The following is a 114,064-nucleotide window of genomic DNA, read 5'->3' as shown; positions in this document are numbered from 1 at the left end:
TGTTTTTCCCATAGTTTTGATAGTATATGATATTATATGTTGGAATATGTATACCAACACAGCCAACAGCATGTAATTCTTCAATATCTGCATACTGCCCTCTACCCTGGACTTGATGCTTTAACTCTCTTTAATCACAACTTGGAAGACACAGGATCACTGTCCACAGGTTTGACAAATCAGAAGGGATGAAACGTAAAAATAAAGACAAACATGACAAATTACATGAATTGTTTTGTACATAATCATAAGCTCAAATTCAACTCACATTTTAACTTCAAATCAGGGGTGGGCAAATCCGGTCCTGGGGGGCCAGTGTCCTGCCGGTTTTTGTTTTCATCTCTTAGTTACCTGTTGATTTTCACCTTGAAAACAGGTGTGCACGCTCTTCAGCCAATCACAGATTGTGTTTAGTTAGTTGACAAGAAAAACAGCAGGACCATGGCCCTCCAGAACCGGATTTGCCCGCTCCTGCTTCAAATTGTCTACAGTCGATCACATATAACAATTACTGCATTTCAGTAACAAAGTTGCATCTTATTTTTCAGATAAAAGTGAACATATTTAGAAAAGTGAGCTAACATAGCATGCAATAAGTAATTTAACCAATCTGTTTAGTTAGCATTGTTTATAAACCCCACCAAATGGATTAACTCTGTGTGTGTTACCAATGGCCTATGATGTAAGCAGATGGCTGTAGATTGTAACTGAAACAAAATGCTGTCCTTAAGGCAGAACACTAATAACTCACTTTATATCATCACTCAACAGGAAACATCTTAACAAGAAACATCTCTTAACAAGAAATACATCATTGGAAGGCAAAACATCTGGAATAATAATTGGGTGGCACTTAACCTGAGAAATGTGATTAACCTGTTACAACTGTCATAGCATAAGGGGCAAGAGTAAATCACAATGTAAAAAAGGGGGTGGCTGTCTGTATTAAAGTGATTTTATCATAATTTATACTAAGAGTATGTGACTAGTGATGCTCAGGACTACTGTGAAGCCATCATCACTTTCCTATTGCTCACATTTCTTTTTGTTTTCATTTACAGTTACCTTATGGTTGTGCCAGTTTTTGAAGTAACACGATGATGTAAGAATCTTAAACGGGATTATTAAAAAATCAAAATAAAAAATGGAACTCTTCTAAACACATATCTATTTGAATATGTTCTGTCTTCCTTAAATACTGCATATGTATATAATTGCAGCATTAACCCAGACAGCGAATGAATCTTGACCATAGCTGTCTTTGAGACAGCACTCTGCTCTTTCACTAGTTTGTGAGAGGAGTGAGAGGGGTTAGTGTCCCAAATCATGCCATTGTTCTGAGTGCAAGTTCAGTGATCATTGAACAATTCGTAAAATTAGGAGAGTGTGCTGTAAAGCCCTGTGAACTGGACGATTCTTAATTCTAATGGCAGGCACAGACAAAAATCATTTTCCAAATTATTTCATTTTGCATTGAAATACGTGGTATGAGCAGTGAAATTCTTTGGGGGGGAATTTTATGCAATGACTTTGAATGTATGAGTAATCACTTTCATTTTCCTGATGTTCTAAGCCTAGTAAACAATATGATAACAAAATGGCCTTGCTCATTCTTAGCGTTATTTTTCTTTTCACACTCATTTCACAAATGTTACTGTAATCTCTTTAACATCTTATTGACCCTTTGTTTATTGAGATGGGGAAAAAAAACAGGACTGTGTATAGGCTTGGTGAGTAGATTTATTCAGCTGAGAGAGAGCAACGGAGAAAGAAGGAACTTATTACCATGAATGTTGGGTTCACTGAGCAGATGAGATAATGGATTTATGTGCAGTCAACCTTATCAAAGCAAAGACTTGGCCTAACACTCAGATTGTGTAACCTTAGCTCTGTGGTGCTGTTTATACTGGTGGCTCCCTACTGTCCTCCCTTTTTCATTATGCTTTTCACCTGTTTTTTCCTTTGACTTCCTATAGGCACTAATATAAGGCACATTTCTGAAGCTTGAGTCACCTCATGCTATAAGCCCATGGTCTGCCCCAGCTTTTCACTTCTATCTTTTTGCTACATCCTCTGCTTTTTACCCATGCAGACCTCAGGGTCTTTGTTGTTGTTTTAACTTCTCCTGCTCCATCAGTTTTCAAGATAGAACGATGAAACTTGGAGAACAGTTTAAGGCCCAAGTAACCTAAATATGCAGTCATATCTATGCCCCCTCTTGCTTTCTCTACGCTCATCCATTTATTCTCTGTAAACCTGTGTTTGTTTTGTTACACCTAAAATGTTCAAGATTTGGCCTCCAAATTTTGTACTTTGCATTGAGTCAAGCTAAATTGCTCGCTGCTTTTCGTACAAATAGACTCCTGTCCCTCATTTTGCATGCCTCTCCTTATATGTTTTTCTAATTGATTTCCCACAGCAATTTTCTAATAATGCTACAGGTATAATGTTACATTTATCATTCTGAAGGTTGGAAAGAGTACTGTAATTCTTAAAGCTTGAATTTTTCAAGCTAACTGAAAGTTTATCAAACATCGCTGTTTTAATTTATGAGATATGAGGCACTATGGTGTGTCAATTGATTACTTCTCAGCTATCATTCTGTGTATATTAGTAAGTAGAGTACATTGCTGTGTATATAAATACGCTGTAGCACCAGCGCATAAGAAAACAAACAGATAAAAGAATTAAGAAATATTTCAATAGAAACAAGTATAATTTATTAAATTACTGACATTTGTGCTGGTAACTTGTTAGTGCATTGCAAGCACATCGTAGACAGGTGGGTTGAACAGTGGCTATTTCTGCAGCTGTGAAATGAAAAGGATAAACGATATGCTTATATTGTGAGATTTATTCATTCTAAGTAAAAAAAAAAAAAAAAAGTTCAATTTCCTATTCAGTAACAGCTGCACAAATGTTTCCTGTAGTTTTACTGATATAGCTTCTCAGTGTTTTTTTTTGTTTTGTTCTTTTCTATTCTGTTAAACCATGGAAGAGTCTTTGTACAGAGATTAAAGTATACATAGAGCAAAGCTGCAAACTGTAGCTGCTCAAAAGGGAGAATTTGTCAATGGGCAGGTGTATAAAGTAGCACCAATAGGCAAAACAGTTTTGTGAATTAGAAGAATTTACACCTCCCCGCAACACAGCTTCAATGCTTTCTCACCCATCCAGACAGGTGATTCAGCAGGTCAAATCATGATCAGATTTGAAGGTGTGTTTTGTATGTAATCACATGCCCATCAATATTCAGTTTTGTTGAAGATCTCATCAAAGTAGGGCCCTTGTCACATAAACCTGATCATGGCTTTTCTGAAATTCACCAATAACTATAAAAACTATAACCAACTTTTATTCGATTATCTGTCCAATATGTGTCACCATAAAACTTTTATATGTCATACAAAGATGTCAGTTTGTAAACAAAATGGGAAAATCCAAAGAATTAAAGACTTTAGAACAACATCCTGGACTCACTTAATTGTGTAGAGTTACGTCATTTACTTACAGGTTGTCTTGACTGACTTTCGTTATTGAAGGAATAAAGACCAAGAAACATGCAATTTTATAAAATGGGGGTACTTTTTGGATTCAGCTTTTAATAATTTGTTGCATTCAACAGACAACAGAAAAAGAAAAAAAAAATGTCTCACAGCACATCTCAATGAATCCCAGCCTCACACATGTTGGACAGCGTTTTTAACTAAAGATGCTGCTTCTGTTTTAAAAGTATATGACAAACACAGATAAACCTGAAACAAGCAAAAAGACCGAAAAAGAAGTGACAAGCCATGCAGCAGGTTCTGATTAAAATTCATCAGAGGTTGGGTATTGTTAAATGAGACACAGCATGTAGCTAATGCATTAACACATCTGAAATGTTAAATGAGGAGCCGGTTCCAAAAAACATTAATAACTTACAATGGCCATTTTATTATTTTTTTTTCAAACAATTAAGAAGGACCCTCTGACATAGTGCTTTTTATTAGACCATTAGGCCACAATTTCAACCTCTACTTTTATATAGTGGGTGCATTCAGGATAAGTGACGGCTGCTTAGTTTAAATGTCTGAAGCAAAAATGTGTCGTTTAGCTTTGGGAACAAAAATCGTTATCTAAGTTGAACACAAGCAACCATAAAAAACTGGGACTGAAAATGTCTCTGGACACAATAAATTAATCACTTAATGAGATTTGATAAATGAAGAATTTTATCAGCGGAGCAGTACAGTGCAGTGGATTTTGTTGGTGCGGAATGTGGTGGCTGGCTCAGGATCCTCAGTGAAAGACGGTTTGCCTCCAGCGTTTGTCGTGTTGGAAGGGCCACAGGCTGTCCCTCACAGCTGTCTTAAACGGCGTGGGCTCCACGCTCAGGCCCAACAGCTCCAACCTGGAACACTCCAGCTGTGCGTTCTGGGGTCTTAGAGCACCTGTTCCTGCAGGTTGCTCCGTCAGCTACGGACAGAGACATGGCCCAGAGGAGGGAGAGAAAGATTAATCACCACATAACATCACATAACATCAATATCCATAAAAACCAAATAAAAGGACAGTGAATGGTTTCTTAATAGGTCACTGGACCACTAGAAGCTGCCAGAACCTCTTGAGTATGCTGTGGCATAGACGGTATGTGGAGGATGTGGAACTCTGTTTGAGACCTACAATTCAAGTCTTGTACATGTAAAAAAATTCCATTATTTGACCACTTGTTGATGGAAAAACATTACTGCGGGTGCCAAACAAGAATCGCCAGTGAGTGTTTAATGTGGTTGAGTTCTTGCAACTGAGATAGCCAGGGCCACCTGTGGACGGGAGCACTGGCATCCTGGATAACACCATTCCCAACAGGATAGAATTGTCTCCGTGCTAAAGCATGCCAGGAAAAACGCATCCCATAAAGTAACAGCTACCCAAACCATTCACCATGGCAAACAAGCACTCAAGTATGAAGGCCTCTTTTGGTATTTACCACACATATACTCATCTGCTTGTTCAGAACAGGGTGAATATTGAGTTGTCTAATCATACGACTTCTGACCATTGCCTTTATTCCTTACACTGATTTACCTGCCAATGCACATTTATATGTGTAATATGGGATTTATGCAATGAAACCCAGCTGAAATATTCCTCTTAATCTTTTCAGCAGCCTGTTGCTGATGGAACTGTCAGCTCAAACCCTAGACAGACACCAGCAGTCAACCGATTCAGGGTCACCTGTATGTAACAACAGTTGACCCTAGTTGATGTTGTTCCCCTAGATGTCTCTGCCAACATCAAGTTTGCCAGTGGTCATCCTGAGAAATCAGTGAGCTGAGCAGTCCTCACCACTGGGATGTTAATGGCTTAATTATCTCAGGAACCCCGTCATTCTGGAAGCACTCATTTTTTATGTACTTTTCACACCTCATTACATCTGGGGCTTTGTAAGAAAGAAGTGGCAAAGCAACGAGCGGAAATATCTGTCTGTCTCCAGAACGCTGAACAACGGACACACGGGAGGCATGCACAGGAACAGGGCAGTATTAACCAGGCAGTAGTTGCCATGCTAACAGACAACGCTGCTCACAAACACTATCATTCCTAGCATGCCTAGCCATAAATCAGACAATAGCTGATTTACACTGAAATGCATGAGACAGTATCAGCGCTACACACTTGAACACTGAATTTATAAGGAAGAAGACACAATTCAAACCCAGGCAAAAAAAAAAATCTGTTTTTTTTTTTTTGTTTTTATGTTTACATTATTCATTTTAATAAAGAGACACATTTTAAAAAGAAGAAACCTTTAATGGTAAGCATACAAGGTCTCATTACAAATCACACAATTCACATGTGACTGAGAATTCTGACGACGTCTTCAGAGGATTAGAGGTTTTCTGCAGGTAGATTATTCTCATTTTCTTCCTGTATTATCTGGGTTGGGTACACTTTGCTCTCATAAACATGGCCCATGCGCATTATACACAGTTTGTCATTCCGAGCATAAAATAAAAATATGAGTACCATGTGAGTCCCTCAGGGGTGACCTGTCAGGGTCTAATATATCACATGCTGATGTGGTATATGAAAGAGGGTGTTGAGAAGAGAAATACAAAACTTTATTATTAATCTGCTCTGTTCATTTACTGCATCATGTTTCTATTCTGTAATACACTTAAACTTCTGATTACCAAACTTACTTCAAGAATCTTAGCGCTTCACTTTACATCTGCCTTTGCACAATAATTAAACCTTTTTTTTCTAAAGTGTTGATGTGTTACTTTAATGTCCTTGTCTGATCATGTTCAGAAGGGGAACTGTGTTATTGAAAGTGATAGCAGAGCATGTATCAGGTTTGAAAAAGTAGGTTTTAAAAAGAGGAAGTCTGACACAAAAACATCAATATATCTGTAATCATCATAACCGTCTGTAAACTCTAAACCACATAACCTACAAAACATTTCCGTCAGTCAAGTTTTCAGTGGAAAATGTTGTGGTACTGCAGAAACAGATGCTGATAACGTTGTTTTGCATAAACAGTCCTAATACTGCATATTCACTCGCAAGGGTGTGTAACCCCCAATGTTCCCTGATTGGTCAAAGCTCTACAAGAGCCACAAGAGGAAAAAATGATAAAACAACTCTCTCATAATATGTTCTACAAGTAGGTCTGTAAAAAAAAAAAAGAAGCGCGAGTATTTTTGAATTTTTTTACTATGCAGATCATGAACTTTGCTGCTTGCAATGCTGCTTTTGTTTTGCCTCCACCACCTATTTTCCAGGGGAAATAAACTGGTCTTTTCATTAACTGTGTATCATGTAAAAACCCTTGAGTGTTCCTTTATTTTGACTGCTACCCATGGGTGGAAGTTCCAAACAAATTTTTCAGACTCCTAGAAAGGTCCAGTGATTGATCAACATATCCAAGCATCTCTAACTTTTACATATAGCAAATGTTGAAGCCTATTCACTCCATTCACTTACACCTCCCCAAAAAGAAAGTGAAAACAGTTGGGATTCATTGTACTTCAGTGATTTTTTTTTTTGTTACTTTCACCCCTACATTTTGACAGAGAGTCAAAAGACTCACCGGTATTAGATGACTGCTTGGCAGGTTAAACGCATCCGCAATTGCACAGGCAATTTCATATTTGGTCATCTGCTCTTTTCCAGAATAATGAAATATTCCACGCAGAGATGGGTCCTGCAGGCAACACATACACACAACACATTAAGTAGGTCAAGGGGACGGACGTGAAGGCTAAACTGCAGCCAAAACAAAACAGCCCAGCTCACCTGAAGCCTCCTCTCTGCCATGAGCCTGCATACCCGTGCCACGTCACTGGTGTAGGTGGGGAAACGCTGTTGACAGTGGTCTATTGTACAGCTTTCCGCTCCTTCCTGAATACGATCCCACAACACAGTGACTGCACTCTCATCCACCCGTTCCACTTCCCCGTACAGAATGGGCACCCGCAGTATCGCCGCACCTGAGAGTGAGAGGCAACCAATCAGGGACTAGTCAGAGGGGGAAGACACCCTGAGTGACAGTCATCTGACTCGCTCGTCCCGTTATGGTTGCTCTCCAAACAATCCAGCATGTATGACAAGGACAGAGCCAGATCAGTGCAGCAAAAACACAACTGAAGGAGTAACTGTCCAGAGACACCGGTGGGATTCCACGTAAGAACTGCTTGTTATATCACTCCTTAAAATTCAAATGAAGCCACATTTGCGGTGGTCAACCTGTTCATCAGATGTCCAGGTAGTTTCTTGTCTTTTGTGTTACTGATCCAATGTACTCTAATTGTTGTATGTTCAAATACCTTACAAAATTGCATGAATTACAGTAAGAACTGTGTTCCCTACCGCCACTAAACACATTTTACGTCAACTCACCTGTGACCATGCTGCTAATGAAAATAACTTTGACCAAACATAAACATGCAGCCCCCAAGTGGTCTATAACATGATCCCAATAACAGCTCAAATTCTAAGGACGCACATAAACCCTAAATTGGTTTCTGAATCCCATAAGCCCATAAGTGTTCTCATATAAAGTGCTGCCACACACTTGAGAACATTTTTTTGAAAATATAAAATTATATTTAAAATATAGTGTTACTCAGAGGGGGAATATGAGTAGGATTTATGAATATTAACATTCTAAAATTTCGACCGCCATCTCTGGTGCAATTTGTTTTTATTAACTTATTTATATTTCAGTTTAATTTTAAGACATCCAGCTATTGCCTATGGAAAAACAGCCAAATATTATTATAGAGTAACAAACAACTGCTATGCATGCTTCAGTTTATCTGAATACATCCATCCTTTCCAAAACTTCTTTCTCCCTAAAAAGGACCTGTAATCTTGAAAATAGAGCTGATTGCAGCTCAGTAAACATTTCTATGACACAAAGACCATGTGACTATAAAAGACAAGACATATGGACTCAGAAAAATACTGTTTGCTCTGTGTACCACTCAAACCACGACACTTGAGGGCGATACTGACAACAGGTCAACATACTTTGGAGTTTATGTAGGAAATAGGTAGAAATTGGCTCCAGCTGCTGGTGCTATCCGTAATTGCACAGAAAATGTTCAGCAGAAAGCAATTCAAACAGGATACAGAAACAGTTACTGTTCATTCACTTTTTAGATTTGTCGCGGCTCCAATCATCCAGTTAGGGTGGGCTGGCAATAAGTGTACTTCTATTCCAACCAAACGTTACTGTCGCAAATCATACTTCTTTTGTACTGGATCAGTTAAACAGTGTTTAGTTTAGCTACATCTCTTTTCTTTAATATATAGTGATTCACATCAAATAAAGGTCCAGAAACCAAAATACAATACAGACAATCGATGAAAATGCCTGGCAACTAAGTGAAAAATAGTCTAAAATCAATTTTGAACACTTGCCATTATCTCAGTCTTTTGTAACATGCTGGAAAAGACTCATCTGCGATACTAAACTGGGCACTAAAGGTTCTGGCCCCTTCATTAACAAGTAGGTCTCATAGAGCAGGGTGTGACATTTGGCATGTTCAGTTATACTCTAGGGGTCTCACGTACTTGCGCAGTGTCTCAGGACTTCCCTCTCTCCCTCCAGTTTTGATTTGCCATACAAGTTCAGGGGATTGGGGGCATCGTTTTCTCCATAGGGGGGATTGCGTCCGTCGAACACATAATCCGTGCTGATATAGATGAGGAAAATCCCAGCTGTAAGAATGCCAAAGAACACAAAGCATCATGTCGGTCAGATGGGAGAAAAGAAAATCAGGAAAAAAAAAAGAACCCGCCAAAGTTGTTACAGATAATTCGGAAAGCTGAGTCTCGGGCTGGGTACCGTTTGTAATTTGCCGATTTCGATACCGATCACATTCTTTGTAACAGTTCTGATTCCTAAACTATCAGTCTTGGAATCGTTTATCAAAAAGAAAACAGGAAAAAGATAGAGCATTATGAGTTCTAGTATAGGTTTTAAAGTAAAAACTCTTTTTAGAGTCTTTCAGCAACAGGAACAGAAAAAACACACTAATAAAAATCATGAGTATTTGTAAATAACATTTCGCTTCTAAAAATGAGCAATAAACACAATGTTGTCGTCATTATCTCCAGCCACAGCAGCGGATGTTTTTGCTGTTGCACTGGCTGCGGAGGACTCAGCAGCCATCACACAGTATCAGCCTTATACACTGCAGTTCTCTGCCCTCAGGTTTACGCTGTGCACTAACAGGTGTTTTGTCAAGTCAGACGTGTCAAGAGTCGCTGCAAGATATTACTTTAAGGCACGTCACGTTTCATTTTGCCAGGATTTTTTCTCAAGAGAAGTACACCCAAACTTTAAAACGTTTCGCTTTCGACATTGTCAGCTTGGCTACTACTCTCTGCTCAAGTTCTTTCCACAGCATAAGGAAAGAAAGTATGCGTGGGCATGCACAGGACTCTCTGAGAGACACAGGAATAATGGAGCTCACAGGGCTCTCTGAGAGACACAGGAATAATGGAGCTCACAGGGCTCTCTGAGAGACACAGGAATAATGGAGCTCACAGGGCTCTCTGAGAGACACAGGGATAATGGAGCTCACAGGGCTCTCTGAGAGACACAGGAATAATGGAGCTCACAGGGCTCTCTGAGAGACACAGGGATAATGGAGCTCACAGGGCTCTCTGAGAGACACAGGAATAATGGAGCTCACAGGGCTCTCTGAGAGACACAGGAATAATGGAGCTCACAGGACTCTCTTGAGAGACACAGGAATAATGGAGCTCACAGGGCTCTCTGAGAGCCACAGGAATAATGGAGCTCACAGGACTCTCCGAGAGACACGGGAATAATGGAGCTCACAGGACTATCTGAGAGACATGGGAATAATGGAACTCACAGGATTATCTGAGAAACATGGGAATAACGGAGCTCACAGGACTATCTGAGAGACACAGGAATCATGGAGCTCACAGAAGCTATAGTACACACGAGGAAAACCGAAACAAAAAATCGAATCGTGAAAAATAGTTTGGCTCTAGTGGAATCAAACCACTTAAAGAAATCGACAGACAATAGTCAACCTTGGCTGAGAAACATTCAAATCAAACTACCCCAAGGTAATTTCATATAGAGAAGAAACAACATGCCCATATGCAGCCGATTAAGGTACAAGACACTGTACAACACTATGAAATCCTTATACTGTCCTGTCAATTGCTTAACTAACCTGCACTGGCCTCTTTTGCCAGATTCGCACAGGCATGAACATTCAGGTTCATCGCTGCCTCCGTGTGGCGCTCCACCACATCCGGCCTCCTCTCTGCAGCACAGTGAATGATCACATGGGGCTAGGGTTTAAAACACACACATAGCAATCATTTAATCAATCATTCATTAAAACATCAAGTGTATGTCACAGAATGCCAGCGGCAACGGCAAAGAGTACGCGCATCTGTCTGTGGCCCGTCGAAAAGCAACGGCTAAAAATGATTCTACATAAATGTAATCCAACTGCGACGTCTCTGCGGAGACCGCTTATCACCTGGAACTCGTGAATGACGTTACGGACAGCATCCTCATCCATTAGGTTGCATCTGAGGAAGCGAGGCCTGGCCCTGCTGTAGCCACAGCCCAGTGTGTACCAGGCATTTTCCTTGAACTCCTTATAGACCGCACGGCCAAGCAGCCCCGTGGCCCCCGTCACCAACACACGCCTGTACGGGATGTCCACATTCTCCTGTGGAATGGCAGAAAAACAACGGAAGCCAATTCATCTGTCAGATATGGTGTTAAAATGGATGGGTTTAAAAAAAAATGACTTGTTACCCTTTTTATGAGTCATTTGAAAGAGGGTCTTCCCCTAAGATCCCAGATAACACTACCATGAACATTTATCAGTTTGAACAAACTAGATGCTATCTCAATTAAATTACTGACCAAAGCTTCCTCTGGTGGTTCTGCCAGTAGATTTTGCTGTTTGTGATTGTAACATAGACCCAAAGAGATGTGCTCCACTGCGTCCAAGATAGTGCTCAAAATATAATGTGACACACCAAAAACATGGAACCATGTCTGACAAATAAACCCTACTAGGAGTTTGACCTATGACAAACTATACTACGATGTGCACATGGGGTAGACAATTGCCTTCCTAGAGAATAACAGGAAATACAGGTTTTTGCTCCAGCCCTGCACAGAGATGTCTGATTGAGCCAATTACTGTCCAGAAGAGCCTCAAGGTTATTAGATTGGATGGGCTGCATTAGAACTGGAGAGGCATCCTCCAGGAGAATTAACAACCAAGAAGGTGCACAGATAAACCCTCAGCTGCTTTCATGAGGCTTGCTTTGTCAATAGATATTACATCCATGTACAAACAGTGAACCAAACTTTTTTCTCTAAATATTTTGATCATAGAGTTCACTACAGTATATCTGAACACATTATTGACTTAAACTGATTCTACAATTCAAAAGTAACATACTGTAAAATATTACAACACACACCTACTGCACAGCAATATCCATTACAATCAGCTCTGATAAGAGATAAAATATATCTTATCATTTTCCATCAGAGCCAGTTAACTAATCTGAGACCATGTGATTACAGCCCCCTTGATTAACTGAACATTTTGGTCCATACACATAATCCATAAGCATACGACATGTAATACTATTTAATGCAGGGGTCTCAAACTCCGGTCCTGGAGGGCCGGGGTCCTGCTGATTTTTGTTTTCACCTCTTAGTTACCTGTTGATTTTCACCTTGAAAACAGGTGTGGACACTCTTCAGCCAATCAGAGATTCTATTTAGTTGATCTACAAGAAAAACAGCAGGACCCTGGCCCTCCAGGACCGGAGTTTGAGACCCCTGATTTAAAGTGATAACATTATATCATGTTTATCTGTTGTGAATATGCTTTTTGACCTGTCCCGGGACTCATAGGAAGTATGTTCAATGCTGCTCAAAACGAAAGTGTTTGGTGAGAATGGGACCGTATGATGAGGCATAGGAAAATTTCAAAATGTTTTCAACAGTGAAACGCTAGCTCATCTCGCTGTACCTCTACTGTAAAGGAAAACAAATGGTTACATAGCAGACTTGATGGATTGGCCAAACACGTTGTTGGCTAGGTTTAAAATGCACATCAGTTATAAACTTGAGATGAGGCCAGAACAAGATGCATTCCTCCTACACCTCGAAGAGAAAACCATTAGCAAATTGTAAATGCTAAATAATACAAGCAGATTTTGATATGCGTGCAACAACTCGACGTGAAACCCAGGTGAAAATCACTTTGCAATATCGTCAAACGGCGCCAAGGAAGTGCTCTGCAACATCGATTTCAATGTTAAATGATATAACGGTGCACCTCATCTGACTGAACGACCTATTCCAAGGTTCACTATTTTCATTCCAGAAGAAACCCGTGGTATCTAACTCAAAGACCTTGAAATTCACTATTCTTTTAAAATGAGGAAGCCACGACAACAAGCTGAGGAGTCTTACCTGCACTAGCTCAACGAGTCCAGGTGTAAAACAAATCTTCAGTTCTCTTTCCCTAACGCTCATTTCAGTGCAGATTATCGTCGTATATCCTGGAACGGAAACGCCTGTTTCTAGTGCGCAACGTATTTCTGTGACAGCTCTGGGTCAGCTGATTACTGCCGTCATTGGAAAGCAGGCGCGATTCCCAGCTTCACCGAAGTCATGTTCATTGCATAGACAGTTTAGTGTTAGTTCCGAACGCTTTTGAGTTGTCCAAAAATGTCAAAAACGAGTGAATCTGCACTTAAGGTGCGTACTGCTGATCTTTGTCGCTAACAGGTACCTTGTGTGTCTAAAAGTCAGGACCTTCAATCGTAGTTTCATTGCTACACAATGTGTAAGGGAGTAAAAGTTGAAAGTTGAAAAGTCAAATCTGGCAACTGTTTTTAAACAGTTTGGTTAGGACGAAAACGACAGCGAAAAGCGATACTGGCCACATTTGTCATCAAAATCCGACGGCTTCTATACAGACTGTAACTTGTTCTCCGTTTATTCTTGTGAGAAAGACTGCGATTTCAGTAATTTTTAGACATTTCATGAGAGACTGGGGAAAGAAATCGGAACGTGCATTATAAAAAATAACTTAATCACCAGGAAAAGCGTAGATGGGACAGTTGGCAACGCTACGAGCGAATCTTTCTTTTAAGCCTAGAAAGACGTGCTTACGAATCGACTAAAGCCGCTTGTAGGTAGTTCCCTTATTCTGGCCACTGGCCACGATCCTGAGGAAAACAGCTGGAGGTGAAGCCACTGGGCAAGGGCAATCTATGATTTCCCTGAGTAAAGCTTAGCTAATACAATGTTAGCTGCCCTAGCAAATGAACCGTAACCCCAGTTTTATAGCCAAGCCTATTTGCGAGTAATGAAAAAAGTGCATTTCAGCATATATTTTTTCATCAATTTTTAAACATTTAAATATGAATTTACCTCGTAGTCCCCGTAGTCATATCCAGGCATATTTTAAAATTGTATTGCTACTAATTTTCCGACGTTAATCTTTGAATGAACAGACGGTTGATGTGGCTAGTGAAGTGAGAACCAATTACCGTCGTCAAGAGCGTACCCGAGTCACTTTTTCATAATAAGAGTCCTAGGGCATGTTTTCCGGAAATTTCTATTATCTGTAGCTTCTTTATTCATTAATTACTTGTACTACAATCTGTTGATTTTACCAACGTAAAATAATATAAAGGGGATATAACATATGCAGCCGACTGAAATACGGTGTAGACTAACACAAACTAAATGTCATGAAGGAAACCGCTTTTCCAAACGTTTTTACAGCAAACAAGGCACCAGCAAACAGCTGAGGTGATTTATGATGCACATCTAAAAGCTTAAGTAAGATTTCCTTGAGAACTTCTCAAGTATCCAACACCAGATACACTGAGCTAAATATGTTATTAATTTAATTTAAAATGTGTTACTGAGGACTCAATATTCAGTTTGATGGAGTCTTTACTGATAAAAATAGAATTCTGAGATCTAGTAAGTAAAATGAATCCATTGAGTGAAGGTTATAGGAATATGATATGAAATTGAAGATTTGAATTATTTCCCCTAATTCATAAAGAAGAAATTACTCAGTGTTTTGTTTGGTACCTTTGGTGAGAAGACTTTCAGATAAACATAATATTTAACTGAACTTATCGTTTAAATAAACCATACAAAGGAGCAACTGACTGAACCAGTTACCAGCTGCATCCATCATCCAACATTTTTTCCCTTTTAATTTATTGACATCAAAAAGTTGTTGGTTATTCTTAAAATCATTTCTTGTTGTTGTTGTTGTTCTTCTTCTTCTTCTCATTATTACTAGTAGTAGTAGTAGTAGTTTATTTTTTTCTGAACCGTATTTGAGATGAAACCATCAAACTTGATGCCTACTTCTACTCAAATTGATTGCTATTTTTTTTCTAAGCAATACTCCACTTTGTCTGTGTCTGATAACTTTGTGACCAAAAAGTCCCATCGATTTTTATGAGAAAATTTTTCAAAAAATCCTCAGTATCCAAACACTTGCAGCCAGAGATATCACCAAACCCCTACAACTCAGTCCACAGATAATTGGTTCAAGCAATACATGCAGTTCTGTAGATCAATATCCTTACTTTCTACAGCAAACCTTTCCAGTTTCCTCTCCTCTGTATTTCCTTCCCTGCCTCACCCCTCCTGTGATATACTGCATTATATTTTTTAATCTTTAATTTTTCTTTAATCTTTGCGAATAAATACATTATTGCAATTATTGTTGTTGAGCTCACATGTCAAGTAACAGTTCCGCTATTACATATCATGCACACACTAAACACAACAAACTACGCCCATACAACAGAGACTACGCAAGTTTTATTTATGCATTTATTTATTTTATTTCTTCAGTTTGTTCACCATCCATTAATATTATATATTGGTACTACTTTTCATGCAGTATCTACTCCTGTTGTTACTTATTGCACAATTTCATGCAGTATATACCTGCTACAATTGATACTTGTACAAACAGAAGAAATGGAAAGACTGCTGACCTGGCTACTTGTATTTGCCTGTTAACTTTACTGTTTATTCAGTTGCTTCTGTTTGTTTTTACATTTGTGGTGTGGCTATGTATATACACACATATAGCCATAAAAGCAGACTGTCAGGCATATGAATTTTGACCACGAACGCCCTCAATCAACCCAAAGTAGCGAGCGCGTCCCCACTAGATGGCAGTATTCACATTTTTATTTTCATTTACTTCTTAAATAACATTAGGGTAGTAGGACAACTGTAAATTTCTATGCAGAAAAAAGGATCCAATTTAGATAGTAGGGAAAGTGTATTCATGCAGATAACGCACACTTTTTCATTTCTATTGCTTTTACTAACACACGAATTACTTTTGTAACATAAAACCGTTTTGTATGTCATAATGAAGGAGACGGCCTTCTTCATACATGTATCAGTTATTAATGTATATCATTGACATTAGTGATACCACTTCTGAGGTGGGTAAAATGTGTGGGGGTCGCAGCCAGTTGCGTGTCGCTATTTTCGTGGTTGTCATCTCCTCTGCGCTGGTGAAATGTGATCACAGCAGGGGCGGTGAGAGGGCTGGGACTACAGGGTGCTGTGACATTCTCTCATGTGACATACAGGCATACTTATTGCTGTTTTAGGTAGAACCAAGGACAGGATAGAAATAGAGTTAATCTGCTTGTACACTCACAGATATAAACAGGAACGCTACTTTTACAGGTAATGTATTAAAAAGGCTAAAGACCTGCATCTGAACAACGACGTGATACCTTGCATACGGTTTTCGCATGAGTGCACCAATGCGGCTACAATAGCCTATTTCACCTTGCAACGATTTCGACTGAAAAATAAAACACAGTAGGCTATACTGCATGCGGCTGCATACCCTCTGCATATTATAATAACAGAATATCTCATCATTCTTGCATTTTTGGTAAAACTAAATCTGATTATCATAAATGAATTAAGCTTAGGTAGGCGGGGGAAAATATTAGCAGATTTTTTTAAATTACAGAACGAGAAACTTACAGCAAAAGACACCCATATCAACGAACACAAAAGAGTATTTGTTAATAAAAACGTTCAAGGGCTTTGGGCAGGTATTATTTTCTACGCAGAATCATACTGAAATGGAAATTTATAGGAACAACAACAACGTCAAAATAAGTAAACAATTCTTAACGATTCACATCAACAGTGTGACTATATTTCAATGCAAAAATAATCCAAAAATATGTCCAAAACTGTTTAGAATGAAAAAAATTAAAAAAAAAAAAATGTTTTCAACTTTTCCTGACTCTTTTGCACAATGGGAGGGAAAATCAAAAGGTTTTATCTGAATTGGCATGACGCGATGATTGTTTACACAGCCGGAAAGTTTCTTACTCAGAAACGACCAAGGGAGTAACTCAAGGCTGGAGTCGGCCAAGCTTCTGATAAAACAGTGACAAACACAACAGGTGCCCCTCACCAGATGCCTAAACACTATCACGAGGCCTACGCCCCGTGCTCTTTGTCGGTTGATATATGTATCTCCTGCTTTGACATAGTAAGCGACACCACAACTACGGCCAAACAATTCTGGGTCGAGGTAACATGAATACATGCTATACGACCGCTATTTTGATACAACCGTTACCAAACATTCATAAAGAGTTTGTAGTTTAACTTATTGAAGAAAAAATATAAGGGATATTTGTCGCAACAAAGCCACAACTCCGAGATTTTTGTGTACATTTTCATCTCTTCTTCAAATATTCGGGATACAGTTCAGTTTAGACGGTTATCTGGTCAGTAAAGAATTACAGACTTTACACCGGGGTAGGTACAGATCAGGTCCAGACACACCACATTACTCTGAGGCAAATAACCAGAGCAGAAGGTAGGCCAATATTAATGGGGCTTTTGAAACTTAAGTTGAATCCCTCTCTTGGGAATGAAGATTACTGATAACATGCTTTACTGAAATTATAATAGATTTGCTTATTCACTGTTAAGATGAACTAAGTTTATGTCCGATAAAGGCCACAAGATGTGTTCTAAAGCACAGACTGAGATGTGCATTGGAAAATCACAGCATGCCCCGGTGACATTTGGTTTTTCCCAGTATCCCGTGAGCTCTCTTCCTAGAACTGGACTGGATTTTTGTTTGCATGGCCAGTGGTTCCCTCACAACACCACCCTCTCCCTCCCCTCTCCTTTCATTGCATTGAATATGCCTATTTTGTACTCTCCGAGAGGGTCCCAGATAAGGGGGAGGGACTACAGCGAGAATCCTTCACCAATCCAAACGCACCATGTCGTGCAGAGAGGGAAAAACTGAAAAACATGCCTGAATAGAGGAGTGTATTACTGAACATTTGTTTTAGGGTACAAAATGTGCACTTCAACGTGACACATGGTGCCTCCTTTCACATATTACTCTGATGCAGTGCTACGTGCTGTATCAATGCCATATTTGAAATCAGGCTTAACAAATAAGGAAACAAGGCTGTCTGCAGAAACTGCAGAAACAACATGTGACTTCCTCGTGAACTGTACGCATCCAAACACTAGATTACATCATGACAGTGATTAAAGCATTGCTGGACTAGACTGTTGGTTTAACAATGTGTTTATCACAGGCTTCACTGGTATAATGTTACTACTGCAGAACCTAATTACATGAAAGTGCAGTCTGTATTTTAACTCAACCATTTTTATAAACTGTTTCTGTATAGGTTTTCAGGCTCTTGTGGTATGTTGTAAATAGAGAACATTGTTGATATAGCCCAAATTCAGAGTTGTTCCCTGTGGACTCTGAAAGGCATGTTGGTGACAGATCTCTGAATCCAAATAAATTAAAAAACTGAAATTATATGCAAGCTTTAATTTCACTGTTCACGGTATAATTTCAAATACACCATCATTTTGCTGTCAAGGTTATATCCAAAATTTATTTCCATGAGACGTATCATTGAGTTTTGATCACAGACACAGGGAGTTAAAGACAGACAGATAATCTGTTGTCTTTTTATTCAAAATGTCTCGTGCCCTGCGGCTAAACAGTAGAGTGTACAAAATGCAGCTTTTGTATGTAAATTGTTCAGAACAACAACTCGAGAGATTAACATTTGTCCCAACTCGTCCTCTCTAAACGTGAGACCCATACAAAACAAAAAGGTTGTCTTGGAACCAACCATACTCATATAAATGTAAAGAAACATACATTTATCAAAATGATCTAGAAAAGCAATGGTAGAAGGTACAAAATTACTGCAGCTTTCCTGACCTCAGGTTAACCAAGGTTCTGAACTAGCTGGGTTTTTTTGGTGTTGTTTTTCCAAAAATATTCCACAAATCTTATGCCTTCCCCTCACCTCAGATCAGCCATCCATGGACATTTTGTCATTTGTCAAATAATAGTAAAAAAAAGACAAGGAAGGAACCAACGGCAGGTGTTTGTTCCTCTAGTATGAAGAGCCTGGAGAACAGACTTAACACATTCTTTCCACAGGAGTCTCAGAGGTGGTTCAGATGTCCATCTCAAACTGGTTGTCATCAGCTGCTGAAACAGAAAGAGAAAGAGAGAGAGAGAGAGAGAGAGCATAAGTGAGTGAGTGAGTCAGAGAAGGGGGTGAGAGAGTTCAAGGACCAGCGCATGTGAGACTATGTCAATCTTTGCATGTGCGCCTCATACGCAGAATTCCCCTGCATTTCAAAGGATTTGCAATGAAACCAGTATCAGATGCATTTTTGTTTGCTTTTCTCACACATTAACAAACTATGTGGCCTTGAATTGTGGCCTTGCTCCTCATACACAACCAAAACAAAAATACATAGGTGCTGATATTTTTTTTTTTTATAATCTGACAGACCAGTATCACAGCTGACTCACAAAATACATACCACGAGACGGGCGAGCATTCACATGAAGTTTTCAGCCAAATACTGCAACAATGTCAGAGCTGAGACTAAATTCTTATCTGTTAAAGACAGTCTTGTTTATCGATAAAGGCTGGGTAAAAACAGGTTTCATGAGGGAAATGAAGGAAATGTCACCTGTTTGTCTCATTTGCTGAAGTCCCATTCCACTAGATCAATATGTCTAACATATATAAAAGTTGCAAAAACAAACAGCAAGCAAAAACCTGTTCCTCTAGTTTTTGCTCAAGGCTCCCACTTCCTCATGAACCACAAAGGTACACGTGCACGTGGACTTATACATGCACAGCACGTTTGAGAGCCATAAGTTAGGAGAGTCATACAACAAAGAGCAAGAGAGCGAGAGACAGACAGACAGACAGAACGGGGGGGGGGGGGGGGGGGGGGGGGGGGGGGGGCTATGGGTTGGGGTTGTTGGGGAGGTCTGGCTCACCTGCGGGGTCCTTGTTGCTCTCCTCCTGTTCCTCAAGTTTGGTCATGGGTTGTGTAGAGGACACAGTGACACCTGGAATCTGGGGGAGACAGCAAGGAGGGGTGCGTGCGATGGGAGAATTCCGACACTCGAGGAGGAACTTCCTGTCATAGATTATCCGGGTTCCTGTGGGACAAATGCTAAATTACATTAAAAACTCCTAACAAAATACAAATAACCTTTAAGCAGTGCCAGATGTTTCACGAGACAAGTTAGCCAAATAAATTAAACAAACATCCGGGGAAAAGTCAGGATTGTCCAGTAAGAGCGATTCCACTCTTTTTCTCAAACTAGGCAGTACTGATATCTCACAAAATGTTTACACAAGTTTCCCGATTAATTGAGAAATGTCGCTCTTTGAAACTCTTGTATCATTAACCAAGGACAAGGCATGTACTAACACAATCCAGTGAGCATGCTCAATTTTACCCCCCCTCCTTTTTTTTTCTTTTTAACTTAAGTCTTTACATTCCCGGACAGCACATGTATTTTTCAGAGAACTGAAAAACATGTTATGCAACTCAGCTGTAAGACTCTGATGTACTGCGCCAGCGCTGGAGGGGGTAAGGGGGTAAAGGAGGAGGGTAAGATTGGAGTGCTTAAGGACTTTAGGTTGAAACCCCCCAAAAAACCTCCAGTTACAGAGTAATTTACTCTTCCTTATCCATAAACCTTGTGCCACTTTGACCTCACGGTATACTATAAAAGTAGGAATTCCCAGTTAGTTGGACATCATTCAAGACCACATCACAGATAACAGCCAGAAACACTGCTGGAGGGGAGGACAGTCTTGAATTTTGGTTTAATGTTATCCGGTTGACCGGGAAATCCTGCTTTACAGTACACCCTTCAGGAAAACGATGAAATCATTCTGAGAGAAATTTACTGGTAATGGTCCTAACGTATTCTCTGTGCGTATTATGGAAAACTTTGCAGCCAAATGATGTCTCTGTTCTGAGACAGTCCTTTGTTTACATGTTCCAGCAACACCAGTCGGTGTTTATTTCCCCTCGCTATCCTCCAACAACTTGGGTAAATATATGTGTTGCTATTCCAGATATGTGGTTCCATATGACGGTATTCTAATCCGTCTCCCCAGACGCTGGCCCACGTCTCAGCCTAAAGCCATAAAGAGTATTTACCAGTCTTAAATGACCACTCAAACATTCAACTGCACATGGTGCGGAGCGTCAAAGGGTAAAAGCTGGGTTTGCATTATGGGTCGTGTAGCAACGGAGATAAATATTTTGCACCACCAGCAGATAACTTTTCGTCCATTCTACCGATATCCTATTTTAAGCAAAGGATGCTTCTACATACACTGTTTGCAATTTCCTCAACTTCAGTTTTGCACGTATAACTCGACGCGTGTACACTGGCATGGCTCAGGACTGCCCAATAAGGAAAATCTAACACAAAAGGGAATGTTTGAGGACGTATATTGGAAAGGACATAACTTACCTCCAGGGGTAGTGGAGAAAAGAGTGCCTCCAGGAGTCTGACTATAGCAGTCGGGTATCTGAGACCAGTTCTTTGAATGCACTGACCGTCTTGGAATTGGGCAGCTCGCGCTTGCTTCGCAGTTCGTCGACATTTCAGTTTTTGAGGTACTCACGACTTGAAGATCGAATAACCGAACAAGTCAAGTTGACCGAGTCTACCAAAAACTACTTGCAGAGTGCAATACTGCAAAATATTGCTTTTCACTGTGTTACAGTAGCTTTTCACGTGACAGTAAATTGACAGTTACTGGTCAACGGATATTCGTTTATCAGCACGTACCAACACTCCTATCTGAGTTTAGTTGCAGAACAGCATGAACACAGCGACACGTGCGTTGTTATGAAGAACCAGCCAGAAAAAGGCGGAGCTTCGTGACGGTGACGTCACGACCACAGCCGTTCTGTGATTGAGACCAGAGAAAGACGTGTAACCACAAGCGTACTTGCCCACTTCATCTTATTACCAAACAGCGGTACAACAGCGCCATATGTTTTCAGTGATATTTTAGACATGATGTGAACGACTACTTATTTAAAGCCATCTGTTAATATGTACTCATGTCATAAATCACGATAAAATATTACTCTTCAAAATGATTAATTTTAACAAAATGAGCGACAATTAATAGTTTTTCATCTCTTGATTCCTTTTCACATCCAAAACCTAAATACAGTGTCGGTAATTCCTTCACGTCGCACTTTCTGCTTTATTATTTTGAGCATTACATTTCAGGCATTCTGTTCCTAGTCTGAGAGGCGGGTTGCCTGGACAACCCCTGTTCTGTAACAGCAGTACTAAGTTTGCTGCAGGTTTATAAACAACTCATGGGGCGTCCATGACAGCTGGTTAGAACAGTCATGTGTCTACATAAGAGAAGGGAGAAAAGGTAACCTTTCCACCATACACATTTCAGTTACAATAACCTGCAACATGTTGTACAAGCACCTCCATATGTTTTGCTGTATTAACATTTGGTGGAACAACAGCGGGCAAAATGTGTTTTGCTTGTGAACAATGCTCTTAGTTCTCACAAGAACTTCCACACATCCAGAGATACATTTTTAACTTTTTATTGAATATTAAGGTAAATATTTCACATTAATACAGGCTACATAAAGTAGAGCCACTATACGACATGAAATTTACTCTCATTTCAACCCTTTTTCAGTATGTAAACAATTATACATGTATTTACCACTCTAAAAGGTCTGATTTCTCTCTTTAATGTAATCAACTAGTTCTTGGCCGTGTATAAATAGCGCACAGTCCTATAGAGCCCTGCTGACCAAGAACACTTAATGGGGCTTTAATGTCAAAATGGCTATACTACTCAGAATGTATCCTGTTGAACAGGCAATCCATTTGTTCATAGACAGTGGTAAACACGCTTAAGCCCACACTGGATTCTTCTTTTGAGTTAGGCACATCAAAGGTGTCCGACTTTCAAATTTCATAACCTTTTTTTTTTTGAAGTTTCTTTTTAGGGGACACAACTAGGTTAACATCTTTGTAATCAGGTAATTATCTTGTTCTTTTCTTTTTTTTTTAAATGTGTTTCTTGTTACTGGTCCTATGGCTCGATCGCTATGTTTGTGTTTAGTTGACATGATTCAGGTGCACGTTTCCCACATGCGGGGCCCAAGTCCCTGGCCATACCTGAAACGGAAAACAAAACTGCTGAAACCTCACACAAAAACACACATGTATGTTACAAAAACCCCCAGAAAAAGATTTTTTTTAAAAACCAGAACTGTTACCTGCTGTGGGTCTGAGTTCTCGGCCGAGTTGGGGACGACTTTTAGGATGGGGTTCCAGGCAGGGTCTGTTGTGTGAATTCCGTTGTACATGGGAGCTCCAGGACCCTCTGCCATTGGAGGGTGAGGAGGAATCATTGTCCCACCGTACATCGACATGGGCAGACCCTACACAAAACAACAAAAAATACACAAGAGTCAGACAGACCTTTGCTTTTAGGAATAAGTCAGTAGTGGTGTCTAGTGGAGGCCTGAGGACTCAAACCTTTGGGAAATCCATGAAGTTGGTGGGCACGGGCTGGTGGAAGGTGTTGGATGGGGCCACAATGCCAGTATCATCACGCTCCATGGCTTGGTGCTGGGAAAATGCAGACTGTTCCTGAAGCTGCTGGTGCATCATGTGTCCACCCATTAATGGCTGAGACCAGCCTGACATCGCTTCTGTGGACACATACAAACACACACACACACATACACACACACACGAATGCAAACACACAGACACACACACACACTGAATATTTTTCACAGATATGTCTGCATACAGGTTTGCATCATCAATGTCCAAAAACTGTCCCAAATGCGCCAAACTTAAATTTGTAATTATTACACCAAGGACTGTTTTGAATGGTTCATCGACTGTTTTTTTTTTTTTTTTTCCTTTAGTCCACTAACCGGAGGCACTGCCAACACCGAAAGACCAGATACCACCCTGTCCAACAGGTGGGGTGTAGCTGGTAGGTAGCATGGTGTGGTTAACGGAACCTGTCTGGCGGATACGGGCCAGGCGCTCGGTGCCGATGGGTGGCGGAACTTTGCGGTCCTGCTGGCTAGAGCTGCTGGGCTTGGCCTGGATCAGTGCCGGGGTAACAGTGGATGTGCAGAGAGGAGAGGAGGCCCCGGATGACACAGAGGGCACCGGAGACTCGCCTACAGGAGACAGCCACAGGCACAGAGCGCACACACAGAGGGTCACTGATTCGCATCTGCGCTGTTAGTTAACTCGCATCAAAAAATGACATTGCTTCATGGCACTAGTTAATCAAGTAATAAACAGATGGATCAGAAAAGATGAAGTGAAAACAGACTGTAACATGTTGTTGAGATGGAGCAGGAGGTGATTTGCTGTGAAGAAACGGGGTGTTTATTGGCGTATTCTCTTACAGGATGTGGAGGCGCTCCAAGGGTGAGGGGAGAAGTGCTGGCGGCTGAAGGAGGGCGTGCCCACAGGGTTCGGGCCTTGCAGGAACACTGGACTTCCAGAGATACTCGGGGCAAAGCTGGTGAGTGCCGTGGATGAAGAGATGGAATTTCCCGTGGAGTCCATTGGATGCATTCCTGAAGCAAGAATAAGATGGTCACTCACATGTGCACATACATTACAGCTTCTGCTGACACTCCAACTCAAAGAAGGTGCAATGAATCTTATATAACAGAGCCACTGACACTGTGCAAAACCTGCAAAAGCCTTGAAGAAAGTCTAACCACTATTATACATAATCATTATTTGTATACAACAGCATCTCTTCATATTTTGTAGAAAACTGTAAAGCATGCTTACATGGTAGGTGTCTAGGTAGTTACATGTATTATCATGTATGTCCACTCTGCAAGGTTAGCTGTCAGGAAGAGTGGTTATATAGTTTCTGTACTGTGTGTTAGCATGAGGCAGCACAAAGCTATTCATCTCTGCTCACCAATGGGGCTGGACACCATCCTCTGGGAGGGGCAGCGATATCCTGGAGCCTTTGAACCATCTGGAGGGGGCAAGATGCTCTCCACTTGCCCAATTCCCCCCATGTAGGCTGGTGGGGCACTATAGGACTGCTCAGGTGGGGTTCGTGTAGGCAAATGACATGCTCCCCAGACCTGGCTGTTTCCTGACGGGTTGTCAAACATACTGGTAAAGGGGTTAAAGAGACCAGTGGGGCTGTAGCCAGGCTGCAGCTGAGCCTTGCCTCCGTGCAGGTGGACCTGGGAGCCGTTTATGATGCCCATGTTGGAAGACATCTGCAGAGATGATGAGGCCATGCCAGTAGCAGCCAAGCCAGACTGAGGCGGCTGCTGCTGTTGGAGCTGCGGCTGTTTAAGAGGCTCTTGGGAGGACGCTCCACCAGCTGGTGGCACAAAGACAGACTGCTGCAGCTCCTGCAGAGGAGCTCCTGGTGCCACGGGGTAGTAAGGGGCCGGGGGCTGCATGCGAGGGGAGACCCCGGGCCCGGGCATGGCATAGTGAGGTAAGGTGCTGCTGGTGTTGGTGAGGGCAGTGCTGGCGGTGGGCGCTGGGCGGGACACGGGCAGGCTGGAGCAGGTCTGAGTCACAGTGGAGCTGGGCTCCGTGGTGCCGGAGGGGAATGGCAGGGGCAGCTGCTGCCGGCTCTCGGACTGAGCGGGCAGTGACGGCTGAGCGGAAGGAGACGCCGGGAAGTGCAGGGGTGCGGCTGCGGGACTGGGGCCCTCTGACGTGGCGCTCATGGCAGATGTGGCCAAATCAGCAACGGGCTTCTCCTTAGCGGGCGTGACGTTAGCTGAAGACTCCAGTTTGCTGGAGGCGGGTTGTTGAGAGGGTGGAGCGATGGGAGCAGGTGGAGGAGGAGGCGTGGAAGGCGTAGTTGGAGGGTTAGAGCTCATGGGGGTAGGAGCAGCCTGTGCTGTGGGGACACTGCTGCTGGTGGCAGCGGTGGTAACAGCGGGCATGCTGCCTGATTTGGGCTCTGAGGAAAAGAGCTGCTTTCTGACCGATGAGGGTGTGGGCACACCCGTGGGCGCAGTGCTGGAGGGCGAGGCTGTGGAGGAGGGGGCGGTGGTGGTGCTGGTGGTTGGGGTCGGATGCTCTGGGTGGGTGGCTGAAGCATTGGTTGGCCGGGACACAGCAGCACTCCCACTGTGCTTGGGGGAGCTGTTGGCGCTGCTGGGACTCACGGGCCGTACGGGGAAAGGACCCCACGTGTTGGGCGAGGGCGAGAAAGTGCCACCAAACTGAGCCATGGGCAGACGAGGGTGCCTGATCTGGTGCATGGTCTGGGCGGCCAGCAGAGCTAACTGAGGGTGAGCGAAACCCAAGGGCAGTGAGACGAACGGAGGCCGGACACCTGGCGCCATGTTCTTGCCCAGTTTGCCCGCCTGCTGAGCTGTGGAGGAGGAGGAGGCCTGGAAGGAGACGCTGGAGGAGGGAACGACGGAGGGCAGGCCCTTGGAGCCCGCGGCGGTGGTGCTGGTCGCCCCAGTGGAGGTGGTGTAGGTGGAGCCGATTTTGGTGTTGGTGCCGGGTGGGCGGATGTGGTTGCGAGGGATCAGGTCCTCTAGCTCTTTGGCAGGGTCCTGGATCAAAGCATTAATCAACTGTACCGCGTGGCGCGTTGACTCAGTACCCCCTCTGCAAACAGATTGAGAGCGTGTTACAAACCATCCATCATTAATTTGTGTGAAGTAAAATACAAAGAGCTAAGCCAATAAACAGAAGTGTACCTGATTGTGATCATCCTTTCCCCGTTTTTATCCTTCTGTTTGTCAACGTCGATGTGGGCTCCTGTCACGTCTTGAATGGCTGTGATATTGCAGCCACCTCTACCCATAATCCGGGACACCACAGATGCAGGGACTGAAAGTTTCTTGGACCTAAGTCAGCAAATAGTACAAGTCATGACTCATTTTCCACAAGTTTTTTTTTTTTTTTTTTTACCCACCTACAGCATCTCTACCAATAAAAGTACCACACCCCAAAAGACTCATAAGGCTACTTACCTCCGCACCACTTCTTTCCAGCCTTCCTCTCTCTTCTGACCTCTCTTAGGGCTGGTGAGGTTCATCTTACTGTTGGGTGAGGTGACAGGCAGTGAAATGGTCTTGAACGAAGAGGGTAGGGAACTGGGGGTCAAGTCGCCAGAGCTGTCGTGAGCTCTAAAGAGGGAGTGAACATAAAGAGAAGGCTTTTGATGTCACGCCCACAAGGCAATTTCCACTGTGATAAATGAATGCAAGTTCATCAACACATGGCTAAATTGTCAAAAGTGCTAACACGCTTTAAATGAATATGACAACGTAAAAGTCTCACTTCTGCTGAGGTTTGGAAATGGACACTGTGACCTTCTCCTCCCTGGAGCACTGCAGCGTAGGGCCCTGTCTTTTCTCAGTGGCAGGCTGGGTGTGACCCGCGTCTGGCCTGCTGGCCGAAGAGGAGGAGGATGAAGAGGAAGAGGAAGGTAGGTCGACTGGTTCCTGGCTTTTGCTGCCACTGCTGCTCTCGCTGTTGCAGTCAGCGCTGTCCAGATTGTCCGAATCACTGTTTCCACTTGGTGCTCCGCCGCCCCGCGGCTCACCGTGGATCTTGTTTTTATCGGCTTTCTGCTGTGCCAGCGCCACCTGCGGGTCCTGTAGGATGATGGGTTCGCTCGGGGAGTCCTTTGTCTTGTTCTTTTTGTTCTTACGGTTGGTACTGGGCGTGGTGGCCACGTTAGCTCTTTTCTTGCCAGGAAAGGAGAAGGTGGTGGAATTGGCAGAGATGCCGATGGTGGTGGTAGTAGTGGCACTCGGAGGTTCAATGGGGACCTCCACCTCTGAAAGGATAAAGAGAGAAAAGAACATACACAAACTGTGATGAATGGGATAGTATTACCTGTTGATATAGGTTTCTTAAGTCTTAGACTATTATAGCTGATAAAGCATTATTTTGTTAAACATAACCAAATGACTTGGAGCAGATCCAGAGATGGTGTGTGTAGTAACAGAGCGCTCAGCCCTTTATTAAGTACCTTCAGCAGAATCTTTCTCTTGGTCAAGCATCTCAGAAGACACTTCTTTGACTTTTGCCTCTTCCTCCTCCAGCTTCCTCTTCTGCTCCTCTTTCTTCTTCTTGCGTTTCTCCTTGCGTTTCTCACGTTTCGCTGCCAGGGCCTGTTTCTTACTCTCCTCTCGGGACTAAGGACAAAGAGAGATGTATAAAAACTTGTTCATGGATTCAAGTCTACATAGGTAAGAACTGTGGCGTGAGAGGTAAAGAGGAAAGACAGAGGAGGGCGTCAGTTGAAAGAGACGATACATACCTTCTCCAGATCAAGCTCTTTGAGCAGGATACTGGCGTTCTTGTTGGCCTCAGCTGCCTGCTGGTCTTTGGCTTTGACAATGGTCTCCATGCACTGGTGACACTTTTTCAGCAGCTCCTAGGAATGCAGAGATCCCACAACATCAGTGTTATCTCCATCACAATCTATTCTACAGCCCAGTCTAACACACTGACCCCTTTCAACTCAGTAATACTGATGTACATTTTAGAGATTCCATGCTGAGTGCTTTACTTCACTTCATACCTTATCTGCGATCGTGGCGATGTATCTCATGCATTCGATGTCTGAGGGAAACTGGTTCACTTCCTTCACCAAGTATTGCACCACTTTCACATGGCCCTAGAACAGCCAAACAGCTCTCTGAGTGCAAATCCTTCACAAAGTTTCCAAACCATCAGACAATCATGATAATCTTGTTTTACTCTTATGTGCTTTAGTGCAACGATTAACCCAAGATGCAGATGTTTTTATGATTGTCTATGATTCAATCTTTACCTAACTGAGTGAACGAATAAGATTGGCTGGAGGGTAAGGTTCTTTGTACCTTGCGGAATGCAGCCATGAGTGGGGTGATCTTGCGGTTATCAGCTGCGTCCACGTCGGCTCCGGCCTGCACCAGAAGTTGTACGACGTCAAAGTGGCCTCCGTTAGCGGCCAGCCACAGAGGCGTGTTCCCCTTCTTATTACGCACGTCAATGTGAGCCCCTCTGCAGGATCACACACAGGAGAAAACCGCGTGCTTACTGTTAATGCCCTTTTTAAATGTGAAGCCTAAAGAATGATGAGCATTTATTAGAGGCCTGAATGACGGACCTGTTGATGAGCAGCTCACAGAACTTGTAGTGACCCTTGTCTGCAGCAATAGTGAGCGCAGTGTCTCTGGAGGAGGGGACGGGAGGGGCGTTGACATCTGCGCCTTTATCCAGCAGCACACGGCCGACCTCAGCATAACCACCAGATGCAGCCTCCATGAGAGGGGTGAGTCCAGTCTGAGGGGGGGGCGGAGACAGCGAGAGGGGGAGAGAGAGAGAGGGAGGGAGAAAAAGAGACATGTTCCTTGTTATTCAGGAGGCAGGATCTTAGTCTCTCTACCTCAAGGATATAACAGTTATCTCCACAATCTTTCAGAACAATCTCTATGGCCTAGCCTTTCAAAATACCACATCAAAAGGAGTAATAAACAGCAACAAGAAACCACATTTTCCAAACCAATTCTAAAGTTGTACGGAGCGCTTTATGCAACAGCCCAGTCAGCACAGACATAACATAAACAAGTTAATAAGAACAACATCTCACCGAATGCTATGACAGAGTACAGAGAGGATATTTTCCTTTACTTCATTAGTTTATGTGCTTTTTGGAGGTTTGGGTATTTTAATCTTGTTTCGTTTTATTTTTTTTCTTTGTTTGCTTCAAGGCTAGAAGTAGCACGACAAGGGGGGGGGGGGGGTCATTTGTGGACTTTAGGAAGTGACGCCGTCATATGTCAACACAACTAGTAATATGAAGAGGCAAGTGGCTGCAACTCATCCAAGCGAGTTTGACAGTTTCACAGTGTCTCTGGCTGAGACGCATATCTGATCACTGGTCATGACTGATACTGCCGTTGAAGACAGAACAGGATGTATTTACACTGTGTTCCATTTTCAAAAGTTTGTCCAGTGTCGCCGTAAAAGGTCAGGATGCAAAAAATAACAGGGCCTCAATTTGACCACACTGGGACCATATCTGCTCTGTCTGTTCTGTCTGGTGTTGTTTTCCTATAACTGTGTGTGTTATTTAGAGAGACGAGAGATGCTGGTTACAGACCTTGGCACGGTGCTCCACGTTAGCCTTGCGGTCCAGCAGCAGACTGACCACCTCGGCCCGGCCTTGGAAACAGGCAAGCGTCAACGCCGTGTTGCGGTTGGTCTCAATCTGGGCGTTGATGTCTGAGCCCATGTCCAGCAGCAGCTTGACCGCCGGCACATGCCCGTTCATAGCAGCCAGCATCAAAGGAGAGATGCCCAGTTTACTGCCAGTCCTGCAGGTCACAGAAGGAGAGAGACAGAGGTGAGTGAACACAAGATAAAATATAGTGTGTCCATTTGCACAATGTCTTTGTAGACAGCAACAAGACCTGGGCAATGACTGCTGGTTATGTGCGTCGTATTAGACTGGACAAAGGTGACTCCAAAGACTAGAAGGTATAGAAAGCTCTTTTTAGGACAAAAGTGCAGTAGCCCATTTATTATCCTCAAAGCCTAGATTATTTGAGCTGCGCATACTAGTCTGGGATTAGAGTTAAAATTTGGAATGTCTAGTAATTTCTTTGGAAGAAGGTTTGGGAAATAGTGGTCTATAGCTACATGAGCCGGCATAAGTGCAAGAGCTGCTACAGGTATCAGGGTTCATACACATTTTTACAAATATATTTCCATGAATTTTCCATGACTTTTCCATGCCTTTGAGGCAAATTTTCATGACCATACATTTCCTGAAACGTCTGTGTGTACATGAAAAATAAGAATAAAAATGCATGTCAAAATTTACCACAGTATATTTTAACTAAAATTAATGACAAGCTATGCGGTTTGAAGCCAGACATGATTAAATCGCCATTTTCCTGGCACTGTGCAAATTAACATTTTGTTAAAGTACAAGCTGCAACTCAGGTCGGAGTCTGTGATTAGGATGAGTGCTCGGTTGCAGTTTTAAGGATATTGCTACTGTAATACAAGAAATTTAGATGTTAAAGCGGCCTACTTTTATTATCATTTAACATTAACAATTTTGCTAGTAAACATATTTGCACTTTATGATTGTCAGTGACAGAGGCGTCATGTTGCTCTCCATTAAGGCGTCATGAATTCACGCATAAACAAGGAATAACATTCATTCGCAGTCCTCAGTCCTGGACGAAAAAAAAATGTCCAAAAATCCCTGGTTTGGAAGCATTTTAAGCTTTCTGATGATACAAAAAAAAGCAGAGTGCCAGATATGCAGGATAAAACTTGTGTACCGTCACTCAACAACAAACCTGGGAAACCATCTGAAAAGTGTTTTGCCAGGTTTGTTGTTGAATTTATTTCTGAATTCGTAAACTGGCTATCTGGCTAAGTAAGGTCTACAATATCGTTAGGTATGCCTAAGCTTAGTCTACTGCACAGATAATCACTGTATTATTTGTGAATAAAGGTGCATCCTCAGCTATAGCTGAAGGAATGCCAACCGTCGACACCACAAAGACAGCGAACACTGGATCATATTATGTAAATAATGTCTATTTAAGAGTGTAAAACTTAAAAAGAAAAAAGTGTGACTTGCGGTTTCTCATATTCATCATCTCTTCATTCATATTGAATTTAAAGTAGAGTATCCTGAAACAACAGGCCAAAACGATGACCTCATGTCACAGACATTCAAAGCTTCTTTCAAAAAAGCTTGGCTAAAATTCGACTGGCAAAGAGTGGCATCCAATACAGCCCTACTGAACCACATATACTCTATTAAACAGGTATCTGTGAAGCAAATTTCCATGACTTTTCCAAAACTTTCTGGGTTTATTTATTTTTCCAAAACTTATCCAGGCCTGGAAATTGCTATTTTCAAATTCCATGACTTTTCCAGGTTTTTCATGACCGTACGGACCCTGAGGTATGCTGTCTCACCTGGAGTTGATCTCCGCGCCAGCGTTCAGAAGGATTTTGATTATGTTGACATAGCCCCCTGACGCAGCCAAGCTGAGCGGGGTGTAGTCGGACACATTGCGATGCTCTTTGTTGGCCCCACGAAGCAGCAAAAGCTCCACCACCTGTAAGACAGAGGCCATGATTAAGTCTCACATACTACACACATACATACACATGAAAATACCCATAGATAGGTGGTTATTTGTTCACAACTGATCCAGCTCAAAATAGTCTTTCATAGACAGTGTAAAGAATGGCTTTTAAGAGATTATAGCACCTCTTGTCTTCCTCCAGAACAAGCCAGAGAAAGAGGTGTGTCTTTAGTCCTCTCAGACTGGGCTTCAATATCTCCTCCTTTATCCAGAAGGATCTCTACCACACCAACATGACCCGCAGTGGCAGCTAGGATCAGGGGAGTGAAACCTGTTTCACGGAAAGAGACAGAAACACAGTTATGATTGGTGCCCCGTTTGAATACAGTCTGAAGGGCAAAGAGCAAAACCCTAGTTGACAGAGTCTCTCACCTTTCTTATCCCGGTGCTCAATGTTGGCCCCGCGTGCGATGAGCACTGATACAAGCTCCTCATGGCCACCAGCACAGGCTAGTGTCAGAGCCGTGTCATGATTACTCTCCGTCTGAAAGCAAACACAGAGGACACCCTGCTTAACACCAGTAAATGCAAGGTAGGAACCAAGCCAAGCAAGCAGGATTTTCTCCTCTCAACCTCTTTATCCCAATTCAGTCAATGATACTCAGCGATTATGACTTTCCAAACATTATGCCTCTGTGCCCCGAACTCTCTCTCCAAAGTTACTGGAGCTCAGAGAGGGATGCCCAGAGCAGCAACCCCTTGACTGAAAGACTGGCGGTTTGTCTTACGTGTGCATCGATGTCAACGGAAGGGTAGAGCGGGAGCATGGAGGGCGGGGAGACAGTGCTCATGGGCGTCTGTGCGGAGGGCTGAGGCGTAGGTGAGGTTGTTGGGTTTAACATAGGCACTCTGCTGCTCACCGCTGCTGGGAGTGGAGACTTCGTTTTAGTGACACAACACTTTTAAAAACACTTAATATCCACCAAAAAACACTTAATATCCACCAAAGTGTCTCTCAAATACAAGAGTTTGGAATTACAACCCAGTATTAGCAAAACATCAGCAAGACCAAATCTTAACATCTGTTTACGCAGGAGCTGAAATTTCAGGCTTCACAAACACACTTAAAGTTTGCGTCTGTAAAGCTTGGACCGTATGTTGGTACTCTTGCACCTCTTAACAAGCAGAGGGCAAGATGTGTCGTTAAAATGTGATGCTGAGATAATATCAGACAGTTGAATATCTGAGGAGGCAAGGTCTGTTAAATAACCCCACCTGCCATGATGTCGTCCAGTGTGTCGGTGAGCGTCTGTGCGGGCGTGGCCACCATGAGGCCGTCGGGGGCCTGCGTGAGGAGGCCTGACCCTAACCCTGTTAGCGGCTGGCCCAGCATTACCCTCTGCAGGTCTGGACTGCTGCCACCACCACCTCCACCACCACCACCTCCGTATTCACCGCTGCCGAAGTCCGTGGACTGCTGCGTGGCCAGAGGCTGGATGGGAACGAAACTGGCCTGCAGTGTCGAGGGGGGTGGAGGGGGGCCCTGCAGAGACTGGGTTTGGGGAGGCGGGGGCGGAGGGGAAGGCACTGCCTCGCGGTAGAGGATCGTGTCCACCTGAGGCAGTTTGGCGTAGTCGGCATCCGCCTCGTCCTCCTCGTCTTCGTCGTCCTCCTCCTCCTCCGCCGGAGAGGGCTGGTGGTCCTCTTTGTGATGGTTACCCTCACCGTCCATGTCGGAACCCAGCTGCGCAGCCTGGAGGGGCAACAGCATTCTGGGAGCTTCCATTCCCCCTGATGGTGTCTGGCCCGGTTCCTCCTTAAGGCCCTTGGCCTCCATGTACTCTTTGGTGAACTGCTGCTGCGTTTTGAGCTGTAGCTGCCGCTCCACCTTCTGCAGCTCTTTGAGGATCTTCTTCTTTTTCTGCACCTGCTCCTCGCGGCTCTTCTTCAGCTCCTCTATCTTGTCTTTGGTGAGTGGCTCGCCCTGGATGAGCTCCAGCGACTGTAGCTGGGCCTTCTCGATGGCGCTGATCCGCTGACCCAGCTCGTTCAGCTTCCCCTCCGTCTCCTCTACGATGCACTCCAGCGGCTGGTAGGGATGGAAGGGCGGAAGCATTTCGGCCTCCAGCCCGCCTGTAGCTACAGCGTTGCCCTGCAGAGGACTTAGCCTCTGCTTCGACACACCTGGAGTAAGCAGGAGAATCACCAAGTTATAAACAGCCTGAGATCACCAGTGTCTTCTAAGACCCTTTTTATATATACATATCTATATCTATCTATGTGTATATTTATATCTATGTATATATCTATATCTATCTATCTATATACAGTACAATTTCGTTATGTGTGCAGTCATTCACTAAGTAAGAAAGGTCTGTCTGTGTGGATGGGAGAGATGTGCACAGAGCGGACCTTTAGTTGTGACAGGTGGAGGGGTAGTGATGGTGGAGGGCACTCTGTCTGGCTCCTGCGGGGGCACCACCATGGCCAGGGCTTGGAATGGGACACGAGGGGCCTGGGAAAACGCAGTCAGAACAGGTTTGATATGAGCTCTTATACTCAACTCACACTCAGAATTTATACTTTCAGTGGGAAACTACAGACGAGCACAAATTCAGTACAGTTTCATTCGACTGACGAGTGAACAACGTTTAGAAATGTGCATTAGTGAATGATGACCCCGAGTATTGGGACATTTTCCATAAGACACCCGGTTTGGCTGAACTGAGACCACTGTATCCTGAAAGGTGGATGTTCATTGGTGGATGTGAGTCCCCTCACCTGTGAGGTGTCGTGGGAGGGGGGAGTGAGCTGAGATAGGTCAGGTGCGGGGACAGACAGGATGTTGTTTGGGTAGTCGAGCAGGTAGGACACAACATTAGTGTGACCGCCCTTAGCAGCTTCGATCAGCATCGTGGAGCCGTCCTGTGAGAGAGAGAGAGAGAGAGAGAGGAGCAGAGTAACATTTACAGTCTTACAAAAACACATACAGACGATAGACGTTTGAGCAGTAAATGTGAAAGTAAGAGTGTATCCAACCTTCAGTCTGTGAGTAGGGTCTGCCCCGTGAGCCAGCAGCAGCTCCACCACGGCCAAGTGGCCCCCGGCGCAGGCCAGAGACACCACCGTGTGATCGTTGTTGGCCGTGGCTCTGTTCACATTAGCACCTGCACAGAGAACAGACTTGTACCAACTACACTGATAGTTACAAACTTTATTTTTGTCCTGTAACTTACAAATAAGCTCACACATGAACAGGGAAAAAAAAAACCCAAAGTACTCTCTATATGGCGGGATATCAAAGAGAGAGACAGTTGAAAATGGCACCTTTGCTGATGAGGAATTGTACAGTACACAAGTGTCCTGCTCTGGCTGCTTTCATCAGAGGAGTCCTTCCTCCTTCTGACTCGTGTTCCTGAGGAGATCACACCACATAACAGGAAGACATCACTCATCACAAATTCACTCAACACGCAGACTCCAAGAATAAAAAAAAAAAAAAGAGTCATAACAAGGACAAGAGGTGCACTTGAGGAAACCACAGAAAGTTCTAGTCACGTACCAGATCCGCTCCCGTCTGCAGCAGCACGTCCGCCACGTCTGTGTGTCCGTTCTCACAGGCGTACGTCAGTGCCGTGTCTCCCGTTGCCGTGGTAGCGTGGACATTGGCTCCTGCCATAGAAACAGACAGGTTAGATCACAGGTATCATAAAAAGCTTAAAAACACAGCACAGGTAACAGATGTTCTTAGGGACTTACCTGCTGCAAGCAAGTATTTGACCAACTCTAGGTGCCCCTCCTGCGCAGCCTCCATTAGAGGCGTAGAGCAGCCCAGCTCGATGTCCGCCCCAGCTTTAATCAGAAAATCAGCTACCTCTAGGAAGCCTCCGCAACAGGCCAGGGTTAAAGCCGTCTCCTGCGTCTCCTCGGTCTGAGCGTTAATGTTTGCACCTACGAACATCAACAAACCAGGTTAAGGCTGGTAGTGTAGACAACACAACCTAAGTTAGTTTGGTCTGTATGTAGGTGAATTGGATCTGTGGGATGAGATGGCCACTATGACCAGCCTAACATAGGCAAAGAATATGAATGGGAAACATAAATGTCCATTAGAAATATGCAGTGATAAACTGCATTCGTGGATAAAGTATGAAAATAATCCAAACAGGACATGAATACACATACATTAAATCCAGAGTGTGTAATACACATTACGATTATGCTCTATTTGCGATACAGTTAAAGTAATACGTTCCACTACTGACACAGCAGCTACATACACGTTAACACACTAAAGCGTGTTTCACCTTGTGCCAGAAGCAGCGCGACCATCTCCTCATGCCCCTCCCGTGCGGCCTCCATCAGGGGCGTGTACCCCTCGTCATTCACCTCCTCCAGGTTGGCCCCTCTCTCGATCAGGAGAGCCGCCAGTTCCACGTGACCCCCGCATGCTGCCAGGGTCAGTGGAGACTCAAATGAGTCGGCGGGCATGTTTACCTGTGCCCCACTGTCCAACAGCAGCCTAGCAACCTCTACATGCCCATCCTGCACACACAGACACAAAGAGAGACCCAGTGTGTCACCACGGCAATTACCAAGAATGGCAGCATATTTACTGCTAGACAGACATCAATGATGAATGGAGTGTGAGTATGTGTGTGAGTGTGTGTGTGTGCTTCTGTGTACCATGCACGCCTCCATGAGTGCTGTGTGCATCTCATCTGTCTTATGCTCCTGGTCTGCTCCAGCCTCCAGCAGGAAACGCACCATGTCCAAGTGTCCTGTGAAAGAGATATGACACCCACACTGGTTTACATTTCAACAATTCAAGTCTCTCTTGCCACTATATTTACCTGCATGAATTAAACACTAAAAACAGTGACACATGACACTGCATTGAAAATTAAGTCAACTGATGACTCGTTAAGGAAATGTTTTCAAAATCAATTCAATTCATAATTCTGGAAAGAAAAGTCCTAAAACTGATGGATTCATGAAACAGAATGAAGGCTGAAATAAGATGGACCCATAAACAGACATGCTTAAACTGCAGCAGTCAAAACCCTGTGAGCAGGGACGAAAAACAGGAATTTTGACAGATAAACCCCATGAGTGTTTTGCTTCAACAAGAGCAGTCTACAAAGAAAATTACCTTTTTCCTCCATCAAAGACTTTGCTAGAAACACTTATCTTGCTGAACCTGCAGTTTGAGCTAGGCTATGAATATTCACATTCTAAAATGTTCAATAGCACAGAGGAGCACAAATACACAAGCCTCTTTTAAAATCTATACACATATCTATATGTTATATATGTTATCTTGCATGTCTATAAATTTCAATCTAATTACGCTTGAGTCTCACCCTTTTATTCTTTCACAGGATGATAACACTCACAAGCACTTAACATTTATCCGATTGGACTGGTGATAGTTGCTTGATGAAGTAAAAACAGGTTTTGTGCCATTGTCTGCAATAGGAGTTAACTAAACCATGGATTTTGCTATTCTTTTTTTTGTTCTTTTCTGGGCACTGAGTGTGCTGTACCTTTATAACAGGCCAGCGTGAGCGCGCTCTCCTTAAACTCGTTGGAGTGTGTGTTGATGCCAGCGCCGTACTCCAGGAGCACGCGAGCCACCTCCACATGCCCGGCGCTGGCCGCCTCCATCAGCGGCGTGTGACCGTTCTCGTTGTGATCCTCGATGTTGGCACCCTCTTTCAGCAACACTTTCACTACGTCAAGGAAGCCTCCTGCACACGCGTACGTCAGAGCTGTGTTTCCTGCACAACGGGGGAGAGGGGAGGGGGGGAGAGAGAGAGAGAGAGAGAGAGAGAGCGCATTTGAGCGTTGGAGTGTACAGTGTAGGTGTTTGTATGTCTGCGTGGGTGTGTGTGAGAAAAATACATGAATTCTCAGTGTGGCAACAGATTGAAAATTCCACAAAGGGGTGATGAACACTAAAATAGACTACACTGAAAAAAGGTTCAGATGGAACGGGGCAAAGGGAAAGGAATATTCCTCTGCTGTGAGCAGAAATCACGCAGTGGATTTCCTGTGAGTAATCTAGTAAGTGGCAGGGGGTTGCAGTGTGGCTGTGGCTGTACCTGTGGATGACTGTGCGTTGACGTCGGCACCATGTACCAAGAGCAGCTTGACTATGTCTACGTAGCCGCCACTAGCCGCAGCCATCAGGGGCGTGATATCACCTTTGATGCCTCTGTCCTCTACGTTAGCGTGCATGGCAAGCAAGACCTGTGGGAAATGACAGCATGTTAAACTCATGCGTGTATGTATACACACATACACAGTCACATTCACAAACCCTCCAAATCTCACAAAAGAAATATCACACAACTAATTCAACTGTTAAGACAAAGGACGGTTTAATTCCATTTAAAAGAGAAAACACTAAATGGCAAAATATGCATGCCACCGACACACATAACGATATAAGGCTGATCTAAACAAGTATATAATTGTCAAACATAAACCTTAAGCATCACTTGTATGGTCTCTGTGACTTGAGGAGGGGGCGAAAATAACACACACGCACGTGTGTGTGTGTGTTTGTGTGTGTGTATACACAAAGAAGCAGAGCAGACGGGGGGGGGGGGGGGGGGGGGGCTGAGTGTACCTGTGCCAGTTCGTAGTATCCCGCAGAACAGGCCAGACATAGGAGGCTCTCCCCTTCTTCTGTGTGCTCATTGACGCTTCGCCCCTCGTCCAGCAGCTTCCTCACTGCGTTCACGTCGCCGTCTGAGCAGGCCTCCGCCAGGCTACGGCTAAAAATAACCAGACTGCTACAATTACTGCGACTGTGCAGGTGAAACTAACTACGCTGGCTCCAGGCTAATACAAAAAAAAAACCAAAAAAAAAAAAAAAAACACAATTCCTCTTACAGGTCTACACAGGTAGTAGCTGCTAACCTGTGGTCTGTGGGGAGTTCTGTGATACGATTCCAGTGTACTGATAGTTATAGAGCAGTGCAGAGCCAGACTCATTAAGCTGAAACGGCTGTGCCGGTTAAGTAAGGCAACACACTACAGCTGAGAGTAAATATAAAACATGTCTGAGTACCTTTTAAAACAACTCTGTCACATCTTCAATCTTATATAATCATAAATCTTTCCCTTTAAATCAATCCATGTCTTTGCTAATCTTGTTCCAGCTGACATATGCCTGAGCCAGGACAACTACGCTGTTTTAAAAAAAAAAAATCGATAAAATATATATTTTTGCTTTTATAACTTCAAAGAACAGTTTTAAAAATCAATAGTATTTAAGTAAGATCAGGAGAAGCACACATCTGGACACATAATTTATCTTCTTTGGGGTGGCTAGTTAGCTTACCATGTACACCTCATTCTGGAAGTAAGTTACTTATATTGTTACAAGCTCTTAAACTAGCACAACAACTAAACCATTGCTATTTGCTATTGCTATTTTTTGAAAGGTACATGCAATTCTAAATATCTGAAGAGTTAACTTGTCAATGTCAGCTCACGGCATGAAGTTACAATAATCAGGATTATTAAAGCAATGGCATAACACACCTGTACTGATTCCTAGTGATACCCAGGTCTAGTTTTGTGTGTGTGTGTTTGTGTGAGAGAGGCAGAGGAGATCCATACTTGTCTGCCTGGCTGGCGTTGAGTGTGTTTTCGGCCCTCATTCGTGTGAGGGCGGCGGCGGCTTCGTCCAACGCGCAGCTCACCGACGACGTCAGACGTCGCAGCACCTCTGGATCTGCAAAGGCTTTACCATCGGCAGTGGACAGTTTACCAATGCCTGCAGCCAACGGACGCCAATGGCCCCCACATCAGCATTCCCAGCATCCACAAGGCCAAACGCAGCCACGGTTAGTGTCACACGCACACACACACACACAGACACACACGCACACACAGACACAACCAACAAACTCTGGTTAACAAAGTTCAAACCATGCATCGTGATTTTTCGCTTTTCATCTCTAATTTCTCAAACAGTCCACTTGTAAAACAAAAGAGCAAGTTCTGGTTTCTTGAGTAATGTTTTGAGAAACTAGGCCTACTGGTTGCAGCTTGGACTTTGAGCTTTTGAAATGTCATAGCTCACTTCTCGCCCTAGAGTTAGACAGCCTGTGCACAATCAAAACTTTCAGGTTAAAACAAAATCAGTTTCACACAGAATAAGGTGGCACATCACCTTTGGAAACTGGAAAAAAAAAAAAAAAAAAAGTTCAAATTTGGACCATTTGCAACTTCACAGTAAAAAAGAGCGGCCTTTAAAAGCTATATTGCTGCTTAACAAAAGCAGAAAATGGATAAGTGAGAACATCACTGATATTAGACTCGCTGTGACTGAACTTTTGTTCCCACAATAAAAATATTTTGTTTCCTTGTAGAGAAACAGTATCATATTGCGCACGGATAGGTTTAAACACAGGGTCTACTCATGTGATCTCAAACTCCAAATAAAACGTTCTAAGACCCCCTAATCCTTTATATCTATAATAAAAACCCCAGGAGATGTAACAGAGAGTCTTTATCATGAAGTTTTCACCCGTTCGGCCGTCACAGTTTAGTGTAAAGTATAAGAGGAGTCCGGGACAGGGACTGTTTGAGAGAACTGGGATAGTCAATCATTCAGATTTGTCCAATGGGATTTTGCGTCTTGTGTCTTTGCAGAGCATTTCATTGAGCGGAAGAGCGTCTCACGATAACTCAGAACAGTGAGAAATAACTGACAGGCTCCAACCTCACGTTTCATAATGACAGAACTGACATTTAAATGTCAGCTTCATCTGAATGAAAGACAAATTTAAAAAAAAAAATAAAGAAAGAACACATCTGTTAGAAGGGCATACGAAATTATTAAGGGGCAGAACATTATATTCCTGTTATTAGAAAACACAAAGTAAGCTGATCATGTCATAAGAACTTGACTATTTCTGTGGTATTTTCAAAATTTCTGCTAATCCACTTTTAACACTTGTGCCACAAAAGGAAAAGAGACAAAACAAAAATAAAAATACAGTAAATAAGTGTCCACTTAACACTTAACTGTGTACTGTGGAAACAAAAAAGTACAAAATATATGCAAATAGAACAAAGAAAAAGAAAAAAAAAGTGTGAGGTGCTGTTTAACTTGGAGAGCATGTGTCCTGAGCCATTCAATAGACATCACAAACAGGGTGGGTTTGACAAGTAATCTGCCCCCATACATAAACACCAGCTACAAAGACCAAACAAAAGAGTGACAAAAGTGTACATATAAACAGACGCATACAGTAGACACAGACCCACAAACATATTCATTCTCTCTCTCTCTGACACACACACACACACACAAAATGGCACAGCACAGACAGCTTTCACTAACATACTCACAAAGTGCACTTTCATGATATGAGCTATTGCTGCTGTATGGAAATTCATTGTTCCAGTTAATCTCCCTGACGGTTGTTTTCTGAGCTAACTACCAGCTAACAGGGCAGGGCTAGCCTGTACTGGCTCACCAATGCAGGCCTTAACACACTGGGCCTCACCCAGTACAACACATATGATCCACTGCCAATGGACCATGAATGCGCTTTAAAAGCCATTAAACAGATCTGACTTGTTAAAACGCCATTCTTCAGTGAGCCTGCAATAATGTTAGATGTCAAGCTAAAAACTAAAAAAATAAAGCTGCTGTGCTGTCTTTTTGTTTTGTTCTGTTTGTTTTTGCTTGATGGAAAACAAAAGCCACTTGACCCTTTAGTCTAGAGTGATGACTGTGTGCTAGTGTGGATCATTAACACTGCAAATTCACACTTTAACAGGAGAATCAAACAGAGAGCCTGTAAAAATATATACAGCAGTGCACAACACTTGTATACACAAATACAAGCATTAGGGATTTGTGTGTCTATATTGAGACCTCACGCTCATTGTATAAGCATCTGAAACTGTCCCTATGCCAAATTCCAATATAGAAAGGGCCTCACTGACATCAAAGATATTAGTCCATTGATACGCACTCACACACACACAGTTGCCAATTTAACTGAGCAACCTTAACAGGGCCCTTTGTTTCAACTTCACACAGAGAACCCTTGGTTAAAAAAAAAGAGAGAGAGAGAGAGAGAAGTGTACTCACAACATTCAAGTCTCTTCACAGGTACGTGAACCTTTCTTCCCCCTCTACTTCAAGTTACAATAGCAGATGGATTACTGGTATACATATGAGGTGGTAGTGGAAACCCCAACCTGTTCTTATGCTAGTGATCCAAGCCCGATTAGAGGAGAACATGATGATAATGTAAACACATATGTATTTATAGCACCCAGGCTAGTGGCAGTTAACTAGTAGCAACTCGGGAAAACAGAAGCAGCCTGGTGTTAGACACCGGGATTTGGGATCTCTGGATTCCCAGATATCATTTTCTGTCTCGTTTACAAGGAAAAACTGAATGAGATTCCAAGATGTTTTTTGGGGAAACCGTAACATGAATAGTACACTAATAGCACATTTTCAGAGGAAACAAAAGTCCAATGAGGTAAGTGTGTGGAAAATAACAACTTCTTTCAGTTTGTTGGTAAATAACATGAACTATATGATGACTGTCATTTAATTTTCCCACAGTCAAAAGTGGAGGAAATAAATATCTATATAAACAATGTTTCAATGATACTGAAATGAAGAACAAAAACAATTAACTACACCAGAAATATGCGGTCATGACGCAGATGTAAAAGCATAATAATGTTGAAAATCGTAAATATTAGTGCTAACAGTATGTGTATTTGCACTGAACTGTTTGGCAGAAGACTTTTGGTTCAATATTGCACACCAAATAATTCCACTGGACACTACACTGTCCAACATGATTCAGTTAGTACCCAAACCCCTTTAGCTAAAGAAGGGTGTCTAATGTCTAAATCACTATCTAGACCACTCCTACACAGTCCTACAAACAGTCGTTAACTCATTTCCACAAATGGGCTCAACATAATATTTAATATCAGCATAATATCAACATCTGGCAGTTCATCAAATTTGTCTCTTTGATCAAATTTTTTTTTGTATCATCGAATATTCATCGTAATGATCAGGTGGGTATTTCTGTTAAGATCTATATAAAGATATATTAACCATCAGATTACATTACAAGAATGTAATTACAAAAAGGTAATTGTTCAAAGGGGTCCATATGTTGGCAAAGGGCACCTTCCCTTGATGAGGAGTTAAGTTGTTGTGGAAATACTAAAAAGATTAATATCTACTGTGTTTTGATCTCAAGGCACAGCTTATCTCAAAGACTGCCAAATTTGATTCCTTGTAACAGCCTTATCCTCACGTGTCCACTCTTACAAATGTCATAATCATTACCATTATTTATGGCTTTTCTTCCTTGTTTTTTGCGTTTTGGGGTCACAGAATTCAGAGATAATTTAATCATGAGGAGGATACAAACTGAATTGATGGTGGGTTCACACACATTGTCCACTGGCAGCCCCATCTATAAGTAGCTGGCCATTCTAACAGTAAATTGTAAAAACTCTCCAGTCATTGAAAAAAAGTTATGGCTATTTGCCAAGTAGTATGATGGATATGTGATTAATCCCTGAGAGACACTGACAGGTAAAATAGATTCAACATGGCATAGATTTTATGTTGCTGTTTCATAACCACGGCTCTTCCATTATAAACACAATTTATTAGATTATTCAAGCAACTGTTCTCTTCCTCTGAAATGTCTGTCTTGCTAGCTAGCCTTACATCCCAGTTAAACATGAGGCTTTCCGCAGAAACCCACTGGATATCAAGCTGTATATTGGGACACCAAACGAAAACAAACTGGAAGAGTTCCAGGGATGCTAGTTTTGAAAATGTACTGTGATACTGTAACTCACAAAAATGTTCAACATTCATTTTTTAACATCTTTGTCATATTCCCTTGGGCCAAGGCAGAATATCAACATTTATCAAGACATGTTATTTGATTACATTATCACAAAGGAGCCATCTTAAGACGACAACCAAGAGAACACACACTGTACACGTGTAGTGTGTTTAATGCAGTGCTGTGGAGTTAGAGTCAGGGTCTGGGTTGTGGAGTCAGAGTCGGAAGCAATTATTGGGTTACTGGAATCGGTGAAAATGTACTAACTCCTACTAAATGTACCATATATGCCGGCATATAACTCAATCCGGCATATAAGTCGATCCCCAAAAATTAAAGGTGCAACATAGGTTTAGGCCTATATTCGCCGGATAAGCTGACCCCCAAAATAATGTTCAACTTCTGAGCCTAAGCTAGGCCTGAGGCCTCGTACACTTAAGATGTGAACCTAGGCTAGGCAGTAAAAGTCAACAAATAGTCTCGCTTCATATAAAATTATACATGTTGTTTTAAGCACTGTATCCTGTTATATGATAGGATGTTCCTGATTTTCCTTTATAGCATTTTTATAGTTTATTACTTTAACGCCCTTTTACTTTATAACCTATTGATGAAAATATAGCCTCTTTTTTAATTTTGTGAGTTTTATGTTTAATATTACTCAATGTTTGTAACTTCTTTAATAAATAATATTAAAAAGCCACAATGGCATAGCTTCATCCTTTACACCCAAACTTTAACAGGTTAGGGTGATAAAAAGTAGCCTGATGATTCACTTTGGCAGTGATGAAATGCCTTTTATGTTGTGTGCTTTCAGGCAATATAGAAAATATAATCAGTCTAATTACAAACAGAGGAGTCAGAGGGACCATAAATTGAGGTGTCGGAGTGAAAGTTGAAGGTTTTGTGTACCGACTCCACAGCCTTGGTTTAACGTGCATATGCGGTGTGAATAACTGAAGTTCAAAGATGACATCGAGAGAAAGCAAGATGTTAAAGGTAAGGAAACAAGTAATGGTGCTTGCCTTCCCCAACTTGTTACAGGCATGCTAGAAAAACTAGTCTGAATGAGATCACTTTGGACCAAAATGAAAACAACACCACATTCAGAAAGTGCCTGTTCTATGTCATTTTCATAATCAGATGTTAATTGCCAAGGGCTCTTACTGTAAATTACAACAAATTATACACGTGCATCTCCACCCCTGTCCCTAACAATACTCTACATAACATGCATATCTGCATCCGTGCATATCCTATGATACTGTCGTGCCAACCTTTGGCTCGTTCTTTTTCATTTCACTGTGACATAATTTTCATACCAATATTACCATACCACAGCTGGTTTTGGTGTAACCGTCCAAATTTTAGGATCATGACATTCCCAGAACCCTCACAAAAGCCCAATATTTCACATTTTAAGGGAGCAGCAAATCCCCAAGGCTTCATTACAATAGGAATTTAAATTATATCTCAAGCTATATAATTCCTTTTTTCACAACTTCAGTCTGACTCAACTACTTATCCCAGTTTTCTACGTTTTTCTTTCTTCATTTCGCGTTCGTTTGAACAAAAACTTCTGAACTTTTATCACCTTGTCAGATAGGTGATAAAAATTCTGGAACACTCTGTTTTTACTCATTTCATGACATTTTCCAGTGTTACATGCATGCTTTAATCTACAAAAAAAGGAACAAACTCACTTCGACACAACAAAACACAAGTGGTGACCAGAGGCATGCAAAATCCCAAAAACAGTGAGTAGAAGTGGGCGGTGCCGCTTCGCTTTGCTGAACGTACCTGCAGCCTCTAAAAGTGCCTCTAGTCGGGCTTGTGTTTCTGGGTCTACAGTCCTGAGGTCCGCTCCGTCTGCAGCGCTTGACAATAGCAACTCTGACGCTGTCTTTAGCACAGGGTTATCCAGGTCCTCCTGGTCTAGTATGAATGACTCCACCTGAGGAAAAGAAAAAGACAATACTCTCATCTAAGCTTAAAACAAAACTCGCTGGCCAGGTGAAGCTAGAAGGTCAAATAATTAGTCTCAAAATAAATGGCTAAATATTCCACGATGAGTAATGATCTTTCTTATAGATTTTCATAATGCTGCATCAAACACACTTTATTTTAGGTGTACATACTCATAATGTACAAACTTCTGTTGTGGGCTCACAGAAACTTTTTTTTTTTTGGGAGGGCTGGATTTAGTAAATTAACTTTCCTTAACACTCTATACAAGCACTGGAGTGTGAAGTGTGTGAAGACAACAGCTGATCCACTGAACTCCACCACGTGCTCCTAACACTCCAAGCATCCTTTATAGACAGGTAATTAACACATGAGGGCACCAGCGACGAAGTTTGTATGTTCAGAAGGTCCGCCCCTTCGAGCATGTTGCCTGGCGACGGAGCAGCGCAGTATTTAGGCCCTGAGCCTCCATGGAATTACAGTAAGCACTGAGATGAGCTGATCAACGGGTTTTCCCTCCCCTCTCCCTGACCTTGACCTCCATATACACCTGCTTCACTGCATACGGGGCAGGACGTCCTGCGCCGTGTTACTGCCGCCTCCAAATGTCACGCTGCCAGTGAGAACACAGCGCCCGCGGACGTGCGGACGCTGTCCAAAGCCATGACTGCTCCCCATAATCCTCCCCACCAGAGATCAAGAGGTGCCATTTTGAGGGATGACAAAGCTAATCAAAGGAATTACTGAAAACCTTCAGTGACCAGTCAGTAGTGGAAGAAAATGACGTAGAGGAGGCGGGCTTGACTGACATTATGACTGAATTCCACAGGGCCTTTGCAGATCGATCCGTGATGGCGTTCAACACACTTCTTTTGAGCAATGGCTACGTAAATATTCCAGCGTGTGACGTTCATGCTGAAATGTGAATTCAGTGTAAATTATTCCTGAGTTTGTGAGGGAACTTAGGTTCAGCATAGGTTGTAGAGAAGAACTGTCGAAAGGAAGTGGGCAGCTAAGCCTGACCAATAAGCAGAACCCGCAATGGCGTATACTCTACGAATGGTCTTATCTTTACATATTGTTGCCAGGTCATTTCCTACAACAACGAGTCATGTGACTGTGGCTTGCTATGTAAAGCAGGCAGACAGACTTTGTGGGATTCAGTTACTGTTCCACTGCACACCAGAATGGGCAAAATGAATGACGTGAGTAAATTTCAGCAGGGTACAATCACTGCTGCAAGGTGTGTCTGTACTAGTACCTCATAGAGGGCTTCCCTACAGCATCATCACAGCTTGCAGATGACTGACAGTTTCTCGTAATTTACAAAAGACACTTTTATTGATGGTGGATTCAGCTGGAATACATCTTTTGTATCTGTTAACCTTAGTGCTAGAATGTTCTAAGACCAACATTTTCACATCTACCTCATCCAGCTTATCCTTCAGAAATGTGGAAATAAACCATGTCTAAGAACTTTCAAAAGTATTTTAATTAGAAATATAATGAATGTAACATATATCGTGTTTCTTCTTTGTACTTACACCATGTGACCCTTGTATGTTTGTTTCTACTTTAACATCACGGTTATGTTTTTCTGTGAAAATGCAAATGGAGGTTATATCACCAGATGACCAATCCGGGTTCCATTCCTGTCAGATAAAAAACAAGAAGCAACAGCTCTGGTGGGCATGTGACTAACGCTGGAAAACTAAGGCATTGTAAAACATGCCACTATCCAACAAATCCCAGTTTGTGTTGTATCATACAGAGGACAGAGTCAGGATCTAGAGTAGGGAACACAAGTCCATGGATCCATTCTGCCCAGTAACTGCAGCGTAATGGTGTGTGGTATGTTTTCATGGAACACGTTATGTTGCTTTATACCGACGGAGAACTGTCTGAATGCCACAGCATCTGAAAATTCTTGCTGACCCTGGCACATCCCTTTACAGCTACAGTTAACTCCCCAACCTATGGAAACTTCCAGAAGGACAATCTGGATTGTTACAAAGTACACCAGAACTGTCCCACCAACGTGTGAGCAAGTTCACTTTACTTGAGGGGCCCAAACAATCCAAGACCTTAATTCTCTAGGGCAGCTGCAAGTGTAGATACTGTTTGCAGCCTTAATGTACCAAATCCAATCTTGTCGGCATGGACCAATGCATCTCTGGAATGTGTGACACTGAGAAGAATTCCTGTCATGGATGTTCCGGAAACTAAGATCCGACAGTGACCTGGTATCAAATGGGCTGACCTGATAAAACTGGGACCTGAATGTACGTCAACTCAGCAACAAAATTCTCTCCTGAGGATTTGGTTCACATACATTTTTATTCTGAAGCAAGTTTCTCAAGTCAAGCACCAGTGTATTTTCAGCAGTCAAAACCAGCCTGCTACAAATATTTCACTTGGAAATCAATCAAATTAGCATCTCTGCAATGTCAACTGTCATATATCACATTACCAGCATCACCATTCCTAGGGGCTAAAAGTGTTTCTTTAGTCAACTTTCAAACTTCATTAAACTGTACTGAGAGGTGACTGTGCAGCTACAAAGCCCAATAAATGCAAAAGACTTATTTGGTTTTGAATTGTAACTTGCCGAGTCAGAGGGCGAGGCTAAAATACACTCACTGTAGGTCCTTCCTACACACGAGAGACAGACTGTAGACCTGCGTAAGGGTCACAGCACTCCACACTCATTCTGTCAAAAGCAATTTCAGCAAAAGTATTTTTGCGTAATTGTCTTCTCCTGCCACACACCTGCACTGTTTTTAGCCTACAACTTAACAGCTGGAAGATGTCTGCCCTTCTGCACGTACTTGTTTATATTTTTAAGGAAACCTTGGCATAGACATTAATTTGAGTCCACTGCCTGACAAAGCTCTGCAAGACAACTTTATTATGTTTCTTAAAAGTAGAAATGGCTTTGTTTTCCACAAAAACACTGATGTATACTGCAACAGCTCACTGACTGGGAGGGGTCTTCCAAGCAGAACTTACCAGGAGATATATGCATCGACTGGACATAAAAAAAAAAAAAAAAGAAAAAAGAAAAAAAAAAAGAGGAAAATACAAAGGAGCTGCCAGAAGAGCTGACCCAAAAACCAGAGAGGGAGGGGACAGCGGACAGGGTGTGGTAAGCACAAAGCCCATCTGCAGGGAGAGTAATTAAAAGCATACAGGGACGTTTGGATGTGTTGAGGCTCCGCTCATGTCTGCGAGCTGAAGGAGGTGGCCTGTGTCTCTGGGTGTGAGGACTGTGAGCCAAAAGTGAGACAAGAGCCCACGTCCAAACAAGTGACTCTCATTACCTCACCCATGCGTTTGTCTGCATGAACGAGGGGGTGTCTCGCTCCGCTGCTGAACATGGATCTCAGACCTCATGCTCCTGCTTGTGTTCAATACCGCCCCCCCCCCCCTTTTTTTTCTTCGTGTACTAGGCAGTGAGGTGACCAGAGTGAGACTAATCGATTAGTATTCAGAAAAAGCAGACAAATAAATAAGCATTAGGCTGAATGAGGACAGTGGAAACCTACACAGTCCTTACTCTCTTCAGACTATTCAGGAACTTAAAATTCCTCGCGCCGCAGACGACTCCTAGTACAAAACGTCACAGTACACTGTATTTTGGTCGGATTTGGGAATTATGAGGAGAGCGCCAGAGATTGGGGTGAACATGCAGTACTGAAACAGTAAATAAAAGATAACTCAACGAAGCAAAAGAACACATGGGCGAGGGAATAACGCACCTCCTGACTCCAAACAAAAAGCTAGACTCACAATTTACACAAATCACACCCACTTAACTTGAGCTGGCGCTTTTGACAAAAAGTACATTCTTAGAGAGATTCCCTTAGAAACTCCTCTAACACAAGTTTTTTCTCTCTCTCTAAAGTCTATTACACAATCCACTAAGAATTTCAACAAAATCTCACTCCAGACTGAAGACACAGATAACAACTGTAGACATCAGGGTCAACTATTACTACTTTCACTATTTATCTGTTTCTGGTTCCGTTAGCACTGTTTAAATTCAAGAGCACACTCTGATATACATTATTTGTCTTTTTATTGATTGAAAATAGCCATAGATTATGGTTAACTTCCACAATTAATGAAACAGTTGAGTAAATTGAGGATAAAAAGTTCAGTGGAAGCAAATATGCTATTAAAATGCCATCGTGCATTAAGACATTCATAAGGCTGACTGATTATTTTGACTATCATGACCTTAAGGAAAGAGATCTCAGTGACAAGTTGGTGAATAAGGAACAATGACTAAAGAGGTGATGGCAAAGAAGTTTGAAGAAAAAAAAACATGTTCAACTAGGGGTTCACTGAACTCCTGAAAGCTCACTGACAAGGCATGTGCTCCAAGACCATGCTATTCCTGCACTAGTCTGACGTACAAGTGAAAACAATCAAGTGACTATCAATCAGCTGACTGCATAAATCCATCAAGAACTTTGCGAGGGATGCCGTGTTGTGTCATATATCCATTATTACATCTACAAATGTAATAATGGATATGTGGTCCAAAGGAAAGGAAAATGGTCCAAAGGAGCACTGTATGTAGTGTTCTACTGAGCAGTGTAAAAAGTCATATGGTAAGATGAGTCAATCTTCACCCTGTTCCAACCAAGCTGACAAATACACGTGTAGCACATGCTAAACAGAAAAGCCACGAGCCAGAGCATTTGTTTCCCCCCTGTGATGGGTCCTGGCAGCTCTGGTATGGTGCCGGGGTGCATTTTCCTGGTATCGTTAAGGTCCTCTCAAGCCTGCTGAGGGCAAAGTAAACACAAATAAATACAAATCCACTCTGAGTGATCACCTTAATCATGTGACAGGAGTAGACTCTTCCAGAGTGACGACGTCCCCGTCCACAGTGCACGAGCGCTCAATAAAGCTTTTGATGTGCTTGAAAACAACGTCGACCATATATCGTGACCATCGCAGTCACCAGACATCAACTCAGCTAACACTTACGGAAGATTCTGGAGCAGCTGCTGTCTGAGCAGCACTTTGACTGTTTAATCCCGGGCCATGTATGTCAGCTCTCCAGACATGAGCCATAGCTCTGGGGCTTCTCCTATTCATCTGTGTAGGAAAGGCTAATCCAACAAAACCGAGTAACAGTTGAATCCACCGACAAACTCAGATTGCCCTTTAGGTAAAGAGATGCCAAATCTGTAAAGAAGATATCAGCAATTCCTGTCCAAAACACACAATCCTCCCCAGTTCTCCCACACTGGTCAAGATAAGGCTATATTATTATGCAATGTGTTTATGTTTACAGTCATGTATTTTCAGCTGATGCTCCTGACTACAGCAGCTTGTAATTATTATGTTCTGTGACAGGTCACAAGTGTCTGGAGCTGCCTCTCTGCTCAAGGGCATATCGACAATGAAACATCATGTCTGGGATTTGAACTGACAAATTTCTGGTTACTAGTCCACTTCTCTATCCGTTATCACCCTTGCTACAACATTAATCAGAAAAAGAAAGACTAAAACAATACGCTACAAAATAACTGACAGACAGACGGAAAACCCAGTGAGCTGGTGCTATTATGATAAATAAGTGCCTTCACTACTGCATTAAATCAGTGCAGTACATGTATGTACTGGAACGGGGCGGTCTCTTTTATATGTGCTTGAGTGTCAGCTGGATAACAAGACCTATTCAAGGAACACCCATAACGGCTGGACAGCACCGACTCACTGAAGATGCCACCCACTGTTACCGAGCACCAGACAAACAGGTAGTCATGGTATTCACAGGACAACGCTGTCAGCTCCACAGGGAAGACTTTTAACAGATTTAGAATTTTTATTATTACAAATGACATCCAACAGTGGTCCCTTTGCAGACTACAAAGCATGCAATTTTTTTCTTTTTATTTATTTAATATGAACATAACCTCTATGCAGTGGAAGATTCTCCCCTTCAGATGTTATGTTGTTTTCAACACACTGATATTTAAGGTAAAGATTTACTAAAGTCACTTGCCATATGTCTATGCTGCCTTGACCTCAAACTGGAGAGTTACTGTTTTAATCAAACAATTTTAGAGAAAAATTGTTCTTCCTCTGTCCACAAGACATGACTGTAGTCCACTCCCTAATACAACTTTTGTGTTCAAAAGAAAGTAAGAACTTTCATCAGTGAAACACTGGAGGAGGCCTAGAGGCTCAACTGTTCACCTGCTCAGTGCAGGTGGGCACACATCAAGTAGCTTTTTGGGTGGTGGAATCTTGATCAAATTCCAATAGATTTGGATATCGATCTTGAAGTATAGCTAGTGTTATGTTTCATAATGCTTTGAGCATGACCAGCCATGCCACTGTTTTCTTTCTCGAACTGCAGAAAAAACTCAGTGGGCCTGCTTAAATAGAGTAAATGACACCAGGCACTTGAATGAACTTGAGTAAGGTCTTAAATTGACCAAAGTGATCTTATTCAGAATAATGCCCACTTCTCACACATGACTCCACCATCAATAAGATAATATACAGTGTCATATACCACCTCTGAATTTCTCAGTATGAATATAAACTTAAGTTTTATTCTAATGGTCAAGAATGTATCCAACAAAGTGTAAGATTATTTGCGGAGGACTATACAAACTTGGGACTCCAGTAGAGGGTACATGAGGTCGAGGGTGGGGGATTAATGACGTTCTCTACTACCTGAGACTGTGATGGTGGGGCAGTGCTGCTCCACCTTCTGTGCTACCCCCTCCCCTAAATTCCAAACAAAATACCAACAACACAAGGAGAGAAACTGGCACCCATTAGGAGTTATAAAAGGCAACAGACACACCCCTGTACTCCAGACAGAGGGGTTGAATCACATGCAGCACTGGAAAACAACAGTGCATACATTTAGTTGAAAGTGTGTGTTGATGTGTGTGTACATAATTCTGTCCACCTGACCAGAACGTACACCGACATCATTTCCAGTTGTAAGTCATGTGTTTGAAGAATAACCTGCATCTACCTTCAGACACAAACTCATTTTCTTCATAATTTACACTCTGTACACCACCCTAATGTCTGTAGCAAGAGTACATTTATCTTCCAAAATTGAGGAACACTTGTCAATTACTTGCAAGGCTTGTCTTCAACAGAACCAAAAATATAAAAAAGAAGGTACTGCACTTTTTTAACTAACTTTAAGACACAGTATCTTGTTGTATAAATACTGGGACCAAAGAGCATGACAGAATATTGCTGTCAGTTGCCTGAACAGACAGAGTACAAAGCTACATTTATAGAAAAGTAAAGATGGGTCTTGCTATCTGCCCTGAGTGCTCTATTCAAGTGACTTGTGTCCCTTAGAGTAGTAAGAGATTTAAGAGGGTCTATGCAACGCTTTAACAGTCATTTATAGCAGTATATTTTTATAATAAAAGTATTCATGTTTATTTATATATCGCAATGACGAAATCTGCACATAACCCAACCTCAGCAATCAACAGAGGAGACGAAAATCCAGCAGGAGGACAAATAATGTTGCATAACAAACAATTTCAAACGAGGGGGCTAAGTTTAAACGTTACTGTCTTTCGCTTGAACGTACACCAAAAATGTCAATACATTTAAGTTGGATACAACAAAAACGTTGACACCCTACTCGTGTTCTAGTGTGTTGCAACATGGAGGCCAGACTACCAGGCAGACCAAAGCATCTTGGTAACCTGCGTCGGTGTCAGGACACGCTGTGATAATAAGTTTAATAATAAGCGAAAGATGCAAAGGAATTCACGGAACTGCACAGACGCACAACTGAACTGACAGGGAAAGAGATGGTTGTTGCAATCCTAGTGGACAACAAGCTTAACAAGCCTACCTTGTGTTAAAACACAATATTTGAAGTTACGTAGCGAGAACGAGCTAGCTGTTCGGCTAGCCAAATTTTTGTAGCGAGTTGGATCAGAAACGTCACCAAAACATGTGCTGCCCATCACGTTCGAGTAAAATAGACCAAGAATTGACATCACCAGTGGATGGTTACTTCACAGCTGTCTGACAAACTTGCAAAATAACATAAAATAAGCACAATTTCCATGCGAACTTAGTCAACTAGCTAGCTAACTGATGATGGCGCTGCAATGTTAGGCCCAAGTCACAGCCTTCGTCATAGATAACCAGACTAGCGAGCTAGCTATGGTATTATCTAGCTAGAAATGTAACCTGCTAGCAACGTGGGACTGTGTTATCTTCTCTTAATGTTTAGGCAGACCTTATGGTAATACAGACGGGTACAGGTACGAAGTAATTTGAGAGGGCATGGCTGACCTATGGGTTTGCAGTTAATTCGGGGAAGGGACTGGTTTTGGGTGGTTTAGGAATCTTATCCACCCTCGCTTATTAGCTGGCTAGTTAGCTAGCCAATACGAACAGCCAGCGTACCTTGCTAGCTAGCCAGCTTACCTCTGATACCTCATCCTCGTCGCTGCCGGATCCTGGGCCTGAGGAAAGCACTGCTGCGGCAGCAAGTTTGAAATCAAGTCTGTCTGCGGCAGGCCCACCAGCCTCGCCAAACAAGCGTACTTTTTTTCCGCCGACACCAATCCCGAGGCCTCCGAGTCCGGCTCCTGGTGTAGCTCCAACCCCCATCCCTAACGCTTGGGAGCGCGGAGTCACCGAGTCAATCTCGTCCTCGAAGCCGTCCGTCAGCATTGCCGTCCCAGCTACTGCATCCTGCATACTTCCCTAAGATATATATATATTTGTAAAGGTAACGTTTTCTTTTCACGTTCTTTGGGGTTATATTGCTTTAAAATAATTACGTTTTACTTCAGAAAAATTCTCAAACTCTCCCGAAGCGAGAAGAGAATCTCTTTCCCCCAAGCCATTAACTTTCTAACAACCTACCCTACTTTCGTTCCATTTCAGTATTGACCCACCTCTCCTCAAAATATTTGAAGCCTATTGGTCTATAGAATTAGAATCTGAACTCTGATTGGTTTAAATTTCTGCTAGTCTGAGGAAAGCATGCGACGTCAAGGTAGGTTTACAGGGGGGTTTTAAGATTTAACGCCAGGAAACATAGTTTTTAAAAGACGATTGGACGCTGACACGCCTGTCATAAATTCCCACCCTTACGAAACGCCTATTTTTGTCTTTATCCAGAAATTAGAGGTTAATTTGGGTTCAGGAATAAAACAAATATTGTCTTAAAGGAGTTCCACTTTTACCATTATATACCAACAGACCAGGCAACTTTAAAACGCTGCCCCTGTGAAGTAACAAATATTTAACAGAGTTGTCAGAATCTTATTAGAATTTCAATGCCATTTTTAAGGACAGCCAATTTCTAACACAGTTATTCTGCCACCGTAAAGACAAGCTAATGAATAATTACATGTAACACCTACTGTAAAATTGCTCAAATTAATTGCAACGTCGCACTGTATTTTAAGCTTTTACAAAGTTAACAACCATGGAATGACAAACATAAATGCTTTTCCCCTCCTGAGCATACAATCCCACAACTTCCAGGCAAAATAAATAAATAAATAATATATGTACACTTATCTTGATTCAAGTTATCCTTGTAGAGGAACATAGTGGCACAGATGTCACAGAATTATACAAAATATTTTAGCTAGCTCTGTCTTTGTCATATGTTCAGGAAGGAGTTCCACAGTTGTATATAATGACATACTGTACCGATCACTCACTGTGTCTCCCCAAATCAGCTTTCACCCCTTCATATTACCTAAGTTCTTATCCTGACAAAGTCTGGTACCATGGACATTCTAGGACTGCTCACTGTTAGCTATCAAAGTGAGTCTTGATTTGATCATATCCTTCCCTCTGGTTTATGTCTGTGTTGTCATGTTTGCTCTTTTGTCTCCTTTGCTGAATGCTTGACTCTGGCACAAAGGGACAGTACAGAGGCAACTAAATGTCCTCTCGAAGACATTTTAAAATTAACTGAATGTCCTCTTTAAGGCATTTTAAAACCAACTCTGTCCTCCTTCTTAAACATTTTAAAATTATTTTGCACATGTGTCATTGAATGTTATTGGACAATTTGTTACACCTTTTTCACTTCACCCAAAAAGTATGCTATTAACTAAAGCTCAAACTTTCAGAATGTTTCAAGATAAGAATAAAACAGGGGTGTCAAAATCCAGTCCTGGAGGGCCGGGGTCCTGTTGATTTTTGTTTTTACCTCTTAGTTACCTGTTGATTTTCACCTTGAAAACAGGTGTGGACACTCTTCAGCCAATCAGAGATTCTATTTAGTTGGTCTACAAGAAAATCAGCAGGGCCATGGCCCTCCAGGACTGGATTTTGACGCCTGTGGAATAAAACATAGATTTTTTAGCTTGGGATCATATGTTCAAGTCAAAAGATCAAGTCCATCAAAATGCATAAATGCAGGTGCACAGTATTTCTGTTTTTATCTGAGGTGAATTTTCATCATATCACTACATTTTTAGCTACTCTGAAAGAGTGGTACACTATGTTTCATACTGTAAATCTGTTCAATTAAGGCATAAACATTCAAGCATGTACAAGGCATTACAAGTAATAGTAATTAACATAGATTAGACCACTCAAAGACTTAAAGATATGGAGCATTTTTTAATAGGACAGAGAATATCTGACAGAGCCTCTCAGGATGGATAATGAGTGGAGTACTGGCCCTGTAGTGTTTAATGCTTATGAACTCTGGCAGAAGAAAGTAGATTTGGTGTCATCAAAGATAATTTATTATTTGTCATTGTCTGGATAAGCTGAGACCAGAAATTTCTATGTGGTTCAGTTGTATTTGTGTAAGGCTTTGTTCAATGGATGTTATCACAATCAGTGAACAACCTAAGGTAACAGGAAAACATTTGACTACCTTTGGCTTTGATATACAGAAGTGTGGAGAGGAATAATAGACTCACTCGGAAGAATACACAAGGAATGATGGTCTCAAGAGCTGGAGATCATCCTCCTCTAACTGGCATAAGAGTATAATGAGTTTAATTCACAGAGAAATGAGAAAAAAATGTAAGAGAAATATAAGAACATTTTGTGTATGTGCAGAGTGAATGAGGGCTACAGTTCATAAGAGATATTTTGGTAGGAGTTCAGTGGTAATGGGAAGGAGGTAAGGGTGGGGGCAATATGGCTAGTAAGCAGACAATGGAGTGGCTGTGATCAGACATGCACGCTGGCAGACAGGCAGACAGGCAAACAGGCATGAAGGGTTAAAGAGATCATTTCGTGATTCTGATGATCATATCAGTACCTGTTGATCATGTTGATAGAAGGCTGAATGCTCTACATCTGGCAGATGCCTTATACCTTGTCTGTCTGGGGAACAGGACTTAAGCTCCTGACATGGGTCCAGGGCGAGAGAGTGTTATTAGTGCTCATGTGGAAAATATGTAATGTTGGAAGTTCTGGTGCAATAGACAGCTTAGGTGCACAGAGATTAGTACATACATACATACATACATACACACACACACACACACACATATATATATGTGTGTGTGTGTGTGTATGCTACTACTATAGTAGTAGTAGTAGTAGCAGAAGTAGTAGTAGTAGTAGTTGTTGTTGTATTACAAAGCAGATACAGAAGATGAAGAAATTCAGCAAATTAATTACCATGTAAGTGACAAGGATATTTCTGGTATGAGAAAAGTTTGAGAAACAAACTAAGAGGAGTTTGGTTGGTAGTAGTTACAAGCAACCAGCAAAAGTTAGGAGCTCTAGTAAGGCACTAGATTTTGTGCGGGAAAGCTTTAATCTTGATCTTTGTCTGATGTTTTACTAACAGCACAGGTCTTCTATGGTTGAAAACTACACAGTCAAAAATTAATTAATCAATATTTTTGGCTGAGAGAAAATAATTCTTTTATCTGTTTAAAAAGTATAGTTAAATCATTGTCACAGGATTTCAACCACATTTTCCACTGTCTGTCCCTTCAGTTATTTGAACATTTTTGACTAATCAAGCCTGGCTGTATAGTTACAACAGTATCTTTATCATAGCCTCCTCTCCATGGGTTTGTCTGAGTTCATACTCAAAAAATGGAATAGGTAGGATCTGAGCCATTTACATCATCGTGAAGGGGAATTTTATTAACAACAATCAATCCTTGAAAAACGGTTGAATCCGAAAAGAACGGTGCTGTCTGTTGTATCTCTCTTTTCTTTTCTTTTCTTTTGTTTTCCTTTCTTTTCTCTTCTTTTGTAAATGATTTTCCTCTCATTTGAGGTGGACCTTATAGCTATAAGTAGGTATAAGGAAGGGGCATTCATATGCTCTCACTCTGATACAGTTGCCACTATCAAAGACTTAAATACCAAGAAAATCAGTGTTTATCAGTGGATCTCCTCAAGGTTTAGTCTCTGAAATGGAGCCTCACCCGATGTAATGTGAGCTTCCATCAGCCAGTATGATCACACCGCAAATTATTTCAGTTGGCTTGAAAAAGCCAAATTACTTGTGTTCTATATTTTTTCTTTTTCTTCTTGCTCATAAGCTGAAAAAGTCCATTTATTATCTTTCCAACATCATCTTAATTATGGATTAAAAAAAAAAGAAAAGGATTATTAAAAAATATTCAATACCATTTTTGTGAGGTGGCTTTTGTGATGAAGAAATGCCCATAGAGCATTCTAAAAACTCAGTCTTCATCAACATTCCAACACCTGTAGCCAATGATTTCACAATGCCCCCTACCACTCGGTCCACAGCTAGAATGACTCAAGCAACACATGAAGAGCTCTAAGTCAATATACTCCTCTTTCTTTTTTACGAATAAGTTCCCTTGTCTTTTCCTCAGTGCCTTTGCCCACCCTCCATTCCTGTCTATTCCTCTATCTCCTCTACACCTTCTTTCCAGCACACTCTTCTTGGCAACTGCTACAAAATATAGTCCGTTCCCTCTTTCCTTTTCTTTCCACTCATCCATCTATTCCTGTCTATATATTAAACATGTATTATTCATAATAAACACAAGTACTACAACTGTTAGCGTCACTGTTTTGTCAGTATCTCATAACTGCTCAGCAAATGTGTTACCCTTTGTTCTACTGTTTCGTTCATTCCATCCATGCTCACTTTTAGGTTCATTTGGACTGCTTTACACTGTCTGTTCAACATAACTTGTCTCACTTGGAAACTATTCCACACTCCCTATTGAATGTACTCTTCTTTATAATTACTATTAAGTTATCTCTGATCCTCCCTTTTAAATACTTCGACTTGTCTACCCATTCTAATTATCTATCTGCTGAATGAAAATGATTTAATATATTACTACAATTGTTACTATCACTATACCTTTCACAAATGCCTTATAGCTGTATAGTTATTCAGCTGCTCATTCTTTCCCTCTGCTGCATCCATTGTTACCTCTTTCTATCTGTTCATTCCCTGTCACTTAAATTACTCAACCATGTGTGCTCAACATACTCTTTTTACTTGTTACTAAAATCTTCCATTCTTTTCTATCTCCGTCACCTTTCGTTTGTTCATCTATTGTTCACTGCACTATTGCACTTTCAAAACATTTACACTGACTGTTAAACACATGCTATTATATGGCATTCAAGATATCCACTGTATTCACTGTGCAACAAAGGTATCCGCTCCCTTTTTTCTTCTACGTAGACACTACAGATTCTAGATTTCAAAGCCCTCGATACTGAACTTATTGCTTTCAAACCTACTGGAACAAATGAACGGGCTTTAAAGTCTGTTGTAAGAGCTAATTTTAAACTCAGTTTCAGCAAGTGATCAAACCATAGGCACTACTGCTATATGATTATAATGCCATATGTTTACAATGCCATGTTTATAATGCCACTTGCACAGCCCTATTACGTATACTTGACACATACTGCCCCATTCAATGCAAATTTGTACATATATGATACTCTTCTGTTTTTATTGATATTTGTGCTTTCTTTTTTTATCTGTATTTATGCCATGTATGTCCCTATGTGCCATCCCGTTTTGTGCCTGCACATTGTGTTAATGACAATAAAATTGAACTGACTGGAAACCTTATCTCTTAGTTGTATACATTCCACCTTCAGTGTTACTAAAAACAGTACTCCTTCTGTTGCCTTACATCCTCAGTTTAAAGTTTCCAGTAATTTATTTCTTCTAAAAATGTATCACCTAGTAACATAACATCACTGTGAATGTGTCAGGCATCAGCATAGCACCCAGATCTTGCCTTTAACATGCTGTTCCTCCAGACAAACAGATCAGACGCAACCAAGACAACAATGGGAACACTGAGTTACATGAGTAACATTGGTCAAGGTGAGCAAGTTAGTCATTACTCAGGTAAGCCCATACTTAACACTGCAAAGTGTGCAAAAAGGAAATTGTATAGACATGTGGCTCACATTATGAGATCTGACTGGTTACCATTGACTAACAGCTTACTATTGCCAAAGGCACTTTTACTAAATGGTAAATCAACAGACAAAGACGCATTGATGTCTTAAATTCAGCTGTGCATTATTAATTCAGTATCTGTAGGAAGCGGTTCTCAAAATGTACAATATAGATGTATAAACTCAAATGTACACAACTATTTTATGGTTAAAATATTCCCAGAAAACTTCCTGTAACTACGGTCTCTAATTATGTAGGTTAGGTTTGCTTGTCCTCCCAAACTTGAAAACTCCAACTGCATGATCTTAGCCATTGAGGACCTTCTTTTGCACTTCTGATGCAAAGATGCAAGGAACTGCTGACCAGTAATTGTAAAATCAGACAATATGCAAGTTTTAATGACAATATAAATACATATATACAATCAGAATTAACAAGGAAAACTAAATCAAAATTTAAATCTCATTTCTCCTCAAGTAGCAAGACATCCATAGAAAAAAAAAAAGTTTAAAATGTTTAAAAATGTTGAGACAAATGTTTTGTCTCGAACATAATCATTAAATCATAAGAGCCTCCCAGATCATTGAAAATACATAATGCTATGTCAAGGTTCTGTGAGGCTGTAATGAGAGCCATAAAAGTGGTGATTTCAGGGTTCTTCAAGCCCAAGTAACAGAAATGGCGATGGTGACCTGGTGAGAAGATTCAATTGTACAGTCTATTAAAAGTGTGTGCGTGGTTGAACTGTTCAAATGTCCCATGCAGGTTAGAGTGTGCTGAGGAACTCCTTTACCTGTGAGAGAACAAAGGAGGGTGAGAGTTAACATGAGCATACTGCCAAATGAGATCATTCAAATGAGCCACTATAGAAAAACCAGTCAAACCGGGTGTCTATGTACTCACCTTCTCAAGCAATTTCTCCTGCTTAATTCTGTCATTCTTAAAATCGTCATTGACATCCAAGACCAGGATGGGGAGCTCTTTCAAGTTCTCAAAATCAACCCTATAAGAGGACAACAGGATTTCCACAAATTAAGGAAATCATTGTCAACACACAAAACATTATCACTATAGTCCCCACATGTTTAGAATGATTGACAAACATGTCCTTTCCGTATGGGGCTGATTAATACAAACACATCAGAACAAATGGAAATCAAAATGATTACCTAACTTAGATTTCATATTGAGAAACAGCTGTGACTGTGCAATTTGTATGCAGAATGTGTTGCATTTTTAGCATAACAAATAGGCAATGTGCCTCTGATTTAGGAATAACTGTCAGCTGAATGTTGACCATAGTTTTAAGAGTCGAAGTGCATCCAGTCTTTGGTTCCTTGCACATTGATGGCCCATGTGAAAGTAAGCACTGTTTTTTTTCTGTACATATATGATTAGAGGTAGAGGGGTGTGAGGATGCTGAAAATCTGAGCAGTTTGGCTTCTTTTAAAGTTTTGAACTTTTCTTAGTCTTTGGCTTTTCATGACTGTCGCACCACAAACACCTACACTCTTGTTACTGTATGCCCAATCTAAAATATCAGACATGAATACAGTATTTAACCCAACAACCAGCTTGCAATCTAAAGCTTGGGAACTCTTTGGCTTATTAAAAAAAAAGGGAGGGAAAAGCATTATGAATGTGTGTGAAAATATACACAGTGACTTATGTTTAAGATGGACCTATTTAACGTTCCTCACCCATAACCTATGTTCCTAAACTGTAAATAGCTTTGGCTTTCAAACTTATAGGTATCGGATTCTGCAAGAGATGCACCCAGTTTAATTGCATTTTGTTGCATTGTATGGAATAATTTCGTGGTTAGACAACTTTTGCCTGCACTGTATGATTGACTGTGTATCTAGATGCAAATGGAATTGGTGTGAAGGGGAGAGATACAAACTCCTACATGCATGTAAATCATGGCATAGTGATATGGCTCATTATCCTGGTATAGGCCAAGAGAAAAATCAGCACTAACTGTGTGGTTCGGTTGTACAGCCAAGACTCGTGCTTGTAGTGAAGTTTCTCCAAATACTCGAGTGGAATCCCCTGCTCTTCTTCACGCCCCCTGAAGTGTAGACGCTGCATACATTTCTAAATGAAATAAAATAAATAATTACATAAATAAGAGCAATTTATTCCAACACATCAATCTAAGAGACATATCGTTTTAATAAAATAAATCATAATTTTATAGATTTTTTTTATGATTACGATGTCAGAGGAGACACTCACGTCTGGGTCAGCCCGCAGGTAGATCATAGCATCCAGTTCTATCTCGTTCTCAAACTGTGAGAGAAGCCAGCCATGCCAGTCCTGATAGATGGCCCATTCCGTCTCACTCAAACTCCCTGACTCAAACAGGTTTGAAGCAAACACATACCTAAACAAACAAACAAACAAACAAACAAATGAAAACCACAAACAAATGAAAACCACAAACAACTCAATATCCCACCCACAGCATCATGACTACAACCCTTTGTATAACTAAAGAAGAGTCCGACACATACCGGTCACTGTAAACAGAGCGTTCAAAGAACTGGACAGGTTTCTCAGCCTGTTGGAGTTTAGCGGAGGGGGGTTTCAGCTGGGCACGCACGCGGCTCAGGCAGGCGTAACTCTGGAAGGTGTAGGACCACCTGCCGGGCTTATCGTACAGCATCTGTAGTAGGTTACCACCGCTCTTCTGGGACGTGCTGAGCTCCTGAAGGTTTTTAAGAGAGCGCTGAGTGAGGGACTTATGTGAACAGACACATGTAGTGAAACTTTGTCTGCAGTGAAGGCAAGGGCGTAAATCGTACCTCGCACTCATTCTCTGCGGTCTGCACATTGCACCACTTCCCAATGGGTTCCGGAATGACTTCCCATTCCTCTGACGTCCTCTCCAACATACGGACAAACGTCGACTTTCCGGCCGCTGTGGAACACAATAAGACGCTTAAATTCAGTAAGAATATTTCTGACATTATCAGGACTGCTGTGCTATACCCCTAGCCCTGAGAGACTGCATCAATGAATGTCTCATTCATATTTGATCATTATCAAACACTGAGAAACTCTCGTTTTACTGTCCTACTGAGACATGAAGGTATGGCTAATCCTCAGATTCCAAGTTTAGGAACTTACAAATCTACAAGAATGAAAAACACTCTTGTACGTCTTTATACTGATTTTCAACAGGGAAGCTGAGAAAAACACACCCAAAGTGATTCAACTAGAGCCATCAGAATGATGACCACACATGCTATCCAATGCATCATGGGAACGAGTCACCAAATAATAGTGTATACACTCAGCAATCAGAGGCCACTGTGCCCCCCCCCCCCCTTTTAAAAAAAAATCTTAATGGATAAAAACCCGCTAACCTTTTCATTTGAATTAGTAAAATAATGCTCTGATTCTGTGTGGCCATTTCCTGTATGGAAGGACACGATCGATATTTTCTCTCACCAAACCATGTACCATACTGAATAACATTTACATTTTTAAATGTATTAATAGCAGCTACAGTTCTTTTTATCTTATGTACATTGATTCAACCTATGACGAATTAAACGAACGAAACAAATGATTAAAGAAACCAATTCATCATGTTACATGTGTAACGTAGGGAAAGCAAGCAAGCCAGCGTATTCCCGCTTAACACAAGTAATGTTTTGGCGCCAAGCTTTTGAAACCTTAAAACACAAAACTGATAAAAGTCCATTTCATCCATTTGATCTGCTCAGTCATTTATCAGCCTTCAAGACAAGAAATACCGACAGGTTGCATTACCACTGACATAAAACCAGAGAATCAGTTTCATTAGGTTTTTTTTATAAACTCACCAATATTTCCCTCAATGGAAATCTTCTTAATTCTTTTTTCAAAACTGTTGTCCAAGTCCACAGTTGAGCAAAATCTCTTAGGAGGAGTGGCCATAGCTACTTCTACTATCTTCTAAACAAAAATATATTTTTGCATGTAGTTATTAAGCTCCTTGAACGTACCGCACCGGCAAAGCCTGCACAAAATGTACCCAGCAATGTTGTAAGACAACTAAAAGCCCCGCCAAGTGAAGTTGAGCGAGGAGGTACTTTGTTTAACCAATTAGATCATTGGTCAACTCTGACGTAAAAAGTGAGGTCGACCAATGTGTTATACGCGCCAATACAGTCATAAAATTCTACACAGAAATCTGTAACTAATGGTTCATTAGTAATGGATAATGTTTTTACTAATGGATAAGTTTAATTTGAGTTAGCGCTAAGAGACCGAAATATGTATTACTTCTCCCTCACTAACGAACGGCTAGCTAGACTAAGAAGCACTTTTCCTGCTAGTCGACTTACTCGAGGCTTTGATTATCTGCACTTAATTTTGAAAATGTGACACAATTGAACGATGTAAGTCCACTTACTCAGGTCTCTAAAGTATTTTAGTGTTCCAACCCATGCCATACTGTCCTTTCAACATGTCAAACACATAATATATAACAGAAACTATTGCCCAATTCCGTAATTACCAACCAAGACGTTAGTTTAGTATAAACTATAAACACACATTAATTATAGATTCCTAATAGTGCAAACAACGGAGTATGATGCACTTTCGTTGTTTACCTGTTGTGGTTGTAGTCTCGTTGACAATTCCGAAAATTAACCACTTAGAAGCAACTGTCATGCTATTAGAATTGAATAACAGTTGCACACACCTCTGTTTTTAGTGGTTTGACAGAATTCCGATTGATTAAATATTCTGTTGTCTTCGAAAAGAGATTATATCGCCAAGATAAGCAGGTTGACACAGCTTCTTAAGTGCACTACTTCGTCAGCAATTAAAGTAGTAGGAGACCTGAGAAAGAATAAAATTAATCGCTCTGTTACATACTGAGACAAAAAGTTCTGACAAAAGTGGGGGGGTTTTCTGGGGCCACGGGAAACTCGATTCGAATTTCCAGTTAGGCATTTCTTACTTTGAACAGCTAGTTTGCAATCGCACTCGGTTATTAATTTGATTCGAGATGCGACGCATCTGCCAACTGGTCTGCACTGCGTATCTGTGTTGTTTGCATCATCACGACTTTAAAAGTCAAATTGACCCAAGTTTCTGTCTCCCTCCGACGGCCGTTACAAATATTACACTCACAGGAAGTTGAAAACTGAGGGCGCCTGGTAACAAACCGAGGCATCACGGGCAGACAGGGCATCACGGGGAGACTGATGACTAGCTAGTCAACGTTGAATGAACAGTTCTTTGGTAAATTGTACATCTTTCTTTTTTTCTATCGCACACAGCACACTGAACAGAGAAGCTGTATGAAATCAAAATAATTTTAGAGTACCACGTTATTAGCCAGCGAGGCAGCCATTTATGTTTGCGTCAGGAGTAGGGTACATTGCCCAGTGGACTTCTAGGTCAAAAATAGCTTCAGTAACGTTAGCTTGCTAATAAGCTAGTTGGCTAACCACCACGCTACATCAAATGCATGAATGTAGGGCATGGATTAAGTGTGTGATGTAGCTTAGATGTCTAGGTGTTTTTTTTTTCTTTGGTGCATATTCATTAGGTAAGCATTAGCCGAGCTGCAAAGCATTTCATATTGGTTTGACAATGAATAAATTTGGAATTTATCTTAAACAGTGTAATATGGACTATAAAAAACGGCTCAGCCTGCTACTTCAAGAGACGGTATTATTTTGTTGCAGTTGGATCAGTGACTGTACTTTGACCCGCTTTTCATTTAAGGATATGTTGCACTGCAATTAAATGCTCTTCTTCTACAGACAGCCAGGGGTTTTCGCATCAACATGTCCGTGTCAGTAATAATTAAATGGGGAGGGCAAGAGTATTCAATTAGTACCTTGTCCGAAGAGGATACGGTGCTTGATCTGAAGCAGTCAATCAAATCTCTCACCGGAGTTCTCCCAGAGCGACAAAAGCTCTTGGGTCTAAAAGTCAAAGGTAGGATGCATTAACATCCAGAGAGATTATACTATGTCCCAGGGGCTGATACAAATCATATTATATGTGCTTAAGAAGGAACCATACAAACTTTTCTTTAATAAACGTGGTTGTATTTGGACACCTCAAAGTTTGAAAAAATCTCTTGTTTTGAATGGCCTAGTTATCTGACTGTTCAGTACTCATGTACTGATGTGAAAAGCCTCAATAGAAACGATGAAGCCAGCTAACAGTCCAGCTCAGTTATAATCGTACCTCACTGAGAGATTGTGCTCTGCTCACGGGTTTGTTTTCTAGGTAAACCGGCTGAAGATGACATTAAACTGGGAGCCCTGAAGCTGAAGCCCAACACTAAGATCATGATGATGGGGAGCAGAGAGGAGTGTCTGGTGTGTTTATGATCTTACACTGCACAGGCCTGTTCAGATCTTCTCAAGTATTGAATGTCAGGGTTAATTCAGTGTCTGTCTTCTCTGTGTGTGTATAATCACTAATTACATTTTAACACTGAAATAACCATATTGACAGTGCTTGTCAGTGAAGGTAAAGATCTGCTGATGTACTCTATTGCGTCTCTGTGTTTTTTGGGTTTTTTTTAAATGAAGGAAGACGTTTTGGCCCCTCCACCTGACAATGATGATGTTGTCAACGATTTTGACATTGAAGAGGAGGTGATTGAAGTAGCAAACAGGTGGGTAATAGTTAGGGTGTACCTGGATATAAAGTTTGAAAATAAACCTCAAGATGGCTTAACAAGCCAATCACACTGCAGCTATAGCAGCATTTCGAGACCTTATAGGGGATACTTTGGAATACTTCTGTCGTAGTTAGAAAGAAGAGTACTTTGAAAAGGTAGCATGTAGTACTTTCAGGTGAGCCCAGTATGTTGACCAGACAACACTGAGCAATGAGGTAACGGCGTTGAAGGAACAATAATCATGATATGATGACAAGGTTGAGAGAGTTATGATGGATAGAATAGGATAGAACTGAAAAAGGGGTAACAGTAGTTATGCCATGTAATGGAAATATAGTGACGGTAACAATTCCAGTAGTAAATAAAACCATGAATAAAAGAGATGGATGGATGGATGAGTGGGAAAAGAGACAGGAAGGAATGGGCGATAGTTCTGTAGTAGTAATGAAGAAGAGTAAATTGCAGAAAGAGTTGAGAGCATTTTGATATGATAGGATGGCTGGGAGGATAGAGTGAGGAGTGTAGCCATGAAAAAAGGAGACTGAGCAGCTTCATAATAACAAGAAGAAAGACTATATTGATTTAGACCACTACATGTATTGCTTTAACCCGCATGTTACTCTAGACTGAGTGGTATGGAGCGTTGTGATGACATCAGCTGTTGGTGTGGGAACGCTGAGGAATTTTGAATTTCTGATCATTCCCACAGTGTGATGCCAAGAGTATTTTTTTTTTTAAATGAAATCATTAATATGTCAGAAACTAGTAGGAATATTAGAAAATGTTTGATTAGCAACTTAATCCACTATCCAAGAAGGTGGTGATTCTAGCCTAGAAGCTGTAAGATGAGAAGTGTAAAATGAATCAATTAAGTGAAGAGGAAAATGACAAACTAATATTTTAAAGAATGTTCAGTTGCTTTAGACCGTTACTAATGACTTTGTGCTCAGTCACACTGTGATGATGTATTACTGTCGGTGGTTCCCTTGTCTCACGCAGGGAAGAGAACTTGGCCAAGATAGCGCGACGTGTCAAAGAGTACAAAATTGAGGAGTTAAATCCGCCAAGGGAGGGGAAGAGATTGCTTGTGCTTGATGTGGATTACACACTATTTGGTATGTTCACGTGCTCCTTAAGCTTTTTAAAGAGCAAATTAGGACAATGGATTTGCATTAGAGAAATAGAGCTCAATTAGAGTGCATTTTAAGTCGAGTGTTTTATGTTAATGATGTGGCTCTTCACTAATCTGCATGACCAACCACATAAATGTGATTAAAAAAAAAAGGTTTGTTTCTGTAGCTCTGAAATTGACCAGAGGAAGCTCTGTGAGCGAATCTTAGCCAAGGTAGTCAGCAAATCAGATAAGAATGAGCACAAGGTTTTCCGACCGCACATTTACGTTTGTGAGTTCTTAGTAGACTCATCAGTGTAAATTTGGCAAGGCACACATGTGTAGAGTAATAGTATGTGATGCACAGGCCTGTATTGTGTTTTCCACAGATCACAAGTCTTGTGCAGAGACGGGGCAGGAGCTGATGAGGCCTTTTCTTCACGAATTCCTTGCTTCTGCATACGAGGACTACGATATTGTCATTTGGTGTAAGAATTTTTCACCTGTTCAGAAAAATTGTGTTAGCTATGTTGAGAGTCTGTGTAAGAGCTTAAATCTGCTTGTCTGACCTCTGTTTGTCTCCACCTTTCAGCTGCCACAAGTATGAAGTGGATTGATGCTAAAATGAAGGTAGGTCCAGTTAAGAAATTTGGTGTATTGTGTAAGATTCTATCTCAGAGGTTACATTTTGCAGTGTAAAATCAGTCCAAATATCAGAGTACGTGACTATATGGTCGCAGTGTGTCATGTCCTTTTTAACATTCCTTTTTTTTACCACTAGGGGGCGATGTTCTCTCAAAACATGACTGCAGTGGTGCCCTTTTTGAATGAGAACTTGATGTACAGTAGATTAACTCACCACTAGTTGTTTCTGCTGATGCTGAAAGACCTGCAATATTTTCCGATGTTCATGCTGTTTTCATATCTTGTGATCTCTCAAGGAGCTGGGAGTGATAGATAACCCCAACTACAAGATTACATTCATGCTGGACAGTGGTGCTATGATCACAGTGCACACACCCAAGAGGGGAGTAGTGGAGGTCAGATATCTGAACCACACAGTCAACATGTCTCATCCCACTTAGTGTGTTCGTTCTTTTAAAACTTTGCCGCATTTTATTATGAATGTCCGCTAATATCAAGCCCATGGGTAGTAGAAATGACTAATAAATAATGAACAAAGTGATGAAATTGATAGTAGGGTTTGAGAATCACTGTACTGAAAATTTGTAGCCAGTTTACCTCGTGTGTAATTCCAGGTGAAGCCACTAGGGGTGATATGGGGCAAATACAGCGCTTTTTACAACAAGAAGAACACCGTTATGTTTGATGATATTGGCCGGAACTTCCTTATGAACCCACAGAATGGGCTGAAGGTATGGTACATCCCCTCAGTTTTCCCATGAATGCTGGAGTCAGACAGTCTCCAGACTCTGAATCTGTGTTTCACACTTCTCTTTTTACAGATCAAACCGTTCATGAAGGCGCACTTAAACCGAGAAAAAGACAGGGAGCTCTTCAAGCTGTCTCATTATCTGAAAGAGATCGCCAAACTCGAAGACTTTTCAGGTCTCAATCATAAACACTGGGAAAGGTGAGTTCAGCCCAAAAAACCCGAAACAATAATAATAAAAAAAGTGGTTTAAAGGTATTATCCATGACAGAAAGCAAATGTGTGAAAAAAGCAGTGTGCTTAATTTTCTTTTCTTTTTTTTTTTTTTTTTCAACCCCCAGGTACCTGTCAAAGAAACAGAGCCAATGAGGCTCTGGGGAAAGACGTGAGCTTATTGGTCATTCCTAAACAAAGGGTGGTGCTGGACACTAAAGCCCTCACCAAGTGAAAACTGTTTACTGTGTCGGGTTTTCTCCTCCTTTGGTTTTGCCATCTTCAGTTTCTCATCTTTGGGAAAAACTGACTCCTTGTATACCCTCATATAATATCATACATCTATTCACGTGTACCTACAGAAAAAAAAGACTGCACAGTAAATAATGCTGTCAGCCATGGTTAGCATGGCTACTTTAGCTCTGACTCCTCTCTCTAGTCGCCCCAACTACCCCCCCCCCCCCCCCCCCCGCTCTTCCCTCCTCTGCTGTGTAGATGTGACAAAACACACAGAAGAGAAAAAAAAAAAAAAGAACACACACACACAGGAGGCTCTGAGAGTGGTAGTGCCGTGTTGTACGTATAGGAAGTTGTTTGGATGAAACCCTTTATGCTGCTTTGTTCCCCTTCTTCATGATACTTGGAGCGTGTGTTTGCATTGATAGCCGTAGACTTCCCGTTTGCCTGAGACACGTACGTAAATTTCATGGTCGGAAATGCCGCCCGACCTTCCGCGGGATTCATCTGAATGGACAGCGTGTTGTGTCGTTGTTTTTTTTTTTTTTTTTTTTTTTTTTTTCTTTTTTCTTTTTTTTGTGGGACCCCACAGCATCGCGTAAAAAAAGAAAGAAAGAAAAAAACATTATGTGTTAAGTACCTCAAGATTTTTTTTCCCCCAGAGAAAAAGTTCATTTGGACAGTCAACTTGAACTCAGAGTGGCCTCATCTGTTTGGGTTTTGGGGTTTTGAGGTGTATTTGTTGTTTTACATAACATCTTTTCTATTTTTTCTCCCTTGTTTTTTGTATAGTTAAGTGAATGAGAAGTGGAGTTGACTAAACCTATGATACTGTGGTGCTCACATGGGAATGCTCTGGCTGTTATAGAGAGTTACTTTGTGAAATGGTCATTATACTTCCATTTCTTCTCACCGAAAAGGTTCTCGATTCTTTTTTTTTTTTTCTTTCTTTTTTTTTTTTTTTTTATAAAATTAGTAACAACTTAAATTGTTTTTGTTTTATACAGCCCTCTTTCAGAGTTGCATTGTGTTTCTTAAAGCACTAAATGCAGCCCCATTTTTGGGGCTAGAAGCTGATGTAATAACAGAATTGTTATGGCAAGCAACTACATTTGGAGATAACAAAGACTGGAAAAGTTAAAGAACAAATATAGAGCATATATACTTATTTGATCAACTACCTCTAGACTTGAGTCTGATCATGGAATTAAATGCATATTATGTTTCATGGTATCTAATCAGATCCAGCAGTGTCATCAGAATACATTTTTTTCTTTCTTTTTATAGAACGTGTCTTTGTTAAATAGTCCATATTAAGCTTTTGCCAGGCAACTAACTGTTGTCATACTCAGTATTGAAACTGGAAGGTTTACTGGGAAAATAAATATTTGGGATTGATTTATATTGCAGTATAATCTTACACTAAATCCTATTTAATTAATAACTTAGTGGGCCTGGTCTCTCATTCATTTTTTTGTTAAAGGAATAAATCATTTGCATGGAACACGACTCTTATACCAACTGTTACAATCGATCAATTATTCAAAAATCATGGCTTATGGAGTGTCGTGCTAAAGAGAAAGAGAGTAACAGAGCTGTAGGTTGAGAACTCAGTTCAGGCATTTTCTTATCATGACTGAAAAGACTGCTAAATAATCTGTGTACTATGACAGGGCGGCCAGGTTAAGCGGTATCTGAGAGAAGAGACAGGTTGCCTGGTAGCAAAGACTTAACTTTGTGCCGTGTGTTACAAGTACCAAAACCTGAAGTATTTATTATAGATTTATTTTTCAGTTGATTGTTTTGATGTTTGTCATTAGTCTTTTTGGTCATTAAATGCTTTCTCATATCACAACTAATGCTAGAGTAGCAATTCTGTGTGTAAATGTCCTATCTCTCTTCCTGTCCTTCATCTCACTCCCTCCTCTTACCCTCTCCAGTGGCTACAGCTCTTCATATGTAGCCCACAGCCATCACTGTATTGCTGTCTAGCAGTTTGTATATATGTTCAAGACCAGCAAGCTGAGAGCACGCTAAAAGTAAATTCCCTAGCTTTGAGTAATGTTCAAACCTGTTGAAACCTTTGTTTTTCTCTCCCTGTCATTACCTAATGCCATTTTTTGTGTGTGTGTGTGTGTGTGTGATTTTGCAGTAGCTCAGAGACAGTGAATATTCACACGTGTGCCCTGAGCTGCACTTTGTGCGCTGTCATTTCAAACAGGTACCAGATTGTGTAAGTTTCAGAAATGTAAATAAAACAAGTCAAAGGTTTTGCAATATGTTTTTTTGTGTGCTTGAGTTTATTACAAAGATAGTAAAAAAAAAAAAAGAAAGAAAAAAAAATACATGTAGATAGTTTTTAAATAGCAGTTTCCCTCTTAAAAGGTTTTTTTTTTTTAAGGCTAGAAGGTACTGTTTTTTGATATTTATTACAAACAATGGAATAAAATGTCACATTAATTATAAATAAGTTATATGAATCTACCTCCCTGCTCTTTCCTCATATATACAGTACATTCACATGTTTAAACTCATTAAATATATCTAAAGTCATCTGTTACGGAATGGACTGCCACAGTCTTGGCCTGGACGTGACAGTTACATATGCAGATTTTTTTTTTCTTCTTTTTTTCAGTAAGTACACAGCAGCATTTAGATTAGATGTTGATATATTTCTGGGACATGTTTGAGAAATTGTCGTCTGTATTGAAGAACTTGAGGAACTGTCATGAAAATATATGTTGTGTTCTTGATTTGACCTAAGTTTTAGAAAAAGAGCAGATGGTGACAGTTAGTGCCAGGACACTAATTATACATGTAAGTCCATGAAATATATATGCAAAACTAGAAACAAAAAAATAACTTACTTTTTCATACTCTCATTAGGCACCATGTCTTTTCACTCTGGGGGTCAGAATGAAACATGTTAGAGTTTAAACATGTATCTATTTTATGAAAGAAATGTCCAAAATCAGAGACTTATAATCTGTACTGTGTTGATTATTGAAGTTAGGTGAGGACTACAACAAAAAAAGCTTTATTTACTCACTCATAGTGACTCCAGTCGCTCCAAATTGCACTGCTGGTGAGGGGATCCTTGGCCCGCACACAAAAGGTATATGCGGAGTTATCATCAACCTTAAAACTTGTTTCTGATGTAATAACCTACACACACATACACATAGAGACACAAAACAAGGTCATCAGAGAGAGATTGTGGAGTCTTGAATACACTGACAAAACTGATATACTAAATATGGTGTTCCTAAAAAGATTTAGGAAGTTTTCATGTAGAGTCCTTGAAGAAAAGAGCTAAACTTAATCCTATTTTAAGTGACCATAGAGGTGAAAAATGAAAAAGCAGCTCAGTGTACTTTGTATTCGTACTGCATATTTCAGGTCTGGATAAAAATTGTTATGCCAAAAGCAGCTTTCCAAGAGAAGCACAAAAGCAGTGAACCCAAAGAGCATCCTGTTCACAGTGCACACACAAAAAGAGCCATCGCTCGGATTTAAAACTAACCGAACTCAAAACGACCCTCTGAGATTGAATGTGGTTTGCATCAGAGAGATCTGAGTTTATCTGAAGCTTTCGTCTATGCATGACAATTTAGTCGAACTGCTCCAAGTTCAGTTAAAGGTTCCAAGAGTGAAAACAACCTTAGAGTTGGTCAAAAGGAAGGAAATGTCCTTGGACTATGCATGTAGGAGTTTTACACTGAATTTATTTGGCTTATGGGCAGGAAAAATGACATTAACCTTCATTTAGCTTATGCTCATGTGGCATTTCTGTCTTAGCAGATGATGCGAAAAGATGAGCGGAGGAAAGGTCTAACTTTTTCAAACGGCAGCGTCAACTCAGCAAAGAGACACAGGAGAAACCAGAAGTAATGTCTGAGACAGTTGTGCAATCCCTAAATTTCTCCTTTTAAACTTTTTTGGCCAGTCTGTTTAAGATGCATTTATACATATTGCTTAAGCTCATTCAGTCTTTTTAAACTTGTCAGAACAGTTCAGGAGAAGGGGGATAAGGACTGATCCCAACTCGTAGAGCAGCGCTAATTGAAGGTCGACGATCGGTCATTACCTCAGCGTTGCCTCCTTCATGACCGCAGCTCTTCCCAAGAGGCACCACTTTCACTTCGAACACAAGCGAGAAGTATGAGCACGGCCTGTTCCACGTGTCTGGATAATGCCACTCAAATTCACCTTCCTTAACCCTGCTGATGTTCACTTTCTCTGGCTTGACTGTGGGAGAGAGTAGCATCATCATTTCTGTATGCCTAACCATTTCATATTCAGTCATTTACACTAACTGATCTATAGATCAACAAAGGCTTCAGGATTGATCTCCTAGAGACTCTTTGGTACAGTTCTTAACCCAAACCTAGCTCTTTACCCTGAATCCTTCAAACAAAACTGAAAAGACTAAGGAACATATCAGTTCCACACTACCCTCTGGGTTAGATCGATGAAATTATGACCATATCATTTATAGTAATTTCAAACTACTAAAAGTTGTTAACGTGTCCAACGAGAATGCGGGTCCAACATTCAGGTCCAAACTGATCATTGTGATCTCACCAATTTCATGAAGATAGAAGCGCCTGCTGTACTCCTCTAGACGATACTTGTTTCTGACAAATAGGGTGAGGTCTATGCGATTCTTCTCCTCAGCGTAAGGGCACTGGTTTGGGTCCATGCAGGTCAGCCCAGAGCCATCGCTGTCTAGGGAACAGTTGATTTCACCTGAGGAGCTGAGTTAAGGAAATTCATTTGTTAATATATGGAACCATCCACTGATCTTCTCAAGCTAAAATTCAGAACTATGCATTTTTGTTCCAGATATCATATAAATAATGGCAATGATGATGATAAATGACTGAGTAAATGTTCATTCAGTATTTCTGACAGATATGACAGACATTACAGCAATAACAACAGATTATTATTAATACTCCTAGGCAGATGCTTTGACAGAAAAAAGTGTTTACCGCATTGCGCTGAAGGACACTACCATTCCGTTCCGAATGGGATTCCATTTCCATGAGCAGTGAAACTCTCCGCTGTAATTTTTTGATACACACTCAATGTGTTCTAAGTGGATGAAAACAAAAACAAAAACAAATACCATCAATAAGTAAACTCTGCTATATAACAGCTTATACATGATAAACTATTGAGGTTAAATGCCGCAGGGAGTACCTGAATGGTGAGACGTCACCAAAATCATGGGGCGATACTTAAGTGGCTGAACAAGCACCAGTGTATGGCTGAGATAACTTCCTGTAGTGTGGTCATAACATGTAAAGTTTCCCCCATGCATCTCCACCACAGTGACAGTAATGTGGTTCCCCATTTGTGACAAAGCAACTCCGTTCTTCTCCCAGTGGACCTCTGTGCCATTCAGCTGGGCCCCACAGCGCAAAGACACATGGGATATTGGAGTCTTTGTAAGGTCGGTTTTCACGACAAGCACTAAGAGGCAACAGACAGTGACAAATCATAAACACAACACACCTTTTAACATCGCGATGTGACAATTATTAATTAGGGGAATCGAGACAAAATCCAATTGAATCTAAATCTTAATATTGTGATAAGTATGTGATAAGTAAGTAGTTCCTGGCAAAAAAGGACATTTCTCTGATCGTAATTGTAATGTAAACCCTTACACCTAACATATATTTATCAGAAATTTAATACCGAATCAGTTTCAACAAAATATAAAGAAACGAGTTTAGAGGGACTCAGAAAGTTACCATTTGGCATGATGAAACTCTGTGAATGTCCATCTCCCATATGTAGAAAGATGATATGCAAGATAAGGCATATAATCGATTTCATCTGAAGCAAAAGAAGAAAAAAAAGTATTTTCTAAACAAGAGCATGAAAAATACATTGTCAGTCCAGCTTAATAGAGTCATAATCATATTAAATCCAACATTACAGGCTGATTAAACTTTTTTTTTCTTTTATAAAGTAAGCATTTCTAGGAGGTGCTCATAATCAGTAATCACACCATACAAACTCTTTGAAACCCTCCTACCTTGTGATGTTAATGACAGAATTCTTGCACTGCGACAGACTCTTGGGTGTGTTTGAGAAAAAGTCTCAAACTCACCTGTATTTATATATGAGAGCAACAGAAGTGAAATTTCCAAAGGAATCATGAAAAAGTACAGAGTCATAAGGGGAACTGTCTCACAGTGTAAACAAAGGAATCAGAGAAAGACGAAGATGGAAATACGTTAAAGCAAGTACACAATGGTCCAGTTGGGGTTTTCAGTTTCATTAATGTCAAGTGGGCAGCACAGTCATGGATTTAGTCACCTGATCTATATATACACACTGTGCTACCCCAACCAGCCTTGTTTCAGGTTTAGATTAGCTCCAATAATGAATGTGGCTTCAAAAGCACATGTGGAATGAACTTTAGCTGTTTACACTGCTGACGATCATAAGACATAGTGAATAGTTTTACCAAATGGCTAAACCCACTGCTCCTACGCAGACAGTAGGTATTGTTAGACAATCTTTCATTTTTTATTCATGCTTTATATATATAAAAAAGTACATGTTGACTGAGCAACAGAACAGGAACATGAAAGATTATCAGTAACAGAATAATGACAATAATGGGAAGTTTGGAATAAAAGAGGAAACTGGACTCTGATTTAAGGAGGAGCACATGACCCAAACCCACATGTTTATGACCTTTCACTCACAAAATGAGACATTAAGGGAGACAGAATGAAAGTCAAACCTCTAGATGTAAGTTTATCAGAGAGAGAGAGAGAGAGAGAGAGAGAGAGAGAGAGAGAGAGAGAGAGAGAGTAAATGAAGGATATAGCCTGTGTAAGTGTAACTAAGTAAAAATGCGGTATAGGCAGAGCAAAGCTTAATCTTGGAAGAGTGTTATTGCACTGTGTATGTGTGGGTGTGTTTGACAGTGTTTGAATGTAGCTCATGTAACAGTAACAACAAGGTGAACATATTGCTTAGACAGGGGGTGATATAGCAATTACGATCTTACTCATCACTTCTACCTTTTAGTACCAAAATGACTGTTCTGTGGTTTGAACACTTTTTCCTTTGGTGTCAGAGTCTTCATTGCAGTTTCAGCACGTTACATCACAATGTATGTTAATTCATCCAAAAAAATTTGGAATGGAATTTCATGTTTTTCATCACTGCAGTCTAGTTACTAAATGGATTAACGGCAATTCTGAAGTGGTTTGGGTCTTGGTGTAATTGCAGAGTAGACATTTCTAATGAAATTTATAATGAATAGTATTGGAAAAGCACTGAGAGGAAGTGAACCTCAGTAATATGTAGTGTTATGGTCTTATGTAATAAAACAGTTCTCAAGTAATTAGCACCTTACTTTACAAAAATGAATAAAGATATTTCAGTTGTTAAGTAATAATAGAATGTTTTTAATAATAGTTTAAAATGGCATCTGTGAAGTAAGGGGGGTGGTGTTGGTGGTAAAACACTTGCATATAATTTAGTAGGGAAAAAATGTATTTAAGAAAAGCCAATGTCTCTCCAATCATCTCATGATGCTTCCATTCTGTGCCAATGTTCATCGGTCTTCAATCAGAGGGACCACATGAAGATGCTACACCTTGGATTTGGATTTTTTCTTTGTTTGTTCATTTTTGGTAATGTGTAACATACTCTCCATAGCATATGCAGAACAACTCGGAATGTAATTTTTGTAACTATTCTAGCCCTTATTTGTTGTTCAGGGTCATCCATGTTGTGATTAATAATAATAATAAAAAAAAAAGTTCTCCTTGCATTATTGTAAAACTACTGGATGTTTGCGGAGCACCTCACAAAAAGCATATTTACAATAGCAAAAACAGATTTGTTTTGGTCTACAACTTACATTTTTACTGTTATTGTTTTGGTTCTGCGTCTGAACCATTTCAAAATAACATGGTCACTTTCAGTTGTTAAATGTTATGTGCAACAAACTGTGTTTCAAATTACTTCATCCTTCTTCATGGAGCAAAGCAGGCTGGCTCTTGACTGGAGGACAACTTTCTTTTTCTGAGACATGCATTTTGGAAGTAAATAACTACGTAGTCAGTTTTTTGCCACCCAAACTATTATTTAAAAAAATGCAACATAAAAATGACAACTGAAATGTAATTGTACACTTAACATCACAGTTCATTTTTATAAAAGCAAAACCATAACAAACTACTTGTTTACTCAAAAAAAAAAAAATCTCAAAGAAGTTAATTCTCTCTCATTTTTACTCAGAAATGTGTAATGAAATCTGCATTATTTGAAAATCTTGTTCCCAATGAAAAAACAGCCTCCTGTCAGCCGTTACAGGCCATACAAGATAACCTCTGACAGGATGTAAACCTACCACCTCTCAAGCAAAGTTTTGGGCTCAGCTGCAACCTTGAAACAGATAGCTTCACATTCTGTGTGTCCAGAGAACAGAGGCTGTTTGCTATTTGACGTGTCTTGTTCTCGGTGAACTGCCTCCGTCTGGTGGAGAAAGGCTGGGAGAAGGGCACAGTGGAAACAATGGAGAGACTCATTGATGGAACTGAAGCAGGTCTCACTTCCATGACTCAGTGTTGAGCCTTAGCTCCACTTTTGGAAAATAACAGTGTTTGGGGCTTGTAGTTGCAATTACATGATAATAGTTGTAAATTGTTCGCAAAAATATTCCCATATCTTGGTGAATTATGATTCTGTAAATGAATGAGGAATGAACAACTGACATCAGTTAACAACAATTATGGCCCTACATGTCATAAATGTGTTTACAAACAACAAATTCCAAACTGCTAGTGGGATGTGTCAGTGTGGTAGTGAACGGGAAAGCATGTTTACGGGAAAGCATGTGGAAGTTAGCATGTATAGTGCTGTAGCAGCACCTGATATTATTGGCAGTCTTTGTTAATTGAAACAGTAGTTTGGCAAATCAGACACAGCACTGGCATGAGTTGGTAAAATAAATGCAAATTCATCCCTCCATTTAGGACTGAATTGTCAGTTTTTGCTCTGTGTATTTCCGCACTTGCTGTCGGCAACTGTTGCTGACTAACAGGTTAACTAAATGGCATGTCTCTGTGACTGAATCGTCATCTGTGATTGGCTGCCAGCCACAAGCAGGAGCCTACCAGATGCAAGAACGGCTGCATGACTCATCAGCGCGGTTGAAATATTGTACAAAGACCGTGTTAAATATGTGTCTTACTTAAACAGCTAAGGCTTACCTGCAGAGAACCAAAGGACTGATACTGGTAGTCACTAAGGTCTATGGAAACACAACAACCCTCCTAGACTCATCATCAGTACTTCAGTTTCAGGCCTTTCAGGCTTGTCTGTGTAGTACAGCTGGAAGTTAAGTACATGGCCCCAGTTCTAGACAGATTAAAATGAGGGGTAAAATTCATGCTGGTTACCGTTCAGATCAGAGGGCATAATGAACATAGAGGGCATAATCTAAACTGGGGATAATGGTTAGCTAAGATTTTAGTATTTCCGATTAGAAGGGAAATAATTATCCCCTTCGGTGTAATTTCCAAATGGAAGCACGCCACTCTCAGTGCCGGCTTAGTCAGGCTCATTAGGTCCTCTCCCATCTTACAGAGCTGACATGTGAACTCAGTACATCTGTCTAAATTTACCGACTCAACTCTTTGATTTGTCTTTGGGGAAAAAGTTCTGTACCTGTATTTTGTCTTTGACTAAGTTTGAATATCCTTAAATAACAGTGAGGAATTACCCGAGGCAGTAGTAGCTCATGTTGACAGGAACGTGTTATGTCATAGCTAACATGTTTAAAGATACTCAAGGCCCCTCTGTGATGACTGTGGGACGTTCCTCATAATGACACCTTCCCCATATACAGGAAAGTGCATGCTATAAATCAAGGGTCAAATAAATCAAATAAATCATATTTCTGATTATCTTTCTCCTCACAATTTTAAACGGAGAAGTTGTATGAACCGTTATAACCCCCGCCCCTCCCCACCCACCCAAAAAAACAACAATAACAACGACAAAAACAGGACATCACAGTTGCTCTGTCTCCTTTTTCCATGTTATTTGTTGTGTGATAACAGGCACTCAGAGATAGCACTGCTTGTTAAGTAATGCATTACATTGTTCTTGATACTTTTGTCAGTACAACTCTGACAGTGCACGATAGGAACACCTGCGAATGCTGTATTTCTTTCTTTCTTACTTTTTGAAATACATATGAATACAATATGAATAGATTATTATGCACGTCTTTCTGGAGCTCCCCCCAAAATTTTACAACATTTAAAGTATTATTAAACATCACATAATCATTTTAAATGGCATTACCTATTACCATTACTTGAGAAAACACTAACGCGCGGCACGGTGGCGCAGTGGGTAGCGCTGTCGCCTCACAGCAAGAAGGTTTCGGGTTTGGTTCCTGGCTGGGTGGCCAGGCTCCTTTCTGTGTGGAGTTTGCTTGTTCTCCCTGTGTCTGCGTGGGTTTCCTCCGGGAGCTCCGGTTTCCTCCCACAGTCCAAAGACATGCAGGTTAGGTGAATTGGAGACACTAAATTGCCCTTAGGTACGAATGTGTGAGTTTGTCTGTGTGTCTGCCCTGCAATGGACTGGTGACCTATCCAGGGTGTTTCCCCGCCTTTCGCCCTATGAGCGCTGGGATAGGCTCCAGCACCCCCCGCGACCCTAATCAGGATAAGTGACTTAGATAATGTGTGAGAAAACACTATACTATAGCAGTTTCACGCCACTTTGAGAAAGGGCTTGAGTCAGTCGTCCTTTCAAAACAGTTGATTCTCTCTTGTGGTGCAATTCTGTTATGTTTCCCATACAGTTAACAGATAAAAGGAAGCACTGAGCCACTTCCCAAATGTACCTCTGTAAGAGGTGGCATTAACTGAGGGGGGTTAAAAAGGCTAGGGAGAACTCAGTATTTTTCCATCTATACGTTCTAATTTGAATTGCATACGCCTGAGTAAAAGGATTCTCTCTCATTCTCAGTTCTCATGCATTTCTCTGTAATTAGGGAGTGTTTCCAGAGATGAGCAACAATCTATGCGTGATTTTAAATGCGTCAGAACCTAAAGACCATTATTTCCTCCCACAGTGCCATTTACCCTATCCTTTGGCTTATAGTGGTCTTTGCTGACTGATTGTGGAAAGGGTCTATGTTCAAATATAACCTGAAAAGCTAATTTCACAATCAAGGGAAAACCCCAGTAAAAATGAGAGACAAATTTGTGGAGTACAAACATTCATAGTTTTAATCAAAAATGCATTCTATTTCAATAAAATGTGCAGCTGTTTCAGATTTTTTTTTCCTCCAGAAACTTCGCTTTCAAACAGGACATTGTCTCCGTGCCATTTATAAACACATATACAAAGAGTTAAGATAGGAGAATTTCTTCATTCTTAACAAACAGCTACTGCCTAGATTTCAACTGCCCAGGCTTAGTTGTCCCCTGTAATTCTGTGCATTCTACAAACTGACAAAAAGTGAGCCGTCGCCTTCTCTTGTAAACATATGCCCTGAAAACAGCTCTCACTCACGTCAGAGACGGTGCGTAGAGATTCTAAAACATAGACACACATCTCATTAACCACTCTTCTACTTCCTATTCTCTCTCTTACACACAATGCTCATGTGTTCTGTATCTCTGGATTCTTAAATTGTGACTACGTGTCAGAAACCTCACGGTGCAAAATAAAGTCTTCACAGTAAACTTGTTCTGGTCAGATGTACACAGTCTGTGAATTACTACCAAGGTAGTGTCTCTAAATAAGACAGCTTTTCTCGTACAGTCAGATACAGAGAGTGGTAGAAGTCAAACGTAAATAACGTGGATTTTTTAATTCAGAGTTATAAGATATTTGATACAATATGGCAGTTGCTTTTCCAACTAGAGGGACTGGAGGCAAGGTATAGGCAAATGTCAAAAGGCTTATTTATTACAAAAAAAACCCCTAACTTCCCCTCCATTGACCCAATGACTCCAAAAAAAAAAAGAAAAAGAAAAAAAGAAAGAAAAAGAAGAAAAAAAACAACAAACAAACAAAAAACAAAAACATGTGAATAGATTGGGATTGTTTACAGAGTGCAAAAAGGACAAAACTGAAACAGGTAAATAATCCTTGACAAAAATGATTAAATTGGGAGCTGTGGAGGAAAAAAAGCATTGGTGCATTTTTTATAGCAAAGTTTTCATCTTCCTCCTTCAGTTCCCTCATTATTTTTTGGTTGTACAGTTTCCATTAAAAATCAGAAGAAATAAAAAAGAATCCAAAAGAAATTCTTCTTTTCATTTAAGACAGGAGAGGCCTTTTTGTAAGTCTTTTGCACCTGCTCCTGGTTATCTGCAATGTAAGTAGTTCTCCAGCTCTTGCAGACAACAGGCACATCCACACTTCCAGTCTGCGTTGCAGACATACGCTATCAAAAAAAAAAAAAAAAGAAGAAGAGAAAGGAAGGGCAGACAAACTCACAACAACTCCCCTGACTAACTCAAATTTCAATAACCATCATCATAACTCACTTTCGTCAAGTGTACCAATATGTTCCCCTCCCCTCTCAGTATCTCTCTGGACCAATGTTCTTCTAACCCAGTCCTGGTCCACCCTGATTCCTCTTCTCTCTCACGCTCTCTTTCTCTCACACACATCTGCCCTTCCATCCCATTTTTCCCCCCACATATACATAAGTATATGTGTAAGTGAGTGCTGGTAGAGTGCTAGTTCTCCACTGGTGTGGGGTCCTGAGGCAGTCGTGGTGCGGGTGGCTGGCTGACAATCACCTGCACCACGTAGTCCTTGGAGATCTTCAGTTCCTCCAGCTTCATCTTGTCCGTGAGCGGCCGGCCGGAGAAGAACCAGCGCTGGCTGCCAGCCGCCACGCCCTCCTGTGCTTGAAGACGGCCCTTCATGTGCTGGACGCTGTCCGTGGTGCGAACGGTCAGCCTGAGGTCCCGACCCGTGGAGAGCCGAAGCCGGAGCTGGCATTCCTGACCCTCGCTGGCCGGTGCCTCAGGCACTTCCAAAGGCTCCAGGTCGCTCTTTTCCTCGATCATGTTGACGGGCGGGGATAGGCAGTAGACAGGCAGTTGGTAACGGTTTCCCAGCTCATCGTAGCACTCGGTGAGAACACCTGGGGAGACAGGAAACAGTTACAGTCACTTCTGTTTACCGTGTTCTGGACAAGAGGTTCAGAACATCGGATCTTGTCCAGATCATCTGAAAAGGGCCTCTGACAGCTCGTCATGGCAACCAGTCACAGAACATGACCACAGAACCTGAGCGTCATTCACATATTCAAGCACATATGCGAACAGAAAAAAAAGGGTAAAGCATTACAAAGTACTTGAATGTGTTGTACTCAAAAGGGTAGGTCAGACTATTGACGGTGTTGAGTCAGATTATGATGTCATTTAAAATAATGATACAGCCTACATGTGTTAACCGATGAAGAACGTGTGTTAACCTCACTTAGATAATCTACGTGTTAACAGTCATGATAACAGCATGTACTGTAATATGGCCCACTTCATGTACATTCTTCATCTGGAATACTTCCTTTTAAGTGGACACAGTGAGACAATGAAATAACAGAAGACGCTGAATCGCAGTAAATTATTGAAACTGTCAAGAGGCAGGGTTATGTAACCCTGTCCACCACTGATGAAATAACAATTGTGAATCAGTGAGAGAGAGAGCGAGAGAGAGAGAGAGAGAGAGAGAGAGAGAGAAAGAAAGAGAGTGAGAGCAAGAGAGACAACGCAAATTGTACAAAAGGGATACATACTAAGTCCTGATGACCTATTACAAAGAGGAACTGAGCGATACGTTGTCATTGTGCTATAGAGATTTCAATCAGCTTGGAACCTGAATGGAATGACCACATGAGTGATGTCTAGTTCATCAGAACTGCTTAGCTCAAAAGTTCAGGGGCAAGTTCAGTTTGGTCAGTTGAGTTATGAATTCCAATGACGTCAAATTATCTCAAGCCCATCCAACTTTCCAAACAGCAATTTCCCTTAGCCCAGGACTGTTAAGGAACTGTGATTTTGACCACAATGGTAGTTCCTCATTGTTATATGAATATTAGTTTTCATACTGGTCTGTAAACACAAAATAAAACAAGACAATAAAAGAACATATCATGTTTTAATGTTTCAAGGTAACTAAAATTACTCACTTAGTTCTTTTTTGTATCCTCATTCTCTGCCTCTCTGTTTGAGTGCGGCCATGTATTTGGGGATTAGTGGAGAAATATACACTCAGAAATTCCTGTTCTAAAGTACTTCAAAGCCACTAAAATGCAACCAAAAAGTCTTTTGGAACATGGCTGCTTGAATCTGGAAATAAGTATTTTTGTTTTCTTAGTCACATTCAGGTAAACATGCACATTATATTAAAAAATTCTTAAAGAACCAAATGTAGACACCAAAAGTCTGTAAACTATTGACCTAGTTTCCCAATCTTTTTCACTCAACTGGGAATTTCATAAGAATTGGTTTTAGGTGCTCTTGGTATTTTTATGAAATAAACACAAATTCCCAAGAAGACCAAGAAGAACTAAATAAAAAAATGAAGAGAAAAAAGCTGAAACAGAAATAGCACCAAACTAATTTTTAAAAATGAACATACTGGAAATGTTCAACACTTTTAATACAGCTAAAAACAAAGCATGATCAGCCTACTGTACCTTATTGCTGAACTTGCACTGACAAACTATACTGGTGGTTTTGTACTACGATGGACATAAAGGTGAAGTTGACTTTACACTGACCCATAATGGTGACAGTGAAGCCAATATATTAAGCAATGTTCCTACTTATCTACTTTGCAATATGAACCTGGCAATGTCTGCATTTCTATGACTCCCTCTCACAAACTAGATTTTCAAAAGCTCAGAATGATTGTCCATTGGAGTACTATTGCTGAATCTTCAATGGTATTTTTCATTACCAACCAGTGGGAGAATGCCTTTTTGATTTGATGGGAAATCAGCGGTGTTGTTCACTAGGACGGCACATTTGAAAAATCTGTGTGGAAACACATTTTGGTTCAATAATTTTGTGAAGATATCGGATGCTTTTAAGGATGTATCCTGTCAAAGCCTACTTGGCACCAGTGAAATTGAGATATGGGAGGGTTTTCCATGCCAAGTGTGATGATGCACAGAATGCAAGCATGATGCAGGCAGCAGATTCTTTCCTGAAATCAATTGGCTGTTTCCTTAAGTTTTAAACCGTTAATAAAGATTTGGCAAAGGACTTTGCTTGGAAACAAGGGGACTGTAATTCCCTGCCAGCGGCAGCAGTTTCCAAGATTCCAAGGCTCTTTTTTCAATCCTTGGGGATGATATTATTCTCCCAGATGTACTGGAACAGGTATGTAAGTGTGTCTGCTGCTGATTTATGGTCAACCTTAAGCATCTCCTCATGGATGTTGTCAGTTTCTTTAATTAAAGATATGGCGATAGGAATTTCTTGTCCGATTAAGGTTTGTTCTCTGAGCTGATAGACGTAGGCTTGTGGTTTGATATCTGAACTGGTAGATTGTCTTTTCAGTAGGAAGAGGTTTATGCGTTGATTGGAATAGTTCCTCTGTAATCATGAATATGTTTTCCGTTCCTCTTGTGCAGCTGCTTCTTCAGAGGCTCTACTTTCAAGGTAACTATATGACAGCTTTTGTGTTTCTGACTACTTCTTCAATGTTTCACATACGTCTAGTCTCCTATCTTTCAAACAAGTGGATTGGATGTTGGGGGCGAGTTTTGTTTTGTTTCTCTGTTCTGCGGTATTCGAAACGATGTCGTTGAGAGTTCTTCTTTTGCTAGCCTAGAATTCTCCGACTTACCTCTTAATAATTGTTTTTGATTATCCTCCATTTAATCACGAGTCAATGAGTCAATTCTTAGGTTCAAGTTTGAATATCATCTTTATTCCTGGGTTTTTCAGTTTATCAATGACTAGTCTTTTTGCTGTGGTTTTTGACTTTGTTCTGGCATGACAAGGTGGTGGGCATTGTTTGCATCAGTTCCTCTGTTATCTGACATCGATCCTCTCTACTTTCCATTCATGATGTTGAGGTCAATTTGGTTTTGGTCTCTTCCATTTGGTGATGTCCATGTCAGTTTGTCAATATTTTGTGCATGATGAGTGTTTATGTACAGCTTGAGTTTTGCTTTCCACTTTGGGTGTAATGAGCTGATTATTTCTTAGTTGTGACATTTCATAGTATATATGTTTGTTGTCTTCATCTGCTTATTTGTTGATGCATAACGCTGAAAAGAAAAAGTTAATTAACAGAATTCAGAGAATTCAGAGCCATGATTGAATGAGGCTTTTGCTAACTAGTTCCCTCTCCATCACTGGTTTTGTCAGGCCTTTAGATGTTTGCTCTTGCTTAAATGACAAAGGGATACAGTATGGCACACTCTAACAGAGAAGGAGATCATTAAATGTCTTGTCTAACAGCGCTTGCTAACACTGAAGAGTGCCAGTTTAGAGCTGCTTCATCTCCTGGACATGTTGTGCATTTTTAGGCATAAGACAGATGCATAAAGCCCACGTTGTATGTTCTAAAACTGATGCTGTGCTTTGGGTCCAGCAGGCACTATTTCACCTTTCCAACATCCCTCTTTGGACTTCGATTGAACTGGGCCAGTTGCAAACAATACAACATTAGAAATTTCTTGGTGGCCTGGCAAGGATTGATACAGTTTCCATCACATAGTTTGTTTTTCTGGGATAGGGTTCTTAATTATCACCCCCAACTCTGACATGGAGGATGTGGGACCGACCATTTTGTCTGAGCTGTGTCCACTCCAGCATGATTTGATCTGCTGGGGACAAAGGTTCTATCTGGCATTGCTCTCAGGATCACAGAAGTACACAAGCATCTTTACCACAGAAAGGAAACAAGCCATGAGAAATGAAGCAGCAATGTGTCTGACTCTGTTGCCTTTATCTTGAGTAGCGATTTCAGAGTAAGGAAACCAGAAACTGTGGTCTGAGTATATGATCCAACCTGAAGAAACAGGTTGCGAGGTATGATAAGGCAATTTTGAATGATATAAATGAAAACAGCACTTTGATTTAAAACCATTTTGATGCCTGCTGGATAAATCTGTAGGGGGTCAAAAAGGTCTGCTCAAACACTCAATCTCTCTTGTACACTCCACAATATCTTTACTTTGCCATTTCTGACCCTAAAGGAGTAGCACAAAATGAATGAATGCAGCTAAAATGATGAGTTGAGGAGAACTTTTCTTTATCTTTTTGAGCAACACTCATTCATTACCTGTCATTTTCTCTTTTTGTTTGGAATGTGTGTATGGAAAATTCCCTGAGATTTATCTAAGATACTGCACTAGATTTTTCCAGTATTTTTGAAGGGGCTGTGTGACTTATCCTCATCAAACCAAAACCATGGGCAAGTAGTCTTCACAGCTACTCTGCATCAGTTATATATATGAAAGGAAATGTTAAATTCACTTGAAGCACTAATGAGTCACCTCACTTCTGGGTAGGCCTATTTGAATCTCACCTTGCTTGAGAGTTTTTCTAAGCAGTACCCTGTTCAGTTTTGGTTGTGGTGGTTGGTTTTACAAAAAAAGCCCCATAGACATTAAATGGTGGAACATTCAAAAGTCATGACCTGAAATTCACTTTTAAAGATGGGACAATTCCCACCTTGGGGGATGGGGGGGGGGGGGGGGTACGTACACTCTGGGGTGGTAAACGCTACATACATCAGCAATCTAACTATCTGTTGATTTGAGGATGCATGGACTGATGTAATGATTTGATTTATTCATTAATTCATTTGCATCTAGATATCGCTGTATCTAATAAATGTGTGTGGGGATTTCTCACAATACAGAGGTAGACTTGTGGAGAATGATTAAACATAAACTCACTTTAGTCAATGTTCTCTTCTTACTGTCCAGCAAAAACCAACTTAAACGCCTCTTCTGTATTACTTCCTCTTTCTCTCTCTCCTATCTCAACACTCACAATTAGGGCTGGACCCGAATGTTCGACTACTCCAACATTCATTCATTGGGTAGGTATTCGGTTTTCAATTTTGGGATTCGGGTACTCATTTTTTTGTGCTAAATGCAGGCTATCGATAAAGTCAAACCACAAAATACATTTTGTCAGCACATTCTTGTACTATATCTATACTTGACTGATATTATACTGTTTAATTAGTAACGGTGACCAGATGTCCCGGTTTGTCTGGGATTGTCCCGGTTTCAAGCTGGGTGTCCCGACTCCCAACAAATATCTGTAAAACACTAAAATGTCCCAGGAGAGTTTTAACCACAATTAAATAATAGTAATAATAATAATAATAATAATAATAACCTTGTCTTCAGCACTTACACAGACGTTTATCATGCTCTGTCCCACCCATTATTACCTAACCTAGTCAAATAGTGATGTGTCAGTCGCCAGTGAGATGGCTCTATGAGCCGGTTCCTTTATGTGAACAATGGGAGCCGATTTGGTTTTTTTTTTTGTTAATTAATAAGAGACAGAGTAATAGCATGATCTTCTCGCCACACTGCTCGATCATGGGCACTCCATGCACTGACCGAATGTTGTGTTGATGCGCGTGCCATGTGACCAATCACATGTGATGACAGACAAGAATAATAGCATAAGGGTTAAAGGGGGGGCCGGACAGCAGAAAAAACAATGTAGCAAAACACTAATTTACAACGTTCAATATAAATAAAACATTCAATACACATGTGCAATAGTGACTGATGTTCTTATGTTAATGTTTTTAGAACAAACATAACGGTATTCCAGAAATTATAAGGTTTAGTATAATTACATTGAATAATTTGAGTGCTATATGTGCACACATACCAGTCATAGTTCAAAACTTAGCTAAATTTGGCTCTTAAAAAAGCCAGAAGTGGTACTAAATGAAGAGCCATTGGGGAGCTGAAAGAGTACTGCTGCACTCAGCCAACTGATCCGGTTCACTAAGAAGAGCCGGAATTCCCATCACTACAGTCAAAAAACACAATGTACTACGCATCTGAATTCAACAAGGATTTGTCTGTTTGTGTGTCAATCAATCAATGTGTTGTTGTTGAGGACGTGGCTAGAGTCTTGTGGCTTTGTCTCACAGAATCTGTCAGTATACTAATGGTTAGCATCACACTGAAGAGAAAGTCGGTTTTGACTAAAGACCTCCAGAGGGCCTACCCGTTTCTTCATGAAGTAGCCAGCAATGAAAATGCTGCACTCTGCACACGCTGCAGGAGTAACTTTTGGGTCGTGTACGGTGGAAACGTCCAGATAAAAGATCACATTAATGAAAACACCTCTGGTGCATGCATAAGCACGTACATGTGCGCATGCATGAACCTGATGTGCACTGAGTTTGCTAGGAAAACAGTTGCAGCTGATCTGAATAGTCAAGATAAAGCATAAGGAGTAATGTGGAAACATCAATTTTTTGGAGAAATGTCTGGCTGAGTCCTTCCTGAGTCATGCAAAGCACCCCGTCCCCCATAAAAGCTTTGAATATTTGCTTTTGATTACTACCGAAGCCCAAAAAATGGTATTCAGGATAGCCCTACTCACATTATTACAATTTTCAAACTATTATACATGCATATATATCAAACTATCTGAAAATACTCTAAAATTTCCTCTACTTCCTCCTCTTACTTACTGCTGCAAACTGCTAATCTGCTAAATACCACACACACACTACACAGAACAAACTACACATATCACAAACTGTACATGTTCCACACACCAGATACCACTCACCATACAAACTACACCCATTCAACAAAGCCTCTTGTTCCAAAATGTTGAAAAGAAACATTTTCAACTACCTCATCAATGTGATACTTGTGCAGGTTTGTTCAGTGGAGTAAAGCTTTCACATTTGTGAAAAGGGAGACTCTGTGTCAGACTACAGCATGTGGCTTTCAAGAGACAACACATTACAGGAAGTGAGCCAAAGGTGCATAATGCATTATGAGCATGCAAGTGGTGTTTTGTCTGATTCTCAAGCGCAAATTGAAAATGCCTTCCCTTCACACAAATTGAAAATATCTCTCCTTGTCAGATTCCTCTTCTCATTATTCTGTGTTGATGTACAGTGTACAGTTTTCAGGCCAGGAATACCCAAGGTATATAAACTGACATTAATCAGTCTATTAAACTTAATCAGTCCATTAAATCTCATACATACAGTAAAGACACCTTCGCTTTACATACATACATAAGTATGTACCTACCTACATACATACAAATATACTTACATACACTTACATAATTTGGCCACTAGCTTGAGGAAGTGAACTCTAAAATTCTTTGTGTGTGTTTGGGTCGGCATACGTGTGGACCTAACGTGGCTTGAACCGCAAGTGGAAACAGGAAATTTGCTGTACATTTTATACACTCATTTGAATCTATTATACAAATCCACTTACCGAGTCAACACTTTTTAGAGCAGACACATTCAAATAAGCTTCTTTAAGCTACCTGACTATGTATTACGAGGCCATGTTAAGATGACAGTTCAGATAAGACGCATGACTTCACCTGTGGTAACACAAAGCAGGTGGGGTAGAGAGCAGGCAGCCTGGATGCTCTGACCTTTTAGTTGTACATGTCGCGAGTGCGTAAGCGCACTGTTCGACTTAGCTATGAATGCACTGCAGCTCGCTCATTTGGTCTCACAAAAAGCTGTAAAGCCACAGAGGAAATGTGTCAAAACAGAGAGACCGCCAAAGAGCTGCGGGTGCTAAGAGTGACCCAGCTACCCTCACGACAGCTAAGGTCAGGAAAATTCTCTAAGCGGTGCGGTGAATGCTCGGTATGACTGAACTGCAGCCTGAAAATCAAGCTTTCTTCCAAATGCCTAGTGTTAAACGTAAAAGGACTGGAGAGAAGCCAAGGGGAACGTGCTTTGGAAATTACCACAACGCAGAGTCCTGCAAAGAGCTCTCTGACACACGCAGTTACTGTAAACGCATTTTATGAAAATAATCATTTTTTGTTTGTTTCAGTGTTTGTGTGGCAATCACTAAATCACTGAGTACTCACGATCAGCACAATGTGATAGATTTTTGTCATTTTAAAAGTAAAAGTAAATGTAACAGTAAAGATAAAACACAGTTTTGAAATAAAAATGAAAGTTACACCTGTGAGTGGGGATATTATATCTCTTACGAACTGTGTCTCTACCCATGTCATGATGAATGTAACCAAAGATTACCCGATGACACTATGAAAACACATTTTGACTAATCATTCTTTGATTGATTTTGCAAATAAGTGAAAGACAACTGGTAGAAACAGGCAGTAGTAATCCAATAAAAGTGAAACAACTCGTTCTTTTACATGTTTCTAATCTATTTACATCCATATAAGGACTTGGAGAACATCCGTACAACAACGATTGCTTTAGCTGACTGAAACAAGTTTCACCGTTTCTTACTTTTAAAACTTTAGTAAAAACCACACTAAATGAGAAGGTGCATTTCTTCACACTCCACAAAATCTGGAAAGAACAGCGGAGCACGCAATAGAGTGTGCATTTGCGTGGAAAAAAACAAAAAACCTCCAAAGAACAACAGTTTGAAGCCCTTATAGCAAACGAGCAGCATCCCAACATATTTAAATTGCCATTCGATGTTCAGTGTGCCACAGTTAGAAATCACAGAGCTGCAAAACACCACTCAGCTCCAGGCTAGACACAGTAACATGGATCTGCTGGAATTTTACCAACAAAATGAAGACGCTGATGAGATTCCAAATTTGAGAGACCATGCACTTCGTTTGGAATCCTTCCCTGGAACTTCATATATCTGCGAGCAATTTTTCTCAAAGCTTTCCCTGGCAAAGACCCACCTGCGTTCCTGAATAAAAAAAACATAAACCCAGACAACCAGCTGCAAGCGGCAATCCACTGCTGGTTAAAGCCAAATTTATTCAACTTTCCTGATCATTTAGGATTCCCTTTTTATTTAAGTGGAAAACGTCTACACTTTTCACTGTTATCCTATTAATGCTTTTGAAGACAGCAGAGAAACATTATGGGTTTCTTGATTTGTTGTCTTAATGCACTTCTGTGACAGTCACTGTTCTGAGGCTAAGAGAGTGATGTGCTCTCTCTCTCTAATGATGGGGTTAAATGAGGATCTGATACTAATACTGCTGCACTAAACCATATGCAATATATAGGACTAGGTCCCTATTTCAGGGACTTTCACAACTCCAGAGAGGGAGAGGGAGAGAGAGAGAGAGCGAGAGAGAGAGAGAGAGAGACGGGGGGGGGGGGGGGAGAGCAAGCGCAAAGAGCCAGTGTTTATGGAGCCAAATTCATCCTAAAACATAACAAACAAATGTAACCTATTTTACAAAGAAGCTACAGTTCACAAACAAACTCAATATGTGTAGCTGTGTACACTCTCCCCTGGCAAAACTGCCTGGACAGTGAGGCAGGAGATGGATGAAGACATAAATACAGCTAAAATTTACATGGGTTATGGTGTGAATTTAATATGAGAGTAAAATGAAAGTTGAATGAAAGAGAGAGAGAGAGAGAGAGAGATGTATATTATAATGATAGATAAGAAATACAGCTTGAGTCTATAAGAAAAAAGTCTCCAGTCTTGTCCTTATACACAATGACACCATCTGCTGGAGGCTATTCTATCATCAAATTATAATTCTCACAGGAGTGTGTGTGTTTTTTTTTTTTTGGTTTGTTTGTTTGGTTTTTTTTTACCACCCTCTAGTGAAGAACTGAGCCATTTAAAACTAAAAACTGTAATCACAAACTCTTCCCTGTGGAGATATGGTGAGACTGGTGTGAATGTGCCCTGTGAGGAAAAGCACTGGTTTGTCTGGGCAGTGTGAAAGATGAGGTGACACGCGTCTCACCGTGTGGCAACGTTATGCTGGCCCCGTCGATGATGGCTTGAGCGAGCTCGTGGTCGTTGCTTTCGAAGGCCTGCGCTGCAGCCTTGAGAGCGTCCCAGATTTCCTTTCGGCCCTCGAACGCCGGCGCCGTGTCCCAGAATTCATCCCGCTTGCTCCGCAGCTGACCGTCAGTCATTGGGTAATCACTCTTCCATTTGGGCTTCTCTCTCTTCAGGGGCTGGTTACGCCCCAGTGCCACTAAAGACAGAGAGGGAGAAAAAAAGAAGAGAAGGTTGGTCAGCATGTCAGAATCATAATAGCTGACAGCAAACAACAAGCAAAGGCAATTCCGTAAGTGAAACATTAAAGGTTTTTTCAAGTATCAAGCTATAAGGCTTGACAGATTCTTTAATGAGAGCAAGAGCCATTTTATACTGTATATAGTAGGAAATGTAATTTATAGATACCTTGCTAAAAGAATGTAATGATAGAACAGATATGTTTGTGTGTGACACAGATTTACCACATTACACACTAAAACTGAAACACACACATAGTGAAAGAAAGTCAGATGGTTGTTTGTGTATTGGCACACATCAGGAAAGATGGGGACTCTCCTAAAGAAGACTGCACTTCCTCATTCTATCCTTCCCCTGTACCCATTTCTTATTCAGTCTGCTTCTTTCTGTGTGAAAGACACACACACACACACCAAAATTTGGTGGGTTTTGTAACAAGGTTATGCATGGTGTTTGATCCCATTCACTCCTAATAAGAGTCTGATTTGACCGTGCCAACCGTAGCCATTAGCACACACAGAGAGAGCCATTCTGAAAAGCAGTATCACTGACTAAGCAACACGACCGACTCTCATAAAACACAGGCTACAGATTGGAGGCATTAAAAAAGTCCATGAGTGAAGAGCTAGCCGAATTATGTGCGGCCATGGTCCAAACTGTTACGTCAGCTGGCAGCCCAACCCGCCTCTGAGGAAGAGAGATTTATCGAAGAAAACATCTGGCTGCCATTACATAAAAACCTTTTTCGTCTGGGACGCAATGTTACCATCACAAGATGCAGAGAAAACCCTCATATGTGTGTTGGACGAGAGCACAAATTCTCCCTCTAGATGCCCGGTGTATGTATAGAGGGCTGTATTATACCACAAAATGCATGACTTGGTTTTTGGGCGAATGGTTAGGTATGTTTTCAAAAAGAAAAAGAGAATACATAAAAAAAAATAAAAAGGTCTACAACAAATATTATTTTATTTGGTTATGGCTGGGTTCCTACATGGGTACGGAAAGGATGGAATTTAATTTTGATTATTATCGGGTCTGGATGACCATGGAAAAATGACAAAAAAAAAAAAAAAATGGAGTAGAAAATATGGAAAAGTGGTCTTCTTTCCAAACTACTGCTTCTGATTTACAGCATTCTCAAACATCATGAAGAATGTTACCATCAGGGGTGGATGTCTGGCACTAGTCAGCAGAGCCAACAGCCTGATGTTTCTATAAACGCCCGGTTGAGATAATACAAGCCCAAGTTAAGATGTACGTGATAAATCTTTTGACTCCCATCATGTATTAAAAGATGTTTTTTGTTGAATGGTTTGATGTTACATGGCACAAAGACATCAAAGAGACAGACAGAAATAGACAGATACCCTTTTTAGCTTTTGCCCTGGCGCCATGTCTGGTCCACACAAACACTGTCTATTTAGCAGTTGAAAACAACACTTCAAGAGTATGCTTCTTCTTACGAAGCCACACAATCTATAAAACTGTATTTTGTTGTTGTTTCTTGAAATAAAACAGAGCACTGTGTTTCATTTGTAGACTGGCACCAAGGAATGTGAAATAGCGTCTAAAGAAAAAAAAAAAAGTAAAAAAAAAAAAAAAAAAGCATCTAAAAAACACACATAAGGACAAATCACAAATGAGAGTCAGGAAATGTCTGGAAATTTAAAATGGAAAATGCGTAGCAACCCTTTAAAGGAGGCTCAAATGATACTGGCTTTGGTGGACATTTCCACGTGCTATTTCAGGAAAGGGGGCTGACAGGCAACAACTGTCTGGCTTTCGCAAACGTGAAACAATCCTATGTAATAAGTAGAGCCCAACCGATATGTGATCTTTCAGATCGATACCGATTTCGATATTTGAGGATTTAAAAATCCAATAATGATATATCGGCCGATATTCCTTTTTTTTTTTTTTTAAGAAACACATAACATAAACAAAGATTACCCTAACATCTGTTATGTGTAGATATTTAAGCGTCCTCACTAAGATAATATGACATAATGCGGTTTAAAAGTAAACTTGTTTTGTTCTCATAAATAGTACTTTGAACAAAAGTACAACAAAATATATTTAAGTTTTGATAAATAATGCAGTAAACTGATACAGTGACCTCGAGTAAATGCTGCTATTGAATACATCTAATACTACATGACTGTCTGCAACGAGAACTTGAGACTTTGGGATTTCAGACTACACGTTTGAAAGAGAAGCTAGATAACTTTGTTTGGCTACCAAGCCATGTTAGATACTTGTTCAGCTCACGTTTATTTACGAGCCCCCTCTGGTTTAATAATCCCCAATGCACCGACTATAACTACAGACATGCGAGTTGCAGATATATTTACCACTGCTTCATTTAGGCAGAATAAGTTAAACGCTATAGTTTAATCGCCCGTTAGCTAGCTTTGTCGGTAACCGAATTTAGTAATGCATAGAAGTATAGAAGTGTATAGAAGTGACGAACGAAAGGACCGTTGTTTGTCTACTCGCTAGAACTGCCACACTGTTTCATAAATAAACCTACAATCAAGTTTGTCAACAGCCTAGCCTAAATCACTCAACTACTGTGACGTTGAACGTAATTTTGATGTTTGACTGACTGTACCCGCTTTCACGTTACTGCAGCAAAATCAGGCATGGCTGACATGAATGTCATAACATGGCTGAAGAATCCATCGTCTCTTTTCAATTGTCATTTATCGGCCGTTAAACGCAGATACAGATTTATCTGCACTTGGCTCACATCGGCCGATAATATCGGCATGCTGATTTATCAGCTGGGCTCAGTAATAAGCATTTTGAAACAGGCTTTCGTTCGGCATGCTCTAGTTTACTTGTGTTAAGTATGTTAAATAGGCAAGAACATATAACTGATTTTAAGATACTCACGGTCTGCTATAATAATAATGCAACAGATATTTCTTCCAAGACAACTGTTATATCAAGATTGAGCTTCATTAATCCTTGCCCATCAAAAAGCTATTTCGTCTGAAATCCATACCAAACCGTGCATCCCATACTTAACAGTCTAGTGCAAATATAAATCCTGTTACACTGTATATTTGGATTTTTTTTTTAAACAGGATTTTTTGAAACTGGTACAATCCTGGGCATCCTTCACTAACAACCATTTTTAGTGTGCCCAGCCAGACTTGGTCAATCACCAGGAGATAATGTTTAACTCCCTCTACTGCCCATCAGTAATTCAATAGCAACCAGTGAATCAGTACAGTCCATTTTTTTTTTAACCACAAATATACACCAAGAGATAGAGAACAAAAGAGAGAGAATCATCGAAACACACCACAGCCTGTGAAAGCACAAAGGTAGGTGAAAAACCATTTTCCATTTCCTGCTAAATCATTGTTGATGTTCTTCAAGTGGTTACACTGACGCAGATGCCAGTGAGGAAAAGAAACTGTGTGTCACTGACAATTAGTCTGCCATAACAACCACCGCGCCCCCCACAGTAGTAAAGACGCTGGCTAAATTGTGTTTAGTCCTTATCAGCCATTTGAAATCTGCAACTAACAAGTTTAGCATTTAGATTAAAAATGCACATGTTTGAATCCAAGAAATAAATAGAATAAATAAATAAATAGAATAAAATAGAACAGAAAAGAATAGAATATTCTCCACATTATCACATGTTCTTTGGTGATAATCTTTAAATTGGACATCCCTCCTCAGTTAGCTGGGATAGGTCAACTGGATTTGGCATCAAATCAGTCAAAGCAGGACACATGGCCACTGAAGCAAAGAAGACAAAAAAGGTCAGTTATATCGTATATGTGGTGTGAAACAAAAGGAGGTTTTCAACAGAAGGCAAAGTAAATTAATTTCAGATAACTGAGAGAGCAAAAAGAAATGCACTGGAAGAGAAAGGGCCGTTCATTTCTCAGCAAGGTGACGACCTTGCTGCACAAGACGCATCCTCATGTTTCCATTTTATGTGGAAAATCTGTTGATTCCTAATCTCATTTTCCTCATGTCCAAAACACAAAGGGCCCTGTGTTGTTTTGGAGCAATGACACACTGCTCTATAAAGCCTCAGCAAGCACTGTTCCACTCGCAAGCCAATTGAATCAAGCCCACACAACAAGCCAGGTTCTCTGATAGACAGCATAGCAGGTAGAGGCTGGCTTGGTCTTCCGTTTACTCACAGCAGGCGGCTTACTTTCGGCTGCCATCCGCCATCTGCGTCTAACAATTACTGAGTATGCTAATTACACATCCTGCTTCACTCCTCTGCTGAGTGATTCAGTATTTCAAAAACCTAAAGGCAAAACACACGGGCAGTAAACCACGTGGTATGAAAGATTTAGGCTAAGACTCAAAGCTGCATTTTTGCCAAGACCGTGGACAGGAAACTTTAGTGGACTAGAGGAACAGCAAACACCAGCTGAGTGTGTAAACCAATACACTGGTCTACAGACAGTGCAGCTCTAATGAACACAACACAAGAGACCTCCGCTCACAAGGCAAAAAACATAAAGAGATATTTCAGGTGCTAAGAGAGCAGTTAAGCACCTTTGGCGATCCCTGTATTCTCTTTAGTGGCCGTGGAAAACGCTTAATTTACCGTTGCCATCGGTGATTGCGCCGTGGACTACGCTCTTGAGACTCCCGATATCTTCAAGCAGCAGACAGAATATCTGTTGACTGACATCAAATAATTTCCATCAACCGTTTCCTGTTTACTGAGTGATGCGAGGGCTGGGAGCACTCAGATTCATCTTATTAATCACCCTTAACGTCAAACTGGACCATCTTAAAAGATAGCCACCCGGTTATAGACGTGCAAGGGTTAATTGGCCAACTGGAGGAGGGTGAGAGCAGAGTAATGACGACCCGAGCGGGAGCAGGAGACTATTTAGCCTTTGCTTCTGGATGGATAACCATACAGGAAGGGGTATCCATTTACAGGAAAAGAAATCAGTGCGTCTCAACAGAGAAGAGTTCGTGTGGTTTTAGTGCATGAATTATGCGTAAACCATTAATAGGCCAAATAGGACTGGAAGTCTGTAAAAGAGTGCATAAGCAGTACAAAAGGCATGTAACATGAGTGGCAGTAGGACACACCGACCCATCCACATCATCTACACGTAATCTGCCCTCTCTATGGGATATCTGGAAATCTATAGCAGACAGCATCATTACGACCATATGCCACAATGAGCCTGAGAACATGTGCAGTGATGCGTGACCATGATCAAAAGTCAGCACTGCACTGAAAAGTGTACTGTCCGTACCAAACAAAGGGGGGAAAGGAAGCGCAGTTTCAGCGGCCACGGGGCGTCAACCCTGAAATCATGGCGGGTATGATCGATGCGGTCAAGACAAAGGGGTTTCTCCTCTACCTGAGTTAAGACTCGGTACATATAGAAATGATGCTTAAAAAAAAGGCTCATTTCTACATTGGATATGAACCTGTGAAATCAGCTGCATGAGCTGACTGGGGAAAAACTAGCATGATCTAAAGTGCAAGAAACACTGCAAATGCAGGTAACTTCAGGCTTCAGAACACAGAATGACAGTGCAGCTGCTTGTCTGCTGTCAAATTCATGATGAAAATTAGTCAGATCAAATTCATTCTGTAAAAGTTACACGAACAATTCTACTGCTACTAAAATTTAAATCTTGTCATTTCACATTAACATAAATTCAAGGGTATGAGGGCGGGATTAGGGTGTTTCACAATCTTAACAGTCAGTCATCAGCAACAAAATAACTTTTCCGTCTTTTTCAAAATGTTTTCACAAAAATAAATATCTAACAGCGGAAACATACTTCATGCTGAGGGCTTTGTTGTTATCAGAAATGGTGCCACGCATGTATGCAAACAGCTGTGCAGATCACAGACATGGCAGCGTACCTCACTGACCAATGACATCAGGAGACAAACTCGCTGTTACCGCCTGGTTTATCACTGACATCAGCCACTGATAATATAAAACTACTTCAACCTGCAACCACAGTCTCTGTGGGACCTAACAGTACCCAATTCCCTCATCTGGTCTTCACACCTCGTCAGGCTAGGAGCCAACTCCTTCAGTCCCCTCCTGACAAGAGAAGTTATCTTAAGTTATCATTTATCGCTACTCTGACCCGTCCTTTTAAATCGCCTGTTGTCCCAAATTGTTAATTATAATAATCATTAGAGATTAATTAATCAAAAACAAGAGCAATTATTAACGGATATTAACTATCAATTATATGGTATGTTTGTTAATTACAGCGGGCTTTGATAGACAGTTTGGCAAAGACCACAGGCTCTATATCAGTCCTGTTTCTGCAGGACTAGAAAGTGCCAATTTCATTTTTTACAAGAATGCCAAATGAGCACCATCTGGTTTAAACTCTTCAAGAAACACAGTATTCACTCCATGTATATTCATTACTGCAGGCTATATGTGCGTTTAGTGAATATGTGTATTTGTGCATGAGGGAAAACAAGTAACTGTGCATGCACGAATGACACAACTCTCAATTGATGTTGTCTCTTTAGATTTGGCTGGGGGGACTGTACTTATTCATCCTCTCTTGGTCTTGGTTTCTTCCGCCCTGTCACAACAAGAACATGGAACGAATCTAGACACCACACCCACCATCTTAAAACCAAGATGCCAAAACTACTTCATCTGTGAGGCATTTAATAGATTGTGTGCTTCCCATAAGGAGAGACAGAGGGCTATGGAAGTCTTTGAAAATCATTTGTGCGAGGGTGGACTGACATCTGTGGACTGCCAGGCAGGCCAATACAGGAGGGGCAAGAATTTCTCAAGCAGCTACACACACAAACACGCAGAGGAAGACCAAGACAAAAGGGAAAAAAAAAAGAGTAAACCCTAACATAATTAGAACCACATTAACCGAGACAGTATGGAACCAAGACAGACAAAAGTCATCAGGCAGCCCCCTCCCTTTATCCTAGCCATCCCCCCAGTGGCTACTTCTAACTGCCAATAATCCACACTGGTGCAGTGAGGTGCTACCAAGCTCAAGTCATCAACTGATGTTTCAGTTTCCAATTGACTGTGTCATACCAAGCGCAAGGCATTACAGGACAAAAAAGAAAAGAAAAGAAAAGAAAAGAAAAGCGAGGGTTTTAATTTCACAGGCTGAAGCCAGCACACTTGTACCAATGAGTGTCCAATTACACATATCACTTGCCTTTATCATCCTTATAAAACTAATAAATGGTTAATGAGAGCATTGAATTTTTTTTTTTTTTTTTTAGTGAAAACACATTCTTACAGAAATACTCCAAAGAAACTACATTCTCTACACTAATCATGTAACCATAACAGCAAGTAGGCCAAATCACAAAGTTAAGAAATCTACCTAATGAACCATTAATATGGGTTTAAATACATCATATTACAGAACAAGGCACACAACACCTACAACATCTTCTGAGGACATGAACTCAAGATGGTGCCTCCATCGTGACACAGGAGCCATCTCCATGACAACTTTGCCAGCCTGGCTTGGCATGAGGAGCACATGCTTGTCTGCATGGAGGCCTTAAGAAATTGAATAATACACGTCCAGGCTTGTGTTTCGCCACCATTCACAAACCTCAAAACATTTCATTCCCCATCTCTTCACACTAACAGTGTCACACTGTTAGAACCTGACCAGAGACGAAAAAAAAAAATGTTCTGATGACGATACATTCCGTTCGTGCACAATTCACATGGCATTCTGCACTGAAAAGAAGATTTTATTTGGGGGGGAAAAAAAGTGAATCCCTCAGTAGCTGAATGTGAAGACAAGATAAGTGAGAAAAGATAGAAAAACAAAACACTAGACCCAGAGGACACAATTAAACCCAGTCCCCACAGACTGAGGTGTTTTCAATTCAGTGACATCAAAAGTAGTAAACTGTAATGGGAAATGAGTGTTATAATGAACTATTAAAATAACAGGTACAAGTGTATTAGTGAACTGCATTGAACAACAGAAAGGGAGTGCTTTATGTTCTTATATCTTAAAGACTGTGAGGAAGTGGCTGAAATGGAAGATGCTTATGAGACAGAATCTTCGGGGGGAGCCTGGGAGTGTGAGCTTCTGTGGTTGGGAATGTGACTTCAGGCACTGTACATAAAGATGGAAGTGATTTTCTTGCTTAAGACCCTTCAGTTCACTTGTAATGAGTCAAAGATGATTTTTTTTTTTAAATAGAATATTATTTAGCGTAGGCTACTCATGGGCCATGTAAATGTGATAAAATGAAAACAACATTTTTCAGTGCATAAAAATGTATTTCTATTCTGTGAAATGTACTGAAATACATTCCTGTTATAAAAAATACCCTAAGACTGGTGAATAAAGGGAATGAGTAACAGATCTGTGTAGGTGTTGTGTGGATCTCACAGACATGGGGGCATTTTACATGATAGAAAGGAATGGATAAAATCTAATCGCTGAAAGCTTTGGGTGGTATCTACACGAACCTGTAATGGCTGATATTTAGGGATTGTAATATACATTGCAAATATATTTGCAAAGTCACTTGACAGTATTACACTATTGGTTTTTACTTTGAGAGAAGCAAACAAACTTTTTTATGTTGACTGGGGATACCCTAAACTTTAGCTAGCTTATAGCAATACTTTCTAGCTAGCTCGAACTTTTTTTTAAAGCCACTTGGTGGTACCTGCGCATGCTCGGCACCCCACCTTTTTGAGGGGATGCCCAGTTGCATACAATTCAGAAACACGTATTTCGCTGAACTGGTCTGATGCAAACTGATGTTACATGCAATTACTTGCATTACATAGTTGAAATTCACTGTATTTAATGATTGTATATTTGCACCACCTCAGATGTATTATACCAGGAGAGATACTTTATAACGTTAACAAAAATAGGACTATGGTACAGATTGATGTACAGCAGATTAAAATAATAGGCATGCTTCCTAACCAAAATATTTAACATTTATTTAGAAGACTTCCGTAAAATAGGATAAAAAAAAGACTTTAACTGTTGCCCATGCAATCATTCTCTGTGTTTGAGAGATGAGGAATATCCCGGCATGTTTCGCATTCCAGCGCAAAACAGTGACCCACATTTAAAACGCAGCTGAAGCCTTGGGGCTAACCATGCAGCTAGCAAGAGCTTTTCACAGACGGAGCTAGCCGGCAGGCTAACAAGGTATAACATTTAGGCGCTTCTCTGAATTCAGACAAAGGGTAGCGGGAGCAAAAGATGATCAAATTATTGTCCTGATCGGTGAAACAACTATGTTTAAACCTAGGCAAAATAACGGACGCATCAAATAGTGTTAGTCTACAGTAAATCCCCCACCACGTTTCAAGCGGCACCAATAAAGACAGGGGGGACAAGGGAAGACAAGGCGTATGAACGTAGCACACACCAAAAACACCCATTAATGACTACAAACCGTACTCCGGTGGTATGCAACTTGTGTCCTACCTCCAGTTCCGTCAGAATTCTCGGTTAAACTGCCTGAAGAATCATGATGACTGCCCACACAACCACCCATGGATGTTTTACTGCGCGACCTCCGCAGACCCTCTCTTGTTTTCTTTCCCCCCTTCCTCAACTGCTGTTCTCAGAATAGAAATTGACAGGGACCGAGCATCAAATAGGAAGAGGCGGGGTGTGTGTGTGCATCATCACAAGGTGACCGATTTTTTGGAGAAAAAGAAAAGAGGGATCTAAGTGGGCTGGGAGGAGAAATATATCCTAGAGTTCACTACAAAGGGGAAGTGGAGTCTGCGAAGGTTTGCACCACTGCTCTGCAGCTGGCAGCACGTTACCTTGCAGAGGGGATTTTCTGTTTGCAGCTCTAGTTATTTGTTACTTAATAATAGCAAAGTCTTAACACGTATACATAAAGAAAGTAACTTAGATACTACATACTACAAATGATGTGTTTTAAGCTTTTAGTAATAAAGGTATTTTGACATTTAAAACACACACACACTCACGCACATCTATCTATCTATCTATCTATCTATCTATCTATCTATCTATCTATCTATCTATCTATCTATCTATCTCCACTCACCAACTATGCTTTTATGTATGCTTTTCTCCCTTGTGACATATTTGATAACATAAGCCCCTTTTGCCATCTCTCTTCTTAATTAAACATCTGTCCTTTGACTGGCACCTCCTTTAGTAGACACACTGCCCCACTGGAACCTTCACATCTCAGACAGGTGGCTTTGAAGTCTCAGCATTTCAGCAATTCTTGATAGAGAATTCTTGAGAGTTCTTGGCAGAGAAGCGTTCCTTAATCACTTTGATATTTGTCTTCAGTCAGCCTATTAGGAGATTTCAGTATGTCAGTCATTACATTTATCCCAAACATCTTTTGAAAACTTCAAAATTCCTTTTTTTTCTTTTTTTGAGAGGGTCCAAAAACCGACTGAACAATCTCTCTCTCTCTCTCTCTCGTTTTCTCTTGTGAATTATCAGACCTCTCCACACATTTGCTGTTTGCAGAGTGTGCCGATCTATAAATGAATTAACAGCTTCGGGACTATTGATTATATTCCATTTTAGATCATGAAATAGGAGGATGAACTTAAAGGAGAAAACATCACTCTGCAATTAATGTTCCCATGTGTTGTTTCCACAGAAACATGCAGGAGCGTATGTACAAAAGTGAAACCGCATTTTGGATAATTAAACACCCACGCATTACACACACACACACATGAATTTAGTTCTGCTCTATCAGTGCAGACTGTATACCTGGGAGGATGGCACTGCACCAGACATTGACCTGCATTATTCATACATAAATTACAGAGTTTCAGGCAGTCATTTGGGATTCTTGTGGTCTGTTTGGTTAGGTCTGCACAATAAGGTAGAGAATAAATGCAAAGGTAATCAGACAGCTGTAGAAATAACATTAGTCAATTTCATGCTTTGGGACAACAGGAAAAGTGAAAGTTAGAAATAACAAAACAGAATCATTTCAGACAGCTGTTAGAAATAACAAAAGTGCAAGCAGACTGAGGCTTTATTGTGTCTTCTGTTGTCTGGAAATGGGATAATGGAAAAGTGCAGCATAATGCTTGTGGTATACTTGCTGTCAAAGCATTTTATGTTTTCCATAGTGCTGTCATGTTTGGATGTCTACCACCTGAGCTAAGTCACTTAATGTGTGAATGTCTGGGCTTTATCAGAGCTGACTTGTTCAGGCCATGGTAAAACAGCAAAAAATATTACTATCTTTTGTATACTCTTATGATGTATCTTTTTTTCAAAACAACATTTTCACACCCTTGTTTCAAAACAAACAAACAAACAAACAAGCAAACAAACAAAAACAATATGTACATAAAATGATTTATAGTACAACGTGAAAGTGATATATACAACCTAGCGTTACAGTCTAGTGACGGCGGAAAAAAGCGATAAAAAGAGGACAACTGAAAATTCTGCTGGAGGAACCAGCAAGAGCTGATGTCCTCAGGTAAGCCATTTAGTTCCCCCTCCATGTGCCACTTTTCACTGTTACGTCCATCACAGGCATGTCACAGAGAAAGTCACTCACTACATTCCGCAGAGCAGACACACTGCAATCCACACCATTTCAGTCCACTCACAGAAAACATCTTCTGTCTCAAGAAGCACCCACTGTTTCTTACTCTTGCTCCATTGCCCACAGCCAGTGTTGTCTGTGTCCAGTCCAGTTCACATTGAAGGGAAGAATGATGATTCGAAGAATACATTGTTTAATTCGTTCATGTTTCCAATCATATTTTGACCCAAGCTTTATTTTGTATCCTTTTCATCACGTATTATTACACCTTATATATTATTATGAATCAATGCAAATGTAAATAAAATCTGTTTGTTAGAGAGATTTGTCTTGTCGTTATCATAGTGTTACATCAACCCTTTGTTTTCCCTCCGGTGGCTGCGTTTTGCTTTATAATGGAAGAAGCAAGAAAGGACAAAATAGACTCCATCTGTGAAGTATTCATCCTGAAATAATTCATGTAGAGGGTGTTGTGTAAGGACAGCTCCTGTACCAGGTTGTTAAAGGCGCCTTGCTCATTCTACTTTCGCCTGTTTTTTTCTGCACAAGAGGACCAAGGCTGCTTTTTCTCCTCCAGGCTCTCCTTAACAGAACAGGGAACAGAGGCACATCCAAGCTGCTGTGACTGAAAAGATATTTGCAACTAACAACAAAAAATAACTTTGTGACAGGTGAGATCAGTTGAGTCTAAAAAAAAATAATAATCTTGACGTGTTACTGTAATGATTGAGGAAATACATTGTTAAAAAGAAAATATTACGGAAGTAGCCAACTTTATATGCTGGATCGTCTGTCCCAATCTTTGATCATAAATTTCGGACCTGTTGTGTTTAAGTTCTTGTGAGTCCAGTGTAGCTGTGGTTCGAAACGAGAAGTGTATGTTTACCAGTATAATTCATATTTCACATTTCAGTTCACGCAGTATGACATCTGGGTACTTTAAATAAAATATATTTACATCCTGTAAGGAATGTTGTCACATACTGAAAAGTTTATGTAGAAGTATTCTGAGGGTATGTAACACAGATAATTTGGATACTGCTTGTGTATGGGAAATCATAAATAGACATACCGTCTTAAAAGCAGCAAGCATAGATTGTAAACAGTACAGCCTCTCACTAACTGGCAATTTTAGCCCACAGAAGTTAGCTGTGGCTAACCACAAAGAACATTAATGGATAGTGGCAACTGATGCAAAAAGGGAAGTCTAATATCTGCTAGCCACACAAGCAGACAAGGAAATATGTAAGTGAATGTTAAGAACACTTTGGGGTTTGAGTACATACGACTGGGCTAATGATATACTGTTCATCTTAAATGCATCATTTGCAACCACTTTTCAGTGTAACTCAAAGAGTCCAAGCCATTACTTTGATATTATGCTGCCCACTGCTCCTGCGTCTGTTGTGTGTTCACTACTGGTGTGTTGGATGGGTTAAATGCAGAGACAAATTCACTGCTCACTGTTCACAGTGTGTGTGTGCAATCACGGAGACTTTACTTTATTACACTACTATAAAAAAACAACACACGGATGGTTTTGAAGTATCAGGGGTCATCACAATGAATCCTTTTGTCTCTGATATGGTTCTGAGAGTTTACGGATTCCAGTGTATTTCATGATTTGTCTGAAAAGTCAGCTTTAAGACATTTCAACCCAATGTCATGTGGCTCTGATGTGATCGTGATTTTTGGTTATATATCATTTACAGTGTTATTACTGGGGACAGAGAAGGTAAGACTTTCTATTTCCACTGCATCTATGCCTGTCTAGCCAGTCAGCATAGCTTACTGTCATGCCCATTTCGTACCCAGTGCACATGCTTCCTGTTAAACTGACAGATGCTGGGAAAGAGAACTCCTCATTTCCGTTACAGTGGTTCTCTAATATTAATTGTGGTAGCTAAGTGGTTGTCAAGGAAATAGCAACAACACTTCCGTTCCTTTCTCAGGTTACGCAAGTGGCGTGGAAAGGTCCTGCTTACTCAACGCTCACTAAAGAACCGTGGTGTTAACAGGTGGTGTGAATAGAGTCATTTCACAGACTAGCTTATTTTCCAGTAAATCATATATGAAAGAGATTATCTGCTGGAGCACACTCAAGTCTCTGTATTTGTTTGTTCTACAGTGGCAAACACTAGTAGAAATTCAGATTTACTCTGGCTTGAATTCTGTGTTGCATCACAATCTGTAAAGCTGTTTTGAGGGAAGATCTAATTTGATGAGGATTTATCAGGAGTCTTGGGATGAGGGTTAAATTTAGGAGGTTGGGGACAGAGGGATAGACCAAGGAGGAGGTTTATTTCAAATTTTCCGTAACTATAGACCATTTGGTAACATTAAGGTGCCTGATTTCCTTGTAGAGACAACGTGTCTACACATTAACATCACTTGACTTGTGAAAATTTAGCCTTAACATAACTGCTAAACAAAACTGCTTGGGGACAGGCGATCATACTATGTGTGGTACCACCCCCATATTGAATATATTATTAGGTTACCAAAAGGATATAAAAAGGCCAGAGTTTCCTAATGAGCCTTGCATAGCACTTTTCCCTATAAGGCATTATGAGGCTTGTTCATCATGTTACATCAATGAAAGAATCAGTTTTTACTAGAAATTATTAATAATTATGTCAATCATTATAATATGCTGTAAAAGACTTCCAGCACATTATAGGTACACTTACAATGATTCATGATAGGGATATTCATACAAATCATTCAAGGGTGTCCAAGTGTTCTTCAACGGTTAATTTCTCTTTGTGTTGCATGTACTTACATCATGTAAAATCATAAGTTACATTGTTCTCCAAAGCTATTCACACAATACACAGTCACATATCAAAGAATTATATCACTGTATCAATGCATTATATAATTAACTGTATCGGTATGTCAAACATAATTAGTGCATGGCAGACAGACATACAATTAAGCTGCCCAGCTGCACGATGGTGTACTGCACTGTTTGCACGGTTGCTACACAAGAAAAAGGTTAAGAGTTTGAATCCTGCTTATTGGTCTTCTATGCATGGAGTTTGCATGTTCTCTTCATGTATCTATGGGTTTTCTCCCAAACCTAAAGATGTGTATGTCACGGATGTTCCAAACACAATGCTCCTACTGTTGCCCCTAACAAGGCACTAGCCCCAGAACTGGACTTGGTCCGAGGCTGCCCACTGCTGCTGACTAAAGCTGGATTAAATGCAGAGGCTGAATTGTCCAACAGGGATTAATAGCGTGTAGTTTAAGGAATAAATTAAGATAGAAGTGAAAGTGCAATAAGGATAGTTGGATAGCAATAGTTGATTGTTTTAGACTCTGTCCTAAATTCGGCTCTAAAGTTTGAAAAATGTGTATTTTGCACTTATGGAAAACTGCGTGATGTATATGATTTGAGACATGGTTTCAATTTGTTGTCATAATTGTAATGTAGTTTTTGTTCATATACTGAAATATAGACATTGAGAATTATTCAGGAAGGTGTTAAGGAAATATTTTTTATAAAGAAGCTACAGATTAACATTTTAGTTTCAAAGCAGTACATCAATAATTGTTATTTTGTGTTGATATGTAGTGGACGTCTCAACAGTTTAACTCAGTAATAAAAATCACTGTTGAATCATTGTTTTGTTGCCTCCAGTTTATCAGATGCTGTTCTAACTACAGAGACCAGACACACTCAAAATGATCATACTTCCTCACATTTCATGAGGGTATAAATCATTGCTACATTCTGCCTGAGTATTGTTTATATATGTCAATAAATAAACAAACAATTAACAGAAATATTATTTATGCAAGGATTAGGCTATTTGGAGGTGAATATTGTTTGCTCTTCAGAAATAGTGTTTTTTTTTTTTTTACTCACTTAAACCAATACTTAGACAACTGCTTTCACGCAATACTTTGATAATCAACCCAAGTATCTATAAACACACACAACACATCTCTATAAACACACTTCCTTTTTTTCCCCTAAGGTGTCAAGTGTGTGACTGGTGTTTAAGGAGCATGGTAGTTGCCCATTAACCTTTGCCTGTTGAGAAGTCAAACAGATTGTGTTAAACCCAAACATAATGTCTGTAAGAGGTTGGTACTTTGTCTTTGACTCACCTCGCAGCTCTGTAGCTTGGCAACGGGTTGGCATAGATGTCTAAATTACTGGAAGGGTTTTACAAGAGTTGAAGAGAAGTCTGCAAACATCAAAGAAGACTGTCTTTTCCCAGCCTGCCTCACATGTGTCTGTTCTGAATAAAAAGTCTGTGTGCTCAGCATTAGACAGTGTTGTAGTTAAGGTGCAGATTCACTCCGAAGGTTTACATGTATACCACTGTAAGGTATAGGATGTCCATCCAAAATGAGGAAATATGTTTTCATTCTCCCTTTTGCATCCAACACTAAGATTTCTCTGACCACAAAGAGAATGTTTTCCAAAACATTCTAAGCTTAAGAATGTGTTGGAAAGTTCATGTGTTGTATGAAATCTTGTATGCTACGAGACAGAGTAAATTATGTAATTATGTAATACCTGGTTTGTGAGTTAATGACATAAAAAAATATTTGATGTCATGTTTACCTCGTTAGTAAATTCATATGAGCATTATTGGACATTATATAAACAATATTTGATATTTCGCTCTTTTATCTGATAAGAAATTAATGCATGTATTTGACTTCCTTCATTCTGTAATGAAAGCAGTATCTAAATTCAACACAAGGGAGCAGTATACTGCTGAGTATGTCTGCAAAATTTATGGTGGCTTTACCATACAACATTGTGTATATAAGACCATACTGAACTCTCACTGTCATGTAACTGAGTTTAAAAGGTCTGTAAAGGCGTGATACAGCACCATATAGAGAGTATATGAATGTCTGGCCAGAATGTATTCAGAGATTCTGAAATGCTGCTAATAATGAACAAGGGAAACTCCATGTTGTCTTTGCAGTCAAACGTTGTCATCAAACGCCCACTCAGTCACACACATACACAGTTCCTGTTTTATGCCAGGGACAGTCCTTTTTGCATAAAGGGGCTAAGGTGGATGTGGCAGTGTAGCACTTTACTTGACCGAATGCCCTTGCTGACGTCAACCATGGCTCAGCCAGCCTCAAACTCCTGACCCTCACACTGTGAAGTGAACATCTAACCAACCAAGCCATGGCAGCTACATCATGAACAGACTAGTTTCTATGATTTGTTTATTGATACACTTACACTTTTACACTATTAATATACTCTCCCTGCCATTCTTTGACTGCTCTGTGGTCAACGGTAAGAAATTGATTGACTGATTTTTCACTGTATGGATTAAATGTGGTTTTATCCCCTGTTTAAGAAGGGAGAGGGATTAGACACACAACACTTACAATTATTTTATAGTTATTGTATGTCAGGAAAACCAAATAAAATCATTCAACAAAAGCACAGATACGATTCATTTTCAAGCATGAGATGCAACGTCTGCATTTTCAGACAAAAAGCAGACTCTGAGATTTTACTGAAAAAGCAAAGTTTCAAGTTTCAAGTTTATTTAAAGCCCAATATCACTGTTTACAGTCTTAAAGGGCTTTACATGCCCACAGGTTTACAACGGACAAAGCTGGATGACACCCCCCAACTTAATCCTCACAGTGGGCAAGAAACCCCCCCCCCCAAAAAAAACAGGTGTAACAGGGAAAAAATGGAAGAAATCTTGAGAAGGACCACAGAGAGAGGAGACCCCTGCATGGCCAGACAGGTGCGCAATAGGTGCCGACCCAGTGAGCAATTACAAGCAATCCAGACAAAATAGCAAAAGAAAACAGACCGGCAGACTAAACAAAGACAACACAAGCAGCAGGGGAACCTCAACCGAGGAGCTTTCTAACAATTCTATACTAACTGATAATCACCTCTCTTTCTTCAACGAAAAATATGTTTACCTTTCTTCCTCAGAGATTGGACATCTGTTAGTTCTTCAGGAAACTTTCTGTAACATTAATGGGATAGAAGTTTATGTTAGTGCCATGGAGACATTCATCAAGAAGTCCCTAACGTTTGCTTTTGTTTGCTTGGTTTTTTGTTTTTTTTTTCTGATCCACTGTCATCAAGGGGGATCTGTCATGTATAAATGTCCAGACGCTGCTCTCCAAACGGAATACCCACTTGAGCGTGAGTTAAATCCACTTAGCCGAGGATGTGTCAGGGGTACAAACAAGGACATCTTCATCATAAAATAACTGCCTTATTCGAAAGCTCAGAAGTCAGTAGAACTAAAATCTCTAGAGTGCATTTATAGCAGGGTTTAAATGTTTTGTTTTCCTTTGTGTTTCACTCCTCCACACCAGCATGTCTTTATTTCCCTGTCATTTACAATAAATGAGAAAGAAAGAAAAATTGTCCTTAATTTAGATTTATTTGCTGACAGTAGCTATGACAACAGAGGCAAATGTACTGACTTTTACAGTCATCTCATAATATAAAACTGAAATTTTATCATTTCCAAATATTGGAGGGGTATATATTAATGATCATCATATGAGGATGAAATGACGTCGTTTCTAAAGATGAGGAGGGTTTATATTAGAAATAAGGTATTCATTGTATCCAAAGATCTTGAGAAAACATTAACCATAAAATTGGCTGTATTTCTTGTTTGGAATGGTTAACTTTTGATTTTTGATTGATTCGACTTATGTGTTCCTTGTATCTTACATTTCTCTGTGCTCTGCAGGTGATTACTGTTAGGCAGTTTGGTGTCATTCCAAGTTACATTCCAATGCAGCCCTAGTGAAAACTTGGAACTGTAACACTTATCTCATCTTTCTCTTAAAAACAAACATGAACTGTTCTTGTCCAGTTCAGCTTTAGGAGTTAACCACTGAACGTATGAACCATCCTGATGTCATCCCCTTTCTGTTTTCGATGTGATGAAACCAAGCCCACGTAAAAGGCACCGGCGTATTCCACCAGCTTTGAGGTCAGTTTCCTGCTGTGTGGGGTGGCCATTCATCCGTTTAATTTTATAGTTGGCTAAAGTGAAAAGGTTTGCTGGATCTCTAGGAGAGAAAATGAGTCAAAATTTCTACAGGGAGAGAAGTGGGAGAGTACAGAAAATGTAGGTGGTGTGTGCTTGCCAAGAGAAACTTACCTTTTGATACTTCTTATTTTATTCCCTGACACGCTGTTTGACAAATTCTCTGTCTCGTTTTCACTTTCTCGTTCTTTCCTCCCCCTCATTTTAATTTTCCCTTTTTCCTCAGCCCCCCAGGACAGCAAATAAGTAACTGAATACATAAATAAAAATCCCTGGAAAGTATTGAAAAGTTTGCACTGCAAATGAGCAAAGGTTGTTTCCTTGTGTAAATTGTACTAGTGTAAAGTCCACTGAAGTTCATTCTGCATCCATTTCCACTCACAGCATTAGTTACTTGTGGGAGGGCAACGTTTGTGTGCTTTCATGGTTACGTTAACTCAAGTGAGTGTTGATGCATATTGACACTGAAGACCTGTTTATGTAATCCAGTGTTTATGCAGTCCACACAGGGCAATGTGGATTATTGAAACACTGTGATACCTGTGCAAAGCCAAAGGTCACCAGTGAAACCAACCAGAGAGACAAATAGCAAGGGAACAAGTGCATTTGTATGGTCACAAATGAAAGTGAAAAGTGAAAACAAGAACAAAAACAAGACTCTTCCAGGACCAATAAGAAACACAAATGCGCAAACTTGAGCTGCAGGGGCTGACAACCCGGTCAACAGTCAGCACCTGCAGTTTCTTATCCCATGGGAAAAAGGATCACAACACTCTGAGAGTTCACTTAACACTGGTGAATTTGCTGTGTATGCAGTGGACTATCTTTCAACCTTTTTATTTATAGTTTACAACTGCCGCCTAAGGTGATATGCACAGAGTGCAAAAGTATATGCACGGGTTGTCACTGTATCGTGCATAGGCGTCTGTCTTGTTAGAACCCAAAACAGACCTGCTTGAACCTTTGTGATTCCAGTACTGATTTGATCTGAAAGACATTGTTTTGCAATGCAATTTCTTTCTTTTTCTCCTTTTTTTTTTTTTAAACACATCTTATTGTATGCATACGATGTTTCTTTGATACAAACATAATTCCATTTCTTTGACACACATGCCCTTTACTCCTGTAGACGGCTACTTGAAACCAGTGGACTCAAACGGTTCTTTGATATTGTTGTGAGAAAGACCTGCATCTCAGACTTGCCCAGAGAGAAAGGTGTTTATATTTGGATTGCTGTTTGACAAGGGAACTGTGTTGTTTAGCTTGCCCCCCTTAACGGAACCAAAATTTAACAGCCAAAGTGACGCATGGTCAGGTATTTAAAGAGCCTTTCCTCTTGGAACATGCCAGCTAAACAGGTCAGGGCTCTCTTGGACTCTTTCCGCTTCTTTAAATAATCTTCGTGTTTCAGTCCATCACAGAGATTAATGTAATGTACTTGGGTCTTCTAAAACACCAAATGCAACAACAGTTTTCCACATAATATGAAATAAAATGTCTAATAAATTTGAATTCACATTAAGATTATCACTGAATGCTGAAAAAATGTTTGAAAGAATCAAAATTCAAGGGGAGGGCAGTATAACACAGTAAGGTTTGATTTGACCCCTGTAAACTCTGAGGCCTATAGTTCTACTGACTGAATGTACGATTGAGTAACTGTAAATATGGAAGTCCACAGCTTTATGTCATATGGGATAATGAAACCATGCAGTTTATATCTTTTTTTTTTAATTATTATTTGTTCTGGTCATATACACATTGTGGTATCACACATATTTAATGAAATATATTTACTTTTCCACAGCCAAGCGACAAAATTATGTTAAAGCAACTGCAGTTACTATGACAGCAGTAAACAGACTCTTGGAAAATGGAAATAACATAAGAGACTTTCAGACCCAAGCTGCACAGTTCTGTTGCCTTCGTTTTAACCTTAGACTTCTGCAAGGCCATGGAAGCAGTCACCAATTTGCCTAAAAGACTGCTTCTAAAAGACACTTTATGCTCAAAGTCAATTCTGGTTGATTTTCAGCTATTTCAGTATGTGGTCCACCTATTAGGACAAAATTGAATGGACTAAAAAGCACCATAGAACAAATTCTCATTTTCCCAGAAGGAACGTCTGAATGGTTTTTTATCAAAATATACAGATATTTTTGATTCACACAATTACTAGATAGCTACTTCTTCCCTAATCCAATCTCTGAAACTGAAATTACGTTTATATGTAAAATGCAACATCTAATTAAATCCTCTGTTGCTCTGCAGTCGTGGATAATTCTGCCTGCTGCTGCTATCCAAGACCACAATTTACAGTTCACTTGGATATTACCAGTGTTATTTAGTGTGTATTGCAACACAGTGAAATAAAATGTGTTTTATGACTGAACGTACAGTACATTGTTCACTCTTTCAGT

At 40.6% G+C, this 114,064-nt stretch overlaps 7 protein-coding genes across 13 annotated transcripts; 1 reads left to right on the top strand and 6 right to left on the bottom strand.

The window, feature by feature from the left end:
• Positions 1 to 3,594: 3,594 nt before the first annotated feature.
• Positions 3,595 to 14,046, bottom strand: mat2b (methionine adenosyltransferase 2 non-catalytic beta subunit methionine). Of its 3 annotated transcripts, none has more exons than XM_030782115.1 (7): positions 13,961 to 14,046; positions 11,025 to 11,219; positions 10,710 to 10,830; positions 9,067 to 9,213; positions 7,285 to 7,478; positions 7,079 to 7,192; positions 3,595 to 4,458 (listed from the first exon to the last, which is right to left on the bottom strand). In XM_030782115.1, exons 1-7 carry the CDS (start codon positions 13,988 to 13,990, stop codon positions 4,282 to 4,284), a joined length of 978 nt encoding a protein of 325 aa, XP_030637975.1. In that variant the 5' UTR covers positions 13,991 to 14,046; the 3' UTR covers positions 3,595 to 4,281. The 3 variants fall into 3 exon arrangements, with proteins under 3 accessions (XP_030637975.1, XP_030637976.1, XP_030637974.1); XM_030782116.1 differs by having other exon boundaries at positions 10,716 to 10,830; positions 11,025 to 11,216; positions 13,961 to 13,990; XM_030782114.1 differs by lacking the exon at positions 13,961 to 14,046 and adding an exon at positions 12,995 to 13,076.
• Positions 14,047 to 18,549: 4,503 nt separating this feature from the next.
• Positions 18,550 to 21,647, bottom strand: eif4ebp3 (eukaryotic translation initiation factor 4E binding protein 3). Of its 2 annotated transcripts, none has more exons than XM_030782119.1 (3): positions 21,411 to 21,647; positions 19,911 to 20,075; positions 18,550 to 19,100 (listed from the first exon to the last, which is right to left on the bottom strand). In XM_030782119.1, exons 1-3 carry the CDS (start codon positions 21,541 to 21,543, stop codon positions 19,066 to 19,068), a joined length of 333 nt encoding a protein of 110 aa, XP_030637979.1. In that variant the 5' UTR covers positions 21,544 to 21,647; the 3' UTR covers positions 18,550 to 19,065. The 2 variants fall into 2 exon arrangements, with proteins under 2 accessions (XP_030637979.1, XP_030637980.1); XM_030782120.1 differs by having other exon boundaries at positions 18,550 to 19,097.
• Positions 21,648 to 22,506: 859 nt separating this feature from the next.
• On the bottom strand, positions 22,507 to 54,678 carry ankhd1 (ankyrin repeat and KH domain containing 1). Of its 4 annotated transcripts, XM_030781018.1 has the most exons (35): positions 54,316 to 54,678; positions 45,703 to 45,856; positions 39,665 to 39,821; positions 38,667 to 38,814; positions 38,137 to 38,284; positions 37,579 to 37,812; positions 36,719 to 36,813; positions 36,340 to 36,577; positions 35,792 to 35,983; positions 35,595 to 35,704; positions 35,360 to 35,447; positions 35,072 to 35,199; positions 34,814 to 34,957; positions 34,445 to 34,547; positions 33,819 to 34,216; positions 33,308 to 33,746; positions 32,821 to 32,954; positions 32,465 to 32,576; positions 32,218 to 32,363; positions 31,920 to 32,062; positions 30,079 to 30,292; positions 29,083 to 29,258; positions 28,814 to 28,976; positions 28,513 to 28,608; positions 28,249 to 28,365; positions 27,958 to 28,123; positions 27,261 to 27,762; positions 26,951 to 27,106; positions 26,675 to 26,824; positions 24,904 to 26,582; positions 24,371 to 24,544; positions 23,882 to 24,136; positions 23,472 to 23,647; positions 23,210 to 23,374; positions 22,507 to 23,108 (listed from the first exon to the last, which is right to left on the bottom strand). In XM_030781018.1, the coding sequence occupies exons 1-35, from the start codon at positions 54,589 to 54,591 to the stop codon at positions 23,049 to 23,051; spliced, it is 7,836 nt and encodes a 2,611-aa protein (XP_030636878.1). In that variant the 5' UTR covers positions 54,592 to 54,678; the 3' UTR covers positions 22,507 to 23,048. The 4 variants fall into 4 exon arrangements, with proteins under 4 accessions (XP_030636878.1, XP_030636875.1, XP_030636876.1 ...); XM_030781015.1 differs by having other exon boundaries at positions 32,821 to 32,957; positions 33,308 to 34,216; positions 38,667 to 38,829; XM_030781016.1 differs by having other exon boundaries at positions 33,308 to 34,216; positions 38,667 to 38,829.
• A 6,341-nt stretch (positions 54,679 to 61,019) lies between these two features.
• On the bottom strand, positions 61,020 to 64,180 carry LOC115818848 (deoxycytidine kinase). The gene is made up of 7 exons (XM_030782345.1): positions 64,087 to 64,180; positions 63,061 to 63,176; positions 62,770 to 62,963; positions 62,492 to 62,639; positions 62,235 to 62,350; positions 61,157 to 61,256; positions 61,020 to 61,046 (listed from the first exon to the last, which is right to left on the bottom strand). The coding sequence occupies exons 1-7, from the start codon at positions 64,178 to 64,180 to the stop codon at positions 61,020 to 61,022; spliced, it is 795 nt and encodes a 264-aa protein (XP_030638205.1).
• A 1,868-nt stretch (positions 64,181 to 66,048) lies between these two features.
• Positions 66,049 to 69,856, top strand: ublcp1 (ubiquitin-like domain containing CTD phosphatase 1). Its single transcript, XM_030782770.1, has 10 exons — positions 66,049 to 66,202; positions 66,500 to 66,591; positions 66,808 to 66,893; positions 67,899 to 68,014; positions 68,400 to 68,498; positions 68,603 to 68,640; positions 68,952 to 69,050; positions 69,270 to 69,386; positions 69,477 to 69,604; positions 69,745 to 69,856. Exons 1-10 carry the CDS (start codon positions 66,049 to 66,051, stop codon positions 69,770 to 69,772), a joined length of 957 nt encoding a protein of 318 aa, XP_030638630.1. The 3' UTR covers positions 69,773 to 69,856.
• A 3,042-nt stretch (positions 69,857 to 72,898) lies between these two features.
• Positions 72,899 to 75,625, bottom strand: il12bb (interleukin 12B, b). Its single transcript, XM_030783057.1, has 6 exons — positions 75,616 to 75,625; positions 75,059 to 75,331; positions 74,848 to 74,950; positions 74,438 to 74,610; positions 73,928 to 74,101; positions 72,899 to 73,005 (listed from the first exon to the last, which is right to left on the bottom strand). Exons 1-6 carry the CDS (start codon positions 75,623 to 75,625, stop codon positions 72,899 to 72,901), a joined length of 840 nt encoding a protein of 279 aa, XP_030638917.1.
• Positions 75,626 to 82,602: 6,977 nt separating this feature from the next.
• Positions 82,603 to 102,612, bottom strand: ubtd2 (ubiquitin domain containing 2). The gene is made up of 3 exons (XM_030782785.1): positions 102,534 to 102,612; positions 92,803 to 93,039; positions 82,603 to 83,015 (listed from the first exon to the last, which is right to left on the bottom strand). Exons 1-3 carry the CDS (start codon positions 102,601 to 102,603, stop codon positions 82,603 to 82,605), a joined length of 720 nt encoding a protein of 239 aa, XP_030638645.1. The 5' UTR covers positions 102,604 to 102,612.
• Positions 102,613 to 114,064: the final 11,452 nt, after the last annotated feature.

Source organism: Chanos chanos, chromosome 8 (assembly GCF_902362185.1).
Source record: "Chanos chanos chromosome 8, fChaCha1.1, whole genome shotgun sequence".
In the NCBI taxonomy this organism is placed as follows: Eukaryota; Metazoa; Chordata; class Actinopteri; order Gonorynchiformes; family Chanidae; genus Chanos; species Chanos chanos.
Note: the sequence above shows the minus strand (reverse complement) of the source record. Positions and strands in the feature narration are given on the sequence as shown.

Excerpts from the sequence above, each read along its gene's own strand:
- mat2b (XM_030782114.1), bottom strand. The coding sequence starts at position 13,057 with ATGAGCGTTAGGGAAAGAGAACTGAAGATTTGTTTTACACCTGGACTC. Across the intron at positions 10,831-11,024 it reads ACGTCATTCACGAGTTCCAG|CCCCATGTGATCATTCACTG; the intron begins GTGATAAGCGGT and ends TTTAAACCCTAG. Across the intron at positions 9,214-10,709 it reads GGCAAAAGAGGCCAGTGCAG|CTGGGATTTTCCTCATCTAT; the intron begins GTTAGTTAAGCA and ends GCATTCTTACAG.
- eif4ebp3 (XM_030782119.1), bottom strand. The coding sequence starts at position 21,543 with ATGTCGACGAACTGCGAAGCAAGCGCGAGCTGCCCAATTCCAAGACGG. Across the intron at positions 20,076-21,410 it reads TTTCTCCACTACCCCTGGAG|GAACCCGGATAATCTATGAC; the intron begins GTAAGTTATGTC and ends TTTGTCCCACAG. Across the intron at positions 19,101-19,910 it reads GAGCAACAAGGACCCCGCAG|CAGCTGATGACAACCAGTTT; the intron begins GTGAGCCAGACC and ends TTTCTGTTTCAG.
- ankhd1 (XM_030781015.1), bottom strand. The coding sequence starts at position 54,591 with ATGCAGGATGCAGTAGCTGGGACGGCAATGCTGACGGACGGCTTCGAG. Across the intron at positions 35,200-35,359 it reads ACAATTCCTCATCAGCAAAG|GTGCTAATGTGAACAGAGCC; the intron begins GTGCCATTTTCA and ends TTCTCTGTGCAG. Across the intron at positions 32,577-32,820 it reads CCGTTGACATCGATGCACAC|ACGGAGAGTAATCATGACAC; the intron begins GTAAGACAAACC and ends GTTTGCTTTCAG.
- LOC115818848 (XM_030782345.1), bottom strand. The coding sequence starts at position 64,180 with ATGGCCACTCCTCCTAAGAGATTTTGCTCAACTGTGGACTTGGACAAC. Across the intron at positions 63,177-64,086 it reads TTCCATTGAGGGAAATATTG|CGGCCGGAAAGTCGACGTTT; the intron begins GTGAGTTTATAA and ends TGTGTTCCACAG. Across the intron at positions 62,964-63,060 it reads CCGCAGAGAATGAGTGCGAG|GAGCTCAGCACGTCCCAGAA; the intron begins GTACGATTTACG and ends AAAAACCTTCAG.
- ublcp1 (XM_030782770.1), top strand. The coding sequence starts at position 66,049 with ATGTCCGTGTCAGTAATAATTAAATGGGGAGGGCAAGAGTATTCAATT. Across the intron at positions 68,015-68,399 it reads TGTGGATTACACACTATTTG|ATCACAAGTCTTGTGCAGAG; the intron begins GTATGTTCACGT and ends TGTTTTCCACAG. Across the intron at positions 69,605-69,744 it reads AATCATAAACACTGGGAAAG|GTACCTGTCAAAGAAACAGA; the intron begins GTGAGTTCAGCC and ends TTCAACCCCCAG.
- il12bb (XM_030783057.1), bottom strand. Across the intron at positions 74,951-75,058 it reads GGTGACGTCTCACCATTCAG|AACACATTGAGTGTGTATCA; the intron begins GTACTCCCTGCG and ends TCATCCACTTAG. Across the intron at positions 74,102-74,437 it reads CTTCTATCTTCATGAAATTG|TCAAGCCAGAGAAAGTGAAC; the intron begins GTGAGATCACAA and ends TCTCTCCCACAG.
- ubtd2 (XM_030782785.1), bottom strand. The coding sequence starts at position 102,603 with ATGGGTGGTTGTGTGGGCAGTCATCATGATTCTTCAGGCAGTTTAACC. Across the intron at positions 93,040-102,533 it reads GAATTCTGACGGAACTGGAG|TGGCACTGGGGCGTAACCAG; the intron begins GTAGGACACAAG and ends CTCTGTCTTTAG. Across the intron at positions 83,016-92,802 it reads CAGCATAACGTTGCCACACG|GTGTTCTCACCGAGTGCTAC; the intron begins GTGAGACGCGTG and ends CTGTCTCCCCAG.